This window comes from Lynx rufus, unplaced genomic scaffold (assembly GCF_022079265.1).
Source record: "Lynx rufus isolate CCGP_SWC_20201006 ecotype Redwood Valley unplaced genomic scaffold, mLynRuf1.p SCAF_4, whole genome shotgun sequence".
Taxonomy (NCBI): Eukaryota; Metazoa; Chordata; class Mammalia; order Carnivora; family Felidae; genus Lynx; species Lynx rufus.
In genome coordinates this window covers 39,317,744-39,439,639 of record NW_025814856.1, presented here as the reverse complement: position 1 = coordinate 39,439,639, position 121,896 = coordinate 39,317,744, and the positions used below count along the sequence as shown (strand labels likewise).

Sequence of the window (121,896 nt, the reverse complement as noted above, 5' to 3'; positions counted from 1 at the left end):
AAGGAGAGGGGAGTGTGAGGTGAGCCTCAGTTTGGTCCCTGGCATCTTCCTTCTTGCTTTAGGTACTGTCACGTGGGGATGGAATGCTTGGAGCCTGCAGCTGCCATTTTGTGACCACGTGGTAACGAGCATGAGAATGACAGGGCAGAAAAACAGAAAGAGTCTAGATTCTTAAAGACATCACTAAGCTGCCAAGTTGACTCTGAGGCTGTTCGCCTCTACACGTCTTTTTGGTATACAATAACTGTTTTTATGATTGGGCCTATTGTTAATCCGGTTTTCTGCCTAACTGTTTTACTCCTTTTCTGTTTGCCAAGCCGGCAGAATGACGGCTATTCAAATTCTGCCCAGAGATAAAGACATTTGGTTCCCATTTTCTTCCTCTTGATTTGAGTAATCAAGTGTTTTTAAATAAATTCCTCACCCACCATTGTAGTGAAACTGCTCTTGAAAAGGTCACCAATGACCTCTTGATTGACATGTTGAATAGCTCCATCTAATTTCACATCCTGCTTAACTTCTGCTGCATTAGACAGCTTGACCACTTTCTTATTCTTAAAGTGAGTCCCTCTCTTGGTGTGTGTCACTACTCTTTCCATGTCTCTGGTCCGCCTTCTGTGGTTCCTTCTCTTTCTGCCCCTCGACTCTGTATGAACCCCGGCATTCCGCCCTAGTGGCTTCTCGTCTCTCACCAGCACCAGGAGGTGCCTTCTCCACGTTCAAGACTTTGGTTACCACCGGTGGGCCTTTGTGATCCCCACGTCCATGTCTCCAGGGCACGTCTTTCCCCAACACAGATATGCTTTTCTCTCTGTGAACAGGATGTGTCCACTTGGATGTCCCCATGGGACCATCAACACCGTATCTGTAAACTGAACTCTGTCCCCTACAAATGACTTCTCCTCTGTCACACACCTCACCGCTCACACTGGCCCTCAGCTAGAAACCTCAGTCATCCTAAGGAATTCCTTCTTTTGCAACACCCAATCAATCATCAAGTATAAAAATTCCTCAATTCTCAGGAGTCTGTTGCAGCTTCCCCCCATGTTCCCTGCCATGGCCTCCAGCCGTCACTTCTGTATTGCAAAAGTCTCTCACGTGCCTCCAATCTCCCCCCCACTCCCCCGCAATCACCTGCATTGCTGTTAGAAGGGATTTTCTAAAAACCAACAGAATTGTGTCACGGGATTTAAAATTTTCCAACGGAGTAGATGTGTGGGGGAGGAGGTGGGGGGGCAGGTTGTATTAGCCATCATGCCCTCCAGATAAAGTCTGCACTTCATAACATGGCACAGAAGACCTTCTAGTCCCTCTGGAAACAGATTGGATTTTGTGTTTTGTATCCCCTCCACCTTCCCTGCATTCTCAGCTGGAGCTCCTGGGGACTTCTCTTTCTCTTCACGATGTCCTCTGATTCCATGCTGGACTCCTATGCCCGGCATTCTGAACTTCTAGCACCCGCTAGTTCTCAACCCAAACTGCACTTCCCCAAAGCGTTCCCTGAGTCTAGTACTAGGCCAGAGTTCCTCAACCTTGGCCCTGTTGACATTTCGGGTTGGTTCATCGTCTGCTGTGGAGGTTGCCCTGGGCATCGTAGGGTGTCTGGCAGCATGGCTGGCCTCTCCCTGCTAGACGCCAGCGGCACCTGCCTCCCCCAGTTTCCACAACCACAAATGTGTCCAGACACTGTGACATTTTCCCTGGGGGACAGAATTGCCCCTGCCCCGGGTTGCAAACCATTGGACTAACCCAAGTCCCCTTCTTGTCATCCCGTGGCTTCCTGTCCTGCTCTGAGCATAACACCCATGGCACAATTTTGAAGTGACTCATCTGTTTCAACAGAATGTTAATCTCCAAGAGGGCGTCTCCCAGGGCTGGGCACCCAGTAGGCAAGCAGTCTAGCTTCACGAGAGAGTGAGCTCGCAGATGGAAGTGACCTTGCCTGTCATCTGTGTAGCCCCCGGATGGTGCTGGCACATGATGGGGCTCAATAAGCATTTGTTGAATGAAGGAATGACTCAGTCATTCATTCAAATGCTTCTTTCTCTGTGAAAATTTTATTAGTTTCCCTGTCAAGTGGAGAGGGTGTTTCCCCTCTTAACTCCGTAGTATTTTGTGCGTGCCCTTGTCCCCCAGCATTACTACACTGGGTATCATAATTTGCTAACACATGTTGGTGGAAATTAAATCATGCTCTCTGTATCTTCCGGTCTCTTTCTAGAAACAGAAAAACTAGGTCCATTCCTGTGCCCGGAAATCTCATGATCCTCGTTTTCCTTAAACTACTACACCTGTTCTACCCCTGGCTGCTGTCAGCCACACCTGCCCCCCCACATACTCATCTATCTTCCTTAGCCGACTTCAAAGAGGGGGGGATGGCTCAGAGCTGCCGGGCACCGAGGACCCACGTCTGCTACACGGCCGCTTCTTGCCTCTCTCTTCCTTGACTGTGCTCCCAACGATGGCAACCAGTTCTGGGAGGTCTTAATAACATATGGTGCTCGCTTGCAAGCCTCTCCTGGGGACGGGATGCACCATGTCTGCAGCAGGCCCACCACCTGATGGCTTCAAACGCAAGAGGCTACGGGGAGCCCCATGGCGGGAAGGAGCTGTGCTATTATTAAAGTAAACCAACACACATTCACAAAGGTAGGAAAGGGGATCAGCTTTCTTTTGAGAAGGGTTCAATACGCCGAGAAGAGTAGAGCTGCTTTTTCTGCCTGGTAGATGGTTTACATGCATCCTTTAATCACAAAGTCCTGTGGGGAGAAGATGCCGAAGTTAATATTTATATCTGGCATCCGACCCTCCGCATAAATAACAGCAGAGAGGCCGCGTGTTTGGTTTGAGGTCAGCTCTGTTTCAACAGCGAGGCCAGGTGCAGACACACATGCTGGACCTTTGAACTCTGTGTGTTGCAATCCAGATGTTCGGCAGAGGTGAGGAACTTGGGTCACTGATGGTGAGAGAATGTGGAGTGCTCTTCTAGCATCTTCCACGGGGAGCCCTGGCCAGTAGACTTGGCCCTAAGCCCACTTTCCTCGCCAGAGTCGAGAAACAGTAGCAGCTCCAGTTGTTGCTAGGGATAAGAAATCATCCACTGGGGAGTTGAGATAGCCAGGGCGGGGTGAGGGGGGCGGGGGAGTGGGTAGCACGAGGGAGGTCACGAAATTGACCGTGCTTAGCCTCTGCCCACGTTTGAGTCACTGGGAGACATTCTGCAATGGGAAAAATATTAGGCTTTTAATGACAGCCCTGACAAACAGGATCCGTGTGACCAAATTGGTCTCAAAAGCAACTGCTATCATTTCTTAAAGGAGGATTTGTCAAATTGCGTGTTTCTTGAAGGGTTTTCCTAGTCCCACACTTTGCCTTGAAAACGTGCACAGAGTGAGGGGTTTGAACTTTCTGAATTTAATGCAAAGCACATATGTTGTTTGGGTTTTGTTTGTTGTGTTTGTTTGTTTTTATGGTTCCAAAATATGTTATATAAAAAAGAACCATATAGCAATAAAATGGTAATGTAAACACAAATCCTCGAAAAGGATGCAACATATTTCTAATGAAAGGAAACAACCACCTTCGCTTTATCCACACAAAAAAAATTAAAAATGATGAACAGGGGCCGTTTCGTTCACAGATTGTGGAATCCTACTGTTTACTGCTCTCCGAATGAGTATTTTTGAGGCATGACTGAAAACGGGAGTTTTCAACACCAAGCAGCTCCTGGCATCGTGCAAAGCACGCTGCTGTCAGTTGGTAGCCAGGCGACTTGAATTCTGGTCTTCACTGCTGACCCCCTGCTTCCTGGCTCCCAACCCCAGCACTCCACTGAGAGTGCTCTTGTCAAGGGTACCAGTGACCTTCTAATTGCTAAATCCAAAGGGCAGTTTTCAGTCCACTTCTGACCTGACCTCTCTTCAGCAGATGACATAATTGCCCACTCTTTCCTCCTTGAAATCCTCTCGCCCCGTGCCTTCAATGACTCCATCTCATCCTGGTTATTCACCAGCTTCCCCCTTCACTTTTCAGATACTCTCTAGGCTGTTCTTTTTCACCAATGGCTAGGAGCAGCTGCCGTGGGCTGAGGTCGTGCGGAGGCTTTGTGTGCATTTTCTTATCGACGCTTCACAGCAGCCCTGGGAGGTGGGACTTATGGGTTCCCTTTTTCAGACAAGGAAGGTAAGGCTCTGCGTAGTGCAGGGATCTTCACTGACCCCCTTGTAGGTCAATGGCTTATAAGCAGCAGGAATGGAATTCCCACCTAGGTCTGTCTGAATCCAGAGTCAAGTTGTCAACCATTACAATGCAGTTTTTCTTCCTAGGATACCCCTTAGATAGAGGTGTTCTCTGGAGTTGTGTGTTTGGCCCCTGTTCTCTCTGCCCCTGTCTCCGCAGGGGACAGCTTTCCTCATAGCACCTCTATGGTGCCTTCACCCCAAATCTGTCCTTTGTTCCTTGTTTCCGACTGTTTCCAAGCTAACTCCATTTGCATATGCCACGGTCACCTTGTAGGGCTGTTGGTCGTGGTGTTGGATGACTCCTCAGCTGCCAATCCTTTCCGGACAATTGGCTGAAGCCCGTGATTGCTTAAGGAGTGGGCATGTGACCCAGGCAGGGCAGATTGCTGGGAATGTCTAGGAAAAGTTTTCTCTCAAACAGACACATGAATGATGGCTTCTTTTCTCCTTCTCGATACTGCTGTGCCTTGGAGTCAGTCAGAGTCAGGAAAACCAACTGCAACCATGAGGGATAGGTGAAATCCAACAGGAGTAGAGCCTGGGTCCTTAATGACCAGCTGATTGAATCTTATCGGGAAAGGGGCTTCCAACTATGTTAAACAATATAGTCCCTTATTGTTTGCATGGGTTTTTATTTTGTTTCGTTTTGTTTTGTTTTGTTGTTACTTGCAGCCAAGAGCATCCTAAATGATACGTCAAATTCACTACATCTACAACTCAACTCAATATCTTCTTCCAACCAGCCTCCCCTCCTATAACTCTAGCCCTGTTAATATCACCATGACAGACTCATTGACCCACATCAGAAACCTGGCCATCATCCTTGACTCCTCCCTCTGCCTCACCCCTAAAATCTAATCATGAGTTAAGTCCAGGAGATTTGCAGGCGCTGAGAGCCGTGGTGGCTGCCAGCACCAGGTTGAATGAGGGATGGGGGCGGGGGCGGGGGCTTTGTCCACAGCAGCCAGCTCCTCTGCATTCTGAGCCCCACTCTGCCAGTGCCAAGGGCCTGGCTGTTGTGGCTCCCCGGGAGTGTGGCCTTGCCCGCTGGACCAAGGTGTTTTGGGCCTCCGTGGCTGAGCTGCGCACAGGCGCCCGCCATGGTGGTGGTCCGGCCTGGCCTTCTCGGCAAGTTGCTCAGCAGCACAGGGCGCTGTGTACCCCCTCAAGGGCTGCAGCAAGGCCAAGCTGCCGCCTGTCTATCTGGGCCATGTGGCCGATGTCTACAGGGACTGCCATGTTGAGCATATTCAAGGTGCTCCTGAAAGACTTATTATCAGAACCAGTGACCCTGGTGTTGGAAAGCTCCCAAGAGCTCAGTAAGGACCTGAACCCCTTTACTCCTCTTGTAGGCACCTGGACTCCTGATCATGGCTTCATGCAGGATTTGGCCTAGGTGTTTGAGCAACACTTGCTCTCACCAGTACCAACCTTGACTCTTAGGCCAGTTCTCCAAATGTCAAGGAATTCCTGTACCTCTGGCCTCAATTGTTGCCGGTCATTGATGGGGGACCAATTGGGGATGGCCAGAGCCCTGAGTACTGCTTGGGCTCAACTGTGGTTGACTTGTCTGTACTTGGAAAGTTTGGCATCATCCATCCAGGCTGTGCCCTGGAAAGTATTACATCCATCCTCCCACAGAAGTATGGGCTGTTCCCCTCACAGAGATCTTGCTTGTGAATCTCAGGATAAGGGAGGGCCCAAGGACAAATGCCCGACACCATGTGTCTGTCCACCGGTGACTGGGAGGTGTCATTTACAGAGGCCCCGGGGGCTACAGTGTCTCTAGTCTCTGTCTTTAAGCCAATGTGTCTTTCTGAACACTGGAGACCGGGGCCCAGAAGCTGCTGGTTTAGTCTTACGCCTGGTGGGGGAGGTCTTCTTTATTATCTGTAACTTCATATATCAGTCAAAAGCCAACTAGAGACTTTGACAACATTCCTAGGATGGCCTTGTTTTCTACTAAGTTGCTTTTTATTTATTTATTTTTTTTATTTTTATTTTTTTAGCGTTTTATTTTTGAGACAGAGAGAGACAGAGCATGAATGGGGGAGGGGCAGAGAGAGAGGGAGACACAGAATCGGAAGCAGGCTCCAGGCTCTGAGCCATCAGCCCAGAGCCCGACGCGGGGCTCGAACTCACAGACCGTGAGATCGTGACCTGAGCTGAAGTCGGCCTCTTAACCGACTGAGCCACCCAGGCGCCCCTAAGTTGCTTTTTAAAAAATATTTTTGAAAAATAATTTAAAGAACAGGCTTGGAATCGAGTCGGAGCCTCTTCTCTGGTGGGTAGTGGCATTTAAGGTCCAAATCAGCTAGAGTACCAGCTAGTGCTGCTTAAAAGTCTCAGGTGACCAAAGGCATGTGCTTGTGCACCTGAGGCTGGGGCCAGGTTAGGACAAAGATTGTTGAGCCACAGGGCAAACACTATTTCCTCTGAGCTGAGAAGGCTAGTATTGTGATGTGCTGTGATGCCTGGTGGAGAGAACCCTCCCTTTGGACTAATGGTGGGGAGTGAATTCAGTTGGCAGGGGTGGGGGTGGGGAGGTCCAAATAAAAACATATTGGAAAATAAATCTTTATTGTTCTTTAAAAAAAAAAAAAAGTCCAGAAGATTCTACTGCTGAAAATCTCTGTTTCTTTCTTTCTTTCCATTAATCCCCTCCTTGTTCTTTTCAACTCCTTGCCACTTGTACTGTTCTTCTGAGCCCTTTCTCATTTTGACCCAAGCCACCACCATCTATATTGCTCCCAAAGAGATTTTATTTTAAGAAAAAATGTTTTTTTAATGTGTATTTATTTTTGAGGGAGAGAGAGAGACAGAGCCAAGCAGGGGAGGGGCGGGGGGGGGGGGGTACATAGAATCCAAAGCAGGCTCCAGGGTCTGAGCTGTCAGCACAGAGCCCAACACGAGGCTTGAACTCATGAACCACAAGATGACCTGAGCCGAAGTCAGACACTTAACTCCCTGAGCCACCCAAGCGGCCCCCCTCCCAAGAGATTTGAAAAACTTGGTATTAATCCTACAACTTCCTTGATCACAATGTGTCCATAACCTACCTTTATCTTCAACATAAACTCCAGCCATCGTGCAGGGTTTGTAAGCTGTGTCAAGACCGGGCGTGCCTCTCTGGACTGTCACCTCCACTGTTCCACATCCTTCTAGTTCCTGCACACTGATTTCCTTGTGGTCCACAAGTCACTGCCCCGTAGTGTCACTGCATGGGTGGTCCTCTGGGCCTGGGCTGCCCTCCCTGGCGTCTCCCTGGACAATCCTGGCTGGCAAGCATGCTCTCACGCACCTTGGTTCGCCTATCGTACAACTTAGGTGTGAATTTCCGGCACACCAGGAATATCTTTCCTTATTTTCATTTCTCCCTTCTCAATTTGTATTTTGAACCCCATCCCAACTCAATCGCCATCAGTTTGGCACTTCCTCTCCCTCCAGTGTTGTATCTAAGTTCTAGACTTTCTAGTGTCACAGTGCTGAGGGACGTCTCTGCCTAGCTTCAGGGCATCTGTTCATCACAGGTTCCCGTAAAGATATCCCTGGTTTCCTCCTCGTGTCCCCTTCAAGTCCAGGAGTCATGTAGGCAATGCCTACTCCATGCTGGGTCCCTAGAATCTCTGCAGGGTGGCCTTGGCTTTGTCTGCACATATATATCACCACTACCACACCTACTCTGAGGCCTTGCCACCCTTCCCAGGCCCCCTTCCCAGGGCCCCTTCCCAGGGCCCCCTTTATGGACATACCCTCCTGCTCTCTGGCCCTCAGCTCTCTCTAATGTACTTATTGTCTTTTCTCCCTCCCTTAGCACCTTTGAAGAGTTTTCTTGTCTTGAAAAAGCACTCTCCTCTCCTTCCTTCTTTGGAACATTTATCCCTTACCGGCCCTGGATTGCCCCGGGGGGACCTTTGAGAGGTTAGAATTATGGACATGAGAGGCAGAGACTAAGGCCTTTTTTTTTCTACTCTGTCAGATTTTTTACCTTAAGACAGAGAGCACAGACCCAATCAACTGCTTGGGAAAGGAAGAAGATACCAGGACACAAAAGAACATGGACAGTTATGATCCCCTGGCCCCCATGGCCCTCACCACCCTGGAAATGATCTGTGTGTGTACCCATTTCATCCAGACTGTGGGTTCCAAAGGCCAAGGCCTGCCATATCCTTTATCCCCGTGTGGTCAGCCTCTGATATCAGACCCATAGTAGATGCCTTGTAAATACCTGTCAAAGCTAAAAATGATAGAGGAGAGTGGACTTGAGAGTCAAGGACACCTGAATGAATCCTGCCAGCTGTGTACCTAGCTGTATGGCCGCTCACCCTTCAGTGGGCCCAAACTTCTCTGTCACATTCCTCTCCCCCCACAAATTCATTTTGTGTATACATAGATTTTTGCTCCTACTCTTTCGGGTGAGTCCCTTCCCTTCCTCCAGTGAATGACTTTCAGGATCCTTGAGTTCCAGCCATTCGTTTGCGACAAAATCAAAGAATTTGGAATTCTGGTTCCACCACACCCTGGCTCTGGGATGTTGGACAAGTGTGTGAGTCTCAGTTTGCTCATCTGGAAGATGGGGGTGATGATAACGAACTCAGCTAGATCCTTCAGAACAAGGGCCTGGGAGCCCAGGCCGCCAGGATTCAAATCCTCGCCCTGCCACTTTACAAACAGGCAGCTCAGAGCAGGTGACTTTTCTTTGTCTGACTTTCCTGATTTTAAAAGGGGCACCATCATAGAATCTACCTCACGGGGCTATTGTTAGCATTCATTTCATTAACACACCTGAAGTTTTTAGCACCTGAGTAAACACTCCATGTAGGCTGGCTATTACTATGCCACGGGTGGCCACTCTGTAGCCACCCACAAACTCATGAACCGGGTATTATCAGTGTTCTGGGGCTGCTGTAACAAAATACAACACACTGGGTGACTTAAACAACAGACGTTTGTTGTCTCTCATTGTGGAGGCTGGAAGTCAGCGATGAAGGTGTCAGTGGGGGACTCTCTTTGACTTGCAGATGGCCTCCTTGTCACTGTGTCCTCACATGGCCTTTCCTCTGTGTGCACACGTGCCTCGTGTCTCCTCCCCTCTTATAAGGAAACCAGTCACATTGGATTAGGTCCCACTGTAAGGGCTTCACTGTAACTTTATCATAATTTTAAAAAGCCCTATCTCCAAATACAGTCATATCCTGGAGCTGCTGGGGGGTAGGGCTTTCTATATGAATCTGCAGGGTGTGGGGGGGGGGGTACACAGTCCAGTCCATGACGATGCATAAACCGACCACAACATTTGTTGTTCCTGTGGGGGAGCCTCTTTCTTAATGCAGTTCTTAATGAATCCCAGGATATTTATCCCAGGTTCTCTGGATTCTGTTTCCTGTGTAGTAGAGGGAACCTGCCATCAGAAAAAGCCTGCCTGAGCCTCAGCATGGACACCTCTGTTCTAAAGAGGAGGACAATGGTAGCTCTTACGAGGGGTTCAGTGAGGATCAAGGGCGACCATGTGTGTGAAAGCCCTCTGTAATCTCCACGCCCCCCGGGGTTCTTGCCCTTGAAGTAAAAGGACACAAGCAGATGCATTGATTCTCTCCTTTCCACCCTCAAAATTCTGTGATTCGGACTCTAAAGGTAGGAAGTATCAAGCAGAAGCTTCTAGGGAAATAGTTTCTGCATCCAAAGCGCCAATAGATAATGTTGAATCAACGACGGAAATCACACCATCATAGAGAACCCTCACTGTGCATTTTCTTAAGGCCCCAAATGGAGCCATACCAAAGCATATCATTCATGCCCTGGGTTCTGGCACGCGTGTCTTGTCTGATGTGGCAAGAACTCACAGTAATGTGGGCCCATAAACTAGGTGTGCCAGGGCCAAAAACCTCTCTGTTTGTGAAGAGGACCCTGGGATCTCCTGTCAGAGAGGACCCCTTGAGCTTCCACGTCAGCCTGTCCTCCTCAGGCACCCTCTAAAACCGGCTGGTTCTTTTTCAGTGAACGCAACGCTTCATAAGCAGCACGGCAGAAAGAGAAATGTAAGAGGTGGAGTTGGAAAGTCAGATGCTGACTTTGAATTCGAACTCTGTCCCTGGCTCCAGGCAAATCACTTCGCTGACTCAGATTTTTCATCTGTCAAATAGGGCTATAAAAGTTCTTACCTCACTGCGTCATTTGGGGTTTCATTGAGGGTAACGAATATAAAAGTGCTTCATTCAGGGGGCACCTGGGTGGCTCAGTCGGTTAAGTGTCTGACGTCAGCTCAGGTCAGGATCTTGCGGTTTGTGGGTTCGAGCCCCGCGTCAGGCTCTGTGCTGACAGCTCGGAGCCTGGAGCCTGCTTCGGATTCTGTGTCTCCCTTGCTCTCTGCCCCTCCCCAACTTGTGCTCTCTCTCTCTCTCTCTCTCTCAAATAAACGTAAAAAAAAAAAAAAAAAGAAAGTGCTTCATTCAGGGCACCTGGGTGGCTCAGTTGGTTGAGTGTCCAGCTTTAGCTCTGGTCTTGATCTTGTGGTTTGTGAGTTCGAGCCCCACATCCAACTCACTGCTGTCAGTGTGCAGCCCGCTTCAAATCCTCTGTCCTCCTCTCTTTGCTGCTCCCCAGCTTGCACTCTCCCCATAATAACTCAATATTTTTAAAAATAATAAAAAATGAAAGTGCTTCATTCGTTCCACAAATAAGTTTTAAGTTTCTACTATGTGGAGGAACATTTTCTACACTGTTCTAGGCACAGGGGATACAGAATTGGGACAAAGCAAAGTCATTGCCCTGATAGACATTGAATTCTAGTGCAAGAGTCAGGCAAAAACAAATACTATATCAGATAATGCCAGGGCATAAAAAGGATGGAAAGAAAAAGCAGGATAAGCACTGACTGGGGGTTATGCCATGTATGATATTTCAGCCAGGAGATCCTCTCTGAAGTCAGGGCATTTAGCAGACGCCTGGACAGTGAGAAAGATGGAGCCATGGCAATATCTGGGGGAGAACAGTTAGGACCTAAGTTTGGGGCTTGGCAGGAAACCACAAGAGGCCAGTGTGCCTAGAGCTGAATTGGAAGTAGATGAAGTCAGTAAGCCTTGAAGGCCAGGGTCAAGACTGTGAGATATATATATGTGTATATGTGTGTGTGTGTGTGTGTGTGTGTGTGTATGTATACATATATACGTGTACATATATATATGTATACATACACACACACATATAATTTTTTACTGTTTATTTATTCTTGAGAGAGACAGAGAGCACACGCAGGAGAGGGGCAGAGAGAGGGGGAGACACAGAATATGAAGCAGACTCCAGGCTCTGAGCTGTCAGGACAGAGCCCGACGCAGGGCTTGAACCCACAAATCAAGGGATCATGACCTGGGCCGAACCTGGATGCTTAACTGACCAAGCTCCCCAGGCACCCCAAGATTGTGATTTTTCATTTAAGTGTCATGATAAGTTATTAGAGGATTCTGAGCAGGAGACTGCCTTGGTCATGCACATCTCTCTGACTACTGTTTGGAGAAGAGACTTGAAAGAATCATGGTCATCACAAAGCTAATGAACACACACTTTCCGCTTTCCACCTCCTAGACACATGGTGGGCTGCACTTCCTGTCACTGAGTGGGGCCATGAGCTATGACCAATGAGTGAAAGTCAGAAGTATCACTTACAGGCCACGTTGTTAATTAGTTGCCACTGCAAGTCTGTCTATAAATCCTCCCCCCCCCACCCCACCCACCATCTCTGTGACCAGCAGGGCTCAAGCTGGACACTGCTCCATCAGCCTGGGTTCTAGAGGGAGGAGACACGGGGCAGAGCTACAGCTGGCCTGCAGCGGACATGTCACTTCTGGGAGAAATCAACCTTTCAGAGATAAATCACAAAGACTGGGGAGTCGAAACCATAGCGTGAACTAGTATATGCAGACAGGTGCGAGGAGCAGGAGGAGAGGTTAGAGAGGCCATTTAGGTGGCCGAAAGGTGGTCCTAGCTTGGACTGGAGTGATAGCAATAAACATAATGAGAAGTGGTCAGATGCAGGATGTGCAGTGAAGGCCAAGTGCAAAAGATTTGCTGATGGGCTGGATGTAGGGCATAAGGGAAAGAGTGGAGTCAGGATGATTCCACAAATCATGGCCTGAGGAACTGGGTGAATTACTGAAGAGAAGAGCACTCAGGAAAGCGCAGGATTGCCCCCTGTGCTAGGCACACAGTTAAACTACAGAATGCTAGCTCATGTAATTAATACTATAATGGGGCAGGCAGGATGGGAGGTAGAGGCATGAGGAATTTTCCATGCTAACATGGCAGAAGCATCCAAAGTCGGATTTACTGAAGTGTAATTTATGGGTAATAAAATTCTTTTTGGTGTATAGGTCCGCGTTTGGACAAGTGCATTTGGTCCGGTAACTACCTCCACAACCGAGATGTAAATTACTTCCATCTCCTCTCCAAAACCCCTCTTGCTTGCTGCTCCTCTCTGTGGTCAAACCCTCTCTCGAACCCAAACCCTGGCAACCACTGATCTGTTCCCCAACCCTATGCTGAACGTGGAGCCTGTTTGACATTCTCTCTTTCTCCCTGTGCCCCTTTCGCCTCCTTGTGCTGTTTGAAAAAAAAAAAAAAAACAATGAAAAAAAAAATCACACAACATGAGCCTGTCTGTCTCTTTTTGAGACCGGCTTCTGTCACTTGTGATAATGTATTTGAGATTCGTCTGTGTTGCATATGTCAGTAGTTGGTTCCTTTTTTCTTGCTGAGTAGTACTCCACGGTAGGGATGGACCCACTCTTCGTTTCTCATTCGCCAGCTCAAGGGCATTTGGGCTGCTTCCAGATTTTGGTGAGATGAATAAAGCTGATATAGATATCTGAGTACAGGTTTATGTGTGAACATATGTCTTTATTTCTTTTAGTAACTTTCTAGAAGTGGGATTGTTGGCTCATATGGTAAGTGTATGTTTAACTTTATAAGAAACTGCCAGACCATTTTCCCAGAGGAACTGTACCATATTGCACTCCCACTGGCATTGTGTGAGGGTCCCTGCACTTCCTCCCCAGCACTTGGGATTGTTAGGATTTTTTTTTTTAAGCCATTCTAATGTGCAGTGGTACCTAATTGTGGTTTTCATTTGCATCTTCCAAATGAATAATGATTTTCAGTGTCTTTTCATGTGTTTATTAGCCATTCATGTATCCTTTTCTGCAAAATGTCCATTCAAATCTTTTGCTTGTGTTTTCATTAGGTTGCTTGTCTTTTTGTGTATAGTAAAAATTCTACATATATTTTGTATATGATGCCTTTGTCAGATAGGTGATTTACAAATATTTTCTCCCAGTCTTTGACCTGTCTTTTCATTTTCTTCGCAGTGCTTTCTAAGAGCAGTTTTTTTTTTTTCTTTTGAGAGACAGAGAGGGAGAGAGGGAGCATGCGCATGGGGGAGGGGCAGAGGGAGAGAGAAAGAGAGCAGGCTCCATGCTCGGCTCAGAGCCCAGTGGGAGGCTTGATCCCACAACCCTGGGATCATGACTGGAGCTGAAATCAGAGGAAGATGCTCAACCGACAGAACCACCCAGGCACCCCAAGGGCAGTTTTTAATTTTGACTAAGTCCAAACTATTGGCTTTTTCTTCTACGGGTCATATTTTTTGTATCATGCCTAAGAAATCTTTTTCTATCCAGGGGCACAGAGGTTATCTCCTGTATTTTCTTCTGTAAGTTTTATAGTTATAGGTTTTATGCTCAGGCCTATGATCTATTTGGAATTAATTTTTGTAAATGGCATGAGGTATAACCCGGGACAATTTTGACTGGTGATATTTCCTACTGTGCCAGAAGCAGATCAATAAAACTTCATAGCTCTGATAAGCACGTGCACAGGCTGGTTGCAAAATCTGGTTAAGGTTCAAACACAGGTGGTCAGGGAAGCTCCACCTCTCTCTGCCTCCAGGGCTGTTTCTTTAGATGTTAATCCTATCCTGAGTATTGCTCTGCCGATGTCCCCAGTGATACCAGCACAAGCCTGAGTCTTTGAAATGAATTAGGTTCTCCCCAGTTCCTAAAACACTCCATGTAGTTAGTTTGCTTCGAGAAGCAGTGTTCTCTCTTAAACCACTGAAGGAACATTCAGTGCAAAGTAGGGCATTAAATCTTAGCAATTAGGGTGGAAATCTTAACCTTCCTAGTTTCTGTCCTGCTTGGGTGGCTTTTCTAGTCACCAGATCATACTGTTTTCTCCTTCCTCTTCTCCTCAATAAAAGTTTCATTAAAGTTTCATTAAAATCATTTAGATTTTGCTCTGCTTAAAATGTCAAGAATAAAATCAGTGAGGAGAGAAAGTTAGAAAGTCAACATGGGGTTGCCTGGCTGGCTCTATGAGTAGAGAGCATGGGGTTCCTGATGTCAGTGTCGGAAGTTTGAGCCCCACGTTGGGTGTAGAGATTGCTTAAAAAAACAAAAAAAAAGAAGTTAATAGAGAATTGTCACGTTGTGATGTGGCTAGTCGAGAACATTTTAAGAAAGATAACTAATGTCTACTCTTGCTTTTATTTAGAAGGCATTTATTTATTACATCAAGAATGATGAGGCAGAAAAAGAGTATCTAAAAGGGTCTGGCACTATTTCTGTAAGAGTATCAGGTCTTTAACTTGAGATATGAATATAAAATTCTTTTTTACACTGGTCTAGTGTGTGAATCTGATGCTCTTACTCAACCATAAGCCCTAATATCTTCAAGGCCAAAAAGTTAAAAAACCTAGAAATCTGAAAAAAAAAAAAAAAAAGGGAGGGGGGTATTAAATTATCCAAACTTCCGGGGCGCCTGGGTGGCTCGGTCGGTTAAGCGCCCGACTTCGGCTCAGGTCATGATCTCACCGTCCGTGGGTTCGAGCCCCGTGTCGGGCTCTGTGCTGACAGCTCGGAGCCTGGAGCCTGTTTCAGATTCTGTGTCTCCCTCTCTCTGACCCTCCCCCATTCATGCTCTGTCTCTCTCTGTCTCAAAAATAAATAAACATTAAAAAAATTTTTAGAAATAGCACAGAGTATTTAGGATTTCTGTTTAGGAAAAATACTTACAAATTTAAAGGCAGGAGGAGGCAAAGTTGACAAAACTCCAGACCCTTCTTTGGTGGGCACTAATAATTTTCGCTTCTTTCTTGAGCAAAAGAAAGGAAGCCTGCTGGAGCTGCCCTCCTGCTCCAACTATCAGGCCAATCTAAAGTTCCTTCACTACCTCCTGCCTCCAAGGGGTCTGCTTTCACCCGCATCTCATTTGTGAAGGCAGACCACAAACAGACAGGCAAATATTCTTCTTTTTCCTTTTTTTTGTTTTTGGTTAAGTAGGCTTCACACCCAGCGTGGAGCCCGGTGCAGAGCTTGAACTCCTAACCCTGCGACCAAGACTTGAGCTGAAATCAAGAGGCAGACGCTCAACCGATGTGAGCCACCCAGGTGCCCCAACAAATAGTCTTGGTAAACTCATCATTGGCTTCCATGGCATTCAGGATACAGACACCAATCCCAGCTGAGCCTGCCCTGCCATATAGGGGATCTAGGTGGGCTCTCCCTCTCCAGCCTCATCTCTCCTCTCCTGCAGGGCTCTGCCCACAGCTGCTTGTCTTCATCTCCTGTAAAGTAACATATCCCTGACTGCTCTTTTCTTCTTCTGGGTGATCTTTACTTTTTCGGGGCAGTGCCCCCTCCTCCCCGCCAGCTGTATCAACTCCCCTCCTCCCCTAGTACCCTCTTGCCATGCATCCTATGGTTTGTCTTTGTAGCAACTGCCACAATCATAATTAATTACTTGTATAAAGTCTGCCTTCTCAACTAGAATGTAAACTCCAAAAGATTAGGAATGAAGTCTATGACGGCCATCTGATCTTCCAGTCCCTGGCATGGGGTATGGCACCTAGTTGCTACTCTATAAATTACTGTTAAAGGAAAACAAAATTCTCTTCAGTGCATGCTTATCGGGCACTTCTCAGGGCACTTATATATAACATTGGGAAGGAAAAAATGCAAACAGAGAAAATTCTTGCGGTTACAGAACTTATAGTCTACTGGGCAATGAGCTGCTAAACGAGATAAGTAAACTCCATGGTACATAGATGATGGTTAAGTGCTAAGGAGAAAAAAGTAAAATAGTTAAGGTATCAGGTTATGCGGTGGTGTGTGATATGTTTCAATGGGTGCTCAGGAAAAACCTCACTGAGAATGTCACTTTTGAACAAAGACCTGAAGGAAGCCAGGCAGCTAAGAATGTGATTATCTAGGGGTAGAACATTCCAGGCAGACAGAAGAGCAGGTGCAAAGGCCCTGAGGTGGGAGCACGAGTGCTCCAGGAAAAGCAAAGAAGCCAATGTGACTTGAGTAGAGTGAATGATGGGAAGGGAGAAAGAATATGGTCTTTTAATCTATTCTACGTATCTGTGTAATCATTTACATCGGACACTTCTTGGGGAGTGCTTCTAACTAGCATCTATTCTAAAAAACCATGGATTTCAAATAATTTTTAAATCAAAAGAACCCTTCCTTCAGATGAAACTTGAAATGGAAGTTCAAAATAGGGAACAGAGGAGCAGAGGAGGGGCTGTCTGTCAAATCCCACTCATCCCTGTACCCAACGATGGTTCAAGGCAACACCATGGAAGAAGGTTTGTTCCCCAAATAGCTCAGGTGCAACAAAAACCACTCTAGAATGATACTCTGATGCTCTGCCTGGAGACAAGTGTTCTATAGTACACTGCTCCAGAAGTATGCTTGTCTGGCTTCTGTACCTATAAGGAGGCTTTCAAAAGATATTTACCCCCAACAAGGAAACCAAATTAGTCTCTACAGTTATAACCACATGGTGATGTGTGGGTCTGATATTTTCCTAGAAATGAGTTCTCTATTCTGGAACTTCTTTTTCCTTCAAAACAGTTTTTAAAAACTTTTTTGTTTTTTGAAAAGGTAAAACAGGTCAACGATTAAAAAGAAAAACCACTAAAAAGTTCGTCTCCTATGGATAACTAAATTACTCTGTATTTGCAATGGAATGCCACACACTTTAGAAAGCAAATTAAAAGGAACTACTGAAAACAGGCAACAATATAGACGAATATCACAAAAATAATTTTGAGCAGACACACGAATACATACTTTATGACCTATATATATGACATTCACAAACAAGCAAAACTGATCTTTGGTGACATAAGCTGGAACAGTGGCTACCTTTGGAGAGGGTAGTTACTCAGTGGGAGGATGAAAATATTTTATATCTTGATCTGGATGGTGGATACAAAGTATAGCAGGTATCTATAAAAATTCATGGAGCTGTAGAATGATTTGTGCATTTTATTCTATGTAAATAATAATAAAGTCAGTCTCCTTTCCATAAGCTGTGGCTCCCAGCTACCCAGTTTCCCTACCCAGAGGCCACTCCTCCAGCTGGGATTTCCTAATGCTCCTTTTTTTCAGTACCTGCATACCAGGGGTGGAGTCCTGGGAGGAAGCCACGCAGACACCAGAGGCCAAGGCTGTGGGCACTGGGCCATGGCTTGTGTGCATGCCCCTTGGCTTTCTCTGGCCCCTTTGGCCCTCTGCCTCCCTCTTCTTCCTCCTTTTCTCCCTCCTTTCCTCAGAAGGCAGGGGGGTGGAAGCCAGGGAGGTGCGGGAGTTGCTGACCCTTGCTAAATAATGCTGTCCCTCCTGGCCCTCCAGGGTGTGCCTGCCTGCAAAGGACAGCATGTGCTGATCAAGCTTATCATTGACACGTTCCCTCCCTCTTTTATTCTCTCCCTTCTGTTCGCTGGAATGATCCTAGGACTTCCTGCTCCTTGGGCATTCAGTCTCGGAAAGCTTCCCTGGTCTCTCAGGCTTCCGTATGTTTCCCTTCCATGGGGCAGTCCTGATAATCCACTTTGTGTTTGCATATAAACGTATCTCAGTAGATGCTGCAGGCCTGTCTTATCTTCCCTCCACACCCCTATCCGCACCTCCCAACTACTAGTATCATTCTTTGACCAAGTCCCTACCCCCCAGCCAGAGCTTCAGCCCCGCCAAGCCTTTTATCTAACCATCTTAGGGTCCTGACTCCTCGAGGGCAAAGGGGCCCGAATCATGTTCAAGTCAATTTGGCAAGCACTCTTGGAGCAGGGCGGAAAGTTGTTCTTCGCCTTCGAGAATCTTCCAAAGCGGGGGAAATGGTGCTCAACCCAGACCCAATTACAAAAGTTCTTAACCCGATACTTTGTATTGGTCCTTCCTTAGTGCAAGGCACTGACTTGCGTGCTTTTCGTGCATTCCATCTCTGAATTTCCCCAACAACACTAAGAGGACAGTTGTTAACCCTCATCTTGGAGACGAAGACGCTGAGGCACAAGGTTAGCCTGCTGGCATGTGGCAGCCAGGGTTTGAACAGCAACTTCCCTAGGGAAACGCCCTATTTAGGCTGGTGGTGGTGGTGGTGGGGGGTGGTCTCGAGTGGGAGTTGGTGCATTGGAGTTCAGAGTCAGCCTTGGGGAACCTCTAGTTGTGCCACACCCTTAATGCACAGTTCTCTCCTGCGTCAGGGGCCAGAGAAGGGGCTTAGGGCCGGAGTATCCGCAGGAAGCCAAGACTTTAAGAGAGGCAGATACAAAGCTCCGCGTGGCAGAGGAGCAGAGGGACGCGGGGGAGCCCGGGCCAAAAGAAAGAGGCCCTGCCGACTCCCGGGGCACTACAAGCCTCGAGGCGTTGCAAGCGGCGCGGCAGTTGCCAGCCCCAGTGGCGCGCGCAAACTGCGCGGAACTACTTCCCCCGGGGCGGCTTCGGGGCCGGGGTCCACGCGACAGCCCGATAAAGCGGGAGCGTGGGATCCGGAGCCCACCGCCGCTTCCCGGGCGCGGCCACGTGCGCCCCTCTAGGCTTGCACGCTCCGCCGCGCCGGGCCGCCGGGCCACCGGCAGGCACGCGCGCCCCCAGCGCGCACACACTCCCGGGCACGCACACCGACGGCCCAGCCCACGTCCGCCACGCCCCGCCCTCCCCCGCGCCCCGCCCCCGCCCTCGCGGCGCAGGCTGCCGTCCTCCCATTGGCCACACGGCGCGTGACGCGCGGCGCCCGGCCCCGCCCCTCGTCAGTCACTCGGCGGAGGCGGCGCTGGCGGGGACTAGTCTCGTCCGGAGACTGGCAGCGGCGGCGGCGGCGGCGGCCGGAGCTCGAGCCCCAGCGGCTGAGGGCGGGCGGGCGGGCGCGGGGGAGGGAGGGGGGCCGGTCCGCGACGACTCCCCGGACGGCGTTTCTCCTCCGAGCGGCGCCGATTTCGGCTTTGGGGGGGGCGGGGGTACAGCCCATCCATGACCATGGGCGACAAGAAGAGCCCGACCAGGTACCTGCTCCGAGCTGAGGGGGCGGAAGGGGAGGGAGGGTTGGGGGCGGGCGGGGGCCGGCGACGACTAGGCCCCGGAGCCACCCGGGGCGGGGGGGAGGCGCTGCTAAGATGGAGATCCGGGGGCGGGGGGAGGCGGCGGCGGCGGGCGGTGGCGGCGGCGGCGGCGGGAGGCGGTGTCGCTCCCGCTCGGGGCCGGCGGCCGTGCGCGCCGCAGCCATGGCGGCTCCTCCTCAGCCGCCCTCCGCCGCCGCCGCCGCCACTCCTCCCAGACAAAGGGAGATTTAACCAGGTGGGGAGGGAGGGAGGGCGCGAGCATGGGAGGGGAGAGGGAAGGAGCCGGCCCACTCCCCGCCGCCGCCGGCCTCGGGCTGCCCCTGCGCGCCCCCTCCAGATCCGGCCCGCGGCTCCCCTGCCGGCCCCCCCAGCCCCACGCTCAAGTCCACAAGTCCGCCCGCTTCCTGCGCCCGCCGCGGCCCTTCCCGGGGCGCCGCCGCCGCCGCCTGCTGTGCGAGGCAGTACGGCCCGCGCCCGGGGGTTGCGGGGTGCCGGTAGGGGCGCCCCGTGCCCTCCCCCGGTCCCTCTTTCAGTCCCCGAAAAGGGTGGGTGGGTGGTCGCCTGAGCGAAGTTTCCAGCACTGGATTCCTGCGAAATTGCGACGGCTCACCAGCGCCTGTGTTTTGCTGTTTCTCCCCCTTTTTCCTGCTCCCTGTCTCTTCCCTCCCCTTTCCCCCACTCCTCACTCCTCCGAAGGCCAAAAAGACAAGCGAAACCTGCCGCAGACGAAGGCTTTTGGGATTGTAGCGTCTGCACCTTCAGAAACAGCGCTGAAGCCTTTAAATGCAGCATCTGCGATGTGAGGAAAGGCACCTCCACCAGGTACTTGAGGATCTGTGTGAGCTTTTGTTGAAGGACTTTTTTTTTTTTTTTTTTTTCTTAAGGTGGGAGATAGGGTAGAGAGCTGTACTTGCTGCCCTCTTTCCAACTTGTTGATTACGGCTTTTTTGCATTTGGGGGGTGGGTAATGTGTGGTTTTCGTTGTGTGTATTTCGTGTTGGGTGCAAAGCTTCCTATTCACTGAATGATTTATGGGAGGGAATTTTTCCAGGTTTTCGTCTTATTTCAAACAGACTGGATTTATTTGACACTTGTATCCATTGGCTTATTGGTATTGGCTCAAAAAGAGAGGAAGCAGTGCTTTTGCTATGCATTGTAGGACTTTAGACCTTTTATTTTTGCCATGTGTAGAATGTTTTTAATTTGCCTGTCCTGAATTTTTTTTTTTCCTTTTCCGAGAGATTTAACGGTGAATGTACAGTTAGGCTGGTTATTGTGCTTTTCCTGTCTTGAGCTGCAAATGTCTGTTATTTCTCGCCCTGTGAAAAGAAATGTTGGGGTTTGATAAAGTAGTATTTGGAAAGCTGAGCTGTCAATTTGTGTGTTTTCTGATTAGCTTATGCAGAGTGGTGATGGAGGACGATTTTGCAAAATGGTGAAAGGAATATATTGAAGTTTGCATGTAAAGCTTTATTATAATGAAAAGAATGTTGAAAGAATTTCTTTTCGTTTTTTGTGAAGGTAGTAAATCGCATCTGGTATCAAAATGAGTGGAAATATTTCACTTTTAACGTTCAGATATATTTGGATAAAATGTCAAAGTTGATTTTGTAGTTTTCTGGTCATTTTTTAAATCGTATCTGGAATTTGGTTCAGGGGATGTTAGAGTTTGAAGTTAAACTGTTCTTGATGTCGTTTAATGGGAGGGCATTGGGGGATGTGTGTGTGAAGGCCAGAGAGGAGTTGAGAGTCTAGTGAATCCTTGAAGACTTAAGTCGATTGCCAGAAGTCTCATTTCATCAGGTACTTATTTTTGAGTTGGTAGTGTTCCAATATGACTGTGTGGTAGTACTGCATAGTTCTAACTGGATAAGGTCCTTGGACTGAATGAGTGTGTCCCGTTAGGGTTTTCTTGCTTTATTTATACCTGGGAATTACCTAGGATATCGGGTAATCTGAAGAATATAATTCTGGGATGAATTGGTGCAATTACTGGGAGAGCAGTTCTGTGACTTCCACTAACTCTTGAAGTGATGAGTGCTTTGAATACAAGTATTCAAGTACTAGAAATATTTTTTCAGAAGTTTTTACAGCAAATTCATGTCAAGTTTTGTAGAACAAGAACTAAATACCATAGAACAGATTTAGTTAAAATAAAAAGCACTTATTGGGAGCTTAATAGATTTTGCTTTGTTCTACGAAACAGGGAATTCCATCAAATGGGATGAAAGTTTAGAAATGTATTTGTTATTTAAAGCAATAGTGATTGTATTTTATTTATGAGTAATGTTTTTTTACACGTAGAATCCCTCAGAGGCCAAACCTCTTTATTGTGGTTTTGCTTTGAGTGTTACCGTAGATGATGTTCAAGTGACTAGGAAACTCCTAAGAACTTGAGAACTTTACTGGTGAAGAGCAAAAACCAAATTCAAGTTTACATCTGATGTATTGCTGGGAATAATTATCTTATAATGAAATGTGTTTCAGTTTCTTGGTGTATTAAAAAAAATCTGACTTATCAAACTTTCTGAAAGCCTGTGGGAGGTTTGATTTTAAAAGTAATAGAAATGTTTAGTTTTTTCAGGGTTACAGATGATGACAGTGAGATTCAGTTTTTTTAAACAAATACATTAAATAATTAAAGATGAAATATTTTAGGAATAGGACAGTCCCTTCTAACCTTTACGGGTTTTTGTGTAATTTTTTGAGGTCTCTTGTTGAGTAGGATTTGAACACAGCTTTCCGAGATGTGAGGACTTAAACTCCTAACAAGTCACGTATGATACCCTTGCATAGCCAAAGTGTGTTTCATCTTGGGTACTGTCAATATTTTGGTGTTTTAGATCTATTCTTGAAGTCGTCATTAATTGGAAGGTGAATGACATTTTGGCTTTCTCATGCTGTGAATGGATTTCATGTAGACAGGTGATGAATTTCACAGCTCTTCATCCAGATTTACTCAGTCTAGTAGCTGTTGGTTAATTTCTCAGTGATAGTACTCCTTATTGCTGTGTGATTTTCCTGTGCCTTTTTCTTGAAATTTTCTTGGTACCTCAAAGGTTTAATACTTTTTGCCTTGCATTGTTTTAATCACACCTGGTATTGAGGACAGTAGAAAATTGTTGGGTTTTGGATGCTGAGTAATAGGCAGAAATTGATTTTAGAATAACTTAAATAATCACAAAGGGCTTTGTAAACCTGTTGACTGGTAAAGAAATCAGGTTTTACTGCTCTGGGCTGGTGTTTCTTACTCGTATTGTAGTAACAGCCTATCTGGTGGCCTAGCCACTGGTCATTTTGGAGTTCATCATTTTTGTTGCTGTCACCATCATCTAGTCAACCATTGAAGTCAGATTTTAATTAGTAGTAGGTCCAATAGGACACAGAAGTGCATTTACCCTTTGAGATAGAATTGGTGTTACTCAATTTGATGAGGAAAATATTGACTCTCATCCAAAGAACATTTATTAAGTTCCTAGGAGGTGAAAAATACTGGTCAAGACATTGGTAGGGAGCATGGGTTGGGTAGGCATGTACAGGGATGATCAGAATCCAGGTTATAAAGACTCTAAGAGTGGTGTAAATAATGCTATGGGAGATTGGAGCAGTCTGACTTGGGGAATCAATTAGAAGGATTCCTCCTCCGCCTCCCCATTTGTTTGGGCAAGGAGAATTGATTTCTACAAAATCACCTGCCACCTCTTCATTGTTATTGCCATGTGTACCGGATATCTTGAATTCTGCAGGTATATTCATGAGAGTAATTCATAAGGTCTTCTTCCTATTGGAGCAGCATAGAGCAGAATGAAGGAGGACCAGATTGCTCCTAAGGAACGTGTTAAGGGAAGGAGGAGATGCTTACTAGGCTGCTTGGAAGTTCAGCGGGCAGTAGAGATCTATATTTTGGATATCTCAGTTATATGGAGGGTCTCCGTATACGCTCCTTTTTCTAACTATATTGTCACACTCTGTTTTCATTTTTTATAGCTTTACTGGGTATGATTTGCATACTATGCAATTCACTAATTGTAAGTGTATGATTCATTGAACTTTAGTTATTTTAAAGACTTCTGCTGCCATCACCACAAACTAGATTTTAGATTTTCGCATCACCACAAACTAGTTTTAGATTTTCATCACATCACATGGTTTTCTTCTGCCTGTTCTGTGATATGTCATAAGAGCACTGGAAGGTTGCCTCCTCACCATGCTGAGCTCTCTAAGGGCTTAGGCCTTTCAACATAGGAAATAAAAGAGTGTGTCTGTAAGGTGGCCGTGGGTGGGGAGGAAACACTATCCCTGTCGTAGGTGGTAAATAGGAGATAAAGTAGGATTTCCCAACCTACTTTGCCAGTCTCATGAAAGTTGATACCACCAGCTTTTAGAAGGAAAAAACCCTGCAAATTAACACATTTACCTGATTATTCTCTTAAGTGGAATTTCTTGAGTGTTGAGCAGAGTAACTTCCTAGACTTGGTGATAAATGAAATGTGTTTTGCTTCGGTCTACTATTGCTGGAAATGCAGCGATGTCTTGGTTGGAAAGTACAGATCGCTGAGACACCGCTGCAACTCTCGCTGATCAGTGGTTTTTCTTTTGATCATAGTGCTGCATTTTGACCAGCTGCTGCTTAAGTCACGCTCGAAAACTGGTAAACTTTTGCTTTGGGTAATTAGCAGAGATTTAGAACTTTGCTAGTCTTCAGTGCCAGATTGTATCATGATGTTGTGTTCAAATCCTGTTTATTTAAATACCATCCCTCTGAAAAGTGTACTCTTTTTAGAGCTTTTATAGGCAAGTAGAAGTGAGGAATTTACTTTAGATGTGTAGTAAGATTATGTCACTTAAAAAAAATCGGTACTCAGGATATTGAATTAGAGGTTGGTACTCAGCTGTGTTATTTGTAAAATGTTCTCCTTCTATAGGAGCTCCCTCATTCTTTGCAGTTATAAATGTGGACATTTTCTCTCCTTAACTTCAGATAGCCTAACAACTCAACATCCCTTGAATAGTTGTGAAGTACTTCACTATTGTGAAGTTTTAGAGGAAAACACACATAATTAGCGATAAGTGAAAGTTCTGATCTTCAAAACTACATCACCCTGAGGTAATGTTCAGATAGGAAAGCTCCCAGAAAGCAGAGGTGGGGTGTACCTAACTCTTCCCTATGCTTTAACCCACCACAGTGGTTTTGCTTCTTAGGTCACATTGGTTTTGCTGTAGTATTTGTCTTTCATAAAATTTCTCCATAAAATATATGGAAAAATTACCTGTCTTCCAACCATCAAACCTTAGGAAACCTTTCAGCCTCAAAGCTGCTAGAGTTTTAATGATCACTCTTACCCAGAAACAGTGATAATTTATTTTGTTATTTGCTATTACGTTGGACTTACTGATTTATTGGTACCGACTCGATCTTATGTATACTTGGTGACCTTAAAGTAAATTACCTGGGTAGTTGTGGTTATTTGACAAGTTTTTATTGAGCACACAGCCGCATGGGCTCTGGGTGTGCAGTGGTGGAAAGACAGACAAGGTCCTTGTTTTCGTGGAGTTTAAAATACTATGGAGAGGAAGAGAAAATAAGTAAACAGGAAAATAAAATACAATTTCGACCCATGGCAAGTGTTTGGGAGAAATTAGATCAGGGTATGGAACTATAGAGTGATGAGAGCTGGGGCAGGTGACTACTTTTTAGACCACGTAGAGATAACACATTGGTCTTTTTAGCCAGCATGCATGCTGCTTTCTTTTGGAGTAAGGAGATAGTTATTTCTGTAGTCTGTGCCATTTAGCTCATTGGGTTGGGGACAGTTTAGAGTTGGAACCTTTGTGCACAGGCTACTCAACTTTTCCTTAGTTGCATATCACGTATTGAAGCCAGGCCAGCAAACTTGTTAGTATATCCTGTTAGTTACTGGGATAGGAGGTTTGAATGGATTCAGTTATGTATTATTCATGTGGCATACAATTGTCCTGTGCTTCTGTAAATACTGAAGAAATTCCAAGACTAATAAAAACTATTTTGGTAAACTACAGCTACTTGAGGAAGTTGTTGGCACTAATTCAGTTCATTAGTACTTTAGGTAATAGTGGATCTCTAAATGTCTCCTTTACAGCTTGAACTAAAACATTCTAGTCTTTCTGGCTCTCATTTTCTCTTTGGCTCCATCACTAGATCACTAGGGCTTTTTTCCTTTGTGACCTCTTTATCCTCCCCGTCATGAGTGTTGTTCTTTTTTTTTTTTTTTTTACCTGTTAAAAAATGAAATCTTAAAAATAAATTAAGTAGTCACACCCAACTTGGGGCTCAAACTCACAACCCCAAGATCGAGTTGCATGCTCCACTGACTGAGTCAGCTGGGAGCCATTTACCTGTTTATTTTTAAGTAAGCTTTTTGAACTATAGTATATACAGAGAGAAGTGCACAAATCATAATAATAAGACTTGACGAACTTTCCCAAGGTGAACACATCCGTGTAACTTGTACCCAGAAACAGAAGATTGCCAGGACCCCAGAGCCCATCTTACACTCTTGACAGTCACTTTAGCCACTGTCCTGATTTGTAATGCTGCAGAGGAGTTCTGCATGTCTCTGATCTTTATGAGTGGAGTCCTATGCTTGTGTGCACTTCTGCACTACCAGCACAGAGCCGGATGCGGGGCTCGAACCCATGACACCATGAGATCATGGCCTGAGCCGAAATGAAGAGTCAGATGCTAAACTGACTGAGCCACCCAGGTGCCCTTAGGTCTGGGTTTTTGAGAGTCATCCATATTATTGTGTGGTTCTTGTTTATTTTATCAGTGCTGTTTTATCCTAAGAGTATATTGGAACTCAGGTTTTTTTTTATTAATTTTATTTTTGAGAGAGAAAGACAGAGCGTGAGTGGGGGAGGTGTAGAAAGAGAGAGGGACACACAGAATCCAAGGCAGTCTCCAGGCTGGAACTCAGAGCCGGTGAGATCATGGCCTGAGCTGAAGTCGGACGCTTAATCTACTGAGCCACCCAGGCGCCCCTGGAACTCCGCTTTTAAATTTTTTTTTTTTTTTCCAACGTTTATTTATTTTTAAGACAGAGAGAGACAGAGCACGAACGGGGGAGGGGTAGAGAGAGAGGGAGACACAGAATCGGAAAAAGGCTCCAGGCTCTGAGCCATCAGCCCAGAGCCCGACGCGGGGCTCGAACTCCCGGACCGCGAGATCGTGACCTGGCTGAAGTCGGACGCTTAACCGACTGCGCCACCCAGGCGCCCCTGGAACTCCGCTTTTTACATGTAGACCCTTAGAGACGTTCTAGCGATAGGGTCTCTTCTTGATTTCTATTACCTACATACTTGAACACAGCTGTCTTCTTTCAGCTGGTGTAAATTGACACATTAGGTGAGAGGATAAAACCTGGTGTGTGGAACTTCCTGCAGGTAGTAAAGGGGGTAAACTGCCTCACATCCAGTTGTGTTCATAAGTCATTTATAATATTTCAAGTCATTGGTTAAGTAAACAGAAAATTCGTCCTTTGAGGGACCCCCAACAACCATGTTGAAAAGGTTAGGTAACATCTTCAGTGGTGTAAAGCACCCAGTGACGGAATGCGTGGAATGAATGAGTCCATGGTAGAGGTAGTCTGTGTGGGTACATTGGGGAAGGCTTCACTGAATCTGGGATTTGAATGAGGACTGTATGATTCTGTGATTGATGCAGAGTTTGTTGTACAGGCTTAAAGAAGTTCTTTGTTCCCTCTACCTCCTTTTAAGCTTTTCTCTCACTTGAGATGTCATCCATACCTTTCAACTTCTCCCGGCTGGCTGGTAATTCGCAGATACTATGTAGTAACCATACATATCCCTGCTCTCATGCGTGCATACCCATGACGATCAAATCCAACTTGTTTTGAGGCCGTTCCACCTGGTCAACTTCAATTCTCTCCTAGTATTTATTGCCTTTAAGAGAAGTCTAAATGCTGATCATCACGAGGGGCTTCTGGTTTAATCTTTTCATGTTCCTTTAGGATTTCTGGAAGCCGACTGCCTGCTACCTCACACCCATCTGCCCTCCACATACAGCATGTGTGTGTTTCATGCCAAACTGCTTATTTTCTACGCATGGACCGTGATCTCTCATTTCCATACCTTCACACATTCCTTTCCTCTGGATTTTCTTCTGAAATGCTTTTCCTTCCTTCTGTGTCCTGCCTGTCTTCTGTTTGTCCTTCTAGACGTCTCAGGAAACCTTTCCATCACTCTCCTGTCAGGTACCCCTCATTGTAACACTTGAAGTGTTTTTATTTGATTGCCTCACCCTTCAAATCATGTATACCTCATTGTAACACTTGAACAGAATTTTTATTTGATCACCTCTGTTAGGTTTTCACCTTTTTTGAGGGCAGGATCATTTCTTTTCACAGCTTTATTTTTCTTTAAAAATCTAGTCCAGTGCCTGGCAGTTGCCAGGGGTTCAGTAAGTGTATATAGAATAAATGAAGTCTAGGACTTTCAAGAGGAGTTCCCTTTAAAACTGTCCCAGCTAAGGGTTCTGTGTAATAGATATGCTTTCACATTAGTCTTGCATCTTGTGTGGGTAATTCATTGATTTAGGGGAAAGTTGTCTTGATAAAGTGTGTCCTTAAAAGTAGTATTCCTGTTTTTCTGGGTTTTTCTAAACGTGTACTAGAAATGAAACACAGAACTTCAGCGTTGGAGGCTGTAGGCAGTTCATTTAAAGTACTTCCTGGAGTGGTTTGGAGCTTCAGAGCATTAGCACATTTACCTAAAAAATAACCGTGGCGATTCTTAATCTTCTTTCTGGTTGCCCTTTTGGTTACTTAAGCAGCCCAAAGTCATGAAAGTCTGACACTGGGGCCGAGGATCAGTCATGTTGTGCAAAACCAATTTTAAGGAACTAGATGGGTGTGCGTGAGAGCTGGCACCTAAAGGCAGTCTAAAAATAGACTCAAAACGTGTTGGGTGTTGTTGATGTTACACTGTCCCTTGTATAAGTTCTGTTGTGTTAACATACCTATAAGTTGGTAGTTGTACCTTCTACATAGTGTGTGTTACTGTTCTGTTGAGTAATTTGGGTTAATTACTTCCGTTGAAGTCTTGACTCATTCACTTCATTTATTTAGCTTCAATTTCAGTTGCATGCTGAAACAGTGATTGACACAGACTGTTGTGCCAAAGATGAATTCTCAGTGAATGCAATGCAAATAAACTGCAGTGTTACTCAGAAATCATGGATAGTTGAAATCACAAGGTAAACAGGTGCAATTTTAATTTTTAAATAGGATTAGGTATTACTGTTCTCCTTTCCCTCTCCTGTCTACTTTGAAAACCATTTAAATTATTCTTTGGTTAGGAAATAAACTGGTGGAAGGGATATGTAAAAAGAAAAACCTTACTCAAAACTTTATCATTTAAGAGCATTAGCAGTACAATTTAAGATGAAGTAGCCTTCGGGAGGGAGAAGAAATGAAAGGTGATGTAGCCAGTTTCATCACCACATATGGGATCTTAAAACTTAGTACATGCTGGTTAGTCAAGGAGAAAACAAACTTGGTTACTGCTTTCTAAGAAGATATCATTTCATATGTAGGTTATAAGGTTTACACACTCTTGATTCTTTTACAAAACATTCCTTTAAAAGTTGTTCGTGTCCTAAGTGCTGCTGGAATATTCGAGGTTTCAAGAACGAAGAATTCAGCTCAAACTAACCTTAAGTCAAAACAAAACAGTTTTGCTGGTTTACATAATTTGAACTCGGAGTCAGCTGCAGGAATCAGGACCCCTGTCACTCGCCCAGCTCTTGGACCGTTCTTTGTTGCCTGGAGGTTGGGATACTTGGATTGTCCAAGCCTAACAAACACATCTGAAGTCTTACTTGAAGAGAGATGGACACTTAACCAGGTGGATAGAAAATAATTACCATAGTAACACAACTTTGTAACTGGGTTAATACTTAGGATATATATTCAGTTCTAATTGAGAACTGTAATAAACTTGAAGGCTGGAATTTTGTTTACCAGCATCATGTAAATTTTTTAATCATACAGATAAAGGAAGGAAAGATTATCAGTACATTGGTAAAATTAATAATATGGGTGTTTTATAGGTTCGTCTCCTGTATCATTAGTTACAGTCACGATTCTCCTTTATTTTCGTCGTGAAGGTGGTAATACATAGTTACTACAGAAACTTTGGGGACAAAACAGAAAAACAAGGGTCACCCATATACTGCCTTGCAGAATTATTTTTATTTATTGACCAATTTATTTGTTTACTGGACCACAAATATTTGAGTAACTAGTTTTCCAGGTGTGATCTAATACGCTAGTTCACTGAATTGTCGAAGTGTGATAGGGAATAGTTGATGTAGGAGTGGGAAAGTCAGGCAGTGTATGGTACAAAACTAGTTGAGTTTTGGTTTGAAAGACACATATTTCGACCTGTTAGTTTATATGGTTCATTTTGGATGTTTCTTCTAAGAGAAATTTTTTGTGAACACTTCATGGTTTTTAGGATTCCTTTTTGCAGGAAATAAAGCTAACATTCAGTTTACAGTTTTCTTTCTGGATTGTTTTAATTTGGGGAAGAATGAAAATCTGTCAATGAATTTGTAATATCTGTGGCATGATTAACTTTGCCCAAGTCCTTCATTTAAAAGAATATGGATACAAGGCAATCGAGATTCCGTGTTTTTATATTAAATTTGTTGACAGTGGTGATTCTCAAACTTCACTATGTATCAGAATCACCTGAAAGCTTGTTGAAACACATTGCTAGATTCCCTGTTCCTTCCCTCACCCCCTGGATTTATATTGAGTAGGTCTGGGGTAGGGCCTGTGAATTTGCATTTCTTAGAAGGTCCTAGGTGATGTTCATACTGCTGTGCTGGTCTGGGAAGCACTTTTGAGAAGCGCTGGTTGGATACCTTAAATTCTCCTAAAGAGAAGCCAGCCATGTTTTTTAATGAAGCTGGAGATAGTTCTTGATGTTTGCTATGGAAAATTTATGTCTTGGTATTTCAGAGTGAATTTAAGAGAATTGATCAACATTCATTTTTTTAATTTATTTATTTTAACTTTTATTAGAAGACCACAGCTCTATACTGTTTTATTTACTTATTTTGAGAGAGAGAGCAGGAGAGAGAGAATGCACACGCAAGGGAGGGGCAGAGAGAGAGAGAAAATTCCAAGCAGGCTTTGCACTGTCAATGCAGAGCCCTTTGCAGGGCTTGAACTGACAAACTGAGGTCATGACCTGGACTGAAACCAAGAGTTGGACGCTTAACCAGCTGAGCCATGTTTTTAATCTAGAATTGGCATTGGAAATGATTTTTTTTAACCAGTACGTTGTATGTAATATAGGAATACTTACAAATAAATTGGGGAGTCATATCAACTAAATGTGCATCTTTTTTTCATTGTAAAATCAGATATTGTCTTGTACTATTAACACGTGCGTTGAATTTCAGATATACGTATTTTAAACTATTTCTTTGCAACATACGATAGAACTAAGTTTTATAGTAAACCCGCATTTCAGTAAAATGTTGGCAAAGAACACAAATAGGTAGTTTATAAAAGAACACAAATTAAGTCAGGAAACAGAAATGTATCACCTTCCCATTAGTTAAATAAATACAGAAAAGCATTTTTGGGAAATCTCATTTTAAAGATTAAAAATTTTTTGGTGAGTCTAGGAAGAATTGGGTGTTCTCACAGATACTTGGTGGCTGAGTAAGTTGATTTAAATTTTCTGAAGGCCATTATGGCAGTTGGTATCATGCCTTTAATATTTGTACCGTGAGATAACAGGAGTGCTGATGCATACGGGCACATGTACCCCAGTATTTATAGTAGTGCTTTCAACAATAGCCAAATTACGGAAAGAGCCTAAATGTCCATCCACTGATGAATGGATAAAGAAGATGTTGTTTATATATATAATGGAATACTACTTGGCAATGAGAAAGAATGAAATCATGCCATTTGTAGCAACATGGATGGAACTGGAGGGTGTCATGCTAAGTGAAGTAAGTCAGAGAAAGACAGATATCCTATGTTTTCACTTATATATGGATCTTGAGAAACTTAAGACCATGGGGGAAGAGAAAGGGAAAAAATAGTTACAGAGAGGGAGGGAGGCAAACCATAAGAGACTCTTAAGTACAGAGAACAAACTGAGGGTGGATTGGGGGTGGGGGAGAGGGGAAAGTGGGTGATGGACACTGAGGAAGGCACTAGTTGGGACGAGCACTGGGTGTTGCATGTAAATAAGTTATATTTTAAAAATAATAATATTTGTACCCTGAGACCAAACAATTCACCTTCTAGGAATTTGTGTGATCTGCATGTAAAAATATTTGTGTAAACATATTAACTACATCAGTATTGTAACAAAATGACTGGATGATAAACTGACAAATGTAGGTAGTGTGCTACCTGAGGGGCAAGTCTTTCCCTAATACCACAGGGGTCTCTGGCCCAGTAAGTGGAGTTTGATAGTAGTAATTCTTGCTACAAGTTTAAAAAAAAAAAAAAAAAAAAAAAAAAAAAAGAGGAAGAAAATTACCTACATAGGAATCAGCAGCGAATTATTAAAAAAAAAAAATATGGAATATCAGTAAATATTTTGTAACTCAAAAAATGTTTGGAGGTCTTTTATACATTTGTGGTGGGAATGTAAAATGATAAAACCGCTCTGAAAAATAGTTTGGCAGTATATTGCAAAATCAACCATATACTTACTTGTATGACTTACTAGTTGCATTCCTGGGCATTTGTCCCAGAGAAATGTTAACTTAAGTTCACACAAAACCTGTTCACAAATGTTCACGGCAGCTTTATTTGTAATAGCCTAAAACTGGAAATAATATAAATGTCCTTCAGTAGACGAGGGGTACATCCATACCATGTGGAATACTATTTAGCAATTAAGGAGGAACAAATTCTTGATAAATAGAACAACTGGCACCAATTTCAGTTATCTGATGCTGAGTGAAAAAAGCCAATCTCTGAAGATAACATACCCTAGGAGCCCATTAACATTTTTGTAATAACAAAATTAGATTAGTTGTTGCCAAGGGTTACGGCTGGTGGGAAAGGAGGAAGATGGGTAAAGAGGTAGCAAGACAGAAAGTTGTGTGTTGATGAAATCTAATCTTGACTGTTTTGGTGGTTACATGAATCTACACTTGTGAAAAGGTGGCATGGAACTGCACATGCACACACACACACACACACACATACACGCATGCCAGTACCCAGTTTCTTGGTTTTGATGTTGTACTATATATAATCCAGAAGATGCGACCCTGTATGGAAACTGGATGAAAGTTATATGGGACGTCATACTATTTTTGCAACATCCTGTGTATCTAACTATTTCAAAATAAAAAAGTTAAGTTTTAGAAAGAATATGTAATAAAAGGAAATGTTCGTAATATGTTAGAAAAAAAGCAAGTTTCAAAATGATAAAACCATATGATCGCACTTCAGTATTTCATATCATTTGATATATATACCTGGAAGTAATGATTAAAATATTCTGACTGGTAAGATGATGGATTCTTTTGTGTGTGTGCTTTTCTATAATTTCTATAGTATAGATGAGTTGATACCACTTTTGCAGTTGGAAAAAGCAATTTTCATAATGGGAAATTTAAAAAATCTAATTCTGGAATAAAATTTAAATAATTCACATTAAGAGATTATATAAAGGTTTTTTTTTATATTGGTTACACTAATTTAGTATTAAAACAGCTATTAGCTGAGATTGAAGAGTATATTTGTACTCTAAAACATGTTGTGTTTGTAAATTTTAAGCTCTTTTGTGCTTTTTGTATTAGAAATGTTTTGTATGATGTTCTGAATCAATGCTGTCCAATGTAAGTATATGCATTGCAAGCCACATGAAATTTTAAACTTTGCTAGCCACAGTGAGAGAGTAAAAAGCAGGTGAAATTAATTTTTAAGAATTTATTTTGTTTAATCTGTTTTATGTAAAATACTGCTTCAGCATGTAATCAACATAAAATTGCAGTAAGACTTTCTGTGTTCTTTTTATCATACTAGGTCTTCGCAATCTGGTGTGCATTTTGTAATTACAGCACAGTTGAGTTCAGACTGGCCAGCTTTCAAGTGCCCAGTAGCCACATGTGGCTACCATATTGGAGAGTTAGTAGTAGTAGTTGAGAGCCAAGGTTTTGGTGTCCTACCTAAGTTCAACTAACACCAGCTCTGTCATTTGCTAACCTTATGTCCTTGGGCATGTTACTTAAACTTGTGCTTTCGTTTTTCATTTGTGGATGGTAACTTCTCCACAGGGGTATTATAAGTACTAAATGAGTGAGTTATTGTATGTAGCAACTTGGCGCAGGACCTAGCACAGAATACATATTGTAAAAAAAAAAAAAAAAAAAAACCTGTTGATTTGGATTGGATTGGATCGAATGACTCATTCTAAAGGCACAACTGATTTCTTTTTAATTTTTTTTTTAATGTTTCATTTATTCTTGAGAGAGAGAGACAGAGTATGAGTGGGGGAGAAGCAGCGCGATAGAGGGACACAGAATCCAAAAGAGGTTCCAGGCTCTGAGCTGTCAGCACAGACCCCAACATGGGGCTCGAACTCAGAAGCCGTGAGATCATGACCTGAGCTGAAGTTGGATGTTTAACCACCTGAGCCACCCAGGTGCCCCTAGGCAAAACTGATTTCTTAATGTTACTACTGAAAAATACATAAGTAGTACATGAGGTGGTCTTTGTGTTCCAGAATTGAATTTTTGGGACCTAAGTTTTAAATGATGATTGAATAAATGGACAAATATTTGAGCACTCATGTAGAGTGTATTGCACCAGGCACTTGAACATTTAGACTGTAAATCTTAAGATGATATATTCAAATACTTTATATTTGCATAGCACTTTACATTTTCCATACCTTTTTTATGTCCGTTTTCCCAATGTAATACTCAAAGCAATCCTGAGATAAAGTTGTTATTCCAGCTTCCACAGTTAAGGAAGTTGGGGCTCAGAAAAGTGAAGTAACTTACTTGATTTCCTATCCAGTTAGTAGAATGGAAGAAATAGAAATGTGACATAATTAAATGGACAAATTAATATAGTACCAAAGTATTTTAACTGCATTCTTTTAATTCTTTCCCTTCACCTTTGCCATCTCACGGGAGAACATGTCACCCTTTTCCAGGGCCGTTAAAATTAGAAAAGGGCCATAATACAATGTTTGCTGAATAGCTACTTTGCTTAGAATTATCCTGAGATTATTAGGTTAATCATATCACCTATGATGTAAAAAGTTACCATAAGCCTGTATAGATTGGGTGATTTATTTTGCTTGTTGTGATGTTTTTCAGTCTGTCTCTTGATCAAATATGCCCATAAAAATGGGCCGAGAATATGCAGTATGTGCTGACTGCCATAAAATCACCTTTGAAGCACTGTTCATCGCTTGACTCATTCAGAAAATTACACAATTCTTTGAAAGAACATGCCATGCCACCATTAAAATCAGTGGTCAGAAGCAGCAGTGAGTTTGTGAATTATTGACTCTCCCAAGGCAGTGGTGCAGTGGAAGGTATCTGTCTCCTGAGCAGGGTCTGATGGAGCACACATATCATTAGACGTTCAGCATCTGTGTTCTGTTATGTACATTCTGCTATCCTGGTATGTACTGCTGTCTTTATTTGTGGTTTTTTCCTCCAGTTAAGAAAATTAAAGAAGTCACTCACAGGACATATAATTTGTTGTGTACTCTGGGACAAAATGTATGACCATAAACTGTCAGCTTATCCTGGCATGTACTTTTGGTGTGCATCATTGAAGTGAATTTATAAGAAGGGGAATTACATTTTGATGCTCAGGACCGGAGTGATAGATAACAGGGGGAGGTGGGTAGGTAGTGTTCTTTGCCCCCTGATTTTTTCTCTGCCCTTTGTTTTTGTTTTTGTTTTTGTTTTTGGCCCCGCAGGTTGTGCCTGACAATGCCTCCTCTCTGGTCTACCCAACCTATAAATCATATACAAAAAACCCATCAGAATTCTATACGGAGAACTTACTTCTGATCTAGGTGAATCTTAGCAACATGAAATTCTGCAATTAGTGTTTGGTTTTGTTTTTTTCTTTATTGGAAGGTTATGAGGATTGTGGAATTTGGCTGTCCAGACAGACTGAAATTTGATGGAATTATGTTTCAAAGAGTCTTGTTTTTTCTCAATGCTTAGGATGTCTTAGAAGTTTCACTGTACACAGTTTTCTGCTTACTGCAGTTGTGAATGAAAGCTTTAAAAATATCACATTGTAAGACATTATGTATGTACAGATAACAGATTGGGATTTTAAACTGAGTTGCAATAAGTTGAAGTTCCCTGAAATTTGCAGAACTAGATGATTTCTGTGTCTCCTCCAGTTGTAAAATACTGTGATTTGTGTCAGTTTTGGCAGTTTATAATAATGAAATGACTTAAATACCATGATGCCAAATTACTTGTCTAAAAGTATATGGAAAATAATGTATTTGTAATGTCTCACTCCTCTATTCCAAGATAATGTCCTTAGATATTTGTATATTTCAGAATTTGAATAGGAATAGGAAGGCTTTATGTGTTAAAATTTTTTGGCAAGAGGGGCGTCTGGGTGGCTCAGTCGGTTAAGCGGCCGACTTCGGCTCAGGTCATGATCTCACGGTCCGTGAGTTCGAGCCCCGTGTCGGGCTCTGTGCTGACAGCTCAGAGCCTGGAGCCTGTTTCAGATTCTGTGTCTCCCTCTCTCTGACCCTCCCCTGTTCATGCTCTGTCTCTCCCTGTCTCAAAAATAAATAAAGTGTTAAAAAAAAATTAAAAAAAAATTTTTTTGGGCAAGAGTATGTATAGCTGAAGTTTCCTTATTTAAGATAACAGTTAGGGGGAGGCTGGGTGGCGCAGTCGGTTAAGCGTCCGACTTCAGCCAGGTCATGATCTCGCGGTCCATGAGTTCGAGCCCCGCGTCAGGCTCTGGGCTGATGGCTCGGAGCCTGGAGCCTGTTTCCGATTCTGTGTCTCCCTCTGCCCCTCCCCCGTTCATGCTCTGTCTCTCTCTGTCCCAAAAATAAACGTTGAAAAAAAAAAAAAGATAATAGTTAGTGTTTTTATTTTGAAATCCTTCATTTGTGGACTTAAAAATCTTTGTTCTGTTTTTCCCGGTCTAAAAAATTAAACTTTCAGACTGACCAAAACTAGATTCAGTTAATCTCCTATTAAGGATCCTTAAGATACAGGCTTTCTGTCAAAACATTGGTGTGGAAGGTGTTTTAACTACAGACAGGTGTGCTGCAGTCCTAGTGGTAGTCTTTGTTATATCTTTTAATTAAAAGAATGACTCTGATGCTTCTCTCTATTTCTTTTTTTTTTTTTTAATTTTTTTTTTCAACGTTTATTTATTTTTGGGACAGAGAGAGACAGAGCATGAACGGGGGAGGGGCAGAGAGAGAGGGAGACACAGAATCGGAAACAGGCTCCAGGCTCCGAGCCATCAGCCCAGAGCCCGACGCGGGGCTCGAACTCACGGACCGCGAGATCGTGACCTGGCTGAAGTCGGACGCTTAACCGACTGCGCCACCCAGGCGCCCCTCTATTTCTTATTTTTACAAAGTTTGTATTTCTGCAATAGTTAATCCTGGGTCCTGCCTCAAGGCAAAGCTTGGTTCTAATACAGCAGGAGTAATTTGCACTTTTTAAAAAAATTCTTTTAAGCTTTTTTTATTTTTGAGAGAGGGAGAGAGCGAGAGAGAGCATGAGTGGGGGGGGGAGCAGAGAGAGGGAGACGCAGAATCGGAAGCAGGCTCCAGACTCTGAGCTGTCAGCCCAGAGCCCAACGCGGGACTCGAATTCACGAACCATCACGAGATCATGACCTGAGCCAAAGTCGGACGCTTAACCGACCGAGCCACCCAGGTGCCCCTACATTTTTTTATGCTTAGCATTTATTGAACAAACCGTAATTGAGTGAGTTAGGTACTGTAACTGTAAGACCTAGAACGAGCTTCAGTAGGTAACAGGAAGACGTGTGGGACACAGCTCATCGAAGGTTTCATCAGTAACCTGGCCCCAACCTACCTAATAATTATGCTGATAAGGGCCAACATTTAATGGGCATTTAATGTATAGTAGGCACTATATTAAGCCCATTTCATGCATTGTCTCATTTCATCGCTTTAAATTTATGATATATATCTCCATTTCAGATAATGAAATGAGGCTTAGAGTTTACATTCCCAACCTGAGTTTACATAGCACAGTTGCACGTGACTCAGATCTTTTCCAACTCCACGTTTATATTGTTTCTATTTAGTTTTCCTCTGAAGATGGCATTGCCACCTCTATAGCCACCAATCTGTAGACCTCATTTTTTTTTTAAGTTTATTTACTTTTGGGGGGGAAGGGGCAGAGAGAGAGGGAGAGACAGAATCCCAAGCAGGCTCCACGCTGTCAGCGCAGAGCCCAATGTGGGGCTTGAACTCATGGACCGTGAGATCATGACCTGAGCCGAAACCAAGAGTCAGATGCCCAACCGAGCCCCCCAGGCGCCTCTGTAGACATCATTTTAAGACACCCACCTGTAGCCGCCAGGTATTAAATTCTGTTACTCTATTTCTCCTGTATTCCTGTTGCTACCACCTCACTTCAGGTCCTCATTATTTCATTGTGAACTTCATTAATTGCAAGCCTCTCTAGTCCAGACTTGCACCTGGACTATTGCAGTAGCCTTGGTCGGCCAGGTAGTCAGTGATCTCTCTAGAAAACACCTATATCATGTAGCTTGTCTGCTTAGAATACTTGGTTGCTGCCTGATTGCCCAGGGAGGTATTGCCTTGTCTCCTTAAACGTCATGTGCAAGGCCCAGCCTGGGCTGGCACTGTCCTACCCACCCGCTCATGTTTGCCTGTTCTTACCATGCACCTTCTGGTCAAACTTAAGTGTTCCTTCAGCATGTTCTTTGTGACAGTGCCTGAAGACTCTTACCTTATTACTGTTACTTGGTAAAGTAAACAGTAAACACCACCTTTGCATGGTAAGACCCAGCTCATGTCAACTCTTTTGGGAAACCTCTCTTGGTTCTTTTTTTCCGTGATCATAGAAGAACTTTGTGTATTTCTCTAGCAGCACATCATCATTTTGCACCAGAATTTCTTGTTAACATTTGTTGCCCCAAATTTAAATTTGAAGCCCTCATGGGCAAGGACAGTGACTGTTATTCAGTCTTCAGAGGCAGGATCTTACTGTGCTGCAGCTTTGTACTCTTAGGTGTACCTTTTCAAGTGTAATCCATTCTCCAATCTCTAGTGTAAAATGTTTCCTTTTTAAAATAATGTCATATATTGGTTAACCCTTTGTGCAAATAGGTTATGTCCTTTCAAAAAAAAAATCACTCCGTAAATGACTTGGAAATACTACCCACATTTGTTTACTTTCTCTCTAGTTTCTATAGAATTTTTACTCTTTGCATAGTCTTATTCTTAAGATAGGTTCCTTCATTATCTCCCTTTCAAACTCATACTTGCTTTTCTGCTCACAGCTGAGACTACAATTTATTGCAAAATAGAATTTTTTAAAAGTTTATTTATTTATTTTGAGAGAGAGAGACATGGGAGGGACAGAGGAAGAAAGAGAGAAGGCTCTGTCTGCACTGTCAGCAAAGAGCAGGATGTGAGGCTCCAACTCCTGGACCTGGAGATCATGACCTGGACTGAAAGCAAGAATTGGATGCTTAACTGACTGAGCCACCCAGGCACCCCAAAATAGAATTCTTGTGAACCAGTGTCTTTTTTTAAAAAGGTTCTCCCTCTCAGGAGAACTAAAAAATACCTTTCTCTTAAATTCTGTTCTGTTCTCTGCTTGCTGGCTTAAGGTTTTAGAAACAGCTATCTTGAAAGGTTTGTAAAACAGTGGCTAGCCTGGTCTAGATGCAATATGGTTTAAAGGAGGATAGGATTAAAATTGACCAAGTCATGAAGTCTGTTTTTCTTAGAAATTTTGAAGCTCAGTAGGACTCAGAATGGGTGGAATTCTCTTAGCAAGGGGTTTTCAAGAGATGGGTTGGAGAATTTTTTGAACTGGTTAATATAATACAGATATTGGTATTTTACCTATTATTTTCAGAATGGAAGTCCTATATGATCTTTCCCTTTCAGTTGGTTCTATTTTATAAATGAAGCCTCTTAATTGTTTATCAGTATTTTTAAAACTCATTGACCTAATAATGAATTTCATGAAAGAAGGTACTTCTGATGAATTGGAATGTTTTTGTAAAAAGAGAATTTTACATTTTCACTTAACCTGTTAGCTATTAATACGCATTTAATTACTGGAACACGACTTTGGGAATAAACAAATACCCAGTGAAAATAGAGACTAATGCCGAACTGCAGAGTTGGCTTCTAAAAAGATGTTACATGCAAACTTAGAAAGTCCATACCTAGTTTTAAAAGCATTTACAAACAGGAAATGTTCTATATAAGCATGAATAAATTTAGTACACAGCAACCATGTTGATCCCTAGCTCGGGAACTTTTGCTATAAATTTAGTGTTTGGCTTAATCCTATTAGTTAAACCAGCTAATGGTAACTTGATGAATCTTTGTGATCCTCTTGTTTTGAAAGGTATATTTTCAGATGTAATTTTATTCATAACATGCACAGAAAATTGTATAAGGATATTTCCTTGTTTTTCACAGTGACCAGTATAGTCTTCAGTTTTTCAGTTATGTTTTGTAATCACCAGAATTTTGTTTTGTTTCCAGTTCATTGATCTTGTCAAGTAAATAGGTCCTAATTATCTTTTCCTAGTCCTCTTTCCTTTATCCAGGCTGTCTAGTTTTATATGAAATAGGGCTTTAGAAATGAGAGTTTTATTGTAACTCTTTACTTTTATTTACTTGTTTATTTATTTATTTTGGTAACTCTTTACTTTTTCAAGTGTCTTATTTATATAGTGGAACTTAAATTTATAGTAGTGTTTCCAAAGTCTTAATAATAGGCAGTGTGTTGAAGTGTAAAAATCTTTCAAATTCTACATAATGACAAACATATCTTGGATATTTCTGTGTCATTTTAACTTTGCTAAGTCTAGTGCTAATGAGTCAGATTTTTGAGGAAAGAGGTGTGAGCTAAACTTGTAACTTTGACTTCCTGGTGGTGTCTGCTCCTTAATCTTTCATTGTAAAACTCTTACCTTGTTGTAATTGAGTAAATCTATCAGGATTGTACAAAGTAAGATACAGAATGTGGTTTTCTTGTGTGATATATATATATGTATATATATATTTTTTTCTTTCAAGAACAGACTTTTGGACTGATGGATTGCCCTTTTGAGTTAGAATATTTGTAGTTTGCAGATAAATCAGACTTTTTCTACAGGTCCGTTCTTGAGGATTCTAATTGGATCTTCAGTTTAGCAAGTATTTGTTGTAAGTTATGGAATACCATTTATTGTATATGAATGAACATATTTTTAATTCTTGCGACTGGCTGTATTTAGACTCAAGAAAGCGATCTTGTTGGCTTCCTTTGCATCTGCTTTGCAGCAAAAAACAGCCTAAGAATGATGAATGCAGAGCAATTAGTGCCAGTTTCCACTTGTCTTACGTGATTTGGATTTTCCTCATCTAACCTGAAAATTCATTTTAATTAGTAGTTTAAACCTTTTTACCACCACCCTACCCCATCTCCCCCAAACAAACAAACAAACAAACAAACCCTAGCCCTGGAATTTAAAAAAGCAAGACTTCTGGTAAATCAGAGTTGGTTTACTTTCTTTCCTTACTTCTGGCTTTTCAAGGCTCAGGGATTCAAAAGTAGTGAAAGAAGTCCCATCTCTCCCTGTGTCTAGCCCCATGAAAACTTACATGCCATAACCAAGAAAGAACTAGCTAGGTAATTGACCTTTAAGTAAACTTAGCCTGGCTGTGATTTTTGCCTTTCATATCTTTTCTTGTGCTGGGCCTAAAAACTTTCGGACTAGATACTGGTGTAGAGATCGGGAAGAAGAATAGGATTTTACTCTACTATACAGGCAATATAAGAAATAACATAGTGACCCCAAAATTACATGAAGTTGTAAACAAGCTGGATTTATGAACTCTTCCAGCCATCAGGAAAACCACTTTATGCCTTGGTGAAAACTGTGGTGGTACAGATTGTTTCTGAAGAGATGCATGTTATAATTTATGGGGTGAGTTTGTGTAATGGTAATGATGGTATTGATACTAAATTTACAGCTAAAATGTTAGGCTTATTTGCCAATTAAAATTACTGGGAAGGAAGATAGAGCATTTTGAAAATACTTACAAGCTAGTGAGAAATACTTTACAAAAAGCAGATGTATTCGTAGCATTTCTGTAATACATTATCAAATAGTACCGAACAACTAGATTTGATGTCCTGATTTTAAAAAAGTGATGAACAACAAAACATTAATTTATACACTAATGTATAATTTTTCTATTACTCTGTATTACTAAATCCTCTATTATTTAGGAAAAACTAAAAAGTATTGTAATCAGGAGAAAAAGCACAACATCTTGTCACCTGGGTTTAATTTTTTAACTTTAGTAAAATATAATTGGCCTGTAAGAAACTTCATGTTTAAAGAAGAACCTGGAGAAACCACCACAAGTGAAATAATTATCTGTCATCTCTAAAAATTTCCTCTTGCCCTTTGGTAATTCCTCCTACCCTTTTCTGTTCCCAGTCAACCACTAATCTGCTTTCTGCAACTACACATTAGTATGCGTTTTCTTGAATTTTGTATACATGTGATCCTACAACATACACTTTTTGGTTTTCCTTTGGTTTCTTTGAATCAGCGTACTTATTTTGAGATTTGTCCATATTTATTCCTTTTTATTGCTGAATAATATTCCATCGTACACCTGTTCTACTTGTTTATCCACCTGTTGATGGACATTTGCGTTTCCAGTTTCTAGCCAGTACAAAGAAAGCTGCTCTGTACATTTCCAAACAAGTCTTGGTGTACACCTATGCTTTCATTTCTCTTGGGTTAAGCGCTGGAGTCACTGGGTATTTTTAATGTTTTAACAAACTGCCAAACTGTTTTTTCACGGTGGCTTTGTATTTTAAATTCCCGAAGCAGTGTGTGAGAGTTTGTGTTGCTCCCCATTTCTGTCAACCTTGATGTGTGTGTTTTTAAGTTTAGGCAGATAGAGGATGCCTGAAGGTCTCTTATTGTGGTTTTGTATTTTCCTGATAACTAATAACATTGATTGTTGTTTTCATGTGCTTATTTGCCATCTGTATATTTTAAGGTTTTTTGTGGGTTTTTTTCCCCCCCAGATCTTCTACCCCTGTTTAAATTGGGTTGTTTGATTTACTGAATTGTGACAGTTCTTTATTCTAGATTCAGGTGTATGTTTTAAAAGTCTTCTGAAGAACACTGGTTTTAGATGAAGTCCAATTTGTGATTTTTTTCTCTTATAACTTTTACTTTTTGTGTCATATCTAAGAAATCTCTGCCAAACGCAACGTCACCAAGCTTTTCTCAGGTCTTTACTTCTAGGAGTTTTATAGTTTTAACTCTTAAATTTGGATCTTCAGTCTGTTTTGAACTGATATTTGTATACATATTTGTAAGGGTGAATTAGGTGGTTTCTTTTGGTTTTGTTTTTTACATATGCCCATCCTGTTATTCTAGGATCTTGTATTGAAGAGATTATATCTTCATTTGAATTGGCTTGGTATCTTGGTGAAAACCAATGGACTGTATACATGTCACTTTCTGGACTCTGTTTTGTTCCCTCAATCTCTGTGCACTGGTATTGTGCTGTCTTAACATTTTTTTTTTAGGCTCTTGAAATTGGGGAGTATTAAGATACACTTTTTGTTCATTTCTAGGTCCTTTGTATTTGCATATAAATTTTAGCATCACCTTGTCAGTTTCTGCAAAAAAAGCTGGGATTTTTAAAAGATTTTTTTTTTAATCTTTATTTTTGAGAGACACAGAGTGAGAGCGGGGGAGGGGCAGAGAGAGAGGGAGACACAGAATCTGAAGCAGGCTCCAGGCTGTCAGCACAGAGCCCGATGCGGGGCTCGAACTCATGGACTGTGAGATTATGACCTGAGCCGAAGTCAGACACTTAACTGACAGAGCTACCCAGGCTCCCCAAGCCTGCTGGGATTTTTATTGGGATGCATTGAATTTGTAGAAAACAGACATCTTAACCACATTAGATTCAGTAGTCAATCTCTGAAAACTGTATGGGTTTCCCATTTAGGTCTTCTCATAGTGGCGTTCTGTGGGTTTCATTCTTGGCTATCTTTTGTCAAATTCATCACAAAGTGTTTCACATTTTTGATGCTATCTTTGTAACTGTTTCTACTTTAAAGATTTTAATTTCTGGTTGTTTTTAGCTGGTTTATACAAATAGTTATTTTTGTGTGTCTTGTTTCCTGCATCTTTGCTAAACTTACTGCTTCTGTAGCTTTTGTGTGGATTTTGCAGTTTTTTCTGTAGATGACCCTATCAGTGAATTAAGACAGTTTTACTTCTCCAGTTTTGATGTCTTTTATTTTTCTTTACTTGCCTGCTACACTACCTCTTCAGAATAGTGTTGAATAGAAGTTATAAAGAGTGGACATCCTTACATTGTTCTTGAGTTTTAATTCAGTCTTTTATCGTTAAGTATGGTATTAGCTGTACTTTTTTGTAGATTGAGGAAGTTCTTTTCTACTTTGCCAAGAGTTTTTAATTAAGGAATGAACGTTGGATTTGTCAAGTACATTTCCCTGCTCTGCATCTCCTGCATTTATTAAGATGATCATACAGTTGTTCATGTTTAATGCCGAATTACATTGGTTGGTTTTTGGAATTTTAAACCAACCTTGCATTCCTGGGGGAAAAGCCCACTTTGTCGTGATACATTTATGTTCTTGGCAATAATCCGTGTTCGATTTTTAAAAAAGTTTTTTAAATGTTGGTTTATTTTTGAGAGAGAGAGACAGAGACAGAGCATGAGCCAGGGGAGGGGCAGAGAGAAGGAGACACAGAATCTAAAGCAGGCTCCAGACTCTAAGCTGTCAGCACAGAGTCCTGCGCAGGGCTCGAACCCACAAATCATGAGATCATGACCTGAGCCAAAGTCAGATGCTCAACCATCTGAGCCACCCAGGTGCCCCTAGATTTTTTTTTTCTTTAAGAATATTTGCACCTACACTCATGAAGGCCATTGGTGTGTGGTTTACTTAACCTTGTCATGTAGTTGGTTTTGTATTCATACTAATGTGGGTCTCATAGAATTAGTTGGGAATTCCTTCTTCGTTTTCATTTTTCGGGAGGGGTTTCTGTAGAATTAGTATTAATTCTTTTTAAATGTTTGGTAGAATTCACCAGTGGAGCTGTCTGAGCCTAGAGTTTTGTCTATGGAGGTTTGAAATACAAACTGAATTTCTTTAAAATTTATATATTACTTGTTTCTTCTTGAGTGAGCTTTGGCAGTTTGTGCCTTTCAAGGAATGTAGGAATTTGTCCATTTTACCAAAATAAAACTGTTGATAATATTCCCATATTATCCTTTTAAGATGTGTAGCAGCTATTGAGATGTCACCTTACTCCTTATTGTTGACCTGTGTCTCTTTTTCTGATGAGTCTGGCTTATTAGAAATTTATTGAGCTCAACAAGATTTTGGTTCCATTGTTTTTCTTACGTTTTCCATTGATTCCTGATCTGGTCTTTATTTTGTGTATTTTAAGTTTCATTTACTCTTCTATTCCTAGTTTCCTTAGGTGTCACTTTGATGTGATTGATTTGAGAACTTTGCTTTTCAGATAAAGACATGTGATGCTATAAATTTCCCTTTTGAGTATTTCTTTAGTTACAGTCCATGCAATTTGATATTATTGTGTTTCGTTTTCATTCCGTTAAAAGTGTTTTATAATTTTCCCTCCCTCTTTTGGCTGATGCATGATTTCAAGTTGTCACCTTGTTTCCAAACGTGAGGTTTTTCCAGTTACCCTTCTGTTTTTGACTTCTGATTTAATTATGTCCACTTTCTTATTAGATGCATAAATAATTAGAATTGTGTCTTCTTGAGGAATTGAGCCCTTGTCATTATGGGATCACCTTTATCACTGATAAGTTTTTTTGTTCTGATACTCCTTTGTCATATATCAAGGAGGTTTAATAAATGAGTAGGGTTATCGTGACTTATCTTTTTCCATAATTGTGTGTCTTTTTTTTTTTTTTACTTTATTTTGAGAGAGAGCACGTGGATGTGTGTGTAAGTGTGCAAGTGGGGAAGGGGTAGAGAAAGAGGAAGATAGAATCTCAAGCAGGCGCCTCACTGTCAGCATGAATCCCAGTGTGGGGCTAAACCTGCACACCATGAGATAATCACCTGAGCCAAAATCAAGGCTCAGATGGTTAACCGACTGAGCCACCCAAATGCCCTTTTGTCTTTATCTTTGAAATGGATTTCTTACAGGCAGATATAATTAAATTTTTGTAGTTAAAGATCATTTACATTTAATGTGATTATTGATATGATTGGTTTTAAATCTGCTGTCTTTTTGTTTTCTATTTTTCCCACCTATCTTCTTCCCCTTTTCTTCTGCCATCTTTGGCTTGGTTGAGTGTTTGGTTTTTGTTTTTTTTTTTTTTTTTAATTTCTGTTTATATTCTTTCTTCTTACCTTACAAGTCTTTGGTTTAATTTGTTGCCTTAGTATACTTACTTACTTACTTACTTATTTATTTAGAGAAAGAGAGAGAAAGCACACCTGTGCCCAAGCAGAAGAGGGACAGAGAGAGAGAACCCCAAGCAGGTTCTCCACTGTCAGCACAGAGCCTGATGTGGCATTTGGAACTCAGGAACCCTGAGATCATGACCTGGGGCTAGATCCTGATAGGACACTTAACTGAGGTCACCCAGGCGTCCCTGACAGACTTTTTTTTTACCTATACTGTTGACCTTCGAACAACATGGGGGTTAGAGGTGCTGACTCCATATGGAATTGAAATCCACATATAACTTCTGACTCCCCTAAAACTTAACTACTGATAGCTTACTATTTATAGGGAGCCATACAAATAACATGAACACTCAACACATTTTGTATATGTATTATATAGCGTATTCTTACAATAAAGTAAGCTAAGGAAAAAAATACTAACACAATCAGAGAACAGAGAAAATACATTTATGATACTGTGTTTTTCGAGAAAAAAAAAAAAAAGAAACCCACTTGTAATTGAACCCATGCAGTTCAGACTGGTGGTGTTCAAGTTCATCTGTAATATAAGAATCTTAGAGTAGTATGCTACCACTCTTATACCTTGCCTTTCTGCTGTTGCTGCTGTTGTAATCTCCCATTATATATTAACATTTTTATGTAGTCAATTATATTTTAAAGAGATTGCAAAGTATAACAAAAGAAGTCTTTTGTATTTTCCCACATATTTACCATTTCTGGTGCTCTTCATTCCTTTGTTTAGGTCCAGATTTCCATGTGGTAATATTTTCCTTCTGCCTGAAAGACTTAGTGTAACATTCCTTGTAGCTGAGGTCTGCGGGTGATTGATTGATTTGTGTTTTATTCCTCAGAAGTTTTAATTTTTGCTTTTCTTATAACAGCTTTTTTAAAGATACAACTCCTGTATCATACAGTTCATCTATTTAAAATGTGCAGTTCATTGGTGTTTACTACATTCACAGAATAACGAACTGTGGCCTCATTTCCTTACTCCCCAAAGGAATCCTGTGCTTTTTAAGCTGTCACCCTCCAGGGTGTCCCCACTCCACTGCACACAGGCATCCCCAGTCCTAGGGAACCATTGATACACTCTTCCTGGTTTGGGGTATTTTGTGTAAATGAAATAATATATGTGGTCTTTTGTGACAGGGTTCTTTCACTGCCATGTTTCCAAGGCTCACCTTGGAAACAGCATGTATGTCGTAGCATGTATCAGTACCTGTTCCTATTTATAGCCAAGTAATATTGTATAATATACCTCATTGTGTTTATCCAGTTGGTTATTTTGAATTTTTCCCACTTTTTGGCCATTATGAATGCTGCTATAAACATTAGCATATACAATTTTTAATAGATACATCTTTAGTTTTTTTTTAGTTTTTTTTTTTTTTTAATGTTTATTCATCTTTGAGAGATGGAGACAGAGTGTGAGTGGGGAGGGGCAGAGAGAGAGGGAGACACAGAATCCGAAGCAGGCTCCAGGCTCTGAGCTGTCAGCACAGAGCCCGACGCGGGGCTCGAACCCACAAACTGTGAGACCATGACCTGAGCTGAAGTCAGACGCTCAACTGCTTGAGCCACCCAGGTGCCCCAATAGATATATCTTTTAATTTCTCTTGGGTATATACCTAGAATTGCTGGGACAGTTGATAAGTCTTTAATATTTTGAAGTTTACCACAATGTTTTCCAAAGTGGCTGCACCATTTTATATTACCACTGATGGTCTATGAGCCTTCCAATTTCTTGTGCTTGTTTTGAAAGATGTTTTCGGTGGATATAGAATTCTAGGTTCAGTTTATTATCTTTTTAATGTTGTTTTAAATTTATTTTTGAGAGAGAGAGAGCAGCAGCAGCAGGGGCAGAGAGAGAAGGGAACAGAGGATCTGAAGCGGGCTCCATGCTGACAGCAGTGAGCCGGAAGTGGCGCTCCAACTCACAAGCCCGGAGTTCAGAACCTAAGCTCACCATCTGAGCCCCCCAGACCTCTTTATCTAAGTACCTTAATACCTTAAAGTACCTTAAATATATGTTGTTCCATTGTCTTCTGGGTTGCATCACTTCTGATGAATAATCTGCCATTCTTTTTTCTTTCTTTCTCTACAAAATGCGTTTTTAGTTGCTTTTAAGATTCCCTTTATCACTGGCTTTTGGCAGTTTGATTGTGATGAGCCTTGGTGTTGCTCTCTACGTAGATGTTTATTGTGCTTAGAGTTTGTAGGGCAGCGTCTTGCTTTTTGCTGAAGCCCATATGCTACTGGTAAATATATAATGTAGTTTTACAAAATGAGATAGTGTTAAATCCACATTCATATGGCTGTAGCCGTATCTGGCCAAGAAGAACTACAATTCTTTGGATTGCCCTAGGCTCCTGTTCTTCCTCCATGGAAAAATGTCTTTAGAATGGGCCTCATAGAGGTAATTTTATCCAGTCATTATATCCAGGAAAACTAGAAGCCAGTGAGATTCAGGGACTGACCCTAAGTTGTGAAACAGGTTAGTAGTAATAGAACCTGGCCTAGACTTCTGGACTAGATTTGTCCTATTCCCAACAAATGGTACCGTCTTTGTGACAAAGCAGGCGTTAAGAAGATGATTAGAGGTGTTCCTCTGGATTCTACGCAGTATTAAGTGCTTTGTATTTCAGGGTTTCTTTACAGTTAAGATTTGGAACTATGGCAGGCACATGTGCATTTCATAATGAAATAGCAACTGTTTTTTCTCAATTACCAGCTCTTACTTTCCTCTGCATAATCATTTCTATGAAGTTCTCCCTGGCATAGTCCATTAACTGTTCTAACTATCTTAGACTTCCAGTGCTTGTATATTGTCTTGGAAGTCCTATGATTTGGTTTGCACGACAGGGAAATTTGATATGACGTGATTCAGGGTGAGCATTAGGTTTCTTTTGATAGTTTCTGTTCTTCTGCCCACCTGATTTCTCCCAGTGAGAGGGGGTATGTCTGAGTGTGGATTGGTGATTTTTTGTTGTTGTGACCATCGCATCCAGAGCACTTCCTTTCCCTTCGTAAGATTTCTTTTGTTTTTAGAATCCTTTCCTTTGATTATTCCTTTTGACGATTTTCTTTTAGATAACTGGAGCACCTGTAGGACTTGGGTGCAGGTGGAATGCTTTACGTGTCTTTCCTTCTTGAAGCTTCTGTGATTAATTGTACATCCTATGCATTGGAAACAGATTGTCTAGTCATATGGAACATTTGCTTGCCTTGTGGAGTTAAGGTTTGATCAAACTGGTTATAGGAGGCTTTCAGAAGGCCATTTAGAAGTAATTGAGGAGAGGTGTTAGAAAAGTTTGAATTGAATTTGGAAAACTGAAGTGTTTAAAATATTTCAAAGAAAATACTGGAAAAGTGAGAATTTTTTTCAGGTCATGTTTACCGAGGTAATTCATATTAAGTGTAACCCTTTTGGGTGTATAGGTCTGTGAATTTTTGTGCACTTAGACTTGTAATTACAATTAAGAACGAATTCCCATCATCCCCCCCAAAATACCATTTTGCTTTTCATCGTCAACACTATAGAAATTCCTGTCTCTGTACATCCTCAGTAGTCAGCATTGCCACTTTTTTTTTTTTAATAGCCAGTATACATCTTAGTGGTTATCTCACTGTAGTTTTAGTTTGCATTGCCTTAATGACTAGTGATAAATCTCTTTTCATGTGTTTATGTAAGTCACCCATATATCTCTGGGGAAATGACTTCAAATTTTTTTTGCCCATTTTTAAAGTGTGTTGTTTATTATTCAGCTTTTAGAGGTTTTTATATAATCTAAATAACAGTTTTTTTAAATTAGATACGTATTTTGCATATTTTTTCCTCCTAGTCTGTGGCTTTTCATTTTCTTGATGGTGTCTTTCAGGGTGGAGTGGGGGCAGAGAATAAGAGGAAGGTGGTCAAAAGGTAGAAATGCCCACTTACAGATAAATACTAAGGATGTATGTACAGCATTATGACCATAATGAACACTGCTGTATGGCATATAGCAAAGTTGTTAAAAGAGTGGATTCTAAGAGTTCTCACCACGAGGAGAAAGTTTTTTCATTTTTTTTTTTAATTTTTTTAATGTTTATTTTTGAGAGCGAAAGACAGAGAACGAGCAGGAAAGGGGCAGACAGAGAGACACAGAATTGGAAGCGGGCTCTAGGCTCCAAGCTGACAGCGCAGAGCTGGGCGCAGAGATCAAACTCAACAAACTGCGATATCATGACCTGAACCGAAGTTGGACGCTTAACCAACTGAGCCGCACGCGCCCCTTGAGTTTTTTTCTTTTTATTGTATCTCTGTGAGATGATGGGTGTTAAGCTAAACTTGGGGTTATCATTTTATAATAAGTGTAAATCAAGGCACATGCTACACACCTTAAACTTTTTGTTCTCAAAACTGGAGAGATGCTATGTTTCAGAGGATTTTTATTTTTAACTTTTTGTAATTCAGTATTTTTTTTCTTTTGCAGTTTCTGTTTTTTATATTTTATCCAAGGAATCTTTGCATAGACGGGGTCTTAAAGATTTTCCTTTATGTTTTCTCAAAAGTTTTATAGTAACTTTGAGATTTTTCAATAATGTGTTTGCCTTTTTAAGTTAATTCTTATATATGGATAAAGTATAGATTAAGGTCTTTAATTTTTACCTGGGGACATCCCAGTTTTTTCTATACTATTTGTTGAAAGACTCTCCTTTCTCTATCAAATTATGTTGTGTCTTTGTTTAAAATCGGATGATCATAAATGTGTGTATCTATTTCTGAACTCTCCTTTTGCCAATACCACACTGTGTTTAAATACTGTAAGGCCAACATAAATCATAAAATCCAGCAACACTGTGTTGAATACTGTAAGTCAACATAAATCATGAAATCTATCCTTAAACTTGGTACTTCTTTTTCAGAAAAAATTTTTTTTGAGTATAATAGGTCCTCTTTTTCCATCCTCATTTCTGTGAAATTTGCTGAGACTTTTACTGGATTGCACTGAATTTGTAGCTCAGCACTGTCCAATAACACCAGAACTTTGTGTGACGATGGTAATGTTTTCTGTCTATGCTGTCCAGTATGTGGTAGTTACTAACAGCATGTGACCTGGCTACTTGAAAAGTAGTTAGACTGAGGAAATAGATTTTAAATTTTACCGGATTTTAATTAAACTCAAATGTAAATAGTCCTGTTACAAGTGTCTACTGTATTGAATATCATAACTATAGATCATTTGCAGGAAAATTGACTTAACAATAATGAGTTTTCTAATCCACAAGCATAGTATTTCTCCTGTTCAGTTAAATTTTTGATCTCTCATCATTGTTTTTTGTAGAATGTGGCATATAGATCTTGTACATATTTTGTTGGATTTATCCCTGAATAGTTCATTTTTTATGCTACTGTAAGTGGTACTTGTCTTTATTTTTAATTTCTAATTGTATTTGTTTTCCCCACTTATTCCATACTCCTGGCCCACCAGATGTTGACCAGAAGACTTCGTTTGCTGGCTTTTTAAAAATTATTATGAATGGATGCTGAATTTTGTCAATACATTTTTACCTCATTTATTATTATGATCATATAGTTTTTCTTTAATATGTTGACATGGTGAATTATCTTCATTTTTCAGATATTGAAACAATTTTGCATTCATGGTATAAACTCACTTGGTCATCACATGTTATTTATCCTTTTTAGGTATTGCTGGATTCAGTATGCTAATAATTAGCTAAGGAGTTTTGGTTCCATATTCTTGAGAGATGGATCTATAGTTTTCTTGTGTTGTCTTTAATTTTGGTGTTTCAGTAATGCTGGCTTTATAATATTGAAAAGCGTTCTTTTTCTTTTGCCAGAGTGTGTGTAGAGTTTGTTGTTACATTTTTGGTAGAAATTCACCAATGAAGTCCTCTTGATTAGAGGTCGGGGAAGGATTCTTTTGGGTTTGTTGTGTCAAGTACAGACCAGTTTATTTAATACGTATAGGTCTGGTGTGCCTGGGTGGCTCAGTCGGTTGAGCGTCCGAGTTCGGCTCAGGTCATGGTCTCCCAGTTTATGGGTTCCAGCCCCATGTCAGGCTCTGTGCTCACGGCTCAGAGCCTGGATCCTGCTTCAGATTCAGTGTCTCCCTCTCTGTCCCTCCCCAGCTTGTGCTCTGCCTCTCTCTCTCTCTCTCTCCCTCTCCCTCTCCCTCCCTCCCCCCCCAAAAATAAATAAATAAAACATTAAAAAAAATATGTATAGGTCTATTTATGTTACCTGTTCTTATGTAAGCTTTGTTAATTTGGAAAAATTCTTTGAGACATCTCATCTAAGCTGTCAAACTTAGACAGAAATTGTTTATAAGTTCCTTTATCCTTTTAATGTCTGTAAGACTTGTAATGATGTCTCTTCTTTGATTCCTGATACAAAGAATTTGCATCTTCTTTTTTCACTTTGACTTAATATACTACCGCCTTTTAAAACTTCAGAAAACACATAATCCTTTAATAGAAGAACACACAAAAGTATTACATACTCCTCACCTACTGCTTATTAGTGTTAACAGTTTTTCTGCATTTGATTTGGATAGTTTTGATGAAATGTTCAAACGGTAAACATTTATTTAGCAGGAATGTAAACAGTGAGCACCTCTTTTCTCTGACTTTTTCTCCCTCGGTGCCTTTCCCCAACCACTTTTGTTGAAGATGTGTATCGTTCTACAAATCGACCTAAATTGTGTACTGTACATATCCTTTTGCACCTTGTCTCACCACCACCCCCTGCCCCGCCGCGTGCGCGTGCGCGCGCGCACACACAGCTTAGCATTGTCTTAGATGCCCTGGTGATGCTGGATCAACCTTACCATGTTGATGGTGGATCTGGCTTGCACATTTTAACTGTTAGGTTCTATTTCCTTGGGTAAAATACAGTTATCTATTCTTAGATAGCTTCTCCTTGCCTTTATTACAAATAACACTGTTGTGAGCATCTCTGTACACGTCTTGTGACAAGTATAGATTTCTTTAGGTTGGAGATCTTTAAGTGGAATTGCCGAATCATAGGATGGGGCTTCTTCAGTGTTTAAGAAGTATTAAATTGGGTCTTCAAAGTGTTTTTGCTAAGGGCAGAATTCCAGTTTTCCTGTATAATACCAATAGTTGGGATTATTAGATTTCAAATTCAGAAAAGAGTGGAAAGCATAGGGTTAAAAATGATGTTTCATTGTTTTAATTTACATTTCCCTTATCCAGAAGTGTAAACTTCTTTTCATATGTTTGTTAGCTCTTTGAAGTCTTGCTCTTTTTGTTAACTGTGTTGGAATGTTCAGGTCCCTTAGTTTTGATTTTTGAATTTGAACTTTGGTGTTCCCTTTCTTTTGGTTCCTTTGTAGTCTCTTCTCATGTTATCTGTCTTTTGTCTTTAGTTAACTGTTTATTTCAGGGTGCGAAAAGGACTACAGTATATGCCCATCTTGCATTTCTTTCTATTGTTCTAACTATCAGGTAATGTTACAGTTTTCGAATGGCTCCTTTACTGTCTCTCTTTACTTTGAAATGGAGAGGAAGGCTTCCCCACCTTCTTCACTCCCAGCTCTCCCTTTCCTGACTGCTGTCCAGCATTGGAAGATTTTCTGGGTGCCGTCAGGAGGTCACCAGGTTGAAGGGGTTTGGCTTTTCATGCTTTATGTGGAGTGGAGAGATGGAGATGGAATTAGGATCCCAAAAGACTGAAGTATTCGCAGAATGGCAGTTGATTGTGATCCTTCTTTCCAGTAACCAAGGATCCAGTCAGATGCAGTTTAAGGTGTCAAAATGTGCTAAGAACCCAGGTTAGTGATTTGAACTTACGTGGTAAACTTGGAATTCACAATGAAAGATGTGTCCTTTTTGTGTGTCTTGTATTCTTGAAGGCATGGTTTCATCTGTAGCACACTACAATATGTCCTTCTGTACAATATATCCTTTCTTTCTTTTTAAAGTTTGAGAGAGAAAGAGCATGCACTCCAGCTCTTGTGTGCATACACGAGGGAGGGGCAGAGAGAGACAAGGAGGGAGAGAATCCCAAGCAGGCTCTCTGCCATCAGCATGAGCCCCTTGTGGGGCTCGATCCCACAGTCTGTGAGATCATGACCTCAGCCGACCTGAGCTGAAATCAAGAGCTGGTTGAGCTACCCAGACGCCCCTAGAAAATACCTTTCTTTTTTTTTTTTTTTTTTTTTTTTTTTTTCAACGTTTATTTATTTTTGGGACAGAGAGAGACAGAGCATGAACGGGGGAGGGGCAGAGAGAGAGGGAGACACAGAATTGGAAGCAGGCTCCAGGCTCTGAGCTGTCAGCCCAGAGCCCGACGCGGGGCTCGAACTCCCGGACCGCGAGATCGTGACCTGGCTGAAGTCGGACGCTTAACCGACTGCGCCACCCAGGCGCCCCTAGAAAATACCTTTCTAATTGAAGAAACTCCCTATTTGTGTGTGTGTGTGTGTGTGTGTGTGTGTGTGTGTGTGTGTGAGTGAAAGAGAGAGAAAAACTTAAATCCACCTCTAGAGATTGTTGTTTGCAGCCTTGGTGTAGAAGTTGTAAGTGCTAGATGTCTTTCCTACCTTTTGTTCTCCGGTGTTTAAAACTCAGTAGTTAATGATTGATTCTAATCATTTTTCTTGGTAAACCTTCTGTTTATGAGAATGCTGGTACCCCATAAAAAAAGAGTAGTATATTGTAAGACTTAAATGTAGTATAGCCTCAGAATATGTGGTAAATTGGTATTCCGTGAAAGTAACAGTGAAAATACACTGTGTTGATTTTTTTAACTATTAAAAAATAGTTAAAAGATAAAAAAATTATCTTGAAATAATTGTAGATTTATGTGCAGTTGTAAGAAATACTAGAGAAATCTCATAGACTCTTCATCCTCTTTTTCCCAGCGATAACATCTTGAATGACTGTAGTACGATACCACATCAGGAAAATTGACACTGACACAATCAAAACTTTATTCAAATTCCTCTAGTTTCACTTGGACCTATATGTGATGTTGTTAGAGAGTGTGTGTGTACCCGCATACTGACTTAAAGGTAATGTTACCATACGTGTAGTGTGTTTGGCCACTGTCACAGTAAAGATAGATACAGAATAGGCCCATCACAAGAATCCCTCATGCTCCTCTCTTGCAGCCACTGTCCTGTCCTCTGCTCCCAGCCTCTTTGGCAACTACTAATCTCTTCTCCATCTCCGTAATTTCATCATTTCAGGAATGTTTTGTAAATGGAATCCTACATATGTTACCCTTTAAGATTGGATTTTTTTTCCCACTTATTCTGATTCCTTTAATGTCCATTAAGATAGTGTGTATCAGTAGTTCATCCCTTTTTGTTGTTAAGTGGTACTGTGTGGTATGGATGTACCACAGCTGTAGCATTTACCCATTGAAGGACATTTGGGTTGTTTTCAGTTTTGGGCTATGAACACATAGAGCTACTGTGAACATTTATGTACAGTTTGTTATGTGAGTGTAAGTTTTCCTTTCTCTAGAGTAAATGTCCAAGAGTACAATTACTGAGCAATGCACTGTTTTATTTGACCCTGTAGAGGAGAATGAAGTGTCTGCCATGTTAGATATTTCTAAACAATATGCCTTAAATGAGAAACTGCTATCGTCTTGAGTTCCTTTTAAGCCTAATACAGTTTGTGTTTGAAAACATAATCTCTTGTCTTTGGTAAATAAATGTGAAATAAATAAATGTGAAAATTAAAGTAGCTTCTATATTAAAATTTTTGGAGGATTGGGTTGTTAAACTTTTTACTTTGACAACTTTGATTACATTGTAATTGACTATACAGTTGAGTTATCAAACAGTTGAGTGAATTTTAGTGAATTTAGTTGTACAGCCATCACCCTACCCCAGTTTTGGGACACTTAATCACCTCACAACGTCCCATTGTGCCTGTTTGCAGTTAGTCCTTACTCTCCAGGCAACCACTGATAACACTTTTAGTTTCTATAGAAATACTGTGTCAGTGGAATAACTGTCTGTAGTCGTTTTTACATCTGTCTTCTTTCATAATCTCTGTGAGATTTGTCCATCTCATCGCTGGGTAGTATTTCATTGCATGGATAAACCACATTTTCTGTATTTACCAGTTAATGGATTAGGATCGTTTCCAATTTGTGGCTGTTATGAATTGTGCTACTATAAACATTTGCATGGACAAGTGTTTGTCTGGAGTAGATAACCTAGGTGGATTGCTGGCTTGTATGGTAATTTCATGTTTACATCTTTGAAGAAACTGTTGAACTGTTTTTCAAAGCAATTGCAATATTTTATATTACGCCAACAACATATGAGGGTTCTCGTTTCTCCATGTCCTCACCAACACTTTGGATTATAACCTTTTCAGTAGATGTATTGTGCCAAGCTCACTGTGGTTTTCATTTGCATTTTTCAAATGACTAATGATATTGAGCATCTTTTCTTATGCTTATTAGCCATTTGTATATCTTCTTTGGCCAAATGTCTATTCAGATATTTTGCCCATTTTTTAAATTGGGTTGTCTGCTTAAAGTTTGTAAGAGTTCTTTCTACATCCTGGATATATGTCCTTTATCAAGTAAATATGCCTTTTAATTTTCTTACCTATATCTTTTGAAGAGCAAAAGTTTTAAATTTTGATGGAAGTCCAGTTAGCACATTTTTTTTGTCTTAACAGAAGTACATATTTTGAGAAGTCAGTTTTAGCCAGGGAAAGAATTATGTACATTATGAGCTTTTATTATTGTTTCTAAAATGATGTTGGGTTACTGCCTTGATTCTTTTCTTGATTCTTAGTTTTATTACCCAATAATGAAAAAACAGCTTATAGTATCTGTATTTTTGCCCCAGAACCTTCTGAATATATTATAAATCTTATGTGAACAGTTTGGTTTTCATCATTTGTTTACTGTGAAAAAGCAATGAATACTTTTCACCCTAGACCTATTCAGGACATTTTCTTGAATAATAGTAATTGAGCTTGATTGAGATGCACTATATATATATCTATATCTATATAGATAGATATAGATATATATACATACACACACACGTTAAAATGAATGCCAGATGCCATCCGAATATTATTAGAAGTGCAGGCTAGTGGGGAACCAGTCTCTATCCCAGCTCTATCATCTATCCCTCACCTTTTTCTAACTCGTAGCAGAAGTAGAAAGGGTCTTCAATTTCTCCTTCTGCAACTTTTTAATACAGACTTCATTGTTACAACAAGCTTTTTAAAAATTGCCCTCTAGAAGTAAATTGCAGCAGTGTAATTCTGGCTTGAGAAATATTAAATTTTTGTCCTCTTTTTTCCTCCATTCATACCTATATGTCTCAGTTTCATCTTAGTTTGCCATTATCAGCTTACTAGTAAAATTATCGAAACGCAGAGGCAGACTGTGAGTAAATTTTGTTAAAAAGGAAAATCTGATAAGGGAAGGAATGCAAACTATATCCCTAATTATGGCATTAGAGTTGGACTTCTTATCCACTCAGCACCTTCATACGCAGAAGTCAGCATATTGATAATTACAAGTGAACTGCTTAGGTGCGTTTCAAGATGGGGACCAGTTCAAGAGCTCTCTGAGTACTTTTTCCATATACTTAGCACTGCCTTCTATCAGCTGTCTTGTATGCATCTATTCTGTACAGAACAGTTCTGCTTTGGGCATTGTATAAACACGTGCAGGCTCAAGCTGTATCAGTGACTGCAACAATGAAAGTGAGAAACCAGGGGGGCCTGGGACAGCGTCTCAGGACAGGATAGTACGAACTGAGGAGTGTATGCTTCTTGGTTCACAGGCAGATTTTTGCTTGGAAAAGTGTGGATTTTTCTTGTTGCAAAGGAGTAAAACAGCATCTCTAAAGTTGATGAAAAGATGGGAAAGTCAGTAGGAATTGAATTGCTGCTTCACTGGAAAGCTTCTTAAACGAGGGAATTCTGCGAGGGAGAAAGTATGGCATTTGGAGTGTTGGTGAAATAACATGTGAAGCTCATGTACAAGATTGTTGCCACCAGAGACTTAACTGTGCCATTTTGGCGGGTGTCTCCTCTGTTTTCTGTGGAACACAGTTGTGTGGAGGTTCATCTTGTAGATATGGAGTGTCTGCTTCTGCAGACATGTAACAGTTTTTTTTCCACATAATTGATGCACAGAAAAGAGGGGAAAGTGTTATTTTACTAAGCATGCTGTAATCTTTTAAACCTCTCCTTTCTTGGAATTTGCCAGAAACTGATATAAGGTAACAGTTTCAAGCCTTCTGTGGTGATGGGTCATGTTGTTAACCCCAAGCTTTTGGTTAGGCTGCAGTTAGCAAAGCTGCACCTAGCTGGGTAGGCATTCTGATCCTGCCCTCTTGCCACACAGTCTGGGAAACTGAGTGGGCAGGCCCTCCTCCCGGCACCCCGCCCCCAGCTGATGTGGATGCTTTCCCTCAGTTACAAACCAGGAAGCATATGTGCGGACCATTGAAGAAAGATGGGTTGTTAACAAGCAGGTGACTAGACTTAACCTACTTGCTTTAATTCTCGTCCCAAGCATTATGGTTTTGCTCCCTGGCTACATTTTCACTGTATAAGTCAATTAGGTTTTTCTTCACAGCATTTGCTTAAGAGCTGGTGATGGATTTTATTTTTCTGTTTTTGAAGAATATTCTCTAATAACACTTGTTTGTTCAGTGTCTTGAGGAGGAGGGAGAGGAGGGTGTTTGAGGAAGGAATTTGCTTTGACCAGTACACTTGCCCTGATCTCTAGACAGCCTTCCTGTAATTAAGGATGAATGTGTTAAAAAGGTAAATCTGCTAACAAATAATGGAACCCCTTTTGGTGCAGTATAGAAAAAAATTGTGTATTGTTTCTTACATCATTAGTATAGCTGCATAAGGATTGATTGGAATCCTGAATCTTTTGACAAGGAGAAGAGTGAAACCAACCTCATTTTACCTTCCTACAGATCTTGGCCTTTAAAATTGCCAGGCTGTGAGGGCACCTGGGTGGCTCAGTTGGTTAAGCATCCGACTTTGGCTCAGGTCATGATCTCACAGTTTGTGAGTTTGAGCCCCCCCCATCAGGCTCTGTGCAGCCTGGCACCTGCTTCCTATTCTATGTCACCCTCTCTTTCTGCCTCTCCCCCATTCACGTTGCCCCCCCCCAAAAAAAACATTAAAAAAATTTTATTTGCCAAGCTGTATATTTCATGCAGGCCACATATGAAACGGTCAAGGCACATGAGGGAATCCTGTTTTCACATTAATCACATTTATCTGTGATAAATATTCAGAGGGCTTCTCAACATATTTACAATTTCGCTGAATTATCCTTGATTTTTGCTACTTGTTCTGGAATTTGTCATCTGGGCTAAAGTTGGTTGATGACTCATTCTCTTTATATGTAAGATGTACTTAGGTTTGTATTCTGAGGTATCGATGTAGTTTACATTGTACTTTAGAGTTTCTAAATATATCACAGAAAAAAAGTAGGTAATCACCACAATGAAATGAAACTGAAAATAAATTACTTTGGTGTGGGTCAAATAAATTCATGCTTTGATTATTTATTCTGGTAAAGCAAGAGTTAAATGAGACACAAGATGTTGTTATAGTTGAATTTGTAAAATATCTCCTTATAGAAACTTTAGCGATGTAGCAGCTTTTAAAAAATTACTACAAAATTGGTATCTATGTTAGATGTTCTTAGCACATTAGAAAATACTTCTGATCGTAATCAGTTTCTCACTGAGTAGAACAACAGTGTTAGTAATAAATACATTTAAAAGTATTTTTAGACTTAAGAGGTTGTCACTGAAATACAACCAGATGAGAGCTTAGTTATTATAGTATATGTTCAAGTGAATATAAATACCGAGTTTGGGAAGCAATATAAGTCAACCTTTCCCCCCCATCATTGCTGTTGCTAATTATTACTCGATTATAAAGTTTTGAAGTGGGGTATGTTGCTTGAAAGGAGGGTAAGTAGTGAAGGGGGGGGGCGTGCCTGGAAAGTCTGGAATTCAGTGTGCAGCCTCTGCCTGAGCACTGCGTGCGATTCTGGGCAAGTCACACACCTTCTCTGGCCTTTGTTTTCTAATCTCTAAAATGAAAGGCTTATTAGACTTCAGCAGTGCTTTCCAGTTCTAAATCCTCCAGTTTGCAGGCTGTGGTTCTGTGTGTGTGTGTGTGTGTGTGTGTGTGTGTGTGTGTGTTACAAAGCTTTGTTTTAAGTAAATACTTCATCTGAAAGGCTTAACAGTTGCATTATTTGCAGATATCTCACAGACTATGGAAAATAGTGTCTCCTACTGCTCCCCCCCCCCCCAGAACAAAACAACAAAACAGCAGTGGAAATCCCTTACCGTTTACTAGGTTTCAGATAAGAGCACAAACCTCAGGTTGAGTTATGTATCCGTTCAGTGTTCATTTCTAAGACAAGTGCAAGTGCAGCATTGTGAAGCCCAACAGCCTCTCTTACTCGGTTCTGGAGAGAATTGGCCCCACTGCTCTAAGGCTTCCACTGGATAGTGAGTTACCCTCTCTGTGTTTGAAATCATACTGGTTATGTATATCCTTGGGAGAATCGAGAAAATAAGTCATTTTTTGAGATGTGCGGTTGAGGCTGAGAAAGGCTGTGGCACTAGAAGAATATACTGTGATAGAATCATTTCTCATGTGAATTTACAAATGCAAAACAAAACTGGCAGCAGAGATGTTCTTTGTACTTAAGACATCACCACCAGACAAATGCTTTTAGTTTTCCGGGTACGCGAATACTTAGCACCTGAAGTCCTTTCTAATCAGCAGTGATACCGTGCTTGGCTGCCCAAATGATTCGGGAGTTTCCCATCCTTCTTTGGCTCTCTCCCCTCGCTTAGACCTTGTCCCTCCTGGGGGTCCTCCCTTTGTTCACCTAGTTCTGTGAATGAAGACTCCTTCATTCATCTCCCAGGGCGAAGTTGGTCTTCCCTCTTTTTTGTGCCACCATAGCTAGCACCGTCACCATCTTTCACATTTAACAGTAATGTTTCACAGAATTGTCTCCCCACCCCTGTTCCCTACCCATCCCCGGAAGTCAGGGTCCGTTTGACCTGTCAACAGCCAATGTGTGTTGGTTGACTGTTGAAGGAAACATTACACTCTCCGGCTCTGCGTAATGATAGGCATTTATCGGAGGGTTTTGCAGCAATAGCAGCAGCGTATCTGGGCACCAGACAGAACACCTTGGTCTACACAGAGATAGAAATTCAGTCTTGGTTTCTCTAAACACCACACTCAAACCCTTTGAACCCATACTACTTGCTGCTGCCTGACGGGAGCATGAGAACATTAAAACACTGTCCTGAGTGATGTAGAAACTACAATACATCAAACACAGGTACATAATTTGTGGCAGAGAATAAGCCAGCAGGGTCTTTAAAGAAATAACTAGGGGTGCCCAGGTGGCTCAGTTGGTTAAGCATCAAGCTCTTTGATTTTGGCTCAGGTCATGAGTTAGAGCCCTGTGTCGAGCTCTGCCCTGACAGTGTGGAGTGTATTTGGGATTCTTTGTCTCTTCTCTCTCTGTCCCTCCCCTGCTCGCTCGCTCTCCCCCTCTCCCCCCGCCGGGTCAAAATAAACATAAAAAAATAAATAGAGCTTCACAGGAGGGGCGTACGAGAAGACTTAAATGAGATTGCCTACATTGTTCCTAGTTAGGTCTTAAGAGGTCAACACCATTACTGATTTCTCATAGTTTTCTTATTTGTGAAAGTGTTGTTTTGTGAGAAATGAATGTATGAACAACTGTGTTGCAAGTGAGGAAGCAACAAAGTACAAGTGTGAAGTGTAGCGAAACTGAGATTCTGGGTTTGAATTGTGGAGAGGTTTCTAGCTATTGGCTATTCTGTAGATCAGAGATTAATACATTGGGCCTTGTATATAGTAGATATTCAGTACTTATTTGTTGAGTCAGTGAAAGAAGTGAGTCTCGAGGTATAATGAACAAGAATGGCACCATAGGTTAAACTATGCAGCAGAAAGAGTAGTCTGGGAGAAGGTACCTCTGGAGAACGTCTAGAAATGTCATTGCTCCTGAGGAATGGGTCATGAAGTGAACATCTTGGGTCTAGCCCCATAATGCATATGGGAACTCAGGCTGATGCTTTGGAGGAAAGGAGTGGTATATAATTAGTGACAGTGGAAGAATGAACTTTGAGACTCTGTGATAAACAAGAAAGGGCAGTACTAGAGGCGAGGAGGTTTGTACTAAGTACAGGTAGCTCAGGTGAGCTGTACTTTGATCTACAGCAGGAGGTGAGATGATAACGATTTGCCAAGTGACCAGTAAATCTCCAGTAAGTTTCCCAGGTCTGGTACCTTTTTAGGTGACTCTTTACAGCAGCCTTTAAGGCCCTCGGTATCACTCATTTAAAAAAATTTTTTTTGAATGTTTTACTTATTTTTGACAGGGAGAGACAGAGCATGAGCAGGGGAGGGGCAGAGAGAGAGGGAGACACAGAATCCGAAGCAGGCTCCAGGCTCCGAGCTGTCAGCACAGAGCCCGACTCGGGGCTCGAACTCATGAGCCGTGAGATCATGACCTGAGCCGAAATTGGACGCTCAACCAGCTGAGCCACCCAGGTGCCCCTCACTCATTTTAAAGATGAGGATAGTTGGGGCACCTGGGTGGCTGGGTGGGCTAAGCATCTGACTCTTGGTTTTGGCTCAGGTCATGATCTCATAGTTCTGTGAGTTCGAACCCCGTATCCGGCTCTGCACTGGCAGCCCAGAGCCTGCTTGGGATTCTCTGTCTCCCCCTCTCTGGGTCCCTCCTTGACTCATGCTCTCTCTCTCTTAAAACAAATAAATACATAAACTTACAGGTGAAGATAGCCATAACCCACCCAGAGGATACATGTAGTCAGTATAATACACTAACTTGAGTTGCAGAGGAAGGAGTTACATTGAGGAAGAAAGTGGGGAGTAGTGGAGTGGTAGTTGTGTTGTTGTGAAGGATCACCTTTAACTGTGGACCCACCTCTTCGGGCTTTCCCTTTCCAAATTTGGTGGAGAACTAAGGTGAAGTTGGTTTTGATTTCTTGAGAAACATAATTTGTTTCTGTTCAAGGGATTTAGTAATTATTTTTTGAATAAGACTTTTAAGTTTTTACTGTAACATCGGACATCAGTCTTACTGTGAGGATCTTTAACCACTTTGAAAATGCATAATACCCATTTCTAAAAGATCATCTGATATGATGGGTAGTTTATTACAAATTAAGAATTTGGGGAGAAAAATAAATACAGATCTTTGAAAGTAAAACTAAGATCTCTGTCCAGTAATTAACTTCCCACTTTGAGTAACTTAGCTATCTATGCTAAGTACCCAAAGAAAAAATGAAAATATGATTTTTACCAGTTAACTTACTTGGCTGAGCGCACTGTATCAGTTGTTTTATATTCCAAAGCACCCTTTCTTGAACGCATTACATTTTTTTCCTTTCATATCTTCACACTTCTTTGCCTTCTAGAGACCATAGAGATTTATGCACAGCAGTCCACTTCATTTATTTTCTGTTCAGTCCTTCTAATTGCATTTATTTTGGATATGTCTTTTATCAGCTTGTCTTCTTCCTCCCGTCAGTAACCCCAGAGATTTTAGTCACATAGATGCCTGTACTATCAAGAAGTGTTCGTCTAGTCTCTAGGAAGTCTTAAGGATTTATTGCAACATACTGCCATTACTTACTTCTTTGCCCATATATATTTTCACCACTCCACTGGATGAACCTTTTAGCTTGCATCAAATATTTTTTGGGTGCCCTGAATATTTTGTGTTCTGTAAGTTTAGATAATAATCTCCAAAAGGGAATCACTACCTTTTCTTTGTTTGGTATTGAGCTTAGTCCAGTGTGAACAGGCTTATTACTTTAAAAATAGTTTTAGTAAGAAGTGGTAGTTTAGTTTAATGTTTCATATGGTTCATTTACAATCGGATGAAATACTAAAGGTAGAGGAAACGGTTTGGGGAGTATTAAATTGCTGAGATGATAGACAAAACTTTTAAGTACCACATGAAGAGAATATGTTTGAAAATGCTGCCTGCTGCATGATAAAGTAATTTGGCATTGTTTCTGCCAGTTCTAAGATTTATGTAACGTTAATATTTTAAACACAAACACATACCACTGTCTTTAATGGTGATGATAGAATAGAACACATTTCCAAGAATACAGCCATTCTTAAAAGAAAGACTTAACACTGGATGGCATTTTTCAGTTATCCTTTTTTCCAAAGTGTAATTATGTTTGGGGAAGGAAGTAAAAATCTGGTGGAAATGTCTTTTAAATTGTGTCCTCAAAAGGTGAAGCAGAATGTTCTTGTTCCTGGATTTAAGAAAAAAACATTTTATGTATGTTTGAAATTTAGAAGTTTGGAGGTGGGAGGCATTTGCTGAGCCGACATTGTTTATTTATTTCATTTATTCATTCAAGACTCTGCTTAAAACACTGTGTTAGGCTGACGTTTCCACACATTACATAGTTGAGATGCTTTGCCAAGTGTTCAACCTTTAGCTAACAGGAAGTAAAGGCATTAAGAAGCCCAATAATGCACTCTCACATCAGCTCTATATAGTCCAGTTGGTGGAACCTGGGAGAGATTGTGGCCATTAAATGGGAAGCGTTATGAAAGGAACTTCTGCCATTGATGTGAGACTCTTTAAATGGAAAAGGACTTCAAATAATGGTGCCAGGACTGTGTGATTTACAATTGGCCCAGGTTCGTCTTAGAACGGAAAGTTCTTGGAGAGAGCTAATTTTTCTCATTGTGTCACTTGTAATTGTTCTTAGAATGGGTTTAGTTTTAAAATAGAGAAGGTGAAATTGGCTTGCATCTTTTGAGATAAATTTCAGCAAACCCTGTTTTTTTTCTCATGTGTAAAACTACATACATAAGGATTAAAATCTTACCTTGTGCTTGTACATCAGCCTGATGATGAAGAATATGACATGCACAGATAATCCAAAGTAGCCAGTGAAATCTAAACTTGTTCATAAGATGCATTTAATTTTGAATTATGTTTGTTTATTTTTGAGAGAGTGAGCATGAGTTGGGAAGGGACAGAGAGAGACAGAGACAGAGAATCCAAAGCAGGCTTCAGGCTCTGAGCTGTTAGCACAGAGCCCGACTCGGGGCTCAAGCCGACGAGCTCTGAGATCAGGACCTGAGCCGAAGTCAGACGCTTAACCGACTGAGCCACCCAGGCACCCTTAATTATTTTAAATATTACCTTTGTTTATAACCAGCATTAAGGATAGAATCCTATTATTACAGGTGACTTCAATTAGCAATTTTCTTATACTACAAAACAAAAGCAATAGCCAAAATCTCTCTCCTTAAAGGCAAGCAATTTTAATAGCTTAAGAGTCGACCTACATTTGACTTGTATTTGAGCTCTTATAACTGTTACAAGCCTGCAACTTCAGGAGCAATTTGGAATGCACTCCTCTCCTCCCAGTGTCTTGGGACCCTGCTGTGTAATGTTCTTTCAGTCTCTCAAAGCCTTTTGCCTGGGACACAAGCAAACATGAATTAAGTGGTTTTCCTTTCCCAGCTCTTTCTCCTTTTTTACTGATGATGGAGGCAGATTGTTCTCTTTAGGACAGAATTCACTCATCTTCTCATTTTGTTTGCCACCTTAGAGATTTTACTCTTGTTGCACAAATTAGAGTTTTAAATTTTTTTTGTTTTTTAACATTTATTTACTTTTGAGACAGAGCGAGACAGAGCATGAACGGGGGAGGGTCAGAGAGAGGGAGACACAGAATCCGAAACAGGCTCCAGGCTCCGAGCTGTCAGCACACAGCCCGACGCGGGGCTCGAACTCACAGACCGCGAGATCATGACCTGAGCCGAAGTCGGCCGCTTAACCAACTGAGCCACCCAGGCGCCCCCAAATTAGAGTTTTGACTAGGGTATTCAAAACTGAACTGGGTTAGTTTCAGGATTTTTTTTTTTTTTTTATTCCAACTCAGCACCTTCAGCCCCTCTTCATTTTTTTATACCATCTTGCTTGTTTGAAAGTGTGTAGAATGAATGAAGGTGGTTCCTGGGATGTAGCCACAGAGATGCGTTTGGTGTTTGGGAACACCAGCGGTTGCGTTAAACTTAGGAGGAATGGGGGCGGGCCTATGTCTGGTGTTTAAGGAAAAGCTAGGAGAAACATAAAGCTATTTCTGAACAATTTGTTAAGAGGACTTGTCCCTAAGGCAAATGGTTCTCTACCTAGAGATCACATTAGAGTTTCCTGGGAAGCTATTTAAAATACTTTTGCCCAATAAAATACATAGGAGTAAATTTTAATTAACCAAGGAGGTAAAAAACCTCATACTCCCAAAAACTGTTTAAGACTGATGAAAGAAACTAAAGACCATACCGACAGAGGAGGGTATACCGTGCTCACAGATTAGAAGAAGTAATATTCTTAAAATGTCCATACTACCCAAAGCAGTCTACAGATTCTGTGCAATCCCTGTCAAAATGGCAGTAGTGTGTTAGACCTAAAACAATTGCAAAATAGGTGTAGAAGTACAAAAGACCTCGACTAGCCAAAGTAATCTTGAGTAAGAACAAAACTGGAGGTATCACAATCCCAGATATGAAGAAATATGAAGAAATAGTACAGTAATCAGAGAGGCATGGTTAAGTGTCCAACTACTGATTTCAGCTCAGGTCATGATCTCACAGTTCATGAGTTGGAGCCCCACATCAGGCTCTCTGCTCACAGTGCACACCCTTCTTGGGATTTTCTCTCTCCCTCTCTCTCTGCCTGTCCCCACCTTTCGAAAATAAATAAATAAACTTAAAAAAAGGCCACACAGTAATCAGAACAGTGTGGTACTGTCACAAAAATAGATACAGATCAATGGAATAGGATAGAGAACTCAGAAATAAACCCACACCTCTCTGGTCAATTAACCTGTGACACAGGAGGCTAGAATATACAGTTGGGGAAAGACAATTTCTTAGAATGAAACTAGATGACTTATACCTTACACAAAGTAAATTCAAAATGGATTAAAGACCTAAATGTGAGACCTGAATTCTTAAAACTAAAAGGAAACATTGGCAATATAAGCAAAAATAAACTATTGGGACTACACCAAAATAAAAAGCTTTTGTGCAACAAAGGAAATGATCAACAAAGTAAAAAGGCAACCTCGTAAATAGAAAATATTTGCAAATGATGTATCTGATAGGAGGTAATAATCAAAATACAGACTCATGACCAAAGAACAATCCGATTTTAAAAATGAACAGAGAACCTGAATAAGATCACAGAAGACATACAGATGGCCAACAAGCACATGAAAAGATGTTCAATATCACTAATCAGAGAAATGCAAACCATAACCACAATGAGATATCACTGTATGCCTGTTTGGTTGACTAAAATCAAAGATAAGAAATAACAAGTGTTGGATGTGGAGAAAAGGGAACGAACCCTCATGCATTGTTGTTGGGAATGTAAATTGGTGCAACCAGTGTGGAAAACGGTATGGAGGTTCCTCAACAATTACAAATACCATAGGATCCAGTAATTCTGCTACTAGGTATTTACCCAAAGAAACAAAAACACTAATTGATATTTTTTTTACATTGTTTCGATTATGGTTTTTATCTTTTTTTTTTTTTAATATAGTATATTGCCAAGTTAGCTAACATAAGGTGTATACAGTGTGCTCTTGGGTCCAAGAGTAGATTCCCATGATTCATCACTTACATATAGCACCCAATGCTTGTCCCAACAGGTGTCCTACTCAGTGCCCATCACCCATTTTCCCTGTGGCATCCTCCCCCTATCCCCCATCAACCTTCAGTTTGTTCTCTGTATTTAAGAGTCTCTTATGGTTTACCTCCCTCTCTGTTTAAAACTCTTTTTTTCCCCTTCCCTTCCCCCATGGTCCTCTGTTAAGTTTCTCAAATTCCACATGCATGAAAACATAGGATATGTCTTTCTCTGACTGACTTACTTTACTTAGCATAATACCCTCCAGTTGCGTCCATGTTGCTGCAAACGGCAAGATTTCATTTTTTCTCATTTGCCGATTAGTATTCCATTGTATATATAAACCACATCTTCTTTATCATAACATTCATCAGTTGGTGGACACTTGGGCTCTTTCCGTAATTTGGCTATTGTTGAAAGCTCTGCTATAAACATTGGGGTACATGTGCCCCTATGAATCAACACTCTGTATCCTTTGGATAAATTACTAGTAGCACTATTGCTGGGTCATAGGATAGTTCTATTTTTAATTTTTTGAGGAACTTCTGTACTGTTTTCCAGAGCACCTGCGCCAGTTTGCATTCCTACCAATAGTGCAAGAGGGTTTCCGTATAAAAACATTAATTTAAAAGGATATGTGCACCTTTGTGTTTATTGCATTATTGCAGTAGCCAAGATCTGGAAGCAAGCCAGGTGTCCATTAATAGATGACTAGATAAAGAAGATATGGTTATATGTGGAATCCCAAAAAAACAGACACTTAAATAGAACAAATTGGTGGTTGCCAGAGGGGAGGTAGGTGGGAACATGGGCAAAATGATGAAGGGGATTGAGAGGTGCATAACTTGTAGTTATAAAATAATAAGTCATGGAGGAGAGGAGTACAGTTTGGGGAATATGGTCAATAATATAGTAGTAACATTGTATGGTGACTATACTTATTGTGAGCATTAAGTAATGTATAGAATTGTCAAGTCAATATGTTGTGCACCTGAAATTAGTATGGTATTGTAAGCCAGTTATACTTCAGTAATAAATAAAAAAATAAAATTTATTTGCCTAGGTGGGCCCGATCTCTGACCGATTAAATCAGTATCCCTGTTGTTGGGGCCAGAGCATTACGGTTCTTTAAAGGCTCCCCAGTTGATGCTAATGTGCAGTTAGATTTGAGAATTGAGGCTCTGTAAGGGTAAGCATGGGTGGGAATCAATGATATGAATTTGATAGGATTGGCTACCAGACTGCTCATTTCTTTAGCAAGTTGCATATTTTGTTTACTATTTCAGCACAGTTCTGTTGATGCATTTACCTCCATTCAGCAAGTAAATGTTAAGTTTTTCACTATATGATACTATAGTAGACAGTACAGGGAATTTATAGTAAACAGAATACATGATCCCTAAATAATAGTGACAGTCTGGCTCCCTGCCTACTCTTCCTGCCTCATCATTTACTGCCTGGTCTTTGCAAATTGGCCACCTTGGTCTTTTTTTAGTATTACTTAATACCATAAGACTTTCTTTCCTACCACAGTGCTATTTTCCATGTTTCCCCTACCTGAGCCTGCTGTCCTTGACTCTTACGTCCCCATATCCCTCATTAACTCTCTCACCCCAAAACTCCTGTTTTTTTTAATATGCCGTTGATGTTTCTTTTGAACTCTTTCCTCTGTAATTTTCTGTTTGTGTGTGATTATATGCTGGTTTGACTTATCTGTTTAGATGAAGCTCTTAAAGAGCAGGGATTAGCCTGTTTTTATCCACCATTTTATTTCTAGTTTCTAGCACAGTGCTTGAGTTACAGCATATGTTGAATGAAAGAATAAATGAAAGTGCAGAGTAACTGGACAGAAATTCCATTAGCCATGTGTCTGTAGAACCAAATAAAGAATAGGAGAGCGAATAGGAGGTCAAAGACTACTGAGGCTGGAGATCCTGTCGTGGACAGGAGCAGTCAGGAAAGGTTTAAACAGAGGTAGAAGGAGGTAGGAAAGGGAGTAGTTGTCAGTTTGGGCCGGTGAACAGTGTCAGTGGCCAAACCAATTTTTAAGGACATAGCAGTTGGGCTGGAGAAAGGCAGGCTTTAGATTTATGTCATGTTACATTGTGGGCTTTAGGATTTACTTTCTAGGTAGTTGAAGGACCATTAAGATCTTAGAGGCAGGATCAAAGTTGTATTTTAAGATGATTTTGGCAATAGTATAGAGGCTAAAGTGGAAGAGAAAGAAGGAACTGGAAGTACTAGGTGAGAGAAAAGAGTAGGTTATGGGTTTGATCTTAACAGCTTCCTGGAATGTATTTTTGAGGAATCTGGAGCCTCATTTGGGCTTGGCCATGTTTGCTCTGGGTTTGGAAGGACGAGAATTGGTGCTGGCTGTTTGTCATTCTTGGACTTTGTGGGATGGATGGTAAGAACACTTGTAGAGGAGAAATAATAAAGAGCAGTTATTTTGTAGTGGAACCACTGTCAAATGGTTAGCAAAACTTACTGACTTAAATAAGGTATTTGTGACTTTGGTGGATGGTTGGGGGTTTTTTTGGTTTGTTGTTGTTACTGTTTTTAGAGAGATGGGGATGATCCATTCCTTTGTCCAAAATTCACAGGCAAACCAGTTCATTAATTTTTGATGCTTTTTGATAGCAGATGATTCTTTAGGGCAAATTTCTGATAATGTATTTTCATCCATCTGTAAATACTCAGGATATATATGTGAATTTTATAAGATTCTCCTCTCTCCCAGGAGGTAGGAGAGACAAAATAACAGTAAAACATTTGGCAAAACACAAGTATCTGCTTTTGTTGTTGTTGTTGTTGTTGTTATCTATAAAAGAAAAGACTTTGGTGTAAATGTTTTTTAATTGTGAAGAACCAATAGAACATAGTTGCCTAGTATATTTTGTCTGGATTTATCTCACAGCTTAAAATAAGACATTCTAATACATAAACTAAGGGAAAAATGGTAATTGTAGTTGGCTTCCCTCCCACCTTAGTTATCCCCTTTTTTAATTATCCAGGGAATAAAATCATAGATTTATCAGTGTTCTTTGCTAATAACTGGCCTTGCCAGAAGTTTATGCTTATTTAGTGGTTAAACACACGGCAAAGCATTAGCAAAGCCAGAATATCCATGGCAGGATCCGGAAGACCTTTCTGTGATCTTGGTGGGGGCGCCTTTTCTGAAAATTTTCCAAGTGAGGATCACCTTACATGGCCTGTGATGCAGAACTTCAGGGAGGTCAGCTTAAGAACTTGTACATGTGCGTAAATGGGCTACCCAAATAACAAAAAAATGACCCTTTGCCTATAGCTTTCTCTGCTGTTCACTCCCCAAGTGGGTAGATGGCTTGGTGCTAGGTGTCTTAATTGTTGTCCTGCCTCAGCACTTAACTTCTAGCTGGTTAGTATCTGGGCCCTCGCCAAAAAATTTTTCCTCCAGTTGATTCTGTTTAGCTTCTCTCAAAAATTGGCAAAAACAAAAAATTACTGATACTAAAGGAAGGTTAGAGAGACTCCTTAGTCCATTTGCTCCTAAACTCTCCCTTAAGGATCAAGTGGCCACACAGGCTTGTTACTCAGTGGTTTTCACATGTGCCTAAGAGTCCTGGAAAACACAGAGCCAGAATTTGAAGTTTGATTAACTATCTACCAACAGTGTTCTATATTCTTTTTCCTTGTCCTCATTTTCTGCTTTTGTTTTTCATTTAGTATTGATTTTGTATATATAAATAAATATATTGATTTGTATATATAAATATTGCAACTTAAATATTGTAAGCCATCTCATCCTTTGTAGAACACGGAAGAAGGAGAATAATGGTTAAGTTTTGTTTTGTTTTGTTTTCAAGTCCCAAATCTGCTCATTTAAATACTAGTTTTGGGGTGCCTGCGTGGCTCAGTCAGGTAAGCATCCGACTTGGGCTCAGGTCCTGATCTTGCACTCTGTGAGTTAGAGCCCCGCGTCGCTCTGTGCTGACGGCTCAGAGCCTGTCAGCCCTGGAGCCTGCTTCAGATTCTGTGTCTCTATTTCTGTCCCTCCCTTCCCCCTCTCAAAAATAAACATTAGAAAAACATTTTTTAATAAATACTCGTTTCATTTGCACTTTTTATTTTGAAACATTTAGGTCTTTTCTGTTCCCTCTGTTTGACCCTCATTAAAGTAATATATAAAATAGATTTTATTAGCCAGAAAATGATTAGCCTTGGTGCAGCACCAAATTTATGAAGAAATAAACTTAAGGAAATACAAGTTTTCTTAAAACATCCCGTTTTCCTAAAGATCAAAATTATTTTTCAAATTAAAAAAATTTTTTTACTTCAGTATGGACTCTAAAGTACATTCACAATTTTATGCTAAATATATCTAAAATATTGAAGATTTTGAGCAGTTTCCGCTTGGATTCAGACTGGATCCTTGCTATCACTATGTGCCAAAGATAGGATAATGTCTTCCCTCAATGCTTTCATCCATCAAGTAGGATACCATGTAGACAAGTTGAGTGCAAGCCTCTCTCTAATTTCCCAGTAACTACCTGGCTACTCTTTTGTGGCAGATGTAGCTTGATCCTGTTATTTTCCTGTAGGGGTTTTCAGGGTCATTGATTGGCCTGCCAGACTGATTTCAAGTTCTTTAGTGATATTTTCCCTTAAGAAAACATTTCATTGGCTAGAGAATTCTATGTGAGAACTTGAGCAAATGGAGTATTTTCTTGCCTCTTGGTTTTCTTGCCTCTTTTTAGTATAAGAACACCTGTGTACTGCCTTAAATCCATTAAGGAGACAGAATTAACTTATTTTAGATTTCTTTTTATTTGTTATAAATAGATACATCTATGGTCATGGATTTTTGCCATTCACAAGATTCAGAGATATAATAAATTCTAGTTCCATCACGTAGAATATGAATGAATCCCAGTGAAGATAAATGGGCAAAGATTGAGCAGTTAGTCACAAAGTATAAGGACTAGATGTTGGAGGTCTCTTGACTCTTACAGTGTGATGAGGGCTAATTTAATGTGATTAACCTTATTTCAGGCACCCATTGATCCACATAAGTTGAGCTTACAAAGCTGTGTGTGTGTGCGTGTGTATATCTGTAACTTGATGAGTTTTAAAGCCAGAGAATGGGAATTGTTGAAGGTGAGTTGTGTTTCTTTGTTGTATTGGCTAGCCACTATGCCATTTTTGCTACTCAGACCCCTTGTTTAATGATAAATTTATTTGCTGGCAATATTACCATTATCGTTCTCTTGCCCTTAATATTCTTACTGAAACACATTTGCATCTTCCAGTTTGACAGGAATGTATCCTTGTTCTTCTGACTCTGGTATTGAGATTTTGTTAACTTTGGAATGGCAGACCTTATCATCTTATGAAAAAGCAGCCATTCTAGTTATAAGGTTTCTTGTTGCTTTACCAGTACTTGCATAATGTGCAACCTTTGGGGGAAGTCCTTTGAAATACAGACCCTGAAAGTTTTGGATTGCTTAATATGAGAGACCATATATTTTCTGTAGCCTAGACTCTGAAGCTGACCACCTATATTTGTAGGGTCTGGGAGCTCAGAATGCTCTTTACAGCTTTAAATGGTTGTTACGTAAGTGTGTCCATACTCTTTAGTTTTTGCCTCTTGGCTTACAAAACCCAAAATAGTCACTATCTGGCCTTTTACATCAAAAGTTCACTGGTCCCTGTTCTAAAGGAATACAGTAACTATTGACAGTATTTGATTGAATATCTGACGACTGGACTGTGAGGTCAGCTGGGTTACTTATATTAATTAAGATTCACTTCTGGCTTCTCAAATTAACCTTTATTCTCCCTAGAGTGGATCTCATTAGGATGTATAACCTTTAAAGGTTTTGTAGGAAGTAGTAGATGTTTTATAACCTGGAACATGAATCTTTTTTTTTTCTAGGCATTTTTTTTTAATTTTACTTTATAAAAAAATTACTGTATATTTGAGAAGCGTGTGTGTGTGTGTGTGTGTGTGTGCATGCATTATCTATGGCTGTGTAACAAATGATTCCCCAAATAGCAACTTAAACCTATTATTTCACACCTTTTTTTCAAGTTTTTTTTTGAGATATAATTGACATACAGCACTGCATAAGTTTAAGATGTACAGCATAATGATTTGACTTACATATATTGCGAAATGATTACCAAAGTTTAGTTAACATCTTTAACCGCATACATTTTTTTTAAAAAGTGAGGAGGAAGGTTTTTCCATTGTGGTGGGAACTTGTAGGATGTACTCTCTTAGTAACTTTTAGATACACCAGAGAGCAGTGCTACTGTATTCTTTATGTTGTACCTTACATCCCCAGTACTTATTTAATCTTACAGGTGGAAGTTCGTAGCTTTTGACCACCTTTATCAATTGTCATATCTTTTCTTAAGAGTTAGGGATGTAGGAATGGCTTATCTGGGTGGTTCTGGTTCAGGCAGGGTCCCTAATAAGAATGTATGTAGCAAGATGTTTGGTGGGGCTGCAGTCATCTGGAGGCTTGACTGGGGTTGTATTGGGGGGGGGTGCGGGTCCTGCTTCTCAAAATGCTTATTTACATGACTTTGTGGAAGACCTCAGTTCCTTGGCTGGCTGTTGGCAGGCATGGCAGGGGAGGTCTTGGTTGCTCACCATATGAACCTCTCCCTGAGTCTTTGTAAGATTCTTCATGACCATGACTGCCAGCTTTTCACAATGGTCCAAGAGAGAGCAAGGGAGAAAGCCATGATTTTTTTATATTCTAAACTCAGAAGTCAGTTAAGTCTAATTCTGTTTGTTAGCTATAGTCCATGGTGAAGAACAAGAGGCAGTTAACAGTAGAGTACTGTTTTACCTGGAAGGAAGGCTGTTTGGTGGGAAAGAGTAGGTTCTTATCTGGCAGGTTGAAATTTAATTTGGAGACCTCCAAGAGAGGCCACATTTCTGCTTTTGGAAGTTGCCTTTGCCCTCAACTGGGATTATCTCATTACACACACACACACACACACACACACACACACACACACACACACACACACACACATTCCGTATGGATGGCTTTGCTACATAGGCCTGTGGAACTCATCTTACCCAACCCCACCCCATTTTAGTCTGCCCTCATCACATCACTCAAGCATCTGACTGAGTTAAGGCCAAATTCTCTTCATATTCACATTTTCACAGTGGGCCCAGTGGATTCAGCTGTGAAGGAGACTGAATAAACCTTTGTATAAAGACTTATTCCCTCGTGTTGGAACATATTTCAAAATAATCTCTATTCTGAGAGAACTTTAAAGTGCAGATTTTTGAATTCAGGGCTAATGTTCAAGGTGTCATAGGAGAAAAGAAACAGATCTTAGTCCTGTAATGCTAGATGTTAGTAATTGTCTTCATCTTCAAGATAATATTTTACAGAGGCTCGGATTTGAAAAAAGAATAAGCAAACTGTTGATCACAAAATACTTAGTTAAGGAAGTTAAACACACAGCAAAAACTCAACTTAAGAGAGAAATAAGCAAGTTAAAAAAAATTTTTTTAATGTATGTTTATTTTTGAGAGAGACAGAGCACGAGGCGGGAGGGGCAGAGAGAGAGAGGGAGACAGAATCTGAAGCAGGCTCCAGGCTCTGAGCTGTCAGCATAGAGCCTGACACGGGGCTTGAACCCACAAGCCATGAGATCATGACCTGAGCCGACGTCAGACACTTAACCGGCTGAGCCACCCAGGCTCCCCAAGCAAGTTTAAAAATATAAACTCTGTGTTAAGCATCCAAATCAGGTCATGATCTTGTGGTTCATGAGTTCAAGTCCCGCATGAGGCCCTGTGCTGACAGCTCAGAGCCTGGAGCCTGGTTTGGATTCTGTATCTCCCTCTCTGTCTGGTTCTCCCCCACTCGCTCTCTTACTCTGTCTCAAAAATAAATAAACATTAAAAAAAAATTTTTTAAATATAAACTCTGTGTTAATTTCTCTGTAATAAATGGTGGTGACAGGGTTGGGAAAAGGGAGAGGGAAAGATGGAAGGATTAAATTGCACGCTAACGGAAACAATACAGGTGACTCTATCTTAACAAAAAAAGATAAGATGGCAAAAAAAAGGTAGGATGGCTTTTGTGTGGCCATTTTCAGTCATTTTAATTTAGCTAAGTTTTTGGATACTGTTAAAGGCATGATCTACCTTAAATGCTGAATTTGCAGTTCTCCTAGTTGATAAGAGTCAGTCAGCTTGAACAGTAACATTTGGAGATTTTGTGGCTTCCAGATGGAATCTTGGCCAGTCATCCCTATTATTCTTGTTTGTTTTTATATTTGTTGGACCAGCTATAACTGGGGGATCTATAAATTTGAAATTGCACACAGATATTTACTTGTTTGTGTACTTTTTTCTGAGTAGATTAATACTTATCATATTCACAAAAGCTTCCATAGAAGACCCCACCCAAAAACCCATGTTAAGTACTGAAGAATTTGAGATACATAGGTAGTATTCTTAATTTGTTTCCTTAGCACTTAGGACAGTGAATAAATTTATCTCCGGGACAGAAGTCTGGTATTTTTCTGGGAAAATTTATTACTGTAGATAACCCATAATATCCTCCACTAACCCATGCTCTTGCTTTTTTCTTTGGGCCCCAGAACAGCAGAATAAAATGCAGTTTTAAGGAGAATACTTGTCCTGGATCATTGTGAAAAATTTTTATTTTTTTAAGGTTTTTTTTTTTTTTATGGCAATTGATAGACACATGGTAACAGCCACTTCCTTGAAGTGGAGCTTTAAGTTATGTATTAATGAGAGCTAACTATTTTGGAATAGAAAGGGAGGGGTCCAATCTGACTTAAGAACTAGAATATTAGAGTATTTTTAAGTTCATGCAGTTTAATTTTTAAGCACCATACCTATTGCAGTGGTAACTTCCAGTTAAGTGATCCATAGGAGTAAATCAAATCATACCCTGTTTTGCCCATTCTGATACATCACCTTCCACATTTTAATCTTTTGAAATAGTAACACACATTGAAATTGTTGACATCTCAGTTGGTGTTAGAAAGTGGGAGTGTAAAAATTTCCCTTTGACATCTGGTTAGATTAAGAAACATGACATCGCTTGGGTTTAGGGCTTGGAATAGATGAGTAAGAGTTTTAGTTAGGCAATGACCCTTCTATTATAAACTGGGAAAAATGATTAGGAGTCTTGGTTAGGTCGTTGGTTGTTACTGTGTGGTAAATGACACTCGGATTCTTGAGAAAATTACTATTTATCTCTAAGCCTCTTTACTCATCTGTAAAAATAAAGGAAATTACTTACTATTATGAAAAAGTAATTAATAGGTCTTCCTTGATTTAGGATGGAGTTATGTTCCTAATGAACTCATTGTGAGTTGAAAATATAAGTCTACAGTGCATGTAATACCACCTAACCTGCAGGACATCACAGTTTGGCCTAGCCTACGTTAAACGTGCTCAGAGCATTTACGTTAGCCTTTAGTTGGGCACAATCATCTAACACAAAGCCTATTTTAATTTTTTTTTTTTCAACGTTTATTTATTTTTGGGACAGAGAGAGACAGAGCATGAACGGGCGAGGGGCAGAGAGAGAGGGAGACACAGAATCGGAAACAGGCTCCAGGCTCTGAGCCATCAGCCCAGAGCCCGACGCGGGGCTCGAACTCACGGACCGCAAGATCGTGACCTGGCTGAAGTCGGACGCTTAACCGACTGCGCCACCCAGGCGCCCCAACACAAAGCCTATTTTAAAATAAGAGCCTATTTTGTAATACAAGGCCTTTTTTGTGGGGATGTGCATATTTTATAATAACATCTCATGTAATCTGTTGAATACTCTACTGAAAGTGAATAATGGAATAGTTGTCAGCGTATCAGTTATTGACCCTTGTGATCGCTGGGCTGGCTGGGAGCTGCATGTGCAGATGCCCAGCCTCACAGGAGAGGCTCATACCATATACCACCAGCCTGGGAAAAGATCCACACTCCAAATTTGAAGGATGGCCTCCTCTGATTGTGCGTTGCTTTCACACCATCAAGTCATACCATTCTTTGAAACTAAGCACAAGAGAGGGTATTGAGCATACTCCAGCAACCTCTGTAGGTATTCTCTTACCTATTAACATTTTTGGAAGGCATTAATAATCCTGTAACTACAATAAGATTACCCCGGGAACTGTAATGTGTGAAATGTTTACACTCATTACCGCTTTGGCTTCTAACTCATACTTTTATCACAGACACTTAGCCCTTTTTAGAATTAACTTTTATTACTAGAAAAAAAAAGAAACGAATCACAACTTTCTTTAGGAAAACAGAATACCACCCCCACCCTGCTGTCAAAATATATATGTATATATATGTATGTGTGTGTGTGTGTGTGTGTGTGTGTGTATGTATGTATGTTAGTTGCTGTTTGAAGGGAACAGCTTTGATATTAACTGTAGATGTCATTCTTGTGAGATAGTACTTTCTACTTGTAGAATGAAGATGACTACTGGTTGGTTTGTTTTTTCAAGTTTTTCTTACTAGATTATAGGTTGGATGTGTGTGCATAGTGAGATAACTTGGCTGTGACTTATTACTAAGAACAGTTAAGTATAAGAGAAAGTTTTAAGTGTATTTTTTGTTTGATGGATTTAACATAGTAATAACTCGAGAACAAGTTTCGGGGCACCTGGGTGGCTCAGTCGGTTAAGCGACCGATTTCAGCTCAGGTCATGATCTCGTGGTTTGTAAGTTCGAGCCCTTGAGCTGTGCTGACACCTCAGAGCCTGGATCCCGTTTCAGATTCTATGTCTCCCTCTCTCTCTGCCCCTCCCCTGTTCACACACTGTCTCTCTTTCCTTCAAAGATAAATACACATTAAAAAAAATTTTTTTTTTTTTTAAAAAGAATAAGTTTCTTGAAAAGTTACTTGGGGAAGATGCCAGATTAGCGGTCAGAAGTTGAGAGCATTGTAATCTGCTTCTGAAAACATTGTATTCTCAATTCTAGCATGTTCTTTTACAAGTGCATTCTCGGCTTCCTGAGTGTGTGTGTGGATGGCTCCTTATTAACAGCGGGAACTAGACAGCTGCTGGGGTAGCAGAGATGGCACTGTCATGGACATACCGATGAAAACAGTAGCGTGGACTGTGGGGGGCCTGGGGCCACCTTTCATACTTTTCCAGGGACTCTCGCTGTAATAGCTTAAAATAATCAGGGTTAAATTATTTTCCATGAAATATTTAATAATAGGAATATAGAGTATAATTTTTAAAAGCTCTTTATCTTTAACCCTGGTTGGCACTGGGCGTACCTACCCCCAGTGGTACTCAGTAAATGTAGTGTGGCAATGAAGGCTTGTCTGTTTTTCTTGCTGGGGTATTTATGTAGCATCAGCCCTCTGAGGCATATGTTGTTATGACATATGGGGAGATATTCTTCCATTTTTACTAAAATCAAAGTTTTTAAAATTTGAACATGTGTGCAAAAGTGTATGTGAACATGAAAACCAAAATAGGTCTTCTCTACTTGTCTCCCCAAGTGTTTGTTTTCCTTGTCCAACATTTTCTCCTTAACTTTATGGGAGGAACATAGGACAGGTCTTTTCTCTTTAACAACTGGGGAAACTGAGGCTGAAGGCTGTGTTTCTTGGTTATTATTCTGCAAATTGATAAAGAACCAGAGCTAAAATTCCATTTTCTTAACATCTGTGACTCTTGACTGGACCAGTCGCATTCAGATTAAGAAGTACAAGAAGCAGATTATGTCCGTTAATACCGCTGTCCTGTGAAACCTTATTGTCTGATCTCAAGTCCATTATTCCAGTTTGCTGAACCTCTTCAGAATTTCATTCTGTCATCTAAAGTGGTAGCTATCCTTGCTGGTCTGGTCCCCTGTCTTCTGTGTGTCTGCGTCTAATTCACTGATTTACACAAACTTTTCTATATAGTACATAAACGCTTAATCATCTGGGTCAGTTGGCTAATTTTTAGGAGTTTGTTCATAGTTTCTTTAGGCTGTTTAAGTCAGAATCAGAAATGCTTTATTTTATTACTCTGTACCAGAATCAGACAAGTAATTGTCTTCACCTCATTCTTTTCTGAGTTCTTTACCTCCGTTAAAACATTAAGACGTTCTCTGGGCATGCAACCCAGCAGGGTTCTGGTTTATTTATTCTTAATAAACATAATTTAGACACAAAAGTAGAGACCACAGTCTCTCTACCCGTCACCCAGCTTCAACAGTTACCGTATTGGAAAGCCTCTTGATCTTTACAAATACTGTAAAATCTTACTGTTTCTGGTAAGGCATCAACTGCACTTGTATAAGAGTACATCCTAGGCAACACATTGGCTGAACATCATTATTTGGGGAATTACATGTTAAAACCACATTGAGATACTACTGTACGGCCACTAGAATTACTCAAATTAAAAAGACTGATAGTACCAAGCGTTGTTGAACATGTGGAACAGTGGAATACCCATACTTTGCTGGAGGAAATGTAACACGGCACAGTCCCGTTGAAAAATAGTTGGGCGATTTCTTAAAAAGTTAAATATACACTTACCATAAAGTGAAGTATATACTTGCCATAGGAATTTTAGCCAAGAGAAATGAAAACATGTTCACACAAAGACTTGTGCATGAATGTTAATAGCAGCCTTATTCATGATAGCTAAAAATTGGCAACGGCCCAACTGTCCATCATTAGGAGACTGGGTAAGCAAAATACAGCACCGTAGGTGAATCTCAGAAATACTATGTTCAGCAAAAATAACTACATACAAACAAAGATGCTATATAATTTCATTTATGTGAAACTCAAAGATTTAAACCATAGTGACAAAAAACAAATCAGTAGCCTCATGGAGCTGGCAGTAGGGGTTGTCTGGGAAGGTGGACACAAAGGAATCTGGATTGGGGGTGATGACTACTGCTGTATACATTTGTCAAAACTTAAACTGTAATGCTAAAACTGTGTGCATTTTATGTAAATTGTGCCTTCTTAAAATGTATCCTAGGCAAAAGTTGTTCTAGTTAGCAGGCCACAGCACCTAGTACTCTTACTACCTGCCTCCCTTGGTTTTCCTTTGATGGCAGGTAAGCATGCACCTGTAAAGCAAAGGGAAGTCCTTTTGGAGGTGCCGCTAGTTATTTCTTCCAAGGCCATGGACAGAGCCGCACAAAGTGGGCAGGGGTGGCTTCTGTTTCCCCCACCAGAGGCTATTTGCTGTTTGGTGCATGCACTCAGCTTTGGCTTTTGCGCTCTTTTCTATTCCTAGTCAGAATATTTCCAGGTTCTTTCAGAGTTTGAAGTCTGTCCCCCCCCCCCCCCACAGTCCCCCTCCCTGAATGTGTTTTAGAGAACACTTTCTACCTAACTGGAATCCATCATTGTTCTTTCTGGCATTTTTACCTCTGGCCGCAAATTGTTTGGTGATCAAGGATGTCTTTAGAATACAGCAGTTTTCTGTTAGAAGAGGCATTAAAATAGTACCTTTGGAGGAAATGTACTCATAATGATACCTAGAGCTCCCATTTGCTTAGGCATCACCTGTTTTTGTTAATAGTTGTGCTGTCTGGAATATAATGCTGATTGGGACAGGATGTAGTGATTTATCTATCACTTTACATGACTGGTAAGTTAGGGTGTTTTATTCCTTGCTAGCTGGGCTGTAACTGGTTTTGGGTACAGTGCTTAGGAATGTGAAATAGTCCTAGGAACAGTTGATCCTAAAACTTTGTAGAGTTTTAAGGCCTCAGAAAAGGACGAGGGATTGTAGAACTGAACCTGAAGAAAGAGCTCCTGATGGCCAAAGCTGAAGTGATTGGAGACACAAAATAAATAATGGTAATACTGGATATTAACCTGTAGGATAAAGTAAATATCCATGAATCCATACTGGGAGAGAAAAGACAGTTCTTACCTCCAGGAGAATCCCAGTTAGTAAATACAGAAAGAAAGAGGCACCCAGAAAGCCACCATTGGGCAAAACCAAAACAAAATAGTAATTTTTGCACAGTCCACATTTGGATGCTGACGTTAATAGGTGAAAGTTTGAGGAGAAACAACATATTTTTATATATAGTCTCAAGATACCTCTCAAGATGTTTATTTAAAAGACAATAACTTTTGAGAAACCTGACAGACACCTCCTTAGCCAAGTGGTTATGGTTAACATTACAAATAAGGTGTGAAAACAGACACACACACAGGAGGATACACATCTTGGCTCTGGTGTTGTGAAAATGGGCGAGAACTCATCAGACAAACCCCAATTGAAGGACATTGTTACATAATAATGACCAGTACTCTTCAAAGGTTTCAGGGTCATCAGAGACCTGGAGACTGAGGAGCTGATGAGAACTAACAATAGAATGCAATGCAGCCTAGACAGGATCCTGAAAGAGAAAAAGAACATTGGTGGGATGAGTGGTGAGAATAAAAGAAAGTGTCCATTTTAGTTAACAGTATTGTACCCCAGTGTTAATTTTCAGGTTTTGATAATTATGTTTATATAAGAAGTTAACATCAGGAGAGGCCACGTGAGGGGTATATGCTGAGTACCATTTTTGCAACTCTAAAATTAGTTAAAAACAAAACATTTGTGTTTTCAGACTTCTAAAACAAAGAATTTGAAAAATCTCTATTTTATCTTTGCCAGTTAGCAAATCCAATTTTCAGCAAACCTTCAAACAAAGTGCAGTTGTAGCAGTTTGGTTTAAGAACAAAAAAAAGCCCATTTCAAACAAAGACACGTAAGAGTCATTTTTGGAACCTGTAGGATCCTTACCCTGTTGGAAACTTACTACAAGGCATGCAGATTGGCTTACTTTCATGCCAAAGGCAGATACTTGATGTGGAGTGGAGTGCCAGCTTGAGAAGTTGTTCCAGAGTGGTGCAGGTACTTGCAGGTATGCACCACACCACCGTCTCTGTGTATCCGAATGTCCCTTCTTACAAGCCAGGGATTTAGATAAAGCTGTGTAATTGGAGAGCTTGCTGGTAGTATGAGGATCCCACTTGATGCCACAGTGCTTACTCTTGAAAATAGTGTGGTTCCTGTAAGGTTAAGTAAGCGGACTTACTAATTGTGCAATGCTTTGAGAAGTCATTTGTTAGTACCCATAGATCTTTTTACTTTGCTAAAGAAACGGAAAAGATGAAGAGCATTCCTTAGACTTGACTTCCTAAGAATTTTGTACCAATTCCTGGGCTCTAGATATTTAAAAATCCAGGCATCGTACAACAGAATGTCAGAGTCTGCTTTTTCCATACCTATATAGTTGTGGAGTGTAGGTTGGATATGTTGAAATAGTTGGGATATTTGAGGTCAGAGGAAAGGTGAAGGGGCACTATGTTATGTAGTGAAGGAACAGAAGAGAAACATTTCTTTTGCAAATGCACTTCGTTGATTAGCAGATTCAGAGATCTCGTTTTTTGTGTCCTCATTTGCTGCAGCTTTCAATATTGGCTGTTCTTTCTTGGAGTCGATCTCCGTCTCCCTCCCTCTCTCTCTGTCTCTTTGTCTCTGCCTCTGTGTCTCTTGTGGTATAGTCTTCTCTTGTGTTTTCACTGGCTTCAGTTCACTTCTTTTCTTCCTTCTCGAGGTTCACTGGGCAGGCAGTGTTGGTTAGTGGAAAGAGCATAAACTTGGATTAGACTCTACCGGCTCTAGCCTTCCCTTTACCGTTGGACCTTCAGGCTTTGGTCCCTTCAGTGACTTGGGAAAGTTGTGAGGATTGTGAGGTGATGCGTGCAGGACACGTGACACAGTGCCTCTTCAGAGGGTGCAGTGCATTCCCCATTCATTTTCTTGCTCCTTTCTTCCCCTCTTTTAAACTGGGAGTTGTTCTGCCTCTGGGGTAGGTATTGATATTCTTTGAGAACCTCCTGTGTCCTAGTGTTTTGCTGGGGAATGGCAGTGTGAAAGAGGAGTTGTACAAAGTCCCTCAGTTCTGAGTCCCAGAGAGACTGTTATGTACAGCATGATAATAATATAATCTTGTGTCACATGCTGATACAGCACTTGCTGTCTGCACCACATTGTACAGAGGACCTGGGTTCTTGCAGGCAACATTAACTGAGCTCTTGTCAGTTATTTGAAGCAAGCTTGGGAAGTAAAACAAAATGTAAAGTGTCAGTATGGCCTCAGATGTTTATAATCTAGTCAGGAGAGACAGAGTGATAATAATACAGAGTATTAAGTGGTAGAGGTAGGTCCAGGGGTGTTAGGGAACCCTGAAAATCTGGCTACAAATCGGTATTAGCCAGTAGAATTTGGAAAAGCAGCATTTGAGCTGGGTCTTAGGTACGTATGGGTTTTGCACATCAGTTATGGGGAAGGACATTTCAGAAGCTAAGGGATCAGTATGGTGAGCAAATACAGCAAGAGATAAAAGGTATCTTCTGAAAAAAATGGGCTCAAGTCCGTGTGGCTTAAGCTAGAGCTCAGGAGCAGGCTGTGGTGGAGGCGGAGTGAGCTGGAGAGGATCGTCAGAACCGAGTTGTGAGGAGCCCCTCACATCAAGTTCGGGAGTTCAGATTTACTTCTGTAAACCGTGGTCGGGGGTAGATGTTAAACAGAGAAATCGCCAATTACACTTTCTTTTTCAGACCCTTGGTCTCAGTAGCGTCATGTGGGATTAACTAGGGGCAAGACTGGACGTTGCAGGTAGGACATTGAGGAGGAAGGTGTTTAGGCCCTGAGCTAGAATGGAGGAAGACAGTGAAGATCCAGAAGTGGGGTTGTAGGGATGAGTAGTGGAGGTAAGCAGCCCCTGTTCTGAGGTCACAGTAGCATGTTAAGAATGAGGAAGGGGAGAGAGTATATCTTCCTGGGAAGGTGTTCTGACCATAGTAGTAACACATGATTTGACACTGAAAGCATTAGGCAGCGCCCATTCAGTTCACCACGCTTAATTGCTAGGAAAGTTGTTCTGAGAATTTTGCTTAAGGGAAGAAAAGTACTCAAGGGTGGGTAGGGGCTGTGCACAGAATTCACTTTCTTCATAGAGATGTTGGTTAATGTAGTGTCCTAAACACTTCTTCGGTCCCTCAGAATTAAAAGTATTCATTCTAGGAGGCGTGGCTGTCAACATTTTCCAACAAATGTGTTTTCCTTATCTGACATAGATTTTGATACTTGCATAACTGATTTCTTAGGCACTAAGATAAGGTGCATGCTCGGACCTGTTGGGGGTGTGATACGTGACTGCTGACAGTGTATCTCAAAATATTCTCGTCTTTATTGAAACTTCTATTCTTCTTCAAATAATTCTCATTATTTTCTGATTCTGAGAAATGTTTCATCCCTGTGTAACAAATAGGACCAATATTTAACTCAAAGATTTACCATACTGTTTAAGTTGCTCTCTGAATCCCGATCTCCAGCCTGTGCCACACTGTCCAGCAAAACAAAATCCTGTTCATGGAGTTGAAGGAGTTCTCAAACTCCAGTGCTCGTTTCTCTTGCTGAGAGCTACTGGTGGTTTCAGAGTTCTCGCCTTCATTCGCATCGAACTTTTCAACCGTTTGAAATGAGATAACCCTAAAATTTCCCTTCCCTTACTGGAAATAAAAACTGATTCACCTGAAATGCCTGAAATCTAGATGATCTTAATAGAGTTGAAATTGTGTAGAGACCGTCAAATAGTCTTTCCTCTGCCTTCTCTTTGGTGATTGGTCAGACCGGTCTCGTGGTTATTAATATACTGAAGTTGCTTTACATTTTACCTTGGGTTTTCCCCCCTTAGATTACGTGCTACACATTAAAACACTGTTACTTAGATCTCAGCGACTGGTATGTTCCCGACCAAATGTGTGATGCTTGGCTCTATATGAAATTACCAAAGACTTCTGTTTAATGTCAGTGTAAATGATATATCTTACAGGTAAATCCTTGTGTTGCTGTGAGGTATAGAACTTTATTTAGTAAAAGTATCGCAAAATGTTTGAGAAGAGTGATCATACGACTTCATTTGAAAAACCACTGTTAATATATTCAAAGTTCTTCAGATTGTTCTTCCTAAATCTCACTCTCTGGTAACCTCCAACAATTAGGATGATGAACACATTACAGATGTTTCTGGTGGATATCTTTCGATAACATTTTAACAGAAGCACTGTTGTATTCTGGGCTGCTTTCCCATCTTTGTAGATATTTTGCTTCTCTGTATGATAATCTTGTACATAACAGTGGTTTTCACCTGGGAGTGATTTTGCCTCCTAGAGAACATTTGGCAGTGTCTAGAGAAATTTCTGCCTGTCATGACTTGGGGATTGGGGTGCCCCTGGCATCTGGTAGGTGGGGGGGGGATGCTGCTAAATATTCCTCTGTGCTTAAGTACAGCCCCTATAGCAAAGAGTTAGGAGGTCCAAAAGATCAACAGTGCTGAGGCTGAAAAACCCTGCGGTGAACCTCTTTGCCAAGTGATGGCGGGCTTTAAGTTTTGATTCCCAGTGATGTAGGAAACCCATTATGACATGATAATTTGACCATGAACTAGCTCTAGCCATGTTTGTTAGAACGGTTACTGTCTAGTATGTACGTTTTGGTTTGGTTTTTTCAAGGATTAGATTTGAAGGAGTCCTAAACGATGACCTTAATGAAGCCCAATGCTTTAATTTTGCGGGTGAGGAAACCCAAGACCTGAAGGAGGCAATGGACTTGTTAGACCTCAGATTCCTTTGAGTTATCTAATTACCTTTTTTTTTTCCCCTTTGAAGATTTACTAATTCTTTTGTGTGCTTTGCAGGTGCCCAGTTTTGTGACATGAACTGTAATTTTGAAGTGTTTAAATGCATTTTAAATGGGATCTTTGACAACTATAAAGTAATTTGCAGAGTAGATTGGATTGCTGTTGTAAAGTGTTTCTTGGAGAGAGAAAACCTTGGTTCATCATTGGATTTATTTGCATCTGAAAATGTGGTTTGCTTAGAGATTTGTAGTTTCTGTGATTCCTTCTAAATTATTGACATGATTTATAAGGTAATTTCGTATGTCTTTCGCAGCAGGAGAGAGGGGTCATATCATAGTCACTAAACCAACAGTATAGTTTGTAGAATGTACCCCATGATATTTAATCCTTTTTAAAATAAGAGGCTAAATGAGTTACTAACAGCATAAACTGAAAACCTGCCTCTACCTTGAGAACAAATACTCTATGTAGTTGTCTTTATTAAATATTGAATACAGGTGTCTCAGCTAAAGGAACCGTAGAGATCACTTACCTCTAATCTCCTTTGCCAGTGAGGAAACTGAAGTTTAGAGAGGGTAGTACTCACAGTCACCGAGTTAGGTCCCAAAATAAGTACAGAAAGCAAGAAGGGGGAAAGCTTAGGCATCTCACCTGTTAAGTCTTATGATCCGGTTTGTGTGTCATGGAGCACCCCATAAAACACAGAGGACCCTCACCAGTGATCTCGGCCATTGGTATCTGTTATGTCATGTCTTACCAACTCCTTGGATAATGAGCATATATGCATGCACGTCCCAAGTGCACAGCACCCTGCCTCGGCATATGGTAGGCACCAGGAAAAACGTGTTCAGTGAATTTCAAAACAAAAGCCAGAATGCCAGACGTGAAACTGGGAAAGGAGACAGCACAAGGCATGCCATGTCTCTGTCCCTTTATTCAAATGAAGTTTGAGAGGTAGAGGATGCTGGCCCAGAAATTAGGGATTAGATGCCTGTTTGGGCTTTCCTCTAAAGGGGGCTGGTGAAGAGAAGAGTGTTGCTACCACACCTGTAGTCACGTGACCAATGGCTCCGGTGATAGGCTGCCTCCAGTATGAATAGTATTCCCTAAAACACTTACTCAGACCAAATCCTCAGCAAGCAAAAGACCTTTTCAGTCTGAACACTGAAGTCTTTTGCTGTAGAATAAAATTCATGTTGAAAATAATGAATGGAGGTATCAAAAAGAAATTCACTTAGGAACCCTTGCTGGGCTCAGTGACTTGAGCATCTGACTCTTGATTTTGGCTCAGGTCACAATCTCAGTTCTTGAGATTGAGCCCCATCAGGATCTGTGCTGACAGTGCAGAGCCTGCTTGCGATCCTCCCTCCCTCCCTCTCTCTCTCTCTCTCTCTCTCTCTCAAAATAAATAAACATTAAAAAAAGGAGAGATTCAGTTAGCTACCTTCAAAGAAGGTCCAGTTTAAAAACAGTTTAGGAAACATTTTTCCTTATATAAAGTCAACTAGTACATTCTTTGTCAGTGGGCTTGCTTTTGGAAAGATAGCTGTGGGAGATCTAAAGGGCATATTTATTATGGGACATTTACTTAAAATATTTGGATGACCACAATAAAATTGTTATTTTAGGCACCACAGGGGAGAGGAAATGGAAGGAAGCCAGATTTATAGTCTATGGTTGAAATACTTTTAAGCCCACTTCTTGAAAGTTGTTCTGATGTTTAGTAAGTTTAAAATTTTTCTTTATTTTCAAACTGTTTTTTTAACCTGCAGTTGGAGGTAATGTTGCTTTTCATGTTTCTTTTTTGAAGTTTTGCTAAGGAAGATTTTAAGCTTGAGTTATTTTAGAAGTTGCCATCTAAAGAAAGTCTCTTCTTTCTTTGCCTATAATGAAGCAGACTGGCACAGAAAAAAATAATTTGGCATGGTCCTAGGATAGCAGTTCTCAAGCTTTTTGGCCAGAGAATCTCTTGCATTGTTGATAAAATTATTATGGATCCCGAGGAGCTTTCGCATCATGTTGGTTGTATCTATAGATGTTTTCCATATCAGAAATGAAAACTGAGAAATGTTTAGAACACAAAACTATACAGTTGATCCTTGAATAACACGCAGGTGAGAGGCGCCAGTTCCTCGCCCCCCACACACCCCAGAAGTCAAATCTGCATATAACTTTTGACTCCCCCCAGAAAGCAATGACCTACTAATAGCCTGCTATTACCTTCTCTTTCTGTAACATAAACAGTTAACACATTTTATATTACATACTGTATTCCTACAATAAAGTAAGCTAGAGAAAAAACATTATTAAAATCATAAGGAAGAGAAAATACATTTACAGTACTGTATCAGGAGATCTCTGTATAAGTAGACCTGTGTGGTTTAAACTTGTATTGTTCAAGGGTCAGTTGTACAGACATACATTTCATTAGGTGTCAGAGCAGTGATGTTACATGTCATGTAATCTTTGGAAAGTGAATAGGTAAGTGATGTCTTAGAATTGTGGAAGTAAAAGTTACGGAAAATTATTACGGGAATAGTTTTGGCCTTCATAGGTAGATCCTCAAAAAGTTCTAGAGGACCCCCAGGAATCTCTGGATCATGCTTTGAGAACTATGGGGCTAAGATACTCATTGCTCACAGGTTTGCTTATGAAATACAGGTCTTGCTTTCAAGACTCTAAACCATTTGTTGCTCTTTTACCTACTTGAATATGTTTCTGAGTTCTAGAAAAAAAGTTCTGGTGCCTGTACTTAGTGGTGGTTATTTGTAAAGTCATGTGTTTCAGGGCATAAGCGACATTTGAATTTTCAAAACGGCAATTTTTAACCTGGAATAGAACATTGTTGATTCTGCTGCTTATGAATGATGCTTGCGTTCGTTCGTTCTGTTGGAGTCAGCTGTTCCTAACCAAGTTGTGTCTGGTGAGAGTTGGGTAATACTGTAGATATTGCACAGTTGAAGCCTGGTAGCTTCCCCTGAAGGCGTTCTCTTTTAAAAGGAATATTTACAGGGGCGCCTGGGTGGCTCAGTCGGTTGAGCGTCCGACTTCGGCTCAGGTCATGATCTCGCGGTCCGTGAGTTCGAGCCCCGCGTCGGGCTCTGTGCTGACAGTTCGGTGCCTGGAGCCTGTTTCAGATTCTGTGTCTCCCTCTCTCTCTGACCCTCCCCTGTTCATGCTCTGTCTCTCTCTGTCTCAAAAATAAATAAACATAAAAATAAAATAAAAGGAATATCTACAGCCAAAGTGCTCTCTGAAGTATGTAGATATATTGGTAGCCATGTTGATGAGGATGCTTAGTGCTGCTGTGTTGAAGCTAGACAGCATAATTAGCTTTGGGACACCAACTTTTGTGAAAGATATGTGTCTCTGGAATCCTTTTCCTAGGGCAGGGCTTACCAACTTGTCTCACTTGTAAACCTTTATATTTGCCTCCCAGTACCTGAGGAAGGGTGGTAGATACATCTGCAGCTGGAAAAGTAGTGTATATATATTACTTCTAAGGGGAATTATTTTGTTAAGTATTTATACATTCTGTGTGCATGTCCTATGACAAGCTAAGTGAACTTCACCTCGTTTAATCTTCACTTCAGCTCTATTAAATGAGATAGGGCCCCATTCCCTTTTGAGTTACTACTACTGCTGAGCTCTCCAGTAGCAGAGCCTATTAGATAAAGTTATCCTAACTCCAGAGTCCATGCTCTCCTTCTCAGCTGTGAAGACGGCAGAAGGAAAGACAGACAAAGGGGATGGTTTGTTTTCTAAAAAAAAATTTGATAGTTGGAGTCGGAATTGAGAGAAAGTTTGTTTTCTGGTACAGAGTAGAGTGGTTACCCTGTTTCAAGGATGTGTACTGTTGGGAAGGAGTAACCTAAAATGGTAGTAACTGAGACCCCCTGGGTCACTTAGTGCCTCATTCTAAAGGATGAGCCAGAGGATTTGAGAGATTTCATGAAGTCAGATATTTACATGAGAGAGGAAAGAATGGTGTGGGAGAAAAAGAACAGCAAGAAGAGATACTATTTGCAAGGCAGGGAGAAGTTAATAATGCCATACCATGTGTATGATCCTAGCAAAGTAAAGTGATAGTTGACTTTGAAAAGTATCCATATTAGGGATTACCTTGGGGGCTCAGTTGGATGAGCGTCTGACTTCAGCTCAGGTCATGATCACACGGTTTGTGTGTTGGAACCCTGCATCGGGCTCTCTGCTGTCACACAGAGCCTGCCTGGGATCCTCTGGCACCTCCCCCCTGCCCGTCAAAAATAAATAAACATTTTTTTAGAAAAAGATACTTTAAAATTATCCTTATTATGATGGTTGGCTTCAGTGTAGGTCACAAGGTCACATAGGTTTCTTTTCACCCTGGTGCAGCATGGCTGGAGGTTGCGTCAGGAGCAGCTCAGGGGACAGCTAGGGGTACTCATCTTTCAGAGGAGAGCCAGCTAGGTCTAAGGAGTGTTCACATGGGCCTGAACAAGCCAGCGGAAAGGGTACCTTGGTCATTGGGACTAACACCTGGTACAACAAAGTCTTGTATGTCCTGCATCAGAGAGGAATTAGGTTGGAGCTGGTTTCATCTTCCCATGGCTGAACATAATGAATATTTGCACAGTGGTCTGTTAAGATAACCCGTCCTTTAAAATAGTGGCAAACATTGGGGCACCTGGGTGGCTCAGTCGGTTGAGCATCCGACTTCGGCTGAGGCCATGATCTCACAGTTCGTGAGTTTGAGCCCCATGTCGGGCTCTGTGCTGACAGCTCAGAGCCTGGAGCCTGCTTCACATTCTGTGTCCCCGCCCCATCCCTGCCTGTGCTCTGTCTCTGTCTTTCAAAAAATGAATAAACATTAAAAAAAATAAAATAAAATAAAATAGTGGCAAACAAAGCACGTACCTAGGAATTCCCTGGGGTTTTACTTTTAAACCAGATTATCTGCTGTGTTTCTTCATCCGTTATTCTTCATTGGGCCAATTGATCACATTGGTGATTCTTAATAATAATACTGTCCTATAACACTTGAACAAATATGAAAAAGTACAGAGGTTTTTAAGAGATTAAAACCCTTCATTTAAAAAAAGTCTTAGCCTCACATGGTGTAGCTGAAAGATCACCACATGAATAGTCTGGAGATTCCATTTCTCTGGTCTAGTTGTTAATCCTCTCATTTTTAAAAACTGAGAATCTTAGTCTCTAACTTACCTTTTAGAACTGTTAAAGATACAAAGTGAGGCAACAGTTGTTAAAAAAAATATATATATAAGTACACGCAGAGGGGGAAGAGCCCTAAAGGTAGCCTGTTAACTTGAAATCTGTTCTATACATTCGGTGTAATCCGAAAAGGAATAATAAATGGAATATTAACTTTACTCACCAACACGTTATTATCTACACTACTCATACTATTTGCATTCTGCCTGCCCCAACTAAACATCTACGCAGAAAAAGCAAGCCCATATGAATGCGGATTTGACCCACACTAGGGTCTGTCTGCCCGCCTGCCCTTCTCCATAAAGTTTTTCCTAGTAGCTGTTACATTTCTACTGACCTAGAAATCGCACTCCTGCTACCCTTACCCTGAGCCTCTCAAAGAGACAACTTATCAACCGTACTCACCGTGACACTACTATTAATTTCATTTCTGAGCCGCAAGTCTAGCCTATGAACAAATCCAGAAAGGGCTAGAATGAACTGAATATGATAATTAGTTTAAACTAAAACAAATGATTTCGACTCATTAGGCTTGTGATCCTTGGTGTCAAAGCTGGAATTCTAACTTGTGTTCTGTTTGCAGCATTTCTACTTTGGGTTATCTTTGGTATTAAAAAAAAAAAAAAGATACAATGGCTCAAGAGCTGGTAGGTAAAATGAATAGAAAACAGGTTGTTCTTGGGGCGCCTGGGTGGCTCAGTCGGTTGAGTGGCCAGCTTCAGCTCAGGTCATGATCTCACGGTCTGTGAGTTCGAGCCCCGCATCGGGCTCTGTGCTGACAGCCTAGAGCCTGTTTCAGATTCTGTGTCTCCCTCTCTCTGACCCTCCCCCGTTCATGCTCTGTCTCTCTCTCTGTCTCAAAAATAAATAAACGTTAAAAAAAAAATTTTTTTTTTTAATTTTTTTTTTTTTTCAACGTTTATTTATTTTTGGGACAGAGAGAGACAGAGCATGAACGGGGGAGGGGCAGAGAGAGAGGGAGACACAGAATCGGAAGCAGGCTCCAGGCGCTGAGCCATCAGCCCAGAGCCTGACGCGGGGCTCGAACTCACGGACCGCGAGATCGTGACCTGGCTGAAGTCGGACGCTTAACCGACTGCGCCACCCAGGCGCCCCTTTTTTTTTTTTTTTTTTTTTTTTTTTAAAGACAACAGGTTGTTCTTGTAGGGCCTCTTTTCTGTACTAGGCATCAAAGCCAGGGGCCATTAGTGTGTAGTGGCCAGTGTTGTTGACCCAACATGTATATTGCCTTTGCCATAAATACAGACTGCGCTGTGTTCCCAGCTGCTGTGTGTTGTTTTTTTTTGGGGGGGGGCATCATCAATACAAAAATTCAATCACTATGGGTGGTATAGAATCTGTCCTAGCTGGTGTAACAATATGTGTAGGATGACCTTTTGCATGTAAGGACAGGAAAATTGGTCATGTCAAGTTTCCTTTTATATTGCCATGTGGTCCGGGTGCCTGGGTGGCTCAGTTGGTTGAGTGTCTGACTTCGGCTCAGGTCATGATCTTGCGGTTTGTGAGTTCGAGCCCCGCGTCGGGCTCTGTGCTGACAGCTTGGAGCCTGGAGCCTGCTTCAGATTCTGTGTCTCCTCCTCTCTCTGCCTCTCCCCTGCTCATGCTGTCTCTCTCTCTGTCTCAATAATAAACGTTAAAAAAAAAAAAATTGTATTGCCATGTGGTCTCTCATGAAGAATCTTGGGTCCTGATAGAAGTGAGCTAAATGGAAAAGCATTCTCACAGCTGTTAAATCCTAGAAGTTAATAGTTCTTCACCTAGCAGATCACCAAAGCAAGGAAAAGGTTGGGGAGATGTAAATGGCCAGAGAACTCAAGGACTGTATAAGCTCAGTGAAGACGATTTGGCAAGTTTGTAAAGCACCATTTTTTTTTTTGTTGTTTTTTGTTTTGTTTTTTGTTTTGTTTTTTTTTGTTTTTTTAATGGATGAGTTGATTGTCTGATTCCAGAGCCTTTAGGGTATTTTAATTGAAAAGTGAAACACCAGATGGAATTCTCTAAGTTGGCAAAATGCACAAATGATAATTTAGGGAAAGCTGAACATAATCAAGGGAAAGATACAATTTGTTAGAGATTCTTCTTGCTCTTTGTTGCCTGAACCACAAGACGGTGGTTTGTGTTGTTGCTTGTTAGGTAGCTTAGATATAGAGAAGTTTATGAGAAATGAGCGGTAAAATCTCAGGTTCCCCTTGGGGCGCCTGGGTGGCGCAGTCAGTTAAGCGTCCGACTTCAGCCAGGTCACGATCTCGCGGTCCGTGAGTTCGAGCCCCGCGTCAGGCTCTGGGCTGATGGCTCAGAGCCTGGAGCCTGTTTCCGATTCTGTGTCTCCCTCTCTGTCTGCCCCTCCCCCGTTCATGCTCTCTCTCTGTCCCAAAAATAAATAAACGTTGAAAAAAAAAAATTAAAAAAAAAAATCTCAGGTTCCCCTGAGTATACAGGCAAACAAGGAAAAGGGTATATGGTAGAAACACCTCTTAAAAATATGGTTTGTCTTTAAAAAAAAGAAAGAGAAAAAGGTCTGTCTGTGCTTACCCCAGTGACATGAGTACACATACCAGAAACAATTCAGAAAGATTGTTTTGTGCTCTTACTGTGTTCATTTACTCACGTATGTTCAAACTCTGAAAATTTTCCTTGTCTAAAATTAAGGCTGTCCCTAGATGAAGATTTGCTTCACTTTTCATGGAATGGACTTTTCTGAAATATTAGCTGGGTTCTTGTTTTTTGTTTTTAAGAGAGTGCGAGCCCCAGAAAGAGGGAGAGAGAATCTTAAGCAGGCACCACACTCAGCCAGATAATGAAATAAAGAGTCAGATGCTTAACTCACTGAGCCACCCAGACACCCCTGAAATATTAAGCTGTTTTAAAAGCAAATAAGTAGACATGTTTTCCTGATGATGTCTTTTACTGAAATTTCACAGCAGATTTTCATTTGTAAATGTTACTGAGACAGCAACCATAAACCCATAGGGTAATTTTTTTTTTGGTTATAAAAAAGTCTTGAGGAAGATACAGAAAACTTGTTCAGTGTCAGCTTTACTCTTTTTAAAGAAACTAGAACCCGTGTTTACTATATAACACTTCTCCAGTAGTGTTTTTGTTTTATGTTGTTGTTAGTTTATTGGCTTTAGTTCAAGGCTTAGACATCAAAAGCTTAAGCCATATGTTTTGATCTATGTTTCCCACTGTATTTTGAAGGCTATTAATAGTTTATTTTAGGTTTGATAGTTGGAAAACAGATAATTTTGAAGAACCCAGACTCTGCAGCTGCATACTGAAGGATTGACTTTCTGCAACATGTTGAAAGTTCTGCCCACTAAATGTGCTGTCTACACTGTGCATTGTATGACACTTAGAAGATGCAGTGAGCTATGTAAATCTGTGGGAAGTAATGATTTCTCACTGCTCAGCAGTATCACATAATCATGATAGGTGTTCCCTTGTTACTGGGAATGTTCCACAGGCAGTGGAAAGCATTCTTGGTAGTTTCCACTGCCCTTTTCTCTTCCCTTAGGGACAACCAAGTAGTCCTCTTGCCACAATGAGGATGACGAGGCTAATGAGGCTCCTGGCATTGTCAGTGAGTTGTGTAGCTCAACGGATTGACCTGAGGTTTTCATCCCTAGTACCTCAGGCCCAAGTCACACACACACACACACACACACACACACACACACACTCTCTCTCTCTCTCTCTCTCTCTCTCTCTCTCTCTCTCTCACACACACACACACACACACACACACACACACACACACACGTAGACAAGTCTGGGCTATTTAAGGCAGAGAGACTCTTTTGAGGTTACCTTCAAAATAGGAATCCACCAAGAGTCCAGATGGATTTGGGTTAAAAATCCCAGCTCAGCCACTTAATTGTTAGCCTTAGACAAGTTTATCTTTCTGGTCCTCAATCTTCTTAATTTGTAATTTGGAGACAGTCAGTTCTTCCTAGAGTTGTGCTAAATCTAGCTTCACGTTGTGCCTGTCTTGTGATGGCTGGGAAATGGATCTGCCTCTGCTACTCCAGGCACTTCGCCGTGTCTAGTCTAGAGAGGCTGGGGTGGCCTCACTGGAGTGAGGTGGGTGCAGCTCTTATGGAGATGGGGCGTCCCCATTGTCCCACATGCAGTCAGAGCATAAGCCTAGGAACCAGAGGGGACAGATGGCAGGAGCTGCCCGAGTAGTGCTGACGGGGTGGCACTTTTATTTGGCAGGTACACACTGGTGGGCCTTCTGGTCTTCTTAACCTTCCCCTTGCAAAAAAGTTGGCTTTCCTTTTTGAACCAGTAAGTATTGGTATGCACTTGATTGAGACCTGGCTGTCTCAGGAGAACATGTGACTCTTGGTCTTGGGGTTGTGAGTTTGAGCCCCATGTTGGGTGTAGAGATTACTTAAAAATCAAATCTTTTAAAAATTGGCTAGGTTTATTTCCTACATCCTCTGTACCCTGATCTTAGAAATTCTATGGGACTTGTTGGAGAGAGAGAGTTTGAAAAAGCTGCGATAGTAATTTTTTTTTTTTTTGGCAATAGTAATTTCAATAATAAATATTCCTCAGTTTTGGAGGGTTTTTTGTGAGGAGGGGGTCAGGTAACAACTGAGGAGTTAGGTTGTGACTTTGGAAATGGGTGACATAAAACACAGTAATACCTTCGAAACAACACAAATGTCTTTAGCAGACATCCCCTATTCCTTGCTTATTTGCTTATTATCAGATCACAAATAGCCTTGGGTCCTTGTCGTTTTCTGAGCTTGTGGCTTGGTTAACCATTGGCGGAGAGCGGTATTCACTCTTCTAGTCAGACATTCATTTTCTTAGGAGCAGGTACAAGCCATCACATGGCTGTGCATGTGTGCTGTGTATTAGGAATCACAGCTGATTTTTACCTTAGGTATATATAGATTTTTTCCTGTAGATAGTGAATCATGGTTTGCATGTGCTGAAGAATTTAGACCATGCATTTTGCTGAAGTCTTAGGGAATGCTTATCTGGCACAGAAACACACCGCAGGCACCTCACCTGTTGTCCACAGTCTGCCTGGAGCCTTGGCAAGCCGGCCTCGTTTCGGGGTACTCCGTCCTCTTCACGCGTGATGTCTGGCTGCCTCACAGCTTCTTATGGTCCCCCCACTCATGCCCTTAAGGGCCATTCGTGAGATACAAGTAGCTTTCTTTTTGATGGTAGCTACACTTGGGGTGAGTACAGCATATAGAGTTGTTGAATCACCTGAAACTAATGTAACCTGGTATGTCATCTGTACTCAAAAGAAGCAATTTCCTTTTCTCACCGCTCATCATTAGCTCTCGTTTCTGCTAATGTTAGTGCCTGCTACTCACTGAACCGGGCACTGCTTCTAAGGTCCCTGGTTTCTGAATCTCTTCTCTGACTTCTTATTCCTGAATTTTGCCCATAACCCCCATTTACTTAGCATCCCTTTCCTGCTTCAGAAGAATGTGTCCCCATTCCTTTCCCAGGACTTGTCTTGATTGTACTGTCTCTCCTTTACCCCATGAATTAACCTCTCTTGCCTGCCTCCGGTCTGTTTCAGCATACAGCATGATTTAAGTCTTCTTTTCCTATAGCAGTCTCAAACCCTGCTTACCCCTTTCCACAATGGCCAGGGCCGTGCTCACTTTTGCACCACAGTTCTCAGAAGGGTTCCTATTGGCCATCTCTGTAGTAGTGCGCTGACCTTCCGTTCATCTTCGCAGCCCTTGATCCCATGTGGCTTGTTCTCCTGGTGGTCGGCATTGACCTCCTTCTGGTTATCGAAGCTTGGGCCCTCTTGTTCATCCTCATTTTACTTTGTCTTTGCTATGTTCGTTTATTCTTTATTCATCCAGTAGATAACTTTATTGAGCACCTGTCACTGTGCTGAATGACATGGTGACAAGAATGATTAAGATGTGAGGTTGCCACTGAGGGGTGTACAGTTGACTGGCAATCACAGTACAGCGTTGTAAGTGACAGAACTTTGTAGACTGTTCTAGAATGAGACAGGCACCTCTAACTCGGATTGGATGGGCCTGGTGATTTGGCTGGCAGTTAACCTTTTATTCCTTCCCTGTGGAATGTTCTCTTAGACTGATGTCCGGGTGTCCTTTCATGTTCTTGCACGTCAGACTTCTCTGGAATAAAATGAATGTGCTGGCTTAATTGAAATTCTCTTTCAAGGTGTAGTTTTTTCATAGTTTTTATGGTTTATTCACAGTATTAACTCTGGCTGACTTATTTTGATACCAGAGTATTGTTTAGTGTGTGGCATTTTGTTTCACCTGAATTAAACTGGTAATCCCTTTAGACAGCTGATCTGTTTGGATCCCCAGTGAGTGCTTGGGAAATGTTTGTGGTGGTGATGATCTTCTTTGTAAGAAGAAAGATCGTGCTTGCTCTTTGAAGGAGTAGAATGTGTTAGCATGGCTGCTGCTGCCTTTCTCAGAACCTGTGGAAAAAGAAAGTTACTTCCATACGGGATCTTCTGGGGGCTTAGAGTTAAGTACCTTCCTCCCTTTCTCTAGAGGTACTTCACGTCTGCGTTTGCATCTCTTACCACTGACAATATTGTGGTCCAGGCTGAGGTGTACCTGTGACTGGGTTTTGTGGTGACCACCCATGACCAAGGCCTATGTTGCTAGAGACTGATAGGAAGTTTGCTCTGAGATTATACCTTTGTTGGTACGTTTTCTGGTAAAGCCACCCTACCACCGAACAAGTACTGAAACGCTCAGAGCAAACCCAGTGCCTTCCACGCTCAGGCTCACCTTGGGGAACTCGCAGGAGTGAGCTGACTGTCTCCTCCTTGTGCTGCTTTCCTCCTCATCTACGCCACACCAGCCCTCAGAAGCTCCAGGAATTAGGGGTTCAGCATGTCAGGTATCTAGCAACTGTTTTCCTGCCCAAAAATGGCAGAATTACTTAAGAAGGAAGCTTCCCCCCACCCACATTTGTTTCACTCCCCCCCCCCCCCCAGGCTTCCCAGTGATGAGCTAGACCTAGTGTGGCTGGTTATTTTTCCCCAGCCCTCTTCTCCATCCTGGGGACCGAGAGGGAGATGTAGGGTCTGAAGGTGATGGTTACATTGTGGCAGCTGGTCATTTCACCTTATTAACGACCCACCTGGAGGTGTTTGTTTCCTACCTTGTTCTTGGAGAAGTTACTATATTGCAAATGGCGATCTATTATATTATAAATGGAGATCTAGATGGGAAATGTTTGAAAATTAATATTGTATAGAAATAACGCATAGGCTCTTCTGTCTCCCTTTCCCATTTGGGTCTGAATGCTCCTGCATTGTGCAAAGTGTTTGGCAGCACTTAGATTTTGTAAACAATAGTGTTAAGAGCCGGTGTCAGTTGGAGATTGGCGCGGACATAATGGTTGATGGCACAATGAATGTATCACTTGTCTGAGGTTTTTTTATAGTGACTTTCAGTCTTTCACTCCCCTTGGGAGCTAGTATGAACCACAGTTACCTTTTATTGCTCTATATGTGTTGTCCATGCCAATCACAGAGCTGCAGGGGAGCAGACCGAGTTGGAATAATTAGATTGAGGAGTGAATGTCACACTTCTAATTTCATTCTCCTTTCAAGGGATTACCAGTGTCCATTTAATAAAATGAGATTAACCCTCTGCAGCAGGAGTATTTGAAAGCTGTCAGTCAGTATAATCTTGACAGCTCAAAAGAAGAAGTGCTCTCTGCACTCTTAGAAACAGTGTCATGTTTTATGGGCCGAAAGACTTTTTCTGCAAAGGGATGTGTCTGTGTGAGCACATGTGTGTGTGTCGTTAAAGGCAGACATGCAGGAGGTGGATCTGAAAGAGGAAGAGGGTTCTACCTATTGCGTAGGAGCAGTAACGGAGAAATAACAAGTAGTGTAGTTTGCACTTGCCAGACACCGGTCATAAAATACTTTGAGAGATTGTAAGACCAAAGCAAAAAAAAAGTGAGAGAAATAATACAAAGCAAATAGTGACGTGTCTTTCCTTAAACGTTTTAGAAAACCTCGGATCAATTCTCAGCTGGTGGCGCAGCAAGTGGCGCAGCAGTACGCCACCCCGCCGCCCCCGAAGAAGGAAAAGAAGGAGAAGGTGGAGAAGCAAGACAAAGAGAAACCTGAGAAAGATAAGGAAATCAGTCCTAGTGTTACCAAGAAAAATACCAACAAGAAAACAAAGTAAGTTCCCAGCCCACTCTGCACAGTTCTGTTATTTTGCCGGTGAACTCTAGCCCTGTTTTAAATGCCTCTTTTTGTTTCCGCCCCGCCCCCCAGACCAAAGTCCGATATTCTGAAAGATCCTCCTAGTGAAGCAAACAGTATACAGTCTGCAAATGCTACAACAAAGACCAGTGAAACGAATCACACCTCAAGGTATTTGAAGCTAGATTGAAACACAGCATTGCTGCTCTGATTTACTTTGTCCCGGTCCAGAACCCAGGGCAGGTTTTGTGCCTGTGAGCTTGCAAGCTAAGAAGGGGTGGGGGCAGGAGCTAGGTGTGGGCCTGTTCACTCGGAAAACACACGTGTAAATATGTGGGTTTCTTCTGTATCACTGTGCCGACAACAGGAGAAAGATCAACCGATGATAATTTTGCATTGGTCCAAAAGCTTGGTTTAACCGGTGGTGGTTTCTGTCGCTAAAAGTTAATCAGACTTTGCTGGAAGCTCTTGGTGTGTGTGGTGGCGATTTAGACCCCTTGCCACCCACGGTGGCGTGAGGTCCGTGTGTATATTGATGGAGAAGTTGCTTTGAATCCATAGCTTATATTTAATTGGCTGTTCCCCGGGGTGTTGCTTTCAGGCCCCGGCTGAAAAACGTGGACAGGAGCACCGCACAGCAGTTGGCAGTGACTGTGGGCAACGTCACCGTCATTATCACAGACTTTAAGGAAAAGACTCGCTCCTCCTCGACCTCCTCATCCACAGTGACCTCCAGTGCAGGGTCAGAACAGCAGAACCAGAGCAGCTCGGGGTCAGAGAGCACAGACAAGGGCTCCTCCCGTTCCTCCACGCCAAAGGGCGATATGTCAGCAGTAAATGATGAATCTTTCTGAAATTGCACATGGAATTGTGAAAACTATGAATCAGGGTATGAAATTCAAATCCTCCACCTGCCCATGCTGCTTGCACCCCCTGGAGAATCTTCTGTGGACATCGGCCTCTTAGTGAAGCTGCCAGGATGATTTCTGCTTGCCATGGGCATCTGGCCACCAAGGAATTTCGCACCCTGACGATTACTCTTGACACTTTTATGTATTCCATTGTTTTATATGATTTTCCTAACAATCATTTATAATTGGATGTGCTCCTGAATCTACTTTTTATAAAAAAAAAAAAAATCTGCTGTGCACAATTTTCCATGTACATGACAACTGGTTTTTTGTTTTTGTTTTGTTGGGGGGGCGGTGGGGGGCTGGGTGGGGGAGGGAACTTTTATTTATTGTGTTCACAGACTCCATCCTTTCAGCATATCCTTTTAAGTTTAGTTCTTTCTTCCAGTTATACTATGTACTATCAGTTTTGATATAACTATATATATATAAATATAAAATTATATATAAAGGGTTATTTGAAACCAATCCATGGCAACGCTGGTGCTTGATACACTGTGAAGTGAATACAACATTGAACAGTTACAGATCTGGGACAGTCCCTTCTAGGAAAGTGCTGAAATTAAATTAAAATCAGTCCTACATGAAGTATGTTCCAACCCACGTGGGAACTTGACTCTCATCTGTCTAAAGAGTACTGGACGATATAAAAATATATATTTTTTACACAATGTGATCTCAGATTTCAAGACTGCTCCAGATAGCCTGCATTTGCAATGGAATAACTGACAAATCACAAATGGTTTAGTTGGGAGGGCTTTGAAGACGATTCAAAAGTAACTAAACTAGCTCCAGAATGCCAAGTATTCGTGTAAGTTCCGGTTACATGTTAGCATTGCTGTTCTTACATAAGCACTCATGAAAATATGGTATTCTGTAACTCGAATTCCATCCATTTTCCAGACCTCCACTCATGTCTGAGGTAAATCTCTTAGTTTCAGGACTGAAACTGTCTAACCTATATTTTTGGTCCATACAAGAAGCAACTCCCTATTACCACTTTGCACGTGACATTGCAGTCATGGTTTTTGTAATTGAAGTTGGTTTGCCTTGTGTCCTCTCCTTTTCCTTACCCTGCCAATTTAGTTTATGAGAATTCTTCTTCCTTCTTAAAACCTACTCATTTGTTTTTGACTGAACCAACGTTCTCAAACGCACATCCAGTCCCGACATGGAGTATTTACAGTGTTTAGAGACATTTCTTGATTCCCTGCTGTGGGAACGTGGTGAATGGTTTAAGCATTAGCAGCCAGAATTGCAGGGAAAGTTCAGACTTCCTGCGAGCGTGTGATCTTTGTCTTTTTCAACATTTCTGTTCCCTCATTTTTCACTGTCTTGCAAAAACAAAACAAAAAACAAAGACCACTAACATGATTCCACCCCCTCCTTGTTTTTCAAATGTGTTGTTTTGCTTGGTTTGGATTTCGGGTCTCTTGCGTTTGACTCTTACGTTCATATCCACGCGGTCTGTAGGCTTCAGAGTCATTTCAAACATGGGAACTTGGTGTCACCTTCCTTTATTTGATCATACTGAAGGACTCACGGGAGGGCAGATTTGTGATGAAGTGCCACGTTGTGGGGTGAAAAACCTGGTTTGCTTAAGAACAGAAGTACCTGTCTATGGAGGCAACGAGTAAAGAAACAATTAACAGCTTGATTTGAGTAGCCAAGAGGAAAGGTTCCTTTCACATTTACATTAAAACTATTCGGTAGTCACTGGTGTGCCGTAATTTAAATTCCGTCCTCAAAGGTGTAGGCTGTAAAGCAGTGCTATTTGTTGCTGTGCTCCTATTCTCAAATGCATGGACAATTGTTCCCCTCTTTTTAAAATGATGCTTGTATCTGGGATGCAAGCTATGTTCTCTTTTTAAATACATTTTTAAAGTATTTATTAATGAACCAAAGGAAATCAGATGCTTTCTGTAAGCATCAGAATATATAATCCATAGTGATTTGACTATGAATTTTAAATCCACGTTTTAATATTAGTGGGATATTGCAAAGACATTCCTTCTAAAGTTTTAATATTCCTTTTATTAAGGGTCTCAGGGAGGGTAAATTAGTCAGCCATATTTATTTTCCAGAGATGTAAGGAATTGCTACGTTTTCTAATTACCTTTTTAAGAAAATTTAAATGCCACCAAACTCGTGGGTTGCACTGCTTTTTGAACCAATAAGTGTTGGTATGCACTTTGTTCAGAAACACTGTGTACTTTCTCAAAATTCGTTTCATGTAAAGTGATTGGACCCCTAGATTAGTGGAAAGAGCTGATGAACCAGCTACTCATAGGCTGCTAATTAATTCATCGCCAGTGTCTTGGTTTTTCAGTTTTGCCTCCGTGATAAAGAATAGAGGAAAGGATTGGGAGGGGTGAAGGCAGGGAGGGTTGCTTTCAAACAGGTGAGGTGAAATTGGCATTTTGCTAGAAACTGCAGCTAACACTGGGACTTCTCGACAGTCACATGCCGTTGGGCCAGTCCTCCAGCTGCTGTGGTGTATCCTGTTGAGGTAGTGAAGTGGTGGGGACTCTACACTTTTAATTTCCGAAATTGAAGACATCCCTCAGGCATGTATTCTGGAAATGGAATTCCTATAACTTCTGCATTTGCAGTTTGCCCTACAACTAGTAGGCAGCGCATAAAAACACTAGTGTAGTTTATAAAGATATATATTAAAAGAGGACCAGAAATACTTGGTATTCAGTGGCACAGTAAGCAGGTTATAAAAACAAAACAAACAAAAGCACAGTGTTACGCTTGCAAGTTTCCATTTGTTTTCATACCACACGCTCTATCACACTCGTGCGTGCGCACACACGACAGAGCTTCCCCAGCGTGCTCTGCTTGAGTCATGCAGTTTAAAAAAAAAAAAAGGGAAAGACATCTTGACACCCACAAAATATTCTGATCAAACCTTTCAGTTTCAATCTGGATCTTTAAAAACATTGGCAGAAGCTTCTGTGAGTTTAGTTCCACTAAGATGTCTCACCTGCCTTATCAAGACCATTCTCAGTCTACTTTTTTAAGCTACCGTATCTTAAATTATTGAAAATTTATTAATTGCTGAATATATAATAACCTTTGCTTGTATGTAACCGAAAATGGTTTAAGAGCCAACATTTAGAGTATGACAATGGAGCTGAACAGTTTTTAATGCGCAAGCAGTTCTGTTCTTGTGTATGACTTGTAACCTTAATTTACTGTGTAAAGATGGTTACATTATTTCCTTAGCTTTGTTTGTTGGAGACAAATAGAGAATGCTTGTTAAGTATGTCAAAACATAATCTTATCTTGTGAATTTTTGTTAATGTATTATACGAGCTATATTTTTCATTTGCCCAGAAAGACAGCTTGTATAACGCTTTTGGAAGTTTCTGCTCTGTAACGTCTTTAGAGCTGACAGTCTGTTAGGTTTGTTTTTTTCTTCATGCTAAAGTGTCAGTTGGTGGTTTTGTGAACTGGTCAGAAATTCACAGGTCTTAAATGTTTTGGGGAAATTTATATTGGACACTGCTCTTTGTCTAGCAAATAAAAGATGTTAATATATTCCTGTTACTGGCATGTGCACGACTATGTTATTAGAAGCCACTTTATCATTTTCCTGCTTTAAATAGAAATGTCTATTTATGAATTCTGCTTGTAGTTTTTTCACAAATAAAATAGTAAAATTTACACTGAAATCTTTATTTCCTTGTGTATAGATTTTAGCCTTAGGAAAATGGTTCCATTTTGTACTTGGATTTTTAGCTCGCGGGTTATTTCCAATGGGAACAGGAGGCCAAGAGCGCAAGTTGGTTTAGGTGTGCATATCTCAAAGCTGCAACAGCAAACCTAACTGAACAAAAAGAACGTCCAGATTTGGGAAGAAAACCATCTTAATGTGTCTAAGCTCATCCTTTGAGATCGGTTATAGCGATTTAAAAAGAGATGGTGGCTGACAACGGTCAGTTCGGTGGCTCGCCGCAAACTGTCAGAAGACAACCCATTTCTGGCCAACTGCAGTTAGGTAAATTGTGACTCTGATGTAAACGAAGTGCAGTGTCAGACCTGAAGGCCACACACACAAAGCTTGCCGCGTGCTAGGGAGACCACTGCTGAGTGGCCGCAGCGGTCGCTGTGCCCTTCCAGAGGATACGAAAACCACTTGAAACGCTTCAGGATGCACCCGATTACTCTTCTTTGTCCTGAGTTTGCACTTGGACTAGCACTGAAAGGAACACGGTGTAAAATGGTGCAGGACCCCCAACTGGAAAATGGGTTCGTCCTGACGAAAGGAAACTAAGAAAGCTGCGTTCTCCTTGGTCCTTAATTGCCGGTATGGAGTCGTCACCCGAGTCTGGCTCCTCAGAAGTCTCGGAAAGGATCTGGAAGGATGTAAGGGCAGGGATCAGATGGCGTCTCCTGTTTCCCAGCGGCTATTGTGGCTATAGACAGGCGATTGGTTGTACCCCCTACCTCTCTGCTTTCTTTGGTGTCTGAGGAGTCCTGCGTGAGGGTCCCCGCTGCTGGTGGCCCTGGCTCCACCCTTTGAGGAGGATGGCAGCTGCCTCGCATAGATAGAGACGTACAGCAAGAAGTTGGATCCTTTCTGGCCGTAAGGACAAGAGGGAAGGGAGACAATGGCTCCTTCCCTCTTGTCCTCGGCTAAACGCCGTGTCGACGCGTCCAGACCCCCACTGAGGAACACCGTGGCTGGGGTGTGACACCGACATGGTATAGATCCTGGCTGAATTCATCCTGGTCAAGGATAGGATGATCCCTGAAGCCGGAAGGCACCCAGGCTTATGCTCTGCTTTCACAATCCTGTGACGTGGCAACCGGCCAGCCTCTGCCTGGGGCAGCAAGGAGATGAGGGGTGTCAGGGAGGCCTTTGGTCTGTCTCGTCCCTGATCTCCGAGCGGTTCTGAAGAGCTACTCCGAAACCTTAACATCCCGGGAAGGAAAGGTTCAGAACCATCCTCTTGATCAAGGTCCTGCTTGTTAATTGTCAAAGAAGCCAAGGTCTGTTCTGGCCGCTCCTAATAGTGTTTGTCAGGAAGGTGCAGTCTTTTCCCTAGCAGTTGGGAGTTCTGTGAAGTGCAATAGACACGGACCACTGAATACTGCAGGGGAGGCTCTGATTTTTCTAGAAAAGGTCATAGGACATGTCTGGAAAGATAGAGGAAGGGGCTCAGGTCAGGGCAGACCCTGAAGCGAAAGTAGATATCCAGGTGTCATGTTCTGCCTGGGAAACCTGCCTTCTCTCCAGGCATTCATCACAAGGCTGCGACGGGGGCTCACTGTAGGGCACCTGGTGACTGGGTGTTTCTAGTCCCAATGACAGATCCAGTGCTTTGCCAGAACACAGCTAAGCGTGTTACCCGTGTTACAACACAGGTTAAGCGCGTGGATGCAGACTGAAATTGGCCCCCTCCTGCCGGTGCTTTTGACCTAGACCTGGCATTCAAGTGACCACACCCCCACCTGTTCCCCCATCTGGAGCTGTGCCAGACCTCACTAATCACTCACAGTACTCTCTTTTCAGCTGAATTCAGACTCCAAAGCCTCAACACAGCTCTACAGTCTTGTGACCCCGTGTTCCTGTGTGGTAAAACTCATTTTCCATTCCTTCCCTGGACCAAACCCATCCAAAGCAACTGGGGGACCCTACAAGGCTGACTTAGTCAACTCTTCCGTTGTGGAGCCCTCCCTGGGGCCATAGGGATTCTCAATGGAAGGCTGGCTGAGAGACTTGAAGGAGTCCGGAAAGAAGGAAACTAAATATCCAACACCAACTTTTCGAAAACCTCCGCTTTCCTGTTTAAAATGGGACCAGAGGAGGCGGCCAGTGCCAAGCATTGTAGCTTTAAATGCCAGACCCAAAGGCCTGCTGGCAGTGATGGGTGTAGCCATGTAGGCCAGACCAGGACCTGCCCAGGCTGTCGCACCGGTTCTGCCAACCCCAGGGACTCTCAAATAACAGGGCAAAACACCAAACGGATGTGATTCCTGGAAACAGCAAGGCTCATGCTGGGAGTCAGAGCTGTGGAAGGCTCCCACCTCTACCTGACTTTGTGGGTGACTGTGGGCAAGTCAGCCTTCCTAGGCTCATTTTCCTCATCTCAGAAACAAACACTACTCTGCCCAGGTCTCCGCTCCCCACCCCCCCAGGGTTGCTTCTATTTTGTCGTGGTTTTAATAAGTGGGACAACTTTATTTCCTGGACGTTCGCTATAATGCTTCACTGATGGCAACACTGGGAATGAGAAAGGTTTGGTTTGTGATTGTTTTATCTTGTTTTTATATTTTATGTTATATACCTGCCCCCCCCACCCCTCCCCCGGCCTTGGCCCAGAGCAATTGGGCAAAGGCCACATGTAAATCAAGTCCGGTGGTATTTTTGACAGCTGCTTGGTGTTTCTGTATCTACACACAGTGTTACAATGAATATGGCTTCTCTTCATTAAAAGTTTGATTTTTTTAAATGATGTTCGCTGTCCTGTTATTACCAAAAAAGAAGTTTAGAGCCAGTGGGAGAATTAGAGAGCCACAGGGTGCCTGGCATCACGACACAGTAGGAGATTACTAAGCATCGGTTGTGGATTACACACACATATGTTGTACCTGCGTGCATATGTGTCTATACGTGTGTATGTCGTAAGTGTGTACGCACATGTGTACTGATGGGGAGTGGGGCTTTTCATTCGTGCATAAATGTCACGAGCTCCTGGCACAGAGAAGTTTGAGCTACGATCCATTAGATCGGCCCCAAATATGCTCATGGAGAGTGAATTGTAGATGAGAACCATTTTTTCAGCCTGAGTAATTCAGCCATCACAGCAGCCCCAGAAGGAGGAGAGCTCCGTGCAGGGGAGCAAGGCAGATATATAAATTGTATTCATTGCCTCTTCACGTTTAAAGAAATTTGTACCCGTTTGGAGAAGTCTACAGTAGAGTTATCTCATTGGCTGGAATTATAACAGTCTGCCAGAGTGGAAAATGTGTGAAGGGGAGGTATTCCCAAGAGGCAAGACCCTCTAATAAATGGTACTGTAACGTTCCAAGTGACTCCTGTGTGCAGAGATCATCCTGACAATGCAAACAAATAGACTAATAAGAGGGAGAATTGCCAGCACCTCCATTCATCCCGAAGCCATCAGCAGCCACTGGTGGATGGAGGGGCCAGCTTGCCTGTGTGGCCGGCGAGACGTGGGGACCACTTCGGTGGCTGCTGAGCAGAGGCCGAGGGCCGACAACGCCTGGGCTTGCTACTCTTCCGTAGAAGCCCCGTGAATCCCTAGTGGGGATTTACCCTCGAAGAGCACTGTGTACACCAGGAACAGCGGGTGTGAGTGGCGGGTCCTGGGAACCACAGTTGCGTGGGACCCTTTTTTATGTTCCCAGCTCTGTGACAATCCCTCACTTCATCCTGACTCTGTAAATCCCTTCTGCGCAACATGGAGCGACATCACCGTAGCAAAATTTATTTACATAGCAAGAACACACTTTCTTGGTACTGTGTTTAGCGCCTAGTATTAACTCACTTAATCCGCACAGAAACATTATGGAATATAGTCAGGATGGGCACACGACAGCCCGTGGGCCACATCCTTCCCCACTGCCTGTATTTGTACAGCCCATGAGTTCAGAATGGATTTTACATTTTTAAGTGGTTGAAAGAAATTTTTAAAGAATGATATTTGTGATGCAAAATATATGAAATTCAGATTTCAGCATCTATAAATAAAGTTTTATTGGCACACAGCCACACCCGTTCGTTCACGTGCTGTCTGTGGCTGCTTTCCTGCTACAAAGGCAGAGTGGAATTGTTGCAGTGGAGACCGTGTGGGCCACAGAGCCTAAAATATTTATTATCTGGCCCCTCGGAGAAAAAAATGTACTGCTTCCTGGAATACACTGCCGTCTGTCACATTCTATGAGGTAAGCACTGACATAGCCCTCAGTGTCTAGAAGGGTTACTGGCAGTCTGTGCTGGATAAATGGTTGTGGAATGAAGAAATCGCTGCCTGCCTGTTTTACAAATGAGGCAACTGGAGCACGGAGATCTTAAGGAACTTGCCCAAGGCCACCCAGCTAGTAAGTGGAGGAATTGGGATTTGAATCAAGGCTAATTCAGAGTTTAGTCTTCAAGAGGCTGAATGGGCAGCTTCCTCCAAAGTATGTTCCTTGAACTCGAGTTAGGCCAGATGCCTGGCTGTGGCCAAATACATTTGGTTGAAGTCCTGTTTAATACAGAAGCCCTCTTGGAGTTTCACAGTGATCATTAGTATATCAAAGGCTCTGAGAAGTCCTGCTGGAAAGAAACCCATTTCACTTTCTTTAATATGGTGTTTTAAAAATGTATTCCACCAACTAACATAACTCTGGGGGGAGCGTTTGTGAAAAGACTGTAGTTAAGACCTACTGGGCCTCTCTGTGGCCGTTAGAAAATGATTGAGCCTCTCTGAACCTTGGCTTCTTTCTCTGGAGAACGGTAACACAAAGGTCTCGTGAGCTAGAGTTCCCGGCTCCTCCTAGATACCTACAAAATCTCAGTTCCCTGCTCCACAGGGTGACTCCGTATCCTGCACACCCGCCATTTCCTACCTTTGAGGCCACGTGCGGACCACAGTAGCTTTGCAAAGGGGTGGCTCGCGTCACCTCCCGGTGCCCATGAGTTACAAGGATAGGACCATTCAGAGCCATAACAGGGAGCCCCCACCGCAGGAGAGAGAAGCCGACGGGAGAGCGGGCTCCAGCCAGTGCGAGCCAGCAGCGTGGCCCAGGCCCTGGCCAGCCCGTGCGCTCCGCCTCGGAGGTTTCTCCTCCGACCCATTCTGAGCAGATCTAAAGGTGCGCCCTGGCTGTCAGCTGGACTCTGGATTCCGCTCTCATCTCAGTCACACTCCTGCTTGCGTGAGTCGTTCTTGACTCCCCCGACGCCGGAAGCCTTTGTTCCCGGCAGCAGGTGAGGCTTCCGCGGCCTCTTGACATGACCGTCCACTTCGGGAGTCTGAGAAAGTCCCCTCCGCCCGCATCCCAGACATCTGAAGATGCGGCTTAGTAGAGTCCGCTGCCGCGAAGGAGGGCTGTGGGGGCTCCCGGCCTGCGGGAGGCTGCCGCGCCAGGGGCCCCGGGGGCAAGCGGACAGGCCGCGAATGGGACCAGGGAGGGGGGCCGGGGTGGCGGAAGGGGTCGGGAGAACGGGGTGGGGATTGATCCGGGGATGGGGAAGGTGGGGGGACGGGAAAGGGGCCCGGGACAGGACTGGGGACGGAGAAGGGGAAGGGGGCAGGGAAAGGGTGGAGCCGGAGAGGCCAGTGGGCTCGCAGGAGCGGCCGGACCGCAGTGTCCTCGTCCGAAGCGTGGAGCGGCGAAGTCCTCCGGCCGCGTGTTTAAGAATGAAGCGCAAGAACTGGCGGACTCGCTGCCGGGTGGGCGCACCCCTCTTTCTGCCCGGAGGGCCCGCCACTTCCCGCCGCCGCCAGGGCCTGCAGCCTCGTTCGGGAGGGGAGGGGGAGGGGTGGAGGCACAGCGGGCAGAGCGCGGGTGGCGGGGCCCAGCAGTTAGTTGGCAGATAGGGCCTGAGGCCCTCCCACGCACGCTCCTGAGCGCCCCTAAAAGCATGCAACCAACCGTGTGAACTGCTCCGTGGACACCAGCACTGACCAAAGGACCTAGTTCCAAGACAGCAATCTAGCTGCAAGCCTCACCCCCTTCCCGGAGTCCTCCCCACAGGGAAGATTCTGGCTTCGCCTTCTAACCCTTCTAACGCTTGGAGAACAGCCTCTCCCATTTCAGGGCCACCGGTAGAGCTGGGGCGGGCATCCCAAGAGGCAGCAGGCCCTTTGTGGGGAGCCCAGTTGGGGGCCAGCCCTGTCTCCACCCTCTGTGTCTGAGGGCTTAACCTCTTGTTTCCTGAGTTTTGTATGCCTCTGCTTGGCTGTTTTCTCTTGTTTGTCAGATGTCAGCATATTTATTTACTTTCGCTCTGCCCACCCTGTCTTTGCCTGCAAGGAGCCCACCCTGAAAAGGAGTCTGACCCGACCTCCCGTTAAACAACCGTCACAGACCGAAGGCAAACACGACAGTCCTTACACCTTGACAACCGTTGCCCAGTGTTGCAACGGCCCGAAATGAGTCTGATTAGAAGGGCCAGGGCCGTATTTGAATATAAGAACAAGGGTATCTTCCAGTTATGCAGTAGACACTCTTTTTTTGTTGTTGTTTATTCATTTTTGAGAGAGAGAGACAGACTGTGAGTGGGGGAGGGCTAGAGAGTGAAGGAGACACAGAACCTGAAGCAGACTCCAGGGTCCCAGCTGTCAGCACAGAGCCCGACACGGGGCTCGAACCCACGAACCGTGAGATCATGACCTGAGCTGAAGTCAGACCCTTAACCGACTGAGCCAGCCAGGTGCCCTTATGCAGTAGAGACTCTTAATGTCCTTGAATGATGGGAGGGAGGCCAGCATGCTTTAATTTTGCCTGATTCTTCAGGCTGCTGGCTTAGAACTTTAAGGTGATGGCTGGAACTGTCAGTCATCATGGACCATGAGGTCATCTTAAGGATGGAAGCTACCTATTGAGGACAGGAAGAGCTGAAAGATAGAGCCTGGGTCCCTGATGACACCTTAGAGCTGTCATCCCCAGGCGCCCTGCCTAGCCCCTGACCCCTATTGGTGAGACATAAACTTCTCTTTTATTTAAACCACTATGTATTAGGGCTCTCCAGAGAAAAAGAAGGAGACGTGTATATATCTCCACTGCAGGCCAAGAAGGATCCAAACAACTTGGGCATGACTCTGACTTCTCTTCCTATAAGTGACTTTCTCCCTGAAGAAAAAAGCATCCCTTCCCCAACACAGGATATAGATGTATCATCTCCTCTAGGCTGGGTGCCACGGGGAGGGGCAGCAGATATTTTGAGCATTAACTAGTCTACCATACCATTTTACCAGACTATAAGAACATAAACAGAGATTGACCAGGAATTAGAAAGAACTAACTCCCAACTTCGCTTCCTCCATTCCAGTCCCTTCACCCTTCACCCTCCCATATCCAAGGAGAGACTCCGAGCAGAAAAACCTGGTTTCCCATTCTGGCTGTATTGTTAAAAGTGGGAGCGAACTGAAGCCAGGTGGAGGCACCTGGAACTTTGGGCGAGCCGGGCTGACAATTAATCCCGCTTCACGTTCCCAGTCACCTCTTTGTTCCAGTCCACCTCCTCCAAAGTGAAACCTGGGAAATGGTCCTCAAGTTGGGGAGTTCCGTGGTCTGAGGTTTTGGGTTGGGGAAGGGATGAGGTTTCAGTTACGCATTTAATTGCATCTGCTCTGGAAGGTCTTTGTGTGAGTCTGGTCCGTATCTGGAGCCCTTGATGGCAAGTCTCCTGTGTGATCCAAAGCCAGGATCCGTAAGAAGCGTGTGTGTCACCAAAGTCCACCATTAGCCTGTGTCTTTATGCCCTTAATCCTGCCTTTACATCAGGACAATTTAACGCACAGTTGGATGCTCCCTAGATACACCGTAATGCACATAGCCATAGTCTAAAGAATCTCCCGGATCAAGTCATGTTAGGTGTTATGGTTTGAATTGTGTTCCTCCCAAATTCATATGTTGAAGCTCCAACTCCCAAAGTGAACTGTTTGGAGATAGAGTCTTTAAAGACATATGTAAGGGGGGGCCCCCATGGGTGGCTCAGTCGGTTGGGCGTCCAACTTCAGCTCAGGTCATGATCTCGCGGTCCGTGAGTTTGAGCCCCGCGTCAGGCTCTGTGATGACAGCTCAGAGCCTGGGGCCTGCTTCTGATTCTGTGTCTCCCTCTCTCTGGCTCTCCCCTGCTCACACTCCGTCTCACTCTCTCTCTCAAAAATAAATAAACATTAAAAAAAAATTTAAAGACATATGTAAGGTTAAGTGAGGTGGTAAGGGTGGGTCCCTTAAGGGGACTGATGTCCTTATAAGAAGAGGTAGAGACACCGGAGACCTCACTCTCTCACCGCGCACAGGTCAAAGGCCATGCGAGGCCACAAGAAGGCAGCTGTCTGCAAAGACCATCCCTGCTGCAGGTGTCTAGATCTTAGACTTCTGGCCTCCGGAACTGTGAACAAATAAATATCTGTTTTTTAAGCCACCCAATCGGTGGTATTTAGTTATGCATCCCTAGAGGATTAGTCCATTAAGAGTAACAGCAGTCTAAACTTCCAGTCCTGCTTCCGTTCTCTTCCATTTCCTTTTTCTCAGAGGAAACTCTTTTTTATTCCTTATCACTATTTGGTATTTCTTTTCATACGTCACAGTCATGCCCAGTGGGTTCTTTCCTGTTTTCCATCTTGCGTGTTACCTCTTAACTTCTACTATGGGAGATGAGATTTTAGCTCTTTCCTTCTGCCCATTTTCAATCTACAAACATAGACTTCTCCCTGACCCCAGACCCACTGTCTGTATAGCATATTTGATTAGATCAGCATCAGCATTTATATTATTTTGACTATATACGTAAGTGTATATCACAGTGGAGTTTTATGGTAAAATTGTGATTACTTTGTCTTTCCTGCACATTTTTTTTTTCTGGAGTTAGTATTTTTTTGTCTGCTTATTTCTCTCTGCATTTATCACCAGTTCAAAACCAAACATGCATAGGCTTAGTCAGGGCCCTGGTCATACAGAGCATATCACTGAGAGGTTTCCACCCGAGGGCTCTACATGAAAGGGCTTTTGAGAGAGGTGTGGACTTGGGTGGAGAGGTACCCACAGACGTTAGCAACAGTGGGAAGCCATTACCAGTGCCAGGCAGGCCTGAAGGGCAAAGAGGGGAAAGAGGCTTACCGGAGCCTAGAGCATTTACAGCTCTGCAAGAGAAGCAGCTTTGCAGGATTTGTGGTTGGGGAGGGATAAAGTAGCCACTGCCAAAAAGGTGGCATCAAAGCAGGCCGGGAGGAGCATGAAATACACTTGACCCCCCTTGCTTCATCCCCTCTCATCTCCTGCCAATGCTACTCAATAGCCAGCCCGACAGGAAGCCAAGGGCGAGGGAGCTCAAAACTGGCAATCCACGGGGATAGCCTCCTGAAACTGCCAGTCAGAAAAGGGAGGAAATGCAGGGTGGAGGGGGAAGACGAGGCTAGCTGGCCTGTGGGCTCGATGCTTGCCAACAGATTCATTGGCTTTAGGTGCCCTCGTTTCAGCTTCTTGAAGACATCTCTTCTAGTGTCTCCCGACCTGTCCCCATCCAGGCCGAGCACAGTGGGACCTCTCTTGACTACCACCCTGGTATGTCCCTCTCTTCTCTGTTGTATCTCCTGTTTCCTGTCATCCCGGTTTTCCTCTTTGTTGTTTTACTTCCTCGTTTTGGTGGAGCTCATCCTCCAGTAGCTTCCTGAGAAAGGATGTGGGGGGGTGGGGGGGGGGCTCTATTCTTTGAGACCTTTCAAGACCAACGATGTCTGCATTCTTCCTTCATACCCACCTTGTACACTCCCCTGGAAGTCATTTTCCTTCCTCACATCTGGTGACACTGATGAGAAGCCTCAAGCCTTCTGGTTCCCGATCCTGCACATGGGACCTATTTTTTTCTCTCTGGACATTTAAAGAAGCTTTTCTGGGGGCTCCTGGCTGGCTCAGTGGGTAGAGCATGTGACTCTTGATCCCAAGGTTGTGAGTTTGAGCCCCATGTTGGATGCAACAGCCAACATAAAATCTAAAATAAAATAAAATAATAAAATAGCATAAAATAACATAACATAAAATAAAGAAGCTCTTTTGTGTCCCCAGTACACTGATACCTCATGACTATGCTCTTTGGGGTGGATCTATTTTCACAACTGTGCCGAATGCCCACTGGCTGCTTTCAATCCCCAAATTCAAATCGTTCAGTGTTGGGAAATTTCCTTAAACTAGTTCACTGATGACTTCATTTTCTCTACCTTTTCTTTCTGGAACTTCTGTTATCCAGATACTGTACCTCCTCTGATTTTCTTGTGATTTCTGTTTGTGTTCTTTTCATGCTTTCGGGTTTTTTTTTAGAAAAAAAACAACCTCGTGCTATGGGCTGAATTGTGTCCCCCAAAATACGCTGAACTCCTAACCCCCAGTGTCTGTGAGTGTGGCCTTATTTGGAAATAGGGTCTTTGCAGAGCTAATCAAGTTAAAGTGAAATCAATAGGGTAGGTCTTAATCCAGTATGACTGGCATCATTATTGCAGGGGCAATCTGGACACAGACACAGAGAGAACACCAGTCAAAATGAAGACAGAGATTGGAGTGATATTTCTACAAGCCGTGGGACACCAAAAATTGCCAGCAAACCCCCAGAATGGAGGAGAGAGGTAAGGAACAGATTCTCCTTGTAGAGTCCTCGGAGAGAACTAATCTCTGCCAGTAGCTTGATTTTTGACTTCTGGCCTCCAGAACTGTGAGATGGTAAATTTCTATTGCTTTAAGTACCCCAGTCTGTGGTACTTGGTTAGAGCCGCCCTAGGAAACGAATACACCTCATCTTTGCCTTCCATTTCTTCTATTAAGTTCTTCATTTCTTATATCATGTTGCCCATTTCCACGGGCCATTCTTTTGTTGTTCTGTACACTTCTGTTTTGTCATTTCAGCCTCTTATTTCATGCCTGCAATATATTTTCTCATTGGAGAAAATTAATGATGATTTAAAGCTTTCTTTTCTCAGACTAGTCTGCTGTTGTTAAGTTCCTTGTTTTATGTCCTGTTAAAGGCTCTTCTCAGGTGTCTCTAAATCCTATGGAGAGGCAAGCTAAGGCTAAAAACACCAAGCCAAGAATAGAACTTGTTAAAGGTAGAGGGCTGCGGGGGAACTCTTTTTTGGGGGAACCCTAAATGTAAATATCTTTAGTTTTTTTCCACTTTGTGTTCGTCAGACCCTTCCAAATTCCTGCCTGGAGGTAGAGACTGGGGAGCAGTCTGGGGCCTCAGCCTTCATCATGGACAGTCCCATATCCTCTGCATCACACTCTTCAGGAAATAAACCTTCTTTCTTAAGGGGAGTGGAGGAGGGCTGGATGCCCTGCATCCTGGAGTGAGGGGTGACCCAGGGAGCAGATATGGGAAGCCATCTGCTTTTCTTGCTGGCTTTTAACTGATTTTCCTTATTCGGTCCTCGCCACCCTTCACCTGCCCTTCTAGAATTACATGAGTAATGAGTTCCTGACTTTTGGAGGATTTGGTTGGTTTTGTTGGCTTTTGCATGTTGGCTTAGATTTGGCTTTCAGCAGGCACTGGCTACCTCCCCGTCTGCTTCCCAGCTTAAAGTATTTTCTTTTATTGTGTCCTCTTCATTCTCTCAGACCTGCGGTTTCTTGCAAAAAACAAAACAAAACAAAAGAACTTTTACTCCAGTTCAGATGGTGTCCAAGAGGGAACAAAATGGTATGTGTGTTCAATGCTCTGTCTTTATCTGAAAGCCTCAAGATCTCTTTTTAAAACTAATTTTCACCATTGTGATATAAAAACAATAAACTAGGAATAGAAGAGAACTTCCTCAAATTGATGAAAGACATCTATGAAAAACCCACATCAAACTACATGGTGAAAGACTACTTTCCCCCTTAGATCAGGAGCAAGACAAAGATGTCTGCTCTTACCAATTTTATTCAACATCGTACTGAGATTTCTAGCTAGGCTAATTAGGCAAGAAAATGAGACAAGAGGCATCCAGATTGGAAATACATAAGTAAAATTATCTTTATTTGCAATTGGCATGATCTTATATATAGAAAATCCTAAGGAATCCACAAAACGCTATTGCAGCGAAGTTCAGCAAGATTGCAGAATAAAAGATCAGTATTTAAAAACCAACTGTATTTCTATCTACCAACAAGGAACAATCTGAAAATAAAACTAAGAAAATTCCATTTTACAAGAGCATTAAAAAGAATAAAATACTTAAAAAGGATATGTTTAACAGAAGAAATGTAAAACCTATATGCTGAAAACTATAAAATATTGTTGAAAGAGACAAAAGAAGGCCTAAATAAATGGAAAGATATCCCATGTTCATGGATCAGAAATTTAATATTGTTAAGATGGCAATACTCCCCCATGATCTACAGACATAATGCAACCCCTATCAAAATCCCAGTTGGCTTCTTTCCAGAAATTGACAAGCTTATCCTAAAATTCACACAGAAATGTAAAAGACCCAGAATAGCTAAAACAATCTTTTTAAAAGCAACAAAATCAAAGCACTCACACTTCTTATATTAAAAACAATACAGGGCAAAAATAATCAGGATATTGTGATACTGGCATAAGGATAGATCTATAGATCAATGGAATAGAATTGAGAATTCAGAAATAAACCCTCACATTTACAATCAATTGATTTTTTTTTAAGTTTATTTATTTATTTTGAGAGAGAGAATGACAAGCAAGGTGCAGTGACAGTGCAGAGCCCCACATGGGGCTCAAACTTATGAACGTGTGAGATCAGGACCTGAGCTGAAATCAAGAGTTGGAAGCTTAACTGACTGAGCCACCCAGGTGCCCCTACAATCAATTGATTTTAGACAACTGTGACAAAACAATTGAACAGAGAAAGAATAGTCTTTTTGATAAATGCTGCTGGGATAACTGGGTGTCCACATGCAAAAGAACAAAGCTGGACACCTTACCTCACACCATATACATACACAATTAATTCAAAATGGATCAAAGACCTAATGTAAGAGCTAAAACTATAAAACCCTTAGAAGAAAACACAGGAGTAAATCTTCATAAACCTTGGATCAGGTAATGATTTCTTACATATGATGCCAAAAGCGAAAGCAACCAAAGAAACATGGATAAATTGGAGTCCATAAAAATTAAAACCTTTCATGCTTCGGAGGATACCATCAAAAAAGTGAAAAGAAAGGCACCTGGGTGGCTCAGTCAGTTGAACATCCGACTTCAGCTCAGGTCATGATCTCACGGTTCGTGGGTTCAAACCTCAGGTCTGCCTTTGCGCTTTCAGTGCTAAGCCTGCTTTAGATTCTCTGTCTTCCTCTGTCTCTGTCCTTCTCCTGCCTCTCTCTCTCACTCACTCTTGAAAATAAATAAATATTTTAAAAAATTTTTTAAAAAGTAAAGACACTCATAGAATGGGAGAAAATATTCACAACTGATATATTTGATAAGGGACTTTATAGAATATATAAAGATCTCTTACAAGTCAATTATAAAAAGAGAATGCAATTAACAATTGGGCAAAGGATCTGAATAGACATTTTCCCAATATATTCATACAAATAGCCAATAAGCATGTGAAACGACGCTTATATGATTAACCATCAGAGAAATGCAAATCAAAACCGTGTTGAGATACACTCCTTGGGATGGCCATAATAAAAAAGATGGAGAATCAAAAGTGTTGGTGAGAATGTAAAATTGTGTAGCGATTTTGGAAAATAGTCTGGAAGTTCTTCAAAAAGTTAAGCATGGAGTTACCCTACAGCAAGCCCAGCAAATCCTGGGTACATACCAAAGAAATGAAAACAGGAAAACATGTTCACAAATATTCTTAGCAGGATTTTTTATAATATCCAAAAAGTGAACGAAAACCCCCCACAAATATCCATCACCTGATGAATGGGTAAGTAAGACTCAATATATCCATAGAATTTCCAGTGTTAGCAATAAAAAGAAACAAAGTACTGATACATATTACAACATGGATGAACCTTGAAAATATTATTCTGAGTGAAAGGAGCCAGACACAAATTTCGTATATTTTATGATTCTACTGATATGAAACGTCTAAGAGTTAGCAAATTTATAGAGACATGGAAAGTGACTGTGAAAGACTACAGGGTTTCCTTTGGGGTGATGAAATGTTCTGAAGTTGATTTGGGCGATGCCTGCACAACTCTGTGAATATGCTAAAAATCATTGAATTGTAAATTTTACTGTTTGAATTGTGTAACATGTGAGTCATGTATCAATAAAATTATTGTTAAAAAGCACCAAATTTAGGGGCGCCCGGGTGGCTCAGTGAGTTAAGCATCTAACTCTTGAATTCAGCTTGGGTCATGATCTCACGGTTGTGAGATCGAGCCCCATGTCGGCTTCTGTGCTAAGCACGGAGCCTGCTTGGGATTCTCTCTCTCCCTCTGCCCTTCCCCACACACACTCTCTTATACTCTCTCTCTCTCTCTCTCAAAAAAAAAAAAAAAAAAAAAAAGAAAAAGAAAAAAAAAAAGAAAATAGGCACCAAATTTAGTGGTGACTGGTGGCTGTTGGTAGAGCATGTGACTCTTGATCTCAGGGTTGTGACTTCAAGCCCCACGTGGGAGGTAGAGATTACTTAAAAAATTAACAACAACACCCACTTTTAACTGTCTTGGCATCTGAATTTCTACTACGAACCTTTACGTTGATGTTGGAAGTAGACAGGCTATGCATTACAAATCAGCGCAGTGATACTACAGATTGGGATGGAGGTAGTGGGGGGTCATGGACATAGGTTCAGCCAGACATGAGGGGCCTTAGGCATGCCTGTTACTTATCAGCTATGCAGTCTTGGAGGAGTGACTTAACCTCTTCCAGCCTCAGTTTCATAGTCAGTGAAACGAGATTAATAATAGAACCTGAAGAAGGGATTTTATGCTTGTCGTCCAAGCCCTGGGAAATAGACTCTAGGAAACATTGAGATGCTTCTTGCCAATCTTCTACCCGGGCAGAATGTATTGGAGGGATACCTGAAGCAGGACTCCTTTGGTTGCAAAAGACAGACAGCAAAACACAGCAGGTAAGCAAACAAAGGGAATGAATTGCTTTGTGATGCTAAGAAATCCAGCGGTAGCTTCAGGCATGGCTAGATCCTGGGGCTTAAATGATGGCACCTTTCCCTCTTTCCCTTGCTCGCTCAATGGTAGTCTTTGAGCGTGAGGACTCTGGAGCTAGATTCCCTGGATTTGAATCTCACTTGTTTTGTGACCTTGGGCAAGTTACCTAACCTTCCTGTGCCTCGGTTTCCTAATCTGTATAGAATCAGGATGTGATAACAGAGTACTGACCTCAGAGGAAAGTTGTGGGGATTCAGGGAGGTAATATACGTAACATGTTTAGAATAGTGCTTGCCAGAGTCAATAATATATAAGTATTTAACTATTATTATTATTATTATCATTGGGATTTATTTTGTGGTTCAGCTGCAGCTGGGAACACTCCATCGGGCAAGAACGTTGGTTCCTAGAAGCTTAGTTGTATATTCTTGTAGGGCAGAATAAATTTTTTTTTTCTTTTAAAGAGGAGGACTATCTTTAAACACTAGCTCTGCGTCCTAGGGAATTTGGGTCACGTGCCCGTCCGCGACCCAAACGGAGGGATGCAGTCCTCTGATTGGCCCAGCCACGATGCCCAGGGTCCAGGCAGACAAAAACCAGTCTTGCCCACATCTACTGTAAGGAAGTTTTCCAAGCACGGCTGGAGAGAACAGAAGCCTTCCGGGAAGGCTGCAACGGGGCCATGGCAAGCTCTGGGCACAGCTAACGGTGGGGAACGGGCTCAGCCTGGGTGCTGGGGCCCTACTCTGTACCATGCCAGGAAAACAAGGCCTCTCAGGCTTGAGGCTGAGGAATGCCATGTGGTATGCATTACCTACCAAGTAATAGACCGTTTACCTTCTCCGGAGCTGGGAGCAAACAGACCTAATTGGTGTAGCCACTGGAATATTGGATGTCTCTCATTGTGGTCCCAGAACTCGAGACCCTCTTACTTTTGCAACCAGGACAACATGTTGAAAAGATGGTGGTCTTCAATCTAAATGGAAAAAGCAACAAAACCACATTTTAGACGGTTTTGGGTGGTTTGAAGTGGTTTCTGGTTAATCCCAGCTCCATCAGGCCATCTGAGAGATTTGCTGCATCTGGGGGCCGCTAGAATGAGGAAATGATTTCGCTAAGCCAGCCTGAGTCTGCATTCCCAAATATGGAGTTCAAGGACTCATCTTGGAGAAAATGAAACAGAAGCTTCCAACAAAGGGTTCTTAGAAGTCGGTTTGTAATTAACCTTTCTGTGTAACATGAGATTTCTGAATTAAATGGAGGGGAAAAAAATAGATTCATTTTTTTTTTTTTTTTTTTACAAATAACAGATACTGGTAAACAGCAGTTCCAATGTGCTTTACAGAACATTGATTACCATATGTTGGGGATATTAGTCGACAGGCATGTCTAAACTAATCCAATCTACCTCTTCTTTTTAATTTGGGTTTTCTGCTATACTTGACAAACAGGCTGGGCCTCGTGGGGTTCTGCTGGGAGGCAATGCCCAGCTTCTTAAGCCTGGGGCTCAGGCACCATGGGGAGGCCCTGGCTTCAGTACCTGCCCTCATTTAATCTGTGACTTCGAGGACTTGTCTTCAAACCATAATTGAATTCCCATTTGATCTGCTTGACCTCAGCTTCCCACAGAGCCAATTCCCAGTGGGCAGAGTGTGGCTGGGCCCGGGAAGCGGCAGGGGTTTCCACCTGTGCCCTCTCGTGCAGGACGTGGCCTCCGGATAAATCTCATTTGGCCCACCAGGGCTGAAAAATGGTTTTGAATGTGAATGCCTTCAGATGTGCATTCGTCTGCTATGGCTGCTGTAACCAGGTACCGCAGACCAGGAGTGGGGGGATGCTTAAACAGCAGAAATGTATGATTTCACAGCTTGGGGGCTGGGAGTCCAAGATCAAGGTACTGGCAGGGGTCCTTCTGAGTGAGGGCTGTGGGGGAAGGATCTGTGCCAG

The 121,896-nt window shown here is 41.9% G+C and overlaps 1 protein-coding gene and 1 pseudogene across 1 annotated transcript; both read left to right on the top strand.

Annotated features, from left to right (window-relative positions):
• Nucleotides 1–1,403: 1,403 nt before the first annotated feature.
• LOC124523348 (yrdC domain-containing protein, mitochondrial-like) lies at nucleotides 1,404–5,921 on the top strand (annotated as a pseudogene).
• A 13,561-nt stretch (nucleotides 5,922–19,482) lies between these two features.
• On the top strand, nucleotides 19,483–101,179 carry RYBP (RING1 and YY1 binding protein). The gene is made up of 5 exons (XM_047096480.1): nucleotides 19,483–19,581; nucleotides 20,335–20,460; nucleotides 100,067–100,243; nucleotides 100,340–100,438; nucleotides 100,869–101,179. Exons 1-5 carry the CDS (start codon nucleotides 19,550–19,552, stop codon nucleotides 101,119–101,121), a joined length of 687 nt encoding a protein of 228 aa, XP_046952436.1. The 5' UTR covers nucleotides 19,483–19,549; the 3' UTR covers nucleotides 101,122–101,179.
• The last annotated feature ends 20,717 nt before the right edge of the window (nucleotides 101,180–121,896 follow it).

What these genes read in the sequence shown, in the direction of transcription:
- RYBP (XM_047096480.1), top strand. Translation starts at nt 19,550, where the DNA reads ATGACCATGGGCGACAAGAAGAGCCCGACCAG. An exon ending in AGGAAAGGCACCTCCACCAG is followed by an intron (nt 20,461 to 100,066) that starts GTACTTGAGGAT and finishes TAAACGTTTTAG; the next exon opens with AAAACCTCGGATCAATTCTC. An exon ending in GAAACGAATCACACCTCAAG is followed by an intron (nt 100,439 to 100,868) that starts GTATTTGAAGCT and finishes TGTTGCTTTCAG; the next exon opens with GCCCCGGCTGAAAAACGTGG.